General features: G+C 44.1%; 3 protein-coding genes across 4 annotated transcripts in view; all 3 read right to left on the bottom strand.

Moving 5' to 3' along the window:
* METTL24 (methyltransferase like 24) overlaps positions 1-381 on the bottom strand; it is an 89,991-nt gene extending 89,610 nt beyond the window's left edge. Inside the window, exon 1 of the mRNA XM_046675149.1 lies at positions 5-381. Within this exon, the coding sequence (XP_046531105.1) occupies positions 5-114 (110 nt within the window). The 5' untranslated portion in view covers positions 115-381. The remainder of the gene's footprint in view (positions 1-4) is intronic.
* Positions 382-25,848: 25,467 nt separating this feature from the next.
* On the bottom strand, positions 25,849-48,968 carry DDO (D-aspartate oxidase). 2 transcript variants are annotated; one of them, XM_046674332.1, is made up of 5 exons: positions 48,815-48,968; positions 46,806-46,981; positions 42,705-42,813; positions 39,046-39,222; positions 25,849-27,308 (listed from the first exon to the last, which is right to left on the bottom strand). In XM_046674332.1, the coding sequence occupies exons 1-5, from the start codon at positions 48,952-48,954 to the stop codon at positions 26,741-26,743; spliced, it is 1,170 nt and encodes a 389-aa protein (XP_046530288.1). In that variant the 5' UTR covers positions 48,955-48,968; the 3' UTR covers positions 25,849-26,740. The 2 variants fall into 2 exon arrangements, with proteins under 2 accessions (XP_046530288.1, XP_046530289.1); XM_046674333.1 differs by lacking the exon at positions 48,815-48,968 and adding an exon at positions 47,758-48,103.
* A 6,050-nt stretch (positions 48,969-55,018) lies between these two features.
* Positions 55,019-102,777, bottom strand: SLC22A16 (solute carrier family 22 member 16). Its single transcript, XM_046674431.1, has 8 exons — positions 102,667-102,777; positions 82,640-83,119; positions 74,921-75,038; positions 69,981-70,512; positions 66,309-66,436; positions 63,968-64,077; positions 62,652-62,751; positions 55,019-55,401 (listed from the first exon to the last, which is right to left on the bottom strand). The coding sequence occupies exons 1-8, from the start codon at positions 102,717-102,719 to the stop codon at positions 55,189-55,191; spliced, it is 1,734 nt and encodes a 577-aa protein (XP_046530387.1). The 5' UTR covers positions 102,720-102,777; the 3' UTR covers positions 55,019-55,188.
* Positions 102,778-104,056: the final 1,279 nt, after the last annotated feature.

Here is a 104,056-nt window from a genome sequence, read left to right as displayed (position 1 = left end):
GGGCCCGGCGCGCCGCAGCTCCGCGCAGAGCCGCAGGCCGAGCAGCAGCGCGGCGCCGAGCAGACAGCGGCGCAGGGCCCCGCAGCCCCTTGCGGGCAGCCTCTCCCGCGCCATGGCGGGGCCGGCCCGGGGCTGCGCTCGGCGGCCGGCAGCAGAGAGGCGGCCCCGCCGGGCCGAGCTGCCAGCTGTGCGAAGTCCCCGTGGGCCGGGGCGCGCGTCGGGCCCGCCTCCCTCCTCCGGTCCAAGCAGGCCTCGGCGTAACCTTATCCTGCCCGGCCGCGGGATGGGGCGAGGGGCGGCGGGCCCGGCCGGGGCCCGGTTGTGCAGGCGGCTCGCTTGGGCCAGAACCCGAGCTCAGCCCCAGCCCGGGGGTCCCGGAGCAGCGCCCTCCACCCCGGCCCCCCCGAGCCCGGCGGAGATGAAATCTACAAGGCCAGAAAAAGCGCATTGCTAACGAGATGCTGGGCCGTAACTTCATTTTCTCGTATTAGTATTGTTGAAGAAACACAGGAGGAGAAGAGGTGAGCTGCCAGATTTTGCTACAAGGAACAAGTTCTGATTGTTGAGCAGTTTGTGCCATTAAACGCGATATAAAAATGCATCGCCCTGGTGCTCGGGTTTACAACTTCTCTCCCTCAAGAAAGAAGGGGGAGGGTAGGAGAGACTAGCACTCAGTGCAGAATAATCAAATGAGAGTTATTCCATTTCTAAATTCTGCCCGAAGCCAATCCGTGCTTTCTCTCCGTGTTGGGAAATGTGTGGGGGTGAAGGAGGAGGGGGAAAAAGCCGGCGAAGACATCTGACAGCGGGGAGAGGGAACAGAAGTTACCATGGCGTGATGTAAATCAAATTAATTTAGCTCCAAACACACACCTCCCTGCTGTCTTGCAGAGATACAGAGGGACAAATTTATCTCTCGGCAAAATGCTCCCCAGCTGGTATTTCCATCACCACCTTGACCTTAATTAATCAGGCTGAACGCTCACAGCCTGAAGTCCAGTTAGCTGTTCCCTTTTCAATTGTTAGTAGAATTCTTTCCCACAACCCGTTTGAGGTTTGGGCGGGGGTTTGAGGTTGGGCTTGAGTTTGGGTTTGTTTTCTTTAGCTGTGGCCACATTTTTTTCATGCTCTACGCTTGGCATTTTCCACGCTTCAGTGTGAGACTGCTGGTGCTGACCTATCCTCTCCCCTTAAAGGTCTGCAGCATGGACAACAGAGACCAAATGTGGAGCCCCCCCCGTCAGCCCCCTTGAATTTCGAGAATTTTCCATAACAAGTCCTCCTCTCTAAGATCCCCCTGGCTTAAGAAAGGTCCAATTTATTCTTTGTCACTATACAAAGCACTTGGGCTATTTGTCTACACGTAAGAAAACTCAACCCAGTCCAGTCCCTTCCCTGGGCACACTGGGTCCTCGTTCCTCGGTGTTTTCTTCTGACTGACTTCTGCTTTTCTTCTTAGATACAGCCCTCAGGCTGTTGCAGACGGGCTGTTTTGAAGAGTCCAAGCAAGTACATTTTTCCTAACACAAGCACTTAAGAGAAAAATCTCACATCCTGTAACTATTTAGACAACATGAGCTGTAGTGTCAGACTTGAACTGTGTGTTGAATCGGGATCCTGCCTTGCAGAAGCTGTAAGACTTTGGATAACGTGCGTAACCTATGTGAGGCTTGGTTTTCTCATGTGCCATAGACCCATAATAGCTGAAATAACAGAAGGTACTCCGTTAATAATACAGTCGAGTGTCCCTTTGCAACGAAGATTCATTCTGAGAAATGTGTCCTTAGGCGATTTCATCACTGTGTGAACATCACAGAGCGCACTCACACAAACCTGGATGGTACAGCCCACCACACACCTCGGCTGTATGGTACCGCTCTTATGGGCCCATTGTCGTATACGTGGTCTGCTGTTGCCCCATACGTTATGTGGCACGTGACTATAATTATTTTTCTTATTTACCGTTAAAGAAAATCCTGGATGTTATCATGAAAAACAAACTTTAAGCATTGATTCCAAGGTTGGTAAACATGAGAAAGTGGAAGAAGATTTATAAATATCTTCTACAGTGTGCTCTAGAATTAGGATACCCAGCAGTTGCAGGAAACAATCATTAGTACTCAAGATCCCACAGATGCACTCTATGAAGTTGTATAATTGTGTGAAGATATTTAAGACATGATTTGTGTTGTGCTTGAGCAAGCTGGACCACAGATGTCTGATGTAGACTTTGCTAGAAGTTTTATTTTCTATGCAACCAACACAGTGCCACTAACTAAAGAAGTAAACTTTGGAAGATTATGATACCACTGACTTATGTCCTCTGCTCATCTATTGAGTTACTCTCCAGGGGGTAAACATGAGGAATATCATATATTATTAAAATAGGAATATTTAGTAAGACTCTGGACTGGATGTTGGGGGTGGGGGGGCACACAGAACAGTGTAGCCCTTGAAGAGAATGGCTAAGATGACCTCATATTTTCCCTTATCTCATTTCTATGGTTCTCTAATAATGTTTCCATTATGAGGGGAAAAATCCAAATAAAATGCAATATGTAAATACCCTTTTATGTTCTGTAACTGACTCTATGTGTTTATTACTAATAAAAAGGAACTTTATATATATGTAGCATTGTTAATTTTCTAGGAAGAAATCTCCCATTTTTAACTTCCACACAATATTTCCCTGAGTGGTGCATGATAATAAATAGTGAACTGGGTCAGTTGGTAGGCTGGCAAGGCAAATCTAACTGATCACTATGGTAGCTGACAAGCAATCTTTCATTCGCGACCTTTGCTTTTCTCGTAGAGTTGAACTTGTCTGGGTTGTTTCTGGATATGTTTCAAAAATGCAGATAATCATTAACCGCTGAGTCATAGGTTGGTTAATTAAACGTGCAGGTCAGTAAACCACAAAAGCAGCTTTCATCAGATCACAAATTACATTCTCCTTGAGGTTTCAGCCAGCAAGATGAGTGAAAGAGAACATTTTTACTGCTAATCTCCTAGGCACCGTAATTTGCACACATGTTGTAGTGCAGTGGTTCTCAAACAGGGTAATTTTGCGATTTTGCAAACAGGGGGACATTTGGTAATTTCTGGATGTTTTTCGTTGTTGCAACAGGTGAGGGTGGGCGGAGTATGCTACCTGGCATCTAATGGGTAAAGAACAGGGATGCTGCAAAACCTCCTCCAATAGGAACAATGGCTTTCCACGACAAAGAATTATCCAGCCCAAAATGTCAATAGAGCTGAAGTTGAGAAACCCTGCTATAACCATAGACGTTAATTGGCAACTTTTAATTACGGACTGTCCAAAGAGAAAACAGGCTGACAGTCAATGATCCTCACCTCCACGAAGTGGTTATTTCTGTTTCACAATGTGAAGTACCCAGCCTGAATTAAAGGAATCAAATTTAGAAAAAGAATAGACCTAGAATGTCTGGCATCAACATCTTCTCCCACCCCCCAACATCTTTTCTCCACTTAATACATGTTCATCGTGGAAAACATACACAAGCAAAAGAAGATATCAGTAATCATTCATATATTATGATTCAGAGATAGCTGTCCTGTCAGACTTTTTCCTATGCATACATATATTTTACGAAATGAAATCATAAAGCATATTTCTTTATAATCTGCTTTTGTAACATAATATGTTATGTAATTTGCATATTAAATAATATGATATCTGGGATTTGCTTAAAAACAATCCCATGGGGGAGGAGGCAGAGAACTAGCAGTATCAATTAAGCAAGAATGGTCATGAGTTTAGAATTGTTGTAGCTGAGTGATGGGGTTCAGAGCTCTCTACTATTGAGTATGTTTGACATTTTTCATTATACAGTAACCTATTAACCTGCAACATTGCTTTTATTGGCTACATGTCCTGTGATTTAACCAGTCTTCCCCTGCTGAACAATTAGATCATCTCCAAGTTTTCATTTTATAAACAACGCTGTGATGGACATCTTTGTAGCTAAATCTGATAGATCAGATGTGGACTGCAAGAGAAAGAAAGAAGTCAAAGATGATTCCAAGGTTTTTCCTGAGTAGTTGGAAGAATGAAATTGCCGTTAACTGAGAAGGGAAAGACTCAAGTAAGAGTAGTTTGGAGTGGAAAATCAAGAGTTTGATTTTGGTGGTCATGTTAAGTTTGAGAAGCCAGCCAAGTGGAGATGTCAAGTAGGCAATTGGATTTAAAAGACTGGAATTCAGGGGAGCAGCAAAGGCTGTAAATATAAATTTGGATCATCAGCATATTGCTGTTGAGTGAAGGAGGGAACTTTTTGAAGGCTCAGCTCTGGGGTCCACCAATTTAAAGTCAGGAAGATGAGGATCCAACGAAGGATACCAAGATAGACAGGCAGGAAAGTAAGAAAATGTGGAGTCCCAGAAAAAAATAAGTGAAGAAACTATTTCCAGAAGGAAGAGACTGAGAGGTCTAATAAAATGTGGGCTGAAAACTGCCCATGAGATTGGTAGTACTATGACTTGCTTATGGTCTGTCTCTCCCAACTAGAATGTAAGCTCCATGAGGTCAGGGACTCTGTCCGCTTTGATTATTGCTGTAATTCCAGTTCCTAGAACAGTCTCTGGCATGTAGTACATACTCAAGAAATGACTGTTGAATTGGAGAGTGAAGAATGAATCAAATCTGTGTGCATTTGTAATTATTTCATCATGTTAAATTCTTAAGAGTAGAATTGCTGAGTTAAGGCAAAATTGTAGGTCTTTCGATGTAAAGTGCTAGTATTAATTTCTCAGTCCACCAAAAAAGGCTCTATTAATCCCATTTAAAGCTCATCAAATCCTCCTTTGTTATCAGTGGGAACCCTCAAAGGATGGCTTGAGCCAGCCTCTGACAGGCAGATGAACCAAGCAGTTTATTTTTAGTTCCCTTCTACCCCTTCTGTCACTACACTTGAACCCACACTTGATTTCCCCTCCACTGCTCATCTGAAGCCGCATCCTAGACGGGATTGTGTTCACTGGACTGTCAATTCGTTCCCTCCGCCCCACTTAAGGATGTAGCTAAATATTAAGATACTAGCTCAACGTGATTTAAGGCCCCATCAGAAGTATCCGCGTTAAAAGAAGACCTTACCAAGAGGAGAGCTTTCAAGACCTAGGAGAACAAAGTTACGATAGAACCACAGACACTGGAACTGCTATTTGGGGCTGGGAGCCCTGCCTAAAATCACACCACTGCCTCGTCCACAACCTAGTAAAGCTGGCTCTGGGCTAGTCTTATGGAAAATGCCTGGGCAATGTCTTCATACCCTGGCCTGCTTGGGAGAGCGCAGGAGCTTTTCCTGCCTCTTTTGAATCCCCTAACACTATGTTCTCCATTCTTGGTGTTTCTCTTACTCTAACATTTGTGGACTTGCTTTGTCCCTCCTCTAATGGGTTGTTTCTCAAGCTTAGGGATGAGGTCTTACTCATCTCTGTATCCCCTGCAATGCCTTGCATGGGCAGGGTGTCAATCATGTCTCTGGAACTGCTGAAACAACAGACATCACACCCAACCCTCTGAAGTCAGACCCAAGTTAGCACGTTTCTTCCAGCAGATCAGGTTGCTTATCCATCTTAACCAAAAAAAAAGTCATACTCCAACCTGTATTGGATGGCTCATGGGTAATTTCTCCAACCTGGCACCTTTTTTCCCCTCAAGGAACTTGGGAAGAATCAGAGAATGCTTCACACAAGCCACTGGGAAAAAAGAATTAAGGTAAAAGATGCAGGTGTGGGAAGAGCTGTACATAGGGTGAAAATTATGGTGGCTGGTAGCTTTTAGGTAAACCTTAGGTCTGGACAGGAAGTTCATAAAAGGTGCCACACACACACACACACACACACTTTCCTGGATTCTGAAAACATATCTGAGGCATTGTTAGACAGGTTTATTTACAGACATTAACTCCCACGATGAGACATTCCTGGATTCTATGACAATAAAGCAGCTTAGATTACGAATGATCAAAACGTTGTCTGTTTCACAGGACCACCTATGGAGCATCCCCCCTCCCTCAGCTTCGACTCATCATTATGACACATGCCAGAAATAATCTCCCAGCTATAGATCACTTTGAAGTCAAAAATATTCCCGGTTGAAACTTTGCCAAAGTCAAGGGCTTAAAAAAACCTTTTAAGGTCAGAAAAGATCACCAGGGAACTGACAGGATGAAGGGAAGCACAGCATGCCCAAAGGCACAAATCTCAGGGCTCTGTCATTTCGATTTAGCTCGTGAATATATTAAAAATCCTGAGGTCAAAAGCCACTTTGCTTTCTCATCACATTACTGCTCTAGCGCCAGGGGAAGCATAAGAACTGTATTATTTTCAGATCACAATTCGGGGGCTCTCAAACTTAAGTGTGCATAAGAATCAGCTGGGGAGTTGTTTAAATGCAGATTCAGAAGCCCCACCTCCAGAGATTGTCAGAGGTGAGGCCCCAAAATCTTTGACAAGTTTCAGGTGGTCCTGGATCAAACTTTTAGAAGCCTTGGCGTAGAGGTTCCCCAGCCATGATTGTTAGGGGGAAGGGGGATGTAAGAAGCAGTTATTACAAGGTGTCCAAGTACCCATGGGTGCAAATGTTCTCTCTCAATCCTCTAAATGCACTTACTAACAAAGTTTTAGGCGTTAACAAGGGGTCTTCATATTCAAAAGTTCATGAGCCCCCTTAGAGGCCATTCTCTTCTTCCCCTGACATTTGACAGGAAGGTGAAGGGAATACAAAGAGGAGAGCATCCTTTCACCCTCCCTCCCTCCCTCCCTCTCTCCCTGTCCTCCTTCCCTCCCTCCTTCCACCCTTCTATTTGCTCTGGGAATTTCCCAGAGCTCTGCAATGGAAGCGGAAGGGTGTGGGGTTACCCACAGGTATATCGCATGGCCAGAGCTGCTCCTTGCTTCCTCTAAGTAAGGCAGTACCATCTGGAAATCTGCAGCGCTCCCCGGGAGGCAGTGCCCTTCGGCTCACTAAAGGACCCCAGGATGTTAAGGAGACTGGACTTGGAAAGGCAGATTGAGGAAACAGAGCCAAAAGGTCAGGTGAAGCAGAAGAGCCTCATCTAAGCCTGGCTTCTCTTAAACTGCTCACTGGCAGGGTAGCCTTGCACAAGTGACCTTACGTCTCTGTGCCTCAGTTTCCTCATCTGTAAAATAGAGATAATAGTAGTCACTTCCTCAAGAGTTGTTGTGATGATTAAACATGTTAATGTATTTAAAGAACTCAGAGTAGCGTGCCGGGCCCATAGGACGTGCTATCAGGTGTAATGTGTCCTTGTTGTTCACTGTAAGTCAGAAAGGACATTTGTTTCAGTTTTGCTCTAGTTCGGTTCCTCTTGCCTTCAGGCTGAGCTGTTTGTTTGGGAGTTGGGCTTACTAGGTCTTGACTCACTGACCTTAGAGAGGAAATGGAAACCATGTCTCGGCTCCTGGTGTGACTCCAGAGCCCACACTCTTTTTCCTTTCGTGTCATCACACATCAGGACACAGCCTCCTGAGGTTTCCATTATTTCTAGGACCGCACACGGATCAGCTCTTTCCATCCCCCTTTGACCTGCAGTGTTCTGAACCATATCCTGTCTCCCTTGTATTTCTGATTTCTCTGGGGTTTGTGTGTCATGTAGCCACACGGCTTTTCTCTCCTTTCCCATTCTCTTTTTGTTTGCTGTGCTTCCTCTTACACTTTCTCTTTGAAGCATGTTCTTCCTGCCATGCCAGCTCCATCACCTCCGATTCCTTTCCACCCAGCCCTTAGGATAGCCACAGCCCTGACCACTTGACTGTGAGTTTGCACGATCAGAATTAGGTACAAACCCAGTCGCAGGGCACACACCCCTAACATCTCCTTCGGGAATATTCATGGTGCAGAAGACTGCTGAGAATCTCCAGAGAGCGGCTCCCTGCCAGGGGGGCGCCGGGGGTCCGGAGCTGCTCGCCTTCCGCCGCCCCCCCTCCACCTTCCCCAGTGACTTAGACGGGGTTGCTCAGAGAGCTCTGGAGACAGACGCTGTCTGAAAGAACGCTGCTGTTGCTAGGAGAGAAAGCAGGAGAAGTAGCTCGCTGTCACAAAGGGCGGCCTGGAGAAGAGCGGCTCTAGGCTGGACCACAAAGAAGAGCGCGGAACGAGCTTCTGTGTCTTGCTAACGCGGCGGGTGTGTAGCTGCCATTAGCGGCTTCAACCGCGAAGTATGAGATCACCGGAATAGGTTTTTAATAGCTGAAGTTCTTACTTTAATGTCTTGGTGGGTTATTAATTCCGCCTTTAATGTGGGGAAACCGTATGTAAAACTCAGGAAACAAATTCCCATTATTGCCATAGCTTCAGCCCCTCAGGTATCACAGCACTTAACTGCCTCTGTGTGACTGTTTACCAGCCTACGTCCTGCAGCAGATGCGGGGATGCGGGGATGGGGACCTGGATGTGAATTATTCATGTTTGCCTGCTGTGGTAACCAGCCTTTTGTGCAGAGAGAAGCTCAGTAAAATGTGTCCAGCTGAGGAGTTCAAGACCTCTGTGATGCTGGACTTGCTATATATGGACCTAACCTTCAGGCACCCCACGTTACAGTCAGGCGCCCCCAGTGGCTGTACCCCAAACACCCACTGTGCTTTCCTGCCTCTGGACCTTTGCTCATGCCATTCCCTGCCTGAAAGGAACACTATCGCCCTGTCCTGGGCATGGAATGGTCCTGGGCAGGTTTGAAAAAGAGCAAGCTGAGCAGTTTAGATTTTAATTAATGGGCAATGAGGAGTCACTGATGGTTTTTTGAGCAGAAGACACTGATATAATTCAAGGGAGAGCCTGATGAAGACCTCTACAGACCCTAAGAATGCAGATGTGGCACACCCAAGGCCCCACCCTCTATATTTCAAAATAAAAACACTACCAAACGGTAAAACACAAAACATCAGATACATCAACATTGAAAAGGCTTGATTCTACATCTTCTCAATGTAAAATTCTGAGTGCAAAAAGGCCCTTTTCAGAGCCTTTCTCCACTTCTCCTGATCCCCCCCCAAGACTGAAATAGATCTCTTTCTTTACTGCAGAACATGCTCCCAGAAATCTATAGAATTTTAAAAGGTTTGAACACAGAGATTGAACAAAATAAAGTGGTCGTTGTCCGACTATGCATCTTCTTTGCACAAAATTACCTAATGGTAAGCATGATTATTTCAGAATAAACTCTCACTTTTTCTGCAACCTCACAGAAGGCACTCGCAGCTCTGCTAAAATACATCTAACAGGTCTTTGTTGAAGCTCTTAAAAGCTGCACTGCTGAAATTTTAGGGGAATCTTAATTTTGTCTGTTTATTGCATTAGAGAAGAGCCTTCCTAAGTTTGGTGGACAATAATGAAAATAGTTTGCCAGTCACACAATCATCTCCCAGCATTTAATTCCAGAATAAGGGGGAAACTAGAGAGCAGTGGGCATTTATATGACCAATAAAATCCTTCATTTTTCCCAATTCTGGTTTAAAAGCAGAAGAGCATGGATTTCATAAGGGTCCTCCAACCTTAAGCTTTTTTAACAGCAAAATTAAAGATGAAAAGGAGATACCTTAAGGTTTCATTGATAAGAAATAAAAATCAAAACTAAAGTCACAATCTGTCACAATCAGATCTCTTTAAAACAGAGAAACTCTCTTTAACTCAAAGGTCTTTATCTTCTTTACCATCATGCTTTAATGAAATACAACTGTTTCTATGTAGCCTGTTTCAAACCCCATGTTAAACAAAGGGGAGAAGTTCATTATCTTTCAGGCTTTAACATCCCAGGATAAATTGGCTGCTCGTCTGTTATTCACCCACCGTTGTTAGAAACTGTCTTTGTTACTGGCAGGGGTAAAACTTAGCTGGGCAGATCAACCGAGTTATTTCTCTCCTCAGACAATAGATGGTAGGAAGGTAATGATTAGCAATGCCCTTTTTTAAGAAAATTCTGCCTTTCATTAGTGGTTCGTGTTCCAGGAAAGGCTTTTTGGGCTCCTGAACAGAAGCAGCTCCTAAGTTCAATAGCTTCATGTATCAGGGAAATTTCCTGCAACTCTGAAACCTCTCTAAGTGCTTAGCAAAAAAAAAAAAAAAAAAAAAAAAAAAAGCATATTCTAAGCACAGTCCACTCTCAGAACCATAGAAAAGCCTTCATAATTAACACTCTCATGAGTCCGTTACAGGTCAGTGCTAAGCCCTGTATCACTACACTGAAGGCCATCAATAGCCATCAGATCAGAATATAAAGAAGAGACACACTAAAAATGCTTCAGCAATAAGAATAACAGCTCTGCTCTCGGAAGACAGACTGCTCTGACTGGCTTCACACTTTGGTTCCACGTGGTTTCTTTAGAAATTACTTGTCATGAAATTTTATGACCTGTTAAAAAAAAGTGTAAGAATATTTCTTACCTACCTCATCAGGATGTTGGAAAGATTAAAATTAGATAGTTGTGAAAGTGTTTCTAATTCTCCTAGGAAAGACTGGAGAAATGCTTTGTGGATAAACTTGTTCATTGGAACTTGAAAATAGTTGTAATGACCCCATCTCCCAGCCTTTTCCCCTTAAAAGCCCAGGATTCTGCTGAGCCAACAGTCAGCTCCCTTGTCTCTGAATTGCTCTTTAAAATCATTCTACTTGAAGTCCAAAAGCATTTAATACATGACCAACCAAAAAGAAAAGATTTGCACCACCCCTCCAAACGCTTCCTGGATTAGTCAGAAGAGAAATTCCAGCAGCCCTGCCTTATCTAGGAGTGAAAATATTCCTGTTACCCTCTCCCTTCTTATCCTCTAAATGCATTTTCCTTTGTCTCCTTCCAAATATAAAAACTAGCAATGCATTGCCCACTGTTGACACACCCTCTTCACATCTGTACATATTAGCATGCAGTCACGCACCACGTAACATTTCAGTCAACGACAGACTGCATATACGACGGTGGTCCCATAAGATTAGTACAATACAAACTAGGTGTGTAGTAGGCTACACCATCTACGTTTCTGTAAGTGCACTCTATGATGTTCGCACAGTGATGAAATCACCTAAAGATGCATATCTCAGAAGGTATCGCCATTGTTAAGTGACATGTGACTGTGTTCCATTCTTTCACTTAAGCTCTAACAGGTAAAGGCATGACCAACCCTCAGCAAAACGTATCTTCAATACCTCCCTGCTCTGCACTCCACCACCCTTGGCAACAAACACTTCCAACTCCAGCAGACACGCAAAATATGTGGATTTCCCAAACATTTCCACCTGTTACTCCACAACCCTCCAAACCCCCAATTCTAAATTATCAAAAGCAACTCTCAACTGAGACCTGCAACACATTCACATTAAGGTGTAAATCACTAGTGTCTCCTTAAGCAGCTACACCTTGATAAATATTTTTACTTTATACACCTCTCCCTCAGACTGTGATATACCTTCCCTCCACACCCTTCATGTGTATTCTCTCCCACAACCTAGCCCCAGTGAGCAGAGCAGAGGAGAAATTCCATTACTGTTAAAAATCACTGTGTATAACAAGAGATGGTCCAACAGGGGTGTGATGCACCTAGGAACAGTTTGGAGGAGGGAGCAAAAGGCCTTGAAGAGCTGAAATATCAAGAGTGGAATTTCAAGTGAAATTTGAGGGTGGTAAGCTCAGCGAACATAGAGCATCTTCTGAAGTCACTCTACTTGAGTGCTACCTATTCTACTTAACCCAACCTGATTATGGGGCTGCATAGTACCAGGCACTGATAACTGAGTGGTGGAGATGATGGTGAGGGCATCTCAGGCACCTAACATCGTTGGTATATAGCATTCAGTTGCAGACAACAGATACTACGCTTGAGTTAATGTAGGGAGAAAGGTATTTATTTCCGAGTATTATGTGGTTTCCTAAATCATGGAAAACTAGAGGAACAGGAGCTGACTGAGCTACTGAGAACAACTCCCAACTGCCTCTGCCATTGTTGGGTTTGCAGCTGTCATTGATATTGGATGCAGCAGAATCAGGAACTGGCTGATGTTGAACCATGATGCCTCTGCCACCATCTGCTCCAGCAGGAGTGGATGTTTCTGGCCCTGCCTCTTTTCACACTCTACTCAGTTCCCAATCTAAGTTTCATGCAAATGCATCAGTCCAAAGGAACCTAAATTACATACGGAACCCTAGCTGTAAGAGAGTCTAGGAAATGTAGTTTTTAGCTTTCAAGACTCTACAGTACAAAAAGGCACATCATAAGGAGGTTGGAATAAGTGTTGACCAATTCTCAGAATCTATGACATGGTCTTCCTATCGAGGAAGTTCCAGTAAAACTGAAGACCAAATTTGAAGTATTAAAACACTTTTCTTTTAACTATTTTCTGTGAAACATTTTTTCAAGTGCTTTCCACTGTTCCAAGCCTCAGTTAAAAAAAAAAAAAGACTAAATGCAATTTATTTTTTCTCAATGACCCAAAATCATAAACATTAATTACTGTGCTGCAAATAGCACATAACGTATTCAAAACGAAATAAGGAGAAATACTCATGACAATTGTAGTACTAATTTCTGTAACTGGTCACATGGTGAAAGCTGAAATGTATTACTCCCTTCTTCCACTACCCATTCTGAACTCCCTTTGCCTTCAGCAAGAAACTCAGCTGGTCATGGTTCTTTACGTGGTGGGGTGAAATCTTCATTCCTGAAGGATCTAGGCCATCAGTAGTCCTGCTTGGATTGGGTTGTTGTTGTTTTCCATTGACCTTGATCACAGGACATGGTAATACTAGGAGATACCCTAAGGGACCTCCCGTATTCCAGACATACTCTTCCTTACCTCCTTTGTGAAGCAGTAGTTCAAGTTCCCCTTGATAGTCAGGATCAATCACCCCAGCCAACACTGTAACTCCCTTCTTTGCCTATTTTCAGAAGCCTGAGGAACCCAAAGTGGTCGAGGGGTAGTCATTACTTTTAGTTCAAAGAGATCATTGTTGTGTCTCTTAGGGGAAGCATTTTCCTTCTGGAACCAAGACCTCTAGGTCAGCAGAGCACAAGGTCATGGAAACAGGAAGCAAGAATTTTGCTAGTGGGTCACTAGGGGTAATAGTGAGCGGCGCCACTCCCATTTCCACCCCTTGATTCTCGGACCCATGAATTCTGGCTATTGGAGAAACAGTGCCACATATCGGATGCTGCTTTAGAACATACACAGCCTTCTGGAGAACCTTGCCCCAGCTCTGCGAGGTAGGGCCACCTTGATGGCACTGTAACTGAGTCTTCAAAAGGCCATTCTACTGTTTTATCAAACCAGCCGCTTCAGGATGGTGGGCAACATCATAAGAGTAGTGAGCTCCGTGAGCACGGGCACATTGCTGTACTTCTTCTGCTGAGAAATGAGTTCCTTGATCAGAAGAATGCTATGTGGAATACCGTGACAGTGGATAAAGCATTCTGTGAGTCCACAGATGGTAGTTTTGGCAGAAGCATTGTGTGCAGGGAAGGCAAATCCTTATCCAGAGTAAGTGTCTATTACGGTAAGAACAAAACATGCGCTTTCCATGATGGAAGTGGTCCAATGTAATCAACCTGCCACCAGGTGGCTGGCTGATCACCCCAGGCAGTATGCCGTGTCAGGGACTCAAGGTTGGTCTCTGCTACTGGCAGATTGGGCACTCAGCAGTGGCCATATTCAGGTTGGCCTTGGTGAGTGGAATTACATGATGCTGAGCCCATGTATAACCTCCATCCCTGCCACCATGGCCACTTTGTTCATGAGCCCATTGGGCGATGACAGTGCTGGGGAAAGAGGCTGACTGGTATCCACAGAAGGGGTCATCCTATCAACTCAATTATTAAAAACCTCCTCTGCTGAGGTCTCATGGGACACAAATATCTTTCTGTTTTTTTTCCCATTCAGAGAGATCTATCCACATACCTCTTCCCCATATTTCTTTACTGCCAATTTTCCATCATGTTCTTTCCAAGTCCCTGGCCATCCAGCCAAACCATTAGCCATAGCCCATGAATCAGTATATAATTGCACATCTGGCCATTTCTCCTTCCAAGCAAAGTCAACAACCAGGTGCACTGCTCGAAGTTCTGCCCACTAGGAGGATTTCTCTTCACCACTGTCCTTCAGGGATGTTCCAGGAAGGGGCTGTAGTGCTGCAGCTGTCCACTCTAGGGTGGTTCCAGCATATTGGGCAGAACCATCTATGAGCCAGGCCTGAGTCTTCTCTTCCACTGATTGCAGGGAACTCTCTATGAGTCCATAGGTGCAGGCTGGGAGAGAGAAGGCAGTGTAGCAGGAGTGGAATCGTACGCATTTGGGCCATTTCTTCAGGTAACTTGTGTCTTCAGGGCCTGCTTGGACCCAATCGCATATACACCTCTTCCACTTGATGATGGAGTGCTGCTATGCATGCTCAACTTTATGGCTCAGTGGGTCAGAGAATACCCAGTTCATGTTGGGCAGCTTAGGTCATGTGGTAACTTAGTGGCCCACAGTTGAGCCTTCATTCTCTACTAAGGCTGAGTAGCCAGCCAAGAGCTGTTTCTCCAAAAAAGAGTAGCTGTCTACAAAGGATGGCAGGGCTTTGGGCCCAAATCCTAAGGGCCAATGCTGTGATTCACTAACAGGGGCCTGGCGAAGCTTCCAAACGGCATCCCTATGAGCCTCTGCTCCTTCAAGTACCATTGGATCTGCTGGATGCCATGGCCCAAGTGGCAGAGCAACTTGCACAACAGGCTGGACCTGTTGCAGAGCCTTCTCTTGTTCTGGGACCCACTCAAAAATAGTAGCTTTTTGGGTCACCCAGTAAATGGGCCAGAGTAACACACCAAGATGAGGAATATGTTGCTTCCAAAATCCAAAGAGGCCCACTAGGCATGGTGCCTCTTTTTTGGCTGTGAGAGGGGCCAAATGCAACACGTATCCTTCACCTAGAAGAGATATCTCGACATGACTCACACTGCTGGACTACTACAAATTTCACTAAAGGAGAAGACCCCTGAATTTTCATCAGATTTATCCCACCCTCTGACATGCAAATGTCTTTCCAATAAATCTGTAGTAGTTGCTACTTCTTGATCACCAGGCCCAATCAGTGTAATGTCATCAATGCAGTGGACCAGCATGATATCTTGTGGAAGAAAAAGGCAATCAAGATTCCTGCAAACTAAATTATAACATAGGGCTGGAGAGTTGATATGCCCCTGAGCTAGGACAGTGAAGGTGTACTGCTGGCCTTGTCACCTGAAAGTAGCCTGCTTGTATTAGACCTTATGGATGGAGATGGAGAAAAAGGCATTTGCCTGTTCAATAGTTGTGTACCAAGTAACAGGGGATGTGCCAATTTTCTCAAGCATTGAAACCACCTCTGGTACAGCAGCTGCAATTGGAGTCACCATCTGGTTATGCTTACAAAAACCCACTGTCATTCTCTAAGATCCATCTGTCTTCTGCACGGGCCAGTCAGGCAAGTTGAGTCAGGATGTGGTGGGAATCACCACCTCTGCATCTTTCAAGTCCTTGACGGTGGCGCTAATCTTTGCAATCCCTCCAAGAATGTGGTATTGCTTTTGGTTTACTATTTTCCTAGAAGGAGGCAGTTCTATTGGCTTCCACTTGACCTGTCCTGCAGTAATAGCCGTCACTCCACAGATCAGCAAACCAGTGTGGGGATTCTGCCAGCTGCTGAGTATATCTATTCCAATTTTGCGTTCCAGAACTGGGGAGAAAATCACAGGTTGGGTTCGGGACCCACTGGGCCCACCATGAGACAGACCTGAGCAAATATTCCATTGATCACCTGACCTCCTTAAGACCCTACTCTGACTGGTGGTCCACATGATTATGGAAAAGTCCCATGATCTGCATTCTGCAAGCTGGAGACATAGGAAGGCAGGTGGTGTAGTTTGAAGGCCTGAAAGTCCATGGTATAGATTCCAGTGTTAGGCGGAAGGCCTGAGAACCAGGAGCACCAAAGATAGGAGAAGATTGGTGTCCCAGCTCAAGCCGTCAGGCAGAAAGAGCAATTTCTCCCCCATCTCTATCTTTTTGTTCTACTCAGGCCCTCAGGGGATTGGATGAGGTCCACCCGCACTGGGGAGGGCAGTTTACTTTACTGAGTCTACTGATTAAAATTCTAATCTCTTCCGGAAACACCTTCACAGACACACCCGGAAATAATGCTTAACCAGATATCTGGGCATCCCATGCGTGATTCAGTCAAGTTGACATACAAAATTAACTATCACAAGCGCTTACCTTTGGAGAGATGTCAAATGAGAGGAACATGAGAGAGCCTTCCGGAGTATTGTAAATATTCTGTATCCTGATCTGGGTGATAATTACATGTCTGTGTAGTTTGTAAGTTATACAAGTATGATTTGTGCTCCTTACTGTATATAAATTACACGCAGAAAGGGAGGAAGGAAGGAAGTAGGGGAAGAGAAGGAAGGGGAGGGAGGATGATGATGTGCACGCACTTCAGAGCCAGTTCAAATTCGGACTGTTTGCTAACTGTGTGACCTTGGACATGTAATTTAACCTCTGAATGGCAATTTCCCCAGGTGTAAATGGGAATTTTACTATCCCCAACTTGTGAATTTTTAAAGAGATAATTCATGTAAAAGACACCTAGCCCATAGGAGGTCCTCGGTACATGTTAGTTTCTTTCTCTCTCCACTATTTCTTTTTCTTCAAAACTTCTTGTTTCCTGGTTGTTCTTCCTCATTTATCTTGGGATCACATTCCGATTAAGAAAGCCATTCTCGAATACTACTCAGCTGCAAAACAGAACAAAATCATTCCATTTGCAATAACATGGATGGACCTTGAGAGAATTATGTTAAGTGAAATAAGCCAGTGAGAGAAAGATAATCTGTGTACGACTCCACTCATATGAGGAATTTAAAACTATGGACCAAGAACAGTTTAGTGGATGCCAGGGGAAAGGTGGGGTGGGGGGTGAGCACAAAGGGTGAAGTGGTGCACCTACAACATGACTGACAAACATTAATGTACAATTGAAATTTCACAAGATTGTAACCTATCAATAACTCAATAAAAAAATAATAATAATAAAAAAATTTGAAAAAAAAAAAGAAAAGAAAGCCATTCTCTATGCTGCAGAGTGGACTTTGACATCAACCGCTTTACTTCCTTGATCCTAAATTTCCATATGCTCCTCTCTGATCACAGAGTCCTATCTCTCTGATTCCCTTACTCCTTTCCTCCTAAGGATCATGGTTTCACCTCCTTGGCCATCCCACCCAGTCCTGGGGGTCTCACTTCGGCCACTCTGAGCAGCACCTCAGATGGTTATGCCTCCACTCCCCGTGCTGTAGCCATCCTGTAGTCCCCAGCCCTGAATCGGTCTAGTCACCATCTTCCACTCGACTTGCTGGAGAACATTTCACCAAAACTCTCTGAGCTACTCCTTCCAGCCCCTTTTCTCTCCACCCTTTCATTGAAAAACTCCTTAAAGGAGTTGCCTCATACTCAATATTTCCATATCCTTTCTTCCCACTCTCTCTTTATCCTACTCCAATCACTCTTTCCCTCACCACTTTAGAGAAACTACTTTTCCCAAGGCCACCAGTGATTTCCACTTTGCCAAATCCAGTGGTCAATTCCTAAGCCTTGCTTTATTCTACTTCTCAGCAACATTCGACACAAGCGATCACTCCCTCCTTCCTGATACACTGTCTTCATTTAGCTTCTGACATACCACATTCTCCAGGTGTTTCTTTTACCTTACGGGACGTGCCTTTGCTGTCCCGTCTTCATCTTCCCACCGTCTCAATGCTGACTGGCCTCAGAACTCAGTCCTCAGTTATCTTCTTTTCTTTTTTATAGTCACTTCCCAAAAGATCTCACCAACTCTCACAACTTTAACTATGCCGATAACTCCCAAATTTTTGCCTCATCCTGGTCCTGACCTTGAACTCCAAACCCATTTATCCAACTGCACACTTGACATCTCCACTTGGGTGTCTAATAGGTGTCTCACATTTAACATGCCCAAAACTTCTGCTTATTTGTACCTCTCACCCTCCGACTAAAGCTTCTCGTCCCTCAGTGTTCTCTGTTACAGAACACAGCAGCTTCATTCATCCACACGCTCAGACCAAAAACCTTGGAGTCAGCTTTATTACCTCTTTTATTTTCATATCCCACATCAGATCCACTAATGAATCCTGTAGTTCTACTGTCAAAACATATACAGAACCCAGCCACTTCTTACCACCCCAACCGTCTTAGTCCAACCTACTCTCCTCTTGCCCTGGATCATTGCAATGGCCTCCTCAGTACCGCCTCCCTTTGTGCTTTCTTGCCCATCTTTTCAGTTTATTCTCCACACAGCAACCAGAGTAATATCAGATCATGCCATTCCTTTGTCCTCAACTCTCTGACAGCTTCCCATTGCACTTAGTACGAAATCCAAAATCCTTACCACGGCCCCGAATCTGACCTGGGTCTACGCCTCTGACCCCATCTTCTTCCTCTCTCCTTCTTGCTCACCGCACCCAGCCACACTGGCCTCCTTGCTGTTTCTTATACATACCAACCACACTCCACTCCTTCTTTGGGACCTTTGCACCTGCTGTTCCTTCTGTCTGGAATGTTCTTTCCCGAGATATTTACATGGATCGTAATTCCTTCACTTTCCTCAGACATCTGTTCAAGAGCCACCTGCTCAGAGAGGCCTAACCAAGCCACTTTATATAAAACAGCAGCCTTAGAGCCTCCCTATTTTTTAGAAAAATTTTCTTCATAGCACTTAGACATTTGCTAACATTAGGGTCTGTACCTGTGTACTCTCTTTCCCTCAAGTGAATATAAGCTCCATGAAGATAAGACTTTTGTCTCATTCATCACTCTTGTCCCCCAGTTTGGGAACAGTGCCTAGTACATCGAAGGCATGTAATAAATATGCCTTGAATTAATTGATTAATTTTGCGGATTGGGGCACCACCAATTTAGGATCCCCGCCCTTCAAGTATTACTTTGTGATCTATTTCATGCGTCCCTGGCCCAATCTCTTCCATGTGCCTATTCTAAAACTTTGCCCCTCTCTTTAAGCTCCTTGCCTGACTTGCAGTTCCTCACTTATTATCAGCAAAAGACTTTGCTGCCCACTTTACAGGGAGCGATCAAGATCATTAGATGAGAACTCCAGCAGTCTTCACCCAAACCTACAAATGTCCCCACACCCACGTCCCCCTTTGCTGGCCTTCCTTCTATCTCGGAGGAGGAGTTCTCTTCACCATCCCCTCCCCTGCCTTCTCAGGGATCTTGGACATCAGTTAACTCTGTGGCTGGATCTTCAATTTCTCCCTCTCTGGGGCCTGTTTCCTTCACCTTTGAGCATTTTCAAGTCTCCCCTTTTAAACATCCCTTGGCTTAGAGGAGGGTGGACCTTCCCCACACTATCAGGCTTGGGCAGGACCGGCTAAGGGACTGAGACTGAGTGTCCAGGTCAGAGGTCTTTGAGACCTAAGCAGCGTGGGCTGAATTACCGCTGGCAGGCCAGAGCTCACCATCAGTCTGCCACCTAGTCCAGGTTTTCTCCCCTTCCACAAGCTCCGGTGGCTGAGCTTCCAGCAGGCCTGTGCCCAAGCCCAGCATGTTACAACAGGAGGTGTTTGGCATGGCCTAAAGCCTGGTTCTCAGGCCTGGCTGTTCATCAGAAAGCTCCCAGCGTAGCTTTCAAAAATGTACATTCCTGGGTCCTACCCTCTGAGATTCTGATTTTTTACATCTGGAATCCATATTTTTTAAAAGTTCCCCAGGTGATTCTGATGTACATCAGTGTTTCTCAATCCTGGATGCACATTAAAATCACCAAGATGAGGGTGGGAGGACCTTTTAAAAAATATCGATGTCTGCTGTCCCCACCCAAGAGATTCTAATTCTGTGCATCTGGAGGCAGGCCCAGGTATCAGGGATTTTTTTTTTTTTTTTTTGTATAGCTTTCCAAGTGATTCCCATGCACAGTCAGGGTTGAAGACCTCTGATCCAGACTGTCAAATAGGATCTTGTTCAGGGAAGTTAACTCACATTTGAGTGGGCGCAAAGGTAACACAAGCCACAGGAGAAGACAGACATATTAAAAGTGCTGTTGGTGGGCTGGGCAGATAGCAGGATGCACAGGTCAATGTGGGAAGGGCTGAACTGAAACAAGGCATCGAGCTTGCCAGAAGGCTTTCTGGTCTACACAGTGTCCTGACACAATTCCAATGTTTTTATCTTTTATCTTGTTCCTCTCCTGGTAAGAGCCAAATCCTAGGCACGACAGGCCTGGAGGTTTCAGAGACCACAAAGCAAGGAAGAAACATAACTTTAAGCTCCTCCCCTTACCAGAGGGCACCCTTACACTCCTTCATGGTCCCAGCCTGGTAGAATAATGACAGTGAGATGTGCAGCCTGGATGCGGGCACAGATGTGATGGCTTTGCTCCTAAGAAAATTTTCTTCATCCTATTCCTTCTGCCTGGCTAGACAATTCAACTCCCTGAGAATCCAGGCCCTGAATGTATTCTCTGTGGTGTACTCAAACTATAAGATTGTAGCAGTAGATAGATTTTCACGATTTTTAAGGGAAATCAATCAGAAAGCTGACAGGAGAGCTTGTTGAATGAGGCTTACTAGTTTTTTCAAGTTTAAGCTGGGATAATCTGTCCATTGACATCACGTTGATAGTTTACTCACCCAGTCATTCAACAAACGTTTATGGAGTACCAGGCTTGGTGTTTGGAACAGGGTATAAAGTGTTAAACAAACCAGACGTGTCCCTGCCCAATGGAGCTTATAGTCTAGTACAGGGCAAACAACAGCCAACAGGTCAAGTCGGCCTTCTGCCTATTTTTGTAAATAAAGTTTTATTGGAACACAGCTGTAATCATTTACACGTTATCTGACTGCTCTCAGGTTACAGTGGCAGAGTGGAGGAGGTGAGTGGTTGCAAAAGAGACTGTATGGCCTGGCAAGCCTAAAATATTTCCTACTAGGCCCTTTACAGAAGCAATTTGCCGACCCCTGGTCTAGTGCCTAGTTGAAATCTGTTTTCTCATCACAGGGATCCACCTGTTGCTTATAAGGTGACAGACATGGGTTTTTGCTTGAAAGGCGAGCGTCTACTTAGATGGGTTCAAGGAGGAAAGGGGATTATGATAAAATAGTTCCCTGTGGAATCCATGGACATGAAATTAAATCCATGCATTACACCTACAGCGTGAGTTTTTGCCATACAAATTGGCCATAACTCAATTCTATTAATTAAAGAACATAATCTGCATTGTTAAGGACACCACTGGTTACACCAGGGTCTTGATGGGGTACTAATATTATATTCAGGAGCTAGCACCAATATAAGAAAAACTGTTACCTGAGCAACACCAGAGCTTTGTTTATCCTAACGAGGAGTGATAACAAGGATAAAGGAGATAAGGAGATAAGGATATGTAAAATGTCCACCATTGGTGACAGGAAAAGAAAGGACAAGATTTTTAAGCAAAAGTTAGAAGTCACCAAATGCTGGATTGGCTCCACGATGTTTAGATTTTACTCTTACGGTTATAAAAAGTATCCTTATTATTGAAATTACTGCAGGAAAAAATAACTTCTTTTTTGGGAATCTGAAACTCTCCAGCTTCCATCCTCTTTCTCTCCTTAGTACAATAATTTTTAAAAGCAGTTTTTAACAATGTGAATTTCTGAGGAATGCAGAATTGACTGTTCAGTCACTCTTCACGAGAAGTGGAACTGGGTCAGGACCTGAGGTCATTCTTGATGCTTCCCCAAAAGTAAATGGCCCCTTGGGTTTCCTTCTCTGCTTTTATCTGCCTCTTCTCTCCTGCCTGGCTTCCTCTGTATAAATCTGAACAACTTGGACTGTCGGATCAAGTCTGTATGTCTCCAGAGCCTGCCATTACCAGGAAAGACTTTTATAATCCCTAAATATAAATTTTTAAGAATCTGATCTGCTTAACCCAATTTATGGTTTGATACTGTTAGCAGATCCTGCTAAGATCTTGACCTTTACACTCTCACCAAGCCAAAAGACTACATTCCCAGCTTCCCCTGAATCTCAGTGTAGGCCTGAGGCTAAAGCCTATGCAATGAGATGTAAGCAAAAATGTTGTGTGAGTCTTCTGGAAAGTTTTCTGGTGTGGGGTGGGGGTGGGGTGAGAAGGGTGGATGTGATGATGTGATGGCTGGAGGTCTGACTGCCATTTTGGAGCCACACCCCCAAGATAGCTGAGTGTGAGCAAGAAGAGCCTGGGTCACTGATGAAGTCCCTACCCCAGCCCTGGACTGCCTACATCCAGGCTTCTTTTACGTAAGAGAGAAATATATGCCCATCTAGTTTACACAACTATTTGGGGGAGTTTCTGTTACTTACAACGGAACCTAAACCCAAGTGATAGTTTCCTCTGATCCAATAAGATGGGACAAGAGAGGCAGGGCACAAGGAATATTGCTCAGATAGTGATCCCCCAGGCCTGAGCAGACATCCCAGGAAAGTGGGCTTGGGCAGAGCAGGCAAATCATTTGGAGTATTCACTACAAAGGCCAAGTTCCATTGCCAGACCATTTGGGTCTATATGGAAGGGAAATCCTAGGATGCATGAAAAGTCTTGGGGTGGGCTGACATCTTAGAACATGCACCAGGGTAAAAATTATAATGCAAGGGAAACAGGCTCTGAGTGGTGGAATTGTGGGTAACGTGGCTGCAGGCCAGGTTGACAGGTGCCCTGACCAGATGGGAGTCAATCGTTCTGCTAATAATTGAAGAAACATTGGTTACATTCTTTTCAGGTATCTGGTTAACTCATTCCCTTTGGCTACTTATGGCTTTGATTTATAGGCGGCAAAGTCACTTAGGATAATAAAGCCCCCAGGCCTGGTGGCAAACTGCTGGGATTTTTCAAGAAGAAAAGGACCACTTAAACATCTCAATCAGCTTTTCCTGAGTGAATGCTATCCGGAGGAAACAGGTTTCAAATTTGTCTCCATCATTTGCATCCTGGAACAGGCTTCCAAGAACTACAGCTCCCAGAAGACACAGGTCCCACCGTCATTTTCTTCCTTTTTTCTAAAAGTTCTTAATGAATTAAGAAAAATTCATTCAAGTATCAATTGGTTTGAATGCATCTCTGCAGTAAAAGGAATGGCATAATATATGTCACTTTTTGAAATAGCCTTTCTTTTATCCAGCCGTGTCCTACTGAGCTATGGCCTTTCTGTTTCACTTCTTTTCTTCCTGAGTGAATACAATCCTAAAAGTATACACATAACCTCTGTGTGCTGAAGAAACACCACACCTGCGATGCCAGCACCCTCAAAGCCAACATGTTCATCTGGGTCATGGGTGCAGCCGGTCCAAGCTCAGCCACAAATGTCAGATCCTTGAAAGCCGGGTTTAAGAAAGAAATCAGTTGTTCCCCATGTTCAGAAAAAAATTTTTAAATGGTCTGTAATAGAAAACAGGAGAAAAATAAAGTAGTCCATTCTCAGGCCTTAGCACAGATCACCAAAAACTGCAACTTATATGAGAAGGAAATCTTTGTGGAAATAAAAAAACACCAGCCAAATGAGAAAAGCAAGGGCTATTTACTTATTCAGAGCTTGCTAATGCAAAGGAGTCAACTGCTGTCACTCCAAGGCAGGCAGAAGAGCAGGAAAGTTTCATAGTCAAAAATGAGAAGACTTCAGGTGTGTCCTGAATGGAGGCTGCAGGCATGGGGATGCTGGAGACAGGCTAACTAGAAGTGGGGTGTCCTGGGCGATTGGTTGGAGGTGTATATTCAGCTTTCTCTAATTGGTCCTTGGTTAAAAACAGAACACAAATTAGGGAAGCTGTCAGTTATTAATCAAGTCCTGGCCATTTTGGACCAATCGTTACAGAAATGTTTGTTTACCCTTCTGGATTGTTTCTAGAGATAGCAGTCTGGCTCTTTGCAAGTCTGACTATAGTGGACTGGTTCCCTGGGCTGATTTTTGTAGATAAGAGGTTGGTTTCCTGCGCAGGTCAGTGCAGCTTGTGGGTCAGAGTTCTAGTGCTATATACAGCCTGGCCATTGTCCATTTGTATATTCAGTCTCATCTCTCAGACAAAGACAGACTGCTGTCTGTGGGCAGCTGAGCTGCAGCCAGCAAGGTGATCCCTAGCATTTCTAAGAGCCACTTTGGGAGACAGTAATCCCTACCACTTTGCACAGAAGTGCATAAGGACACACCCATTTGTGTGAGCATATCACTGTTAGCTTGACGCCCCAAGATGGCAAGGAAGGAAGGGATGTGATGGAGCCCTACGAGAAGAGGAGTGAAACTGTGCTCCATGACTCCCAGCCCAGCTGTAGGATGGAACCCCACGGGCAGCTCTGAATAAATAGTGATGCTGGTCCCACCCCACCCCTGAAGATTCTAATTTAATAGAGCAGGGTCAGGCATCAGTAGTTTTTCCAAACTTCCCAGGTGATTCTAACAGTGCAACCCAGATTGGCAGCTACTAATGAAAACTCACAAACCTTTGAGAGACGCTAGGAGCAAATATTTAGCAATTAGTGAAAATGAAATCGGGGTATGAAACCATGACCACTTTCTCAAGAAGCCCCTAATCTTTCAGTCTTGGAATGTTGGGCTTTAGAAATATAAAATACAGAGTAAAATTAAACTACAGTAATAGTTCAGATCGTTGCACATAGGCAGCAGTCATGGAGTGTGAGCTTACCTACCAGAAATGAAAATGCTACAGGATCTAAACCCTGGGCATAAGGAACAGATAGGACTCTTAAAATTGCTGTAAAAACCACCAAACTACACTTGTTATGAGCAGCATTCTACATTTTTATTTATTTTTTTCTCTTCCTTTTTTTTCTTTCAAAGATTGGCACCTGAGCTAACAACTGTTGCCAATCTTTTTTTTTTTCTTCTTCTCCCAAAGCCCCCCAGTACATAGTTGTCTATTCCAGTTGTGAGTGCCTCTGGTTGTGCTATATGGGAGCCTCCTCAGCATGGCCTGAGTGGTGCCACGTCCGTGCCCGGGATCCAAACTGGTGAAACCTAGGGTCCCGCAGCAGAGCTCGCAGACTTAACACTCGGCCATGGGGCGGCCCCTCTTCATTTTACTTTTAACCATTAAAACTTTATTTTTTCTATTTAAAATGCTATTTATTATAATATATTTCTCACGGATTGTGTGTGATGTGTTGGTGTGTGTGTATGTGTGTGTATATTCAGTCTGAGTTTGTACATTTCTCCAACACTTTAAACAGAATTCAGAACTGCATTTGGGGTGTGTAGACTCCAAACCTCAAAAGAATCATAACATACCCCACACACCTGGTATCTACTTTTTGTTTCTTGTCAATTCTAAATTTTCAAATGTATCTGTTTATCTGCATTTGGTACAACACCACCCCCTGGTGGAAATCTATAGAAAAGAACCCACACGATTTCACTCGGGAACTTGAATTCTGTGAGGGATGTTCTCATACACTGGTGTGTGCTCTCTCTCCCTCATTCTCTCTCCCAGTACAATGCTCTCGTCAAACAAAATCATATGCAAAAGCTCAATGAACAAAACAATAAAAACGGAGCTGTGCTGGGGGCTTTCTGTTTCCCACATTCTCATTGCCAACCCCACATCTCTCTCTAGGATGTCCAAAATAGAACTTACTATCATTAAACATAAGTCTCCCCCCAAAAAAGTTAAAATTAAAATCACATCTATTTCTTCCAAGCTTCCCTGCCTCAATGAATAGCGCCCCCTTTACCATCCTCTCAGGCCCAAAGCCCTCCCGAGCCTTCACAATACACGTGAGCAGATCAGAGGCTCCGAGTCAGCCCAAGGCAAGACACCAGGTTAGATTTACTTAATCCAGCAAGTCCCGAACACATTTTATCATGAGACCCGTTCCCCCTCCTCCCCAATACTTTTTAACAACTTGCAGAAAACTCTTTGCTGATATTTCATTGAGAATGATTGTTCCATTTTAATTAGCAAATTAGCTCTTTGGCTGCACGTGCTATTCACTCTTCAAAAATGCTTAGGCAAAGTCACCCATCCAACAAGCCAGCTCTCAATCATTTGCGGTAATGGAAAGTTCGCCCCTTAGGTGATTGACCCCAGACAGCTATTGAGTTGATGCCATGCCTGTAGGCAACTTCATCCCTTTCTCCTACCATCATTACCAGCCGAAGGGAGGAAGAGGTTGCCAGTAGAACTAGCAGGAATCATGCTTTGTCTTCCATTAAATATTTAATAAGCTTGAATTGCATGATCACTGTGTAATTTTATTTAGAGGAATTATAATGTTCACTTGACTACAACCTAAGAGCAACATGGGCAGCTCTGTAACTGACAAGGACTAAGTGTTTTCCATACGTTATCTCCTCCCGTGGATTTATGAGCCAAAAAGTGTCATAATCGCTACAACTTCCAGCATCCATACAAATTAACATAGATCCCGGGACACCAGATCTAAAAGAAATCTTACTTATTTTTAACAACAATAGAGCTTCATGCTCTATGTCATCAGTGCCAGCCTTAAGCCTAATACTCGATTAGATCAGTACTAGTCCTCAGTCTGCCGATACATATTGCATCATTTTTAATTTTGAAAGCAAAGTCATGTTTAATTAAATTTTCATGCAATGGAAAAGTTATTTGAAGCTGTTCTGGTGCTGAAAGTGTATTTTGATCAATAGTCTGCGGAGCCATTTGCTGTCATTTCATGTCATCTACAGGTTTGACTTGGGGGCGGGGCTCCTGAGGGCTTGGGCACACTCGTTCACCAGCCTGGCAGCCTCCAGAGCAGTACCCCAGTGCATGGAGAAGCCCCCACTCCCGTGGCCATAGTGGTGGACCACAGGCAGCCTCCGGCTGTCCTGGGCCAGGAGCTCTTTCTGCAGCCGGATGCCTGGCCTGGAGGGCCTCAAGCCCACCTTCTCCCTTATGTCGCAGGCTCTGTGGAGGGAGGGCTCCAGAGCACAGCATCGGGAAAAAATATCTCTGCTAATTTCTGCATCTGGGGACAGATTCCAGTCTCCTTTTTGCCTAGTTCCACCCAGGGTTACGTTGGATATACCAGGGTAAATATATGTCAGCCCACTCCCATCTCGGATAAAATGCTTCAACCAGGGAGCCTGAACTTTGAGCACTTGGCCCCTCACGGGGAAAATCGTCGAGTCTCCTGCCAGCTGTCTGCTTCCAAGGCCTGAACAGTTGACCACGATGTCGAAGGACGGGTGAAGCTCCCACAGGTCTTCTATTCGCTGGGGGACCATCAGGCCCCCGCTTCTTTTTACCCTGGAGAGAACGAGAGACCTGAGGTGAGCCTCAGCAGCTTCCTGCTCAACCCCTCACAGGAAGTGATGGACAGGATCACGGAAGCAAGGGGCCCCAGGAGCCAAATTCCAGCCAACGACTGCCCGCATCCTAGGAAACTGGGGATTCCTAAAGATGAACCTAAATAAAAACGTATTGCAAAAATGCAAAACAGAAGAAATTGTATGCCTTGTCCTTCTTATGTTTAGTAGAGTTTCTGTATCATTCTACATGCTAAATAAATACCAAGTTAATCTGGCATTTTAAATACCCAAGCATTTCTTGTTTACGCCATTTATTTAGCAGCTAAATTTACTGCCTGGGAAATTTTGTCTCATGTTGTTAACTCTGGCATGTTCCTTTGTATTAGTCTGGTCTCCCTAACTAGACGGTTGGGACAGAGTTCACACGCCCCCTCGTTACATTGACCACAGGGATGTCAGCACGAGAGGAACACAGAAATATTTGCAGTTGGTGGACTAAATGACTGTTTAGTTGTTAATGACTTTTTTGGACAAAGTATATCAATAACAAAAAGAAATGGCTTATCTAAGTCCTGTATTCTGTTTTTTCAAATTGTGGTAAAATACATATAACATAAAGTTCACCATTCTGACCTTTTTTAGGCGTACAGTTCAATGGCATTAAGTTTAATGCACTCCCATTGCTGTGCAACCACCACTGGCCATCTCCAGAACCTTTTCCATCTTGCAGAACTGAAACTCTGTACCCATTAAACAAGAACTCCCCGGTCGCATGATCTTACTCACAGGTCATTTGTAGAAGATATAATATGGATAAAAGACTATCAGCAACTCTATTCAACACATGCAGGTTGGATGCCCGGAAGTAAGGCAACACTAAGAGGGATCAGAAATGCGTGCGGCACAGTGCCCTTCCTCAAGGACTGACCAAGGAGCTAGGAGGGGGAAGTGTAAACACCCGGCAGAATGAAGCAAGTGCCGAATGAGAGGTGCTGTAGAATCAGAAAGCACGGGTTTACGTCCCAGTTCTGCCTCACATTAGCTTTAAGGTCTTGATCAATTCTCCTCACTTCTCTGACCCTCAGTTTCCTCATCTGTGTCATGGGGGGTGATACCTCCCTTGCCTGACTCAGAGGATGGCTGTGAAGTTCAAATGAAACAATTGGCATGACAGTACTTTGAAAGATATTAAGCATAATAAATTCTAGGGGACTGATATTAATAAATTATAAATTTCTCAAGGGAAGAGACTACATCTTATGCCGCTATGACCCAGCTCAGGCCCGAATATCTAGAGGACTTGACATAAGTGTTGGCCAATACTGACGACAACATGAAATCCTGGTTTGAGTGTATGATGGTTAATTTTATGTGTTGACTTGACTGGGCCATGGGGTGCCCAGATATTTGGTCAAACATTATTCTAGGTATTTCTGTGAAGGTATTTGTGGGTGAGATTAACATTTAAATTGGTAGACTGAGTAAAGCCATCTGCCTCCCTAATGTGGGTGGGCTTCATCCAATCAGCTGAAGACCTGAATAGAACAAAAAGGCTGACCCTCCTCCTGCCAGGCTGTCTTTGAACTGGGACGTCAGGTTTTTCCTGCCTTCAGACTTGAACTAAAACATCAGCTCTTCCTGGGTCTCAAGCCTGCCAGCCCTCGGACCAGAATTACACCATTGGCTCACCTGGGTCTCCAGCTTACTGACTCACCCTGCAAATCCTAGAACTTATCAGCCTCCATAATCATGTGAACTGATTTCTTATAATGAATATATGTGTGTGTATATATATATTTTTTTACATAATATATACACATATATTTTATATATACTATATAGATAGATATTAATATATACATCCTATTGGTTCTGTTTCTCTGGAGAACACTGACAAATACAGCACGACACCACACTGGCACCCTCTCTCTCCAACAGCTACAATTCAGGCCTGTTCCAGGGAGAATCTGGGAAGCGTTGACACCAGAAATGCAAGAAGAGTCCTGTTACCCTATCTGCCCTTGAGAGAGCGGAAGCGGTCATGCCAGCAGCTCTGAGTACCATTTGCCTTCAAGGCCAGATAAAGAGAGGCTTAATGCTGAAAGGCAGCATAAGAAAAGGCAGAAACTTCCAGAGCATAAATAATAGGTGTCTGAGAAAGTGGTAAATGACGGCATGGTTTGACAGTCGATTTTAACTTAGCAAGGAGGAACTCTTTGAAGTGATTCTCATTTTCCACTCCTATTTTTTGACCGGAAAGTTCAACTGAAACTTGCATTAAGATCAGCAGGAACCTGGCTGTCTTCTGACACTGGTTCTCATTTCTGGAAAATGCTGCAGGTGGATGAGAATGGAAGAGACCCACTGCTGCTCATTGCATCATAGGCCCTGAGTCTAACGGCTCAGTTTGCTATTCTGTAAAGTAACAGCATCGGCTCCTATCACTGGCTTTCCAGCTTCGCCCTCATCTGGCTGAAGGGGAAGCTGCTGGAGGAGACGGGCCCGAGAGGTCTCCACCTTCTCAGTCTCTGCATCCCACCCCCAGCCCTGCTGCCCTGCCTCTGAAGTCTCTCCACCGAGTAAGAACAGTTTGAGACCTCTGGCTTAGATTTCTTTATTATCCAACAAATACTCGCTGAGGGCCTGTACTGTGCCAGCGGTGCTAGGCTAGAAGAACTCAAAGGCTACCCCTTGCTCTAAGATCATAGAACAAGGTGGTGCACGTACTCTTAAACACAAGCTGTTATTTCAAGCAGCAATGCTCCGCATAACAGAACTTAAGTTCTAGGCACAGGTACTTTGTGCAACCTTGCTTGTTATTAAAAAATCCATGGGAGACAGTGTCTCGTTTACCTGAGGTGAGGAAACCAAAGAAAAGAATCTGGCAACATCCATACTTTGGGGCCACCCAGAACCCATAAGCCAATGGACTACTTTCTGGTGTAACTAGAAGTGGTTAAAAGAGAGACAATGAGGCTGGAGCTACTGTCTCGTCTGTTTTCTAAGTAAAATAGTTCATAGACGTTAACAGTATTTCATGCAGAAAATTTTATGGTCAGAAGTTTTCAACTCTCTCAGCAGAATAAACAAGTTGGGAGCTAAAATTATATTTTTAAAATATATAATAATAGATGAGTGTTTTTAAAGATAAGATAACTGTGTAAAGTTATTTTTATTCTAACACTGGTATAGACAGAAGAGTAAATGGGAATTTTGTGGCACTACCGACTAACATATTGCAGTGTGTTTGTAATCTTTAAGATAGTGGACACACAGAAAAGACTTTGAAAAGGAGTTTAGGATGGCTCTCCTCTTGACCAATCATGTGACCTTAGTCAAGTTACTCAGCTCTAAACTTGAATCCTCCATCCACAATTTGGAGATAATAATACTGACTTTATAGGCTCATTGTGAAAATAAAATGAGACAACATCTGGAAGAAGTCTAACACAGTGCATAACGCATTGAAGTCGCTCAATGAAGTATTTTTAATAAGAAAAAAATCGAGTTTAGGGATGCGTTACACTACTGTAAAATGCAAGACCCGATGTCTCATATACGAGTATGTGTGCCCTCCACACTCATGTATTACTCACATCGAATTATGTTTTAGAGCCTCTGTGAATGACAGTTGGATTTTAAAAAAATGTTTTCCATTGATCGTTATTTGGGCATTATTTTTGTTTTGCTTTTAATGGATTGTGGATCCCATGTGTTGATATTTAAACATTATATTCTGTATTCCAACCATCCTAATTGGAACTCACAATTATTCTCCTAATTCAGAGAAACAAGGGAATTTACCAGCCCTGGGATTTGAACAAATTTCTTAAACTCACTGAACTTGTTTCCTCAACTATAACTTAAGGATAAGACTGCTGTGTTCACAGGGTTTTTATGACAATTATGCAAGAATTCAATAAATGCAAATGTCCTTCTTTTCCGCTTCAAGGGCACTCTGCTGGTTTAGCTCCTGATGACAGCCCACCCCTTACCTGGAGACTTCTTAAACTATCATAAAGGATGAGCTCTTGGAAGGCCTGTCAGGCTTGCTGTACTGGGTCCCTCCAAGGCCTTGTATCCCAGGGAGAAACTTACTGAATGTGCCCAGGGACCAGTCATCCTTGCACTGTTGCAATGTGACCACGTGGTAATGCCCAGTTGTTATTGTATATCCCCTGGGCAATGTATCAAGATGGCACCAGGTGTAGGAGGAGACTGTACCTGGAAGCTGGATATTAAATTGGGTGACCAGCACCTACGAGGTGCTTTTACAACCATATGAGGTAGTTATTCTGGAGGTTTTGGGTGACATGGTTGGGGGTATAAGAACCTTGGTGACTTTCCTCTTGGAGCTTCCTGCAACTGAGTAAGACTTCATCCTGAACAGAGAGAATACCATCACCCTAAACTCCCATGAGGAAATGGGGGACGGGGAGATTCAAGAAGCTGTGCCCATTCAATAGCCCCAGCCCAATGTCATCACCCTAAAACCTAAGAGGGTGCATTTTCATCAAACCTAAAGTCAGCCCTCTACCGGACCGCATCAGCCTGACCCTTAAACACGAGGATAGCTGTCTTCAGGACCCTTCCTTCAATTCACTGGGAGTTTCAGCAAGGGGGGAAATTGAGCCAACTGTGCCACTGAGAAGAACAAGGGCTCCAATAAGCATTTCTTTAAACACACACACACTCCACCTCCCAGGAGCACAGGGCAGTCCCCTCATCCCCACCCTTCTCCTGGGACTAGAGGCAATTCCTGCACCCCATCTCCTGACCCCTGCCACAGCCCAAGCCATGTGAGAGAGAGCACTAAACAGGGAGGTGGGAGTTCTGGCGTGGAGACCTCACGCGGGGATGGGGGGCACAGGGGAAGGACAGGACCCTGGTGAGAGGGAGGGGCTGTGTGGACAGCAGCACCTGGCAGCAGGGGCTGCAAGAGGGAGGCACGACCTCAGAATGGGAGGGCAGAGCAGGAAGGGGGTGCAGCCCAGCAGGAACAGAACGAGGGGCGCAGCAGAGCCAAGATATTGTCCTGGAATCATCGTGCACCTGGAAGGTGCTGGTTGAAGCTTAGACCCTCATTATTTTTGGAACCTACTGAGTAGAAACCAGGGGAAAAATTTTTTTTGTCACTTAAAATTTCTAAGTGCTTTCCGTCTTGCCAAAGGTAGACATTTAACAGTTCCCTTGTTAACATTTTAACAGCTTGTACCTTTATTCTGGGAATGTTACCCAAATGGACCTGTGAGTTATGCAACTATAAAGTAAAAGCTCTCACTTAGGCATCTAAGATGGCTTTGGGGTGAGAAGGAGCATGATTGTGTGTGGGAAGGTCAAGATGCTTCTCTGCAGATCAGATTGCTTTTGGAAAATCTGTGTCTTGGCCAAGGATGGAGGGAGGAGGGGATGGCACAGTGTCCACTCCCAAGCTGGCTCCTTGGACTGGCTGGGGCTTCCTCTGTTAGAGGGCGACGGCCAGAACCTGAGGGGACTGATTCTGAGAGACTCAGAGGCAAGCAGGGCTGGCCGAGGGGGGTGGGGGGGGAGGGTGTTCAGAGCTGGGAAGAGGACATTTCTCCCCATTTCTCCCAACCTCTGCATGGAGCCCAGCTCCTCTCTGACCCCGGGAAGGACCAATGACTGGACACAGGATCTATAGGTTAAAGTTTGGTGGAATGAGGCAAACAGCATTGAGTTTTTGAGTCCCTAAGCGAGGATAGCTTGGAAAGGAGAGAAACAGTGAAGAGTTAGGAAGCCATTGCCAAAGTTGTGGAGAAATGCAAGGACAGCCAGAAGAGGATGGTGGGCGAGGACCTAGAGGGGAGGGCTGGATCTGTGAGATATTTTACATAAAGAATTCCTTAAACCTAGTCCTATTGTTATGTATTATTTGCATATTAGACATAGTCAATTAAAAAAAAATTAATCCTTGCTTCAAAACCCAAAGCGTGACTCTTTATTAACAGTAATCAGAAAATTAACTATTTCCAGTCTATTTGTCTGAAGATGAGGGGAAGAAAAGAAGAAAACAAATTTAAAATCTCAGTTGGCAAACAGTACTATACATATAGATCCAGGGGAAAACCCACTATTTCTTCACAGTGACACAATGTAGCTGTACCTAAAATAGCTTATCATAGTTAGAATTTTAAAAATGCATTTTAGGTTTATAAAGCAACTAAATATCTATACATATGGTCTGATTTTGACCTGACAGCCTCATCTCATCCGATGATCCTATTCTTCATTCATTCCTTTGCAATGCATTTTCTAGTAAAAGAAACTGCATTCTAATTCCCATTTCTCAGAATATCTATCTCTGCCTTGTCCACTCCAGGAACTTGTATTAATCGGTCTAAGCCGTTCGGGCAGGGAGCCGCCTCTGGTCCCTTTGGGGAAGAAGGTATGGATGAGGCCCAGGGTTCCTATGGGCTGGGTGGTCGAGGAGGGGAGCAGCCGTACATCCTTAGTCCAGCAGGTGTGGTTTCAGGAAACAAGTTCACCTCTGCAGCTGCCTTAGGGCAGCTACTGAAGCCCCAGTGGAAGCCCCAAGACTATGGCACCCTGCAGATTCCATCCACTCCTTGCTAACCTTGTTGCCATCATCAGAAAACACAAACACCAGCATCTTCCACCTTCCTGGCTGGTGCCCTCCCACTTCATCCTTGCGTAGCCAGGAGGAAAGAGGAGTGGTCTCGTTAGACTGCGTCTGGGACCATCTTTTGCCCATTGCTCCTCTGGTTAGGGTCTGGGCAGCAGATGCTGGGGGGGGGAGGAAATCCCTAGAGGCCTCGGAAAGGAAGGTGTGTGCCAGACACAGGGGAGCAGGGGTCTGCTGTACACAAGAAGGGACCGTGGCAAGTTGGACAGCGGTAAGGCAGGGACGGCCTGTACTCTTCCTGATGTACAATCTTTATTTCTGACCAACTGCTGAGGGAGCCACAAGAGTTTCTTTCTTAGGCACTACTGTGAGTCAGGCCAAATAGGAGAACAGGAGCTACGGGAGACGGGAGATGGAGGGCTGTCCCAGAGAAAGTAAGAGAGAGGACTTATTAGATGAGCAGGAAGGAAAGTACAGGCAGAGAAGCCCAGTGCGGTCAGTGCTGTGGTCAGGGCTGTGGTCAGCGCGGGGCCTCATCAGGGCCACAGAATAAGGCCTGGCCTCCTGGAAAGAAAGCAATGCTCCTCAGGTATAGGGTCTCCAGCACAGAAACGGGGCCCCCAGCTTCCTGGATGTCATCAAAGGAAGGACATTCCTGGTTCCACTGGGGATGATTTATTTAGGTAGGATGCCTGGCCAAGAGACAGGCTCAGCTGACTTATGGCCTCAATGATTCATTTCCTGGAAGCGGCAAGTAAAAAGCAGCAGAATATGACTCCACTGGCCGAAGAGATAAAACATGATCCTCACGGCTGATGAAACCTCAGGGCGTTTCGTTTGTTTGTTCGTTCTGGGTATTATTGGATATATGGTTTCTGTTTTTGTGTTTGTTTTGAGAGGGAGATGATCCTTTCTGTTCCCTGAAAAATGCTAAAGATCTAGTTCGCGGTTAAAAACATTTTTCTCCTGCTTGGAAGTTGATATTATACTCCAAAGGGTGCAGCTTAGGTTGAAGCCAGGGGGGTGTGGCCTGCTGAGTGAAATGCCCATTTTTGAGCTGTAACACGGCAGGCTGAACACCCACATCATGTGGAAGGGGCACAGAAGGCCGCAAAACAGACCCTGGTGTGAGGAACAAGCAGAGACCGTGTGGCTTCCCAGCTGGGTTGCCTCGGTGGAGGAGAGTGGGGGGTAGCCCACAGAGTGAGCCCCGGGGGTGCCGCCCCCCACCATGACGCTGCCCTGCCTCCCACCTGGCCTGAAGTCCTCCCCTGAAAGGCTTGCCTTGGGCATAGAGGAGTCCCTACCCTATGAAGCTTCCTGCCAGAGGAAAGGGGACGTGTGGCCCACTTCCTTCTCCACGTTGGCCTTCTGGCCAGATGCCAGGCCCTGAGGGAACGGGGACACTGAACTCCACAGAAAGGAGGCCCGGCCTGCTGTCCGTGCAGGCCCCACGTTGGGGGTCAGGAGGAAGCATGACATATCAGGGGCACGAGGGGGTGCTGAAAGGTGCGACGGGCAGTTGCTAGGACAAAGGTCTCCTCCTCATGACTTCCCTGGAGTATACCGTGTGCGCAGTCTGCCTGAGGCCCTCACGTCCCAGCCACCCCCATCCTCCACTGTCATGGCAGACGTGTATATCAAACAAATGGACTGGAAAAGGCCACCCCAGGACTCCGTGGGGGACAAGAGCAGTTCCTAGGACCTCTTCTCCCTGACTCTGTCACCTAAAACCAGACAGGAAAGAGCATGCTCCAAGGCACGAACACCAGCTGGCTGGTCATCAGGCCGATGGCATTGCGGTTAGGAAGTGGCTCCCACTGGCACAAAGTACCACTCACTATGGGGTTATTTTAAGTGGAGTAAAATGCTGACAGCAGGCTTCCAAGTAATGAGAAGGTAGTGGGATTTTTTTCCCAGGCCTTCATCCCACAGTTAGAGATTAGGCCTGAAAATGAGGTTATTATGGAAATAAGGAGGACTATTTTCTAGGTGATACTTTAGAAGCAGGCAGAACAAATCATTCAGATAATTTTTGCTTCCATGTGAAAATGGTTGAGGGTGGCCCCAGAGTGAAAACATTCATTCCTAGCCAGAGTGGGAGAGCAGCTGGAACGGCAGGCGGGCCGGGGACTGGGCCTCACTCACTGTCCAGGGTGGGGACTCCCCCCCCCCCCCCCCCCCCCCCGACCCAGGGAGGGGCTTTCCACTGCTCAGGGAGCCACAGGCAAACTGGAAGTCTCATGAAGACTCCTCAGAGGAGGGGACACGCAAATAGGAGTGAAGCTGGCTTCCTTGCTCCTGCCCCCTGCCACAGTGGCACCCCATCTGTCACCTCTTCAGGTGCCCTGAGCCTCGTGCTCCCTCTCTGCCCCATCAAAACTCCCCGCCTCCCAAGGACTTTATCTGCTATCTGCTGCTTAAAGCAAAATGAAAGCACGTCTCTGTCAATTTAAGTCTTCTGTCTAGACTTTATATCCAGTGCTTCAGTGATTACCCACAGGCTCAAGACTCTTACTAGCATTTAGAACTTAGCCTGGCTAATCTGAGTTGTACCTTTCTTCCACTGGGCCACCTGGAGGACCCAGCTCTGGCCCTTCTCCAGGCATGCATGAGAAATGGACGTGTGGGGCTGACGGATGTGCTCAGCCACAGCCCTGTCCCTTCACTTCCAGTCTGTGGGAGAGGGATATAAAGGACCTTACTGGGGCAACTGGCAAAATGTAGATAAGGACCACAGATTATAGTATCAATATAAATATCTGGATTCTTACCATAGCACTGTGTTTATGTAAAAGAATACCCTTGTTTCTAGGAAATGCATATGGCAATATTTAGGAATAAATAGGGGTATAAATGGGGCATGATGTCTCCAACTTACTCTTAAAAGGTTCTGGAAACAAATGTATAAAGAAGAGAGAGAGAGTAAATGACAAAGAAAATCTTAGGAATCTGGATGAAGGGTTTCCAAGAGCTCATCCATTTCCTTTACTTGTTGTCCATTACCAACCCTGACCATGCCCTGGCCATCCGCACACAGAGAAGGCCTTGGCCAGCCCTTGACAGTCTCTGTGATGGGAACAAACATTCTGCAGTGTTCTCCCTCACCCACTTCTTCCTGAACTGCCAGAGACCACAGGACTCCAGCCGGTTTTCTACAGACTTTCCTGAATGTTGAGACAAAAGTCCAAGATACAATAGAAGCATACAATAGAACTGAGGGTAATAATGAACCTTCAGCCAAAGAAACTTAAAATGCCAAACATAATAAAACTCTCTAATGACACCTTATTTTTTATACTCAACATTTTGTACATGTTCTTCCATTTTGGTTTTTTATCATAGTCAAAAAAATTATGCACCATGTTGACAGTAAAGCTCTGCCACTTTTGGCATACCTAATAATTTCCCCTTATCTGAATTTAATAAAAAAATATGATACCTCAACTTCAAATCACTAGCATTAGCACTTGCAATTTTCTATTTCCAGTCATTTTTATAACATAAGGACAAAAATGAATACTCCATGTCATTGGCACCCAGAAAAGATGATGCTGCTGCTGAAGCTTGAATGTTGGCTGTTGAGCAACTCCATCATGTGATGGCTCAGAACGTTCACCTATCAGCTGATGCATGCAGGTTCAAATCTGGCATACAAACAGTGGATTATGGACCAGTGAACAAGGCACAAAAGTGTAGGTTTTATGAAACTGGAACTTACAAAAGTAAAATGTCCCATATAAACTGCCAAGACGTAAAAGTGAGAAGAGCACTGACAAAGCTACAAAAACATATTATGATGCCCCTGACATGAGCCTAACAGACTTAGGCTCCCTCCTCTGTGCCCCCATTCCACCCTCAAAACCTGTACTAAACCCTCACTATATGTATTACTGTAATTGTTCATTAACTTATATAAACACACACACATATATACACACATACACACCATCACCCCCAGGAGACTACGACTTCCTTAAGAACAGTGATGATATTTTATCCTTTTTTGACCAGCTTCTAGCACAGTGCCAGGTATATTTAGGTTTTCAACTAAGAATTGTGGAATTAATGAATTATGTGAATGAATTTTCCTATAGCCCACATCTGGGACCAGATCATTGTTGCCACTGCTTACCTCATGTCACTTTTCCGACATTTACACAATAGTTCTCATTGTTCCTATTCATCTACCAAATATACAGATTTTGGGATTGGAAGTGCCAATGTTTTACAACTTTCAACACGTATGCAATTTTCAGACTAAACTGAAGAGAGATTTATTGATGTATCTCAAATAAAAATGCTCTTGAGGGGGCCGGCCAGCCCTGTGACATAGTGGTTAAGTTCAGTGCCTTCAGCTTTGGCAGCTTTGGTTTGTGAGCTCAGATCCTGAGTGAAGACCTAGACCACACATCAAGCCATGCTGTGGCAGCAACCCATGTACAAAATGGAGGAAGATTGGCACAGATGTTAGCTCAGGGCTAATCTTCCTCAGCAAAAAATAAAATAAAATAAATGCTCTTGATATGTTTCCTAACTAACTGGAAACAGGAAACAGGAAGTCCTGAAAACCAAGCCAAAATGCAAGGTCAAGGCATTTTGGGCTGAACTTGGTCAGGAAGTAAATATCTAACTTAAATAAGCTCTCAGTTTTAGAGGTCTTCTTTGTAATAAAGAAAATAATGAAGCTATATTCTTTGTCACTAATGAGAAAAAAATTCAAAAATAATTTATAATAAGCCTAAGATTCTCTCATCTAAAGAACTAAAGTAAATCATACAATTTTACAGCCAGAAGTGTATTAAACTTCTCCATTTTACGGTGGAAGAAACTAAGATAGTGTTTCAATAAGTGAGCTTTACTGGGGGGAAGGAGACCAAATGGTGCATCAAGGTGCCCACTAGAAGTAGCAGATGGAAGTGTTACTAGTGTGGTGTGACTCACTCCTTGTGACACAAACACTGTCTTAAGATTGTGTGACAAAGTCCTAGACATTTGTGAGCAACAAGATGCAATGCAAAAGAGCTCCAAGGGACCACAGAGAATTTTCAGCATGTATTTTCTGAACAGCTATGAAGTTATTTACGGCTATGACAGACAAAGGAAATAGCAAAGAGGCATTTCAACTGACCTTTTCTCCAACCATGGGAGGTAGACAGGGCCTTCACATTTCAGGGTTGTGAAAGCCTGACCAAACACATGTTGGGGGAATTTCTTCAGCTCAGCCTCGGTCATCTTTCGAAATCCCAGAACCACATCAGCCCAGAATGGCACTTCTTCAGTAGGCATGCTCCTAAATATCTGCCAACTCAAACAGATTAAGTGGAAAATTTTCCTGAAATTTTGTGAAATAGCACATCTCTAGTGAGCCCCGTGTGACATTCTCTAGGAATTTAAAAATCATATTCCTATAAACATAAAGAGAAAGATCTATTCTTCCATTCTCTTAGGTTCATATAACTCAGTAGCTAAATTTAAAATATTCATGATTGGGGCAAATAAGACATTTCAAAAGTAGTGCGTCTCTTAAAGATTGAATTTAATTCTCTTTTTCTGAAAAGCTCTTGCTCAGATTTTCTGTATTTACCTATGACTGAATGTTTGAGGAAAAGTTTTTCTGTTTTGCATAGTGCTTTACATAAATTGTAAGCAAATTGTCAAAAGTTTAAAGGTTGGATTCAGTTCTGAACAAAATATCTAAATGGAACGAGCAATGGTGGGTGTACAGGAAGCAAGGGGGCAAATTAGGAGTTAAGTTGTAGGTCATCACTTCTAGCTCTCAATAAGAGAAGCCAAGAGCTTTCAGGGGGAGCCCTGTTATCATTACGTCACCAGCGTGGTAGGGGGTTGATGAGCCTGGAATAATATTGGTTGTTAACAAGAAGCCTGTAGTAGTGCTACCAATAGCTGCTAGGCATATCTGGATTTATAAATATTGGGTTGTTTTCATCAATAGGAATAAATGTTGTAAATCATGGCTGCTCTAAAAAAGGAAAATCGTTCAACTGCTGTACATGGTTGCTAATGATGTGGTCAATAATGTACCAGAATTTATATCTCTAAATAATTCATTCAAAGCAGTCCCTGTGGAAGGTATAAATCTTGTTTGCTGCAAGGCTGTACACTGGGCCCTCTTGCTGTCTCATTCTGCACGCTCCCCTGGGCTAGATGGCCCTCTCCCTGCACCACCATCACAGGTCTAACACTCAGAAGGCTACGTCTCCAGCCCTCTCCTCTCTCCTGAGCTCCACCGCCAGATCCAGACCCATGTCGCCTACTCCCCACTGGATAAGTCTGCCACCACGTCTCGTACGTTAGCCTCTCACACACTCTTCCCCTACCCCTTTCCCCAGTCTTATCCAACTTGGAAAACAGCACCCAATCCACCATGTGCTAACACCAGAAACTCGAGAATCATGCTCAACACCCTCCTCTCTCATCCCCTACATGCCATCAACTATTGAGTCCCGTCAAATCTCCTCTTAAGCATTTCTCAAATCCATCTACTCTCTGTCCCCAGCTATCAACAACTAATCCATCCCATCATCATCTCTCTTTCCACAAATCTGTTCTCCACACCACAAACAGAATACTTTTGAAATGCAAATATGATCAGTTACTTCACTGTGTAAAATCTCTCAATGGCTCCCCATTACCCTGGAGTTCTTTAGTCCTTCTACACACCTCAGTCACTCTAGACTCAGATCCATGCGTGTGCTATTCTCCCAAGCTGGAATGCTGCCTCCTCCGTCCCTGACCCTGTCTCTGCCACCTTCATCTCTACAACATCACCAGACTAACCTACACTCATTTGGATGGTCTCCATTGAAACATCACTTTTTTCCTGGGGGCTTCTCACAACTTCCCAGAGCAAATTTATTCTCCACTACATGCTTCCAGAGCACCCTGTACTCTTCCCTTGGTAATCTGTGTCTCATTTGTAACTCATTGGATATAGGACATTCCCTACAGACTATAAGCTGCATGAGGGCAGGACTATGTCTGCCTTTATTAAAAGTTCACTCAACACATATTTATTGAGCATCTACCATATGCCAAGCAGCATGAACTACATCGGTCATTTCTATATCCCTAATACCTAGGAGAGTACTGATACTGGTGAATGCTGATTAAATTGTTTGAAGGAATGAATAGATAAATAATGCTATATACTTACACCAAAGAGGCACAGAACATTTGTGCCCTTGTCTTCACTTGACTGATTCAAATCCTTTTTGGAAGCAAGTGCGATAAAAATCATTCACGTGAGGGAGATAAATAACTCTCTTTTAGAAAAGCTTAAAGTATACTCTTTTTAATACCCTCAAGGGTGGCAAGGTCTTACTATTGGAAGTACATTTGCATTTTGGATACAGAAGTTTCTGAAAATTACTTAGAGTCAACATTTGTGAATTACACCAGGTCACATTGGTTTTGGACAAAAAAGTGTGACCATAAATCAATGAGAACAATTTTTCTATGTGGCTCATCAACTAACTCTGGAGACAGTTATAATATCAATCCATCTTCAGAAGGCACAGAAGCAAAAGTTGCTACTTTGGGTAGAGACTGTAGGAAATTAGTGATGTCAACATCATTTGGTGTTTGTGATGGTGAGGGAGGGCAAGAAGAGGAAAAGGGTAGAAATCTGCCTGATGCAGGTGTGTTCACAGCAGGAAATGACAGTAGATCAGGCTTGATCTCAGAAGAGAAGAGGGGAGGGTCTGGCCCCGTGGCTGAGTGGTTAATGTTCCCCATGCTTCGCTTCAGCAGCGTGGGTTTGGATCCCGGGCACTGATCTGCTTCACTCATCAGCCATGCTGTGGCGGCATCCCACACACAACATAGAGGAAGAGTGGCACAGATGTTAGCTCAGGGCTGATCTTCCTCAAGCGGAAAAAAGAGAAGGATTGGCAACAGATGTTAGCTCAGGGCGAATATTCCTCACAAAAAAAAAAAAAAAAAGAGGAGAGAGGAGAGTTTTTTAAAACAGGAGAAAAGATGCAGTGGTTTTGCAAACTTAATAAAAGGCAGACATCCCGCCACTCTTCGGACAAGACCGTGTTATCACACAGTTTAACACAGATGCCATATGTGTTACGCCATAAATTAAAGACAGAAATTAGAAGTGACAGAATGGTTACTGATCTCTGTTTAAGAAGATATAGAAAGGTATGGTCCTATTTTAAGTGCTAGTTATGTTAAACAGCACATAAATAGGATTTATTTTTTAAAGTCTTTCACTTAATTATGCATGTCTCCTGAAATCAGATCTTAAAAATCAAATATAAGTGTGCTAACCATTTCAGAAATACTTTTTCCTAAAAGGCACTTCAAAGGGCAACTTTAGTGACCTGCAAATTTACTTTTTGGAACATCTCATGCTCCAGGGACACCAAATAAATAAGATGTCCCTATCCTGGATATCTGTACCCATTCCAATATCACACTTGTTTGCTTTTTCCATCAGCCACATCATCTCACAGAATCCAAGCTTAGTATTTTCCTGCTATATGTTCTTCTAGCCATATTTGCAAATCACTGCGTAATCCCTGAGGAAACTCAAAATAGTACTTGTGATGAGAAACTGTAAAGGTTGTTTATTGTTAAAAAGTCTAATACTAAAACTTGTTTTTCTTGAGTTCTTTGGTCTAACACCAAAATGTTCTAAATCCTCCCACATCTAATTCAACACTCGGCTCACAGCACATACGCAATATTTTATGCTGAACTCTAAAGTCTGTTAAGATCATTCTAAATTCTAAAATAACGTCAGATTTCCTCTCTTACCCAGACACCAGATAAACACCAGCATCTCCAGCTTCTGCAGAATTGGCAATTGCAAATAGGTGGTCAAAGGTCTCTCTAAACCACTGCTTCTGCTTGTGAACGGGTGTGTCTGTAATCACGGAGAAAAGCAAAGCAGAACAGAAAGGAAAACGATGATAATGACTATGCTTCACACAAGCTCCTTCCTAGAAAACGGGAAAAAATTAAGAGGCAGGGAGGACCATTCAGATAAAGTACCACATTGTGGTAGAGGATCTGTCAGCGACCAGAGTTTTGGATGTTGACACAGGCTTTGGGCGTCCGTTCATATAACGATTAATTGACAGAGGGGAAATTGATGACTCGGGGCAAAATCTGACACGGGAGCCAGCTGGAAAGTGGTCTTTGGTACAAGGTGCATTCCAGAGATCCTCAAAGTGTCCATAACCAATCTGAGCAGAAGTTAGTTCACGGCTGAGGCATCCAGCCAGCCATACAGTTGAGACAATAGGAGAAAGATCCCCAGGCCTCTTTCCTGAGGGCTAAAGATGTGGTGGGTGACAAGGGGAGATTGGTGGGGCCCAGTCAACCAGGACAGAGAACAGACTGCACATCGATGGGAAGCCCAGGTTGCTAGCCCTTCTGAGACAAGGAAACAAGGCCGGCACTGCGGAGCTGAGATTCTCGGGAAGGGCTCCCCACAGCCCCATCCAAGGCTGCCATTACTGCCATCCCTCTCCACTCCATGAAGCATTGACCAGCTTAGAGTAGCATTCCCAGGGTCACCAGAGGCGTGCAGGGACCATACCAGGCACCACCTCTCTGTCAGAGTCCTGTGGACCAAGGCTCCCTATCCCCCAGGCATCCCTGCCAGAGCATAAGAGACTGGACCCAGACACAGCTTCTGGAAGAGCGCCAGGCCTGCAAGGGAAGCCATGAGGGTCAGGGTTCAAGACGAAAAATAATAGTGTCCAGTGTAGATACAGAGAGCAAGCATAACACACAGGCACAGACAAATCCACCTGTGGGGGAAGTATCTGGACACCTGATCCCTGAGGAAGGGTCATGAGGGAGAGACCGGAATCAGGCCAGGGACTGGGGAACAGTAATCCTGAGGGGCTGCTACGGGAGGAGCCACAGAGGAGATGAAGGAACTGAGGCCGAGAGGATGCTGGTTCAGCTCTGCTTGGAGAGATGTCCCTGGAGTCCACAGCAGAGATGAAAAGGTCCCTGGAGATGTCCTGCTCCCCAGACAAAGCCCCCAGGTCAATGAGGGCGTTCCAGTGGCAGGGTTTTAAAACAATTCACTTGCTAAAGAGCCAATAAATATGTTTTTTGATAGTGGATCTGTGCTGTCATCGCTAAACGTGTGCCCATGTGAACTCAACACTATATTCCAAAATTGCAGACTGGGGGCCACTGGTTTAGAAATAAGGAAGAAATAAATAATAAGCTGCAAAGAGAACTAAATTAGATCTCATAAGGATTAAACCTCAATAATCTAGGCCAGTGTATGGGGCTGTATTGAAAGGCATCCCCTGGTTCCCATTACAAACCTTAAAAATAAAATAGTGGCTGTGACTTGTATGCTGCAGAAGTCATCCCCCCAAAACAGACAATTCCAATTCAACAGTGGGTAGAGGAAGCCTCATGACCTAATTCATGTTGAAGTGCTGGTAAAAGAAAACCGTAGCTGGAGTAGCAGTAATAACAATAGCAAATGCTGATATAGCATTTCCTGTGTCCCAGGCATGGTTCTAAACGCCTTAAACGTAGTAGCTTATTTAATCCTCACAACAACCCTATAGGATGGGTATGGTCCCCATGTGGTATTGACATTTATGATCACAGAACGTATTTACCACTGGGGCTGGTCTGAAAGAAGCCCAAAGAGAGGACCAGAGTCCTTATCTAGAAGCATCAGAGAAAAAGACCCGGATCCAAGGGCCCCAACCACCTGGGCAAAGGGTGAGCTCGGGCCTCAATGGCCTGGATGAGCCTGCGTCTTTGAAGATGATTCCATGACTATCAGCCAGCCCTCTGATAGCCTCACATGGGCCTGGTGCAAACGAAGGGGATCCTGGAAAGTAGACACAAGAACTCGGGTCACAAGAAAGGCTCCCGGTGTGAACTAGCATTCTGAAAAACACACTAGGCTCCTGCGCTTGTTCCTTGCGAAGCAGCTCCCAGGAGGTACTCCACATCACGGGTGCTGCTAAAGCCAGGTTCCTGGACCTGCAACAAGGCCACTGCCCTTCCCACCCTGGCAAAAGATGGGTTTATTCTCGGTTAGGTGAAACAAGGGGTCTCTGGACTAGGAAACACCAAGCACAGGTGAAGGCAGGGATACCATACTGAAAACAGGAGAGCTAGGAAACCCATGTTAAGATGCAGCCCTCTTCTCCCCTCACCTTCTAGACTGCTGCCAGCCAGGCCTTCACCCTCCCCAGCCAGGAGATTACAAGCCTCTCCTCTGGGGAACAGGACCTGCCCAAGAAGAAGGACTTAAACATAATGACATCAGAGGTTCTCCAACTAAGCAGCCCCGCCATCTACTCCAATGAGGCTCACGACAACAAACCCCAGGCAAGCACTCAGAAATTCCGACCCACTGTTTAGGGTTCTATGCTTAAAAGTCAGCAGACAGGTAAAGATGACCGCATGGCCAAGGAAAACCAGCAAGATGAAAAATGAGAACATCAAGCAAAAAAATTAAAACACTTGGACACAAGAGAAACTATGCAGGGAGAAGAGACTTTTAAAACTATTACTAGTATCTTCAGAAAGGTAAGAAAAGATATTGCAACAACAGAACACAAATAGGATATTATAGGCAAAGGAAAATTCAGAGAACAAAAAAGGGCTTTACAATACTAAAAATGCTGTGGTAGAAGGGAGCTGAAATAGTTCAGTTGGGAGAGCATTAGACTGAAAAATGCTATAGTAGAAATAAAAAATTCAGCAACAAGGTAAAAAATAAAATTGAGAAAATCTCCCAGAAAGTAAAATAAGAAGAGAAAGAGATAAAAATAGGAGGCCGGGGGAAGCTAAGAGAACTGAAGGACCTATCCAGGAGGCCCAGCATAAAAGGAATTCCAGAGAGAGAGACAGGTATCAGGAAGGAGAAGTCAACAGCTGAGTAACTCAAAAATGGCTTCTTGAACGGAAGAACGTGAGTTTCCAGATTAAACGGACAGGGCCATTTTCACAGACTAGATTCCTGTTCTTTGTAAGTAAATCTTGTAACCATTTGATGGTTTAAACTATGTGCATGTACAACTTTGATTTAAAAAATAAAAACTAAAATGAAAGGAGAAAAAAGAGAGTGGAAATGCGGAGTGGAGACAGTGAGTACAAACCTCATTAGCTGCAAAGTGATTTTGGTTCCTATTTAATGCTCTTTCCCTCCACCTCCCATTTCATGAGAAAAATAGAGACTGCAAAGGATGCGTGGACATGTTTCAAAACATCAATGCATCTTTAAGGCTGAATACATGTTGACCGATTGTTTTTATACTGGCTTGGAAGTTAGGATAATTTTGTTTCCATTACAAGTAGTTTCTGACTTGATGGTCATTGCTGGTATCAGTGGAAGACTCAGTTACCAGTTGTGGTAGTGCTTAGTGCAGTTCACTGAGTACTGGCTGTCCATCTGAGAACCTGATAGAATTGCGCTTCCTGGCCTCCTGCTGGGGGGGGGGGGGGCGGAGCACGTGACTAGCACTGGCCAATGAGCTGTCATCAGAAGTGATGAACGTCCTTCCTGCCCAGACGAGACCCCCCGGGAGCTCCCTTCCTCCAGGTACAGGTATTGACGTTCAAGATGGCGGCTGCTCCATCACCTTAGGTCCCTGGGTGACGAGCAGAACCCTTGGTGATGCGCAATCAACATATACTGAGAGCAAGTAATAAACCTTTCCTTTTTTAGCTGCTCAGATTTGAAGGTTGTTTTTGTCCTGCAGCATAACTCAGCCTTTGCTAAGAGATGAACCAATAAGATATTAAAAGGGCACACCACGCTTGCTTACGTGCACATCCAGCTGTCTTTGTCAACAGAATTCCACCAACATCCTTCTATCTAACATCTATGATGTCCAACAGAAGAGCTAAAATCCCTCTCACCTGGATAAGCGTGCGGAATAAGTATTCCGGCTGCCACATCACTCGTCGTATCGGGAGTAAACTTGTCTGCAATGACGGTAACGGAGCATCGTGGGACCAGCGTGGGAATGCACACGGCGGTCGAGAGCCCCATCAAGCCTGCGCCCACAACCGCAATGCGGGCCGTATCCATGCGCCTGTGAGGAGGGAAAGCGTGGGCTGTCAACCTCGCTTTAAGGATTATTCCATCCAGTACAAAGTTTGGTCCAGAGGGTTCTTTCCTTAGGTCCACATCCTCTCAAAAATAAGACCTTTCCTGTCAGCGTTTCTCGTGGGCTAATGAGAGCTTTAAGCTCTCTTTCCATTAAATGTTGGGTTACAGGCAACCAGGACTCGACAGAGTTTTAGACATTGGGGCAAAACTGGCTTGGAGTCACCTTTAGAGCACAGGACAGGTAAGTAGGTTTGCATTTGTTGGGGGGTGGGGAGGGCGGGCATGTCTGCTCATTCCACTCCTTTCCTGAACCACTTTCCCTGTGGGCACAACCTAGGGAAGGCTGATGAAGAAAGCGAGGCGACAAGAGCGCCAGAGCTGCTGTCTCTGCTCTCAGGAACTTCCTGAGGAGTCGCCACTGAGAGGACACCACCCACGGGCGATTTAGAACTCAGCTCTTACTGTCTACAAGGTTGTTTTTAATTATAACAAGGTGACAGAAAGTTTGAACAGCGGAACCAAGCATCTCCTCTTCTGCTCCTCACTCTCAGCAGAAACCGAGGCTCCCCCCGCCTTTTCCCTGACTGGGTCGCTGCCTTTCCCATCCCCATCCTCCCCCACCTTGGAGATAAGATTCCTTGGTGGATTAATCGGGTGCTGATTCTGTAAACTGGGGAGGGACCCATGGTCTCCTAGCCTCACCTCCCTCATCTAAACCAGGCCAGGTGAAATCTTAATTAGCTCCTCTAGGTTACCCACTGAGGTTGTCTCGTAAAGGGGGCTTCTTTCGAGAGTCCATGTGGAAACGCAGGCAGCAGACATCCAGGAGCCTGGGCCGGGCATCCGGAGACCGGCACCCAGCGTGGGCACTAGGGGATTGATGGAGACTCAACACCCTCTGCCCCGTGGCTGCTGAGCAGCAGGAGTCCCCCGAGCCCTGGTCCGCTGTCAGCTCCCCTGTCCACGCTTGATTCCCTGCTTGTCTTTCCGGTTCTGTTCTTGCTCTCTGCCTAACTCTCTCCAGGTCTCAGAGTTAAACTCCAGAGACAGAAAATGCAATTAGTCTACTTGGTCATTGCCATCCCTATTGGACAAAGTTCTAGCACCAGTCCAGTTTATTGGACTAAGCCAGCCTATAAATCTGCCCTTGGCACAGTTGCCCTTCCCTGTCTAATCAGCAATAGCCAGGGCATCAGGTCATGTGGCACAAATCATGGCCGTTTGCAGGTAAAGATTGACCTTTCCTCAGGAGGGGGTGGGGCACTTCCCTCTGCCGTGAGCAGGACAAAGCAGTGGCGTGGGCTGGGCTGTCAGTGCTCTCTTCCTGCTCTGAAGGTCTCTTGCACTACGATACTTAAATTAAAATCCTCCAAGGAGGCTTAATATGTGTAATTTCTATTTCTCAAGCTGTATATGCATTTCCTGGGCCATTAGTTAATCCGATTGCTCCCTAATGGGCGGTCTAGCTGAGAAGGAGCAGGATGCCAGGGCAGAGGGAAGAGAAGAGAAGGGTCCAGGGAAGGGGCAGGGGAGAAGGCAGCCGCCTGTCCCCTAACTGGCTTTACTGTTTCACACTGGCCTCCCCTGCCCAGCGGCTTTCTCAAAATAGCTCTAATAAATTAAGTTGAGAGGGAAAGTAATCCGTGGCTGAGAATGACCAGCTGCCCGGGAGGAGAGAAGTGAGCCAGCAAGGTGGGTACATCTTGGCCCTGTCACCTGTGAACTGCTGTCACCTGATCCCATTAAGGCATACCCCCCAAACTCCCAGAGTATGCACAGAATGACCCCTAAGCCATAAGCAGGAGGATTCAAGTACCTGTCTCTGAAAAAGCAGCCTTGGAACCCACAGAAGGCTCTGGCACCAACACTTGTTTTCCCAGTGAGCAGTTGGTCTCGTGCCCTGAGAGACTGAGGGAAAGCAAAACTGCCTCCCATTGGGGAATTCACTACGGGCATTCCCTCTAATCTGTCTCTCCATTGGCCTGTACGCCTGTGTCTTTGTCACTGATTCTCCTGAGAAAGGAGCGATTGACCTCGTCTTGTGAGCTCCTGGAGCTGTGGCTCTGCCGAGCCTTTGGCGGCTGGTCCACCCTTAGCAGCCCTTCTCTTCCTAGTTTACAAACCCTCCATCTCACCACCAGCCTGGGATTTGTAGGTGGAGTAAACGATGGGTGAACCTGTCCAACTTCCAGAAGCTCCAGCTAGAAGCAAACACTGGTTTCCTCATTTGGTGCCCAGAATTAGCTGCCCCCTCCCACCAGTGCCTGGCTCTGCTGGGTTGGCTGGTGAGGGTGGCAGTGGGGGTTGGGCGAGGGCAGAATAATGACCTGATTGAAGTTAAAAAATTATTCAGGAGATAATCTAGGATAAAAACCAAGCGATTCCTTAGCCTACATGTTCAAAGAAGGGAACCAACATTTTCTGGCTGTCCACCATGTGCTAGACACTTTACAGACAACAAGTTTGTTTACAAGGAGGCAGTTTGATGTATCAAAGAAATGACAACAATGTTGTAATTAACATGTACTTAGCGTTAACCATGTGCTAGAGATATGCATGACACCTTACAACACACCACGTGAGAGGTAGGTACTGTTATTTTTCCCATTCCATAGATGAGCAAATTGAGGCTCCAAGAGAATAAGGAAGGGCCCAAGGCCTCTTAAGTGGCAAAGCCCAATCTGAATGTCAGACTCCGAGGTTCAAGGTCTTAACAACCAAAGTACACACTGTGGTATCAGGAAATCTGTCTGTTTTACCTTGAGCAAGTCACCTAACTTCTGAGTTTCAGTTTCCCCATTTGACAATTGAGAATGAACTAAGATTTCTCTTGCAAGTTGTTGTGAGCATCTGCTGAATTAAGATATGCAAAATTCTTTGTAAGGTGGTATATATTATATATTTTATTGAGCACCTACAATAAAATCAATCAACAAACATTTACAGAGCAGGCACTCTGTCCAAAGCATACTGCAAGGACTGTGAAATACAGAAGGATTTCTAAAATCATGTTTTCTCTCTCAAGAAAGGAAACAAGGCAGGATAAGACAGTCCTCTAGTACAGAGCACTAACTGTAGGTGGCGTGAGAGCTCAGGAGAGGGGAGAGCATGGTGGACCCACGAGGCCAGTCCTGGGGAGAGGATGGGAAATGAGGAAGGCACTGAAAAGTCAGTGAGTCTTGGATGGACAAAGAAGAGGAGGGAGGGAAAAACCAGGAGGGAGGATGCTGTGAGCAAAGCTGCAGAGTCAGGATGTTCAAAGAGAGCTGAGGAAACAGCGGGTGGCTCCAGGGGGAGGTCTGTGCAAGAGCAGAGTGTGAAAGTGCTGGAAATCTGGTCAGATGGAGGACTGTATTTGAAAAGCAATGGGAGCCATGGAAGGTACCTGAGAGGGCGTCTTCTTCTCCCTGCCCAGGTCAGGGCTCTGCTTTCCTCTGCAAAGCAAGAGGAGGAGGAAACATTTAGAAATGAAACCAAGAAAGCTGTGTGTGTACAGCCAACAGGGCTTTTACTTTTTGCTACACAGAACTGTAGCGACAAGACTTGAATGAGGGCTCATTCAAGAACTGGTAGGAAAACCACTTTAGGTGTCATTGAGGGTGAGAGTTAAAAGGGGCCTCTGGGACCGTCTAGCAAGATCTTATGTTGTCATTTCACAGTCGAGTGGATGAGGTCCAAAGGGTTGAAGTGATCTCCCTGAGACTGCGGCCGAGCTCAGCTTCACACTCCTCCCCAAGAATTTTCCAGAAACTTTTCACCTGGGCTCCAGAGGTCCCCAGAGCCTTGCGTGCGCAGTGTACTGGGGGCCTCCCTGCTCACCCAGCCGCTCCTGCTCTGCTGTCTGTGGTTGTCAATGGCTCGTGAGGTGATAGCCTTGCTGGGGTGTTAGTCTGCCTGTAAATGAAGGGCCTCAGCCGACAGAGCTTGACTTCTTCAGAAGGCTATTAAGGAGGCAAGGCTCACGGGGCCAGGGATTCAGCCACGTACGGCTACAGGTTGGGGCAGGGAAGCAAAGAAGGAATGAACTCAGAAAGATGCAAGTCCCCGATACATTGGCTACCCCGACTCCGGGTGCAGAAGTGGGGCAGAGGCTATAATTGAACCCTTCCTTGCTTGTAAAATAATACTTTCAAGACTTACTGGAACATCTGTAAAAATCTCCAAAGTTTGATCCCCGATGGGGTAGGTGAGCCGAGGGAGAAGCAGAGAATGAATGTGAAAAATGAATTTACTGAGGGAACTAGCAGTTGTCAGTAAATATTGATGCAGTGTGGACTTTAGAGATAAAATGAGCAGCCATTACTGACTTCTGGCAAATGCGGATAAGACATGAACACCCACAACCCCCAAGACACCCTGTTGGGGGAAGTGATCACGGACTCTGGCTTCCATAGTTCAGCTTTCACAATCATAGATAAGAAAATACTCCTCTTCACCACTGCAAGAATTTACTAAGTACCCCTTTGCATATGTCATTTTACAGAATGAACTGCTTGTACTTAGGATGTTTTCAGTAAATATTTGATAGGAGTGAGAGAAAGGGGAGTCCCTCAGAACTGATCATTCAATTGAATACATTCAGAGAACATTTGCAATCTGAACGTCCCTCACAACAGACATTTTAACAGCAATTCAGGGGAGGGGGAAAGATTCAGCTTTTGTGGGGTCTGAAGTTTATACAGTTTTAAGAGTCCCCTTTAGGGAAAAAAACTACAAAATCATGAAAATAAGAATGCCTGTAATCACTTTGATGCATCTGACAGAAGAGAAATGTGACAGAAAGGAGACAGAGTGGAAAGAGACAGTGGTCTTGACTGATTGCAGTGAATATATTTTACTTTTGCAAAATTTACGAAATTTTGCAAAAACTTATGAACCCATTACTAAGGTCTCTCACAAGAGCCTGTGCAAGTGAGAGAAGTGAGCTTGAAGATTATGCTTCGTTGGCTTCACAGGAAGTCTTCCCTACAACTACCATAGGCCAAACCAATCAGCAGAACCATCTAAATTGCAGAGTCCACAAGGGGGAAACAGTGCATGTTGTACGGCACAATCAACGCAGGACAGTGACAGCATGATGGAGGATTGACAGATTGGCCCCAAATGTCCGCTGGCCAAGACCAAGACTAAACAGGACACTGACTACGCTTGCCTTGACCTAGTGGTGAAATAGTATACAGAGCATGGAGAAATAGCATTGCACAGTATCAGGGCTGTGCAGGGTGGCGTTAAATAGTGTAGATATAGTATTACATTTCATCTGCAGAGTCCCATGAGGGGCATTTTATTATGATCTTGAATTTTCAAATGAGGGGGCTGAGATAAAGAAAGGTTGATTTGCTTAACTGGGAGGGCCCACAGCTAGGCTTTTTTTTTTTCACCCACAAGCCTTACTGCCTCTCACACTTCACTGCCTAGTCAAGTCAAGTTGATGTATGGACTACAGTTAAACAGAGTTGGTAACAAGGTCACCTGCCTGAAGTTTATCTACTTGTATGAGGCTTATTCTCTGAGCTTTCCAATGCTATAGTAAAGTATTCCTTGAAATAGTTACCAGAGTCAGATCTGATGTGCTATGGCTATTCCAACTATCATAGATATATAACATTACTATTTTTCAAGTGTAAAATCAGAAGGCTGTGTATATTAACAAATGCCAGAGGAACAAAGTGTGTTTGGTGTCCTGTATGACAAATATCTGGAACTGTTATGAGGAAAAGCAGAATTTTTCTCCCAATAAAGAAAGTTTTTTTATTTCCTTTTGACTTAAAAACATTTTTTTTATCAAGGTTGCTGGATATAATAGCAATATACAAAAATCAACCACCTTCCTTTATGCGAGCAGTAGCAGTAGAAAATATATTAGAAATTTAGTGTTTCTATTTGTAATAAAAATATATACCTAGGAATAAAGGTAACAAGAAAAGTTCACGATTTATGGAGAAAATTATACTTCATTGAAAGATGTTAAAGCTGACCCAAGTAAAAGGAGAGATAACCACAATAATGGATAGAAGGGTCAATACCAGAAATAGGGTAAATTTTCCCTACAATTAATCTAAAAATTCAACTCAATTCAACTTGAAATCATGACAGGCATGCTCAGTAGTGTCAGTGGGAGTGTGGGCCCCTGGGTTGCTGGTCTGCAGTGAAAATAAGATTTCTCACGAGCAGTGGAAGCAGAAAGCGTAGGCTTGTGGGCTCCCAGGCCAAGTGAGGCAGCAGCCTCTTGATCTCTTGGTAACTTCTCCATTTTTTTCCATCAGTTCTTCCGACACTTTTGTAACCAATTCCCTGTATTAAATTCCTCTTTGCTTGAAATAGCTCAGATGGTTTCTGTTTTGCTGGCTGAACATTTACTGACACAAATACATACAAGGATGTTATGGATGGAATGCTGAGGTCATGAGGATGGGGCCTTCATGATGGAATTAGTGCCCTTATGAGACAACAGAGAGCTCATTCTCTCCCTGTATGGGCACAAAGAAGAGGTCATGTGAGCACACAGTGAGATGGCGGCTGCCTACCAGCCAAGAGAAGAAGCCTCAGAATGAAGCCCACCTTGCCAGCACCTTGATTTTGGACTTTCAGCCTCCAGAACTGTGAGGAAGAAATTTCTGTTGTTTCAGCCCCCAGTCTGTGGTGTTTTGTTACAACAACTCAGTAAACTAATACAGAACATAAAAAGAAAGTCAAGAAAATATCAAATATTAACTAAGAGAAAAAATCTAAATGACAGTAGAAAAACAGGCTGATGATGAGGAATAAAAGAAAAAGAGACAAAATAAGAGATGAGAGAAAAATAAAGAAATGTCTTCCTCCTTTTTTCTCATATCCTCCTACTTGTTTTTTTTTTTTTCTTTTACAAAAGGAGAAAGGTTTTTGGTTTTATTATTGTACAAGTGGAAAGGCCAAGTGAAGAAGTGAGCAGTTATCCAGGGAACTGAATTAATATAAAAAGTGTAAATAATTCAGGTCAAATCTCTTTTTTCCCCTTAGCAGTGCTTTTTAAATGACAGCATCTATACACTTGTCATAATCTTTCTTTTACTTGCCTCTGCAGATAATATTACTACCTCATCAATTCTAATATACTGGACTTAAGACATATCTAACAGCTAAATTTCAGGAGCAAAGAAAAAAATAATGACCTTCTGATGAAACCATAGTAAAGAAAAATCCAAAACCTATGGGAAATTTATGTGAAATGCACCTCTCTAACAGATAAGATTATGCCATAATTTTACAGTTGAAATGTTCAGGATGTTAAACCATTTTTGCAAAATATGGTTTTAAGCGAAGTTGGGGAAACAAAATTTAGTACTTAAAAAAAAAGAGTAAAATCTTCCTGAAACTTATTTTTGTAAGAAGGCAAGAATCCTAACATTTTTTTTATATTGGCAACACATCCAGATGGTACTTAAGTCAATTTCCTGGATGATGTGCAAATTTAAAAAGTTTGCAATGCACTAAAATGCCACGGCTTCTCCATATTATGAAAGAGACTTAAGCAGAGAATTTGGTAAATTTAGGAATATGAATGTCAGACTAGAAAACTCACTCCTGACTCCTAGCAGATGTGTGCCACTGGACTGAACCAAACTCAAGCACATTTCTCAGCACAGTCAAGCCGTCTTTGCTCAGGGTGTAGAAAGTAAGATATCTTCTCTGCACCTATAGTTTTTATGGTTAAATTATGAAAACAAACATTTTTTGACAGGACATTTCCGAATAAGACTTGAAATTAGGGCTACGATTCTCAGAAGAGGGAAAGGAATATCAGAAATAGAATCTTCAAGGAGCTTTTTTAAAAGAAATCCACTTTCACATGTCCCCTTTTCCCAGTCGACAGTCCCCGGGGGGAAGGAGGAGGCCCCTGGTACTGATGGGAGTAGGTGGCATTCCCTCAGGCCTGCATGGTGGGGGTGGGGAGAGGTTGAGAATCAATGACCTAGAGGAACAAGTAAGGAAAAATATTTTGTGGCAATAAGAAAGCATGTAAAAAATGAGAATTCTCATCTTGGTTTTTGTTTCTTTTACTTTTACAAAACGATAGTTTTAAAACTTTCTTACAAAATTTTTTTGTAAAAAGACGTATAAATGACATGGGGGAGATGAGAATATATTTCTCTAATACAAAGGCATGAAAGTAAACAATACTTCGGGTGCGAGACAGCACACATGGCACATTTATTCACTAAGACCAGCATCCTCTGAGTGAATCACTTCTCTTTCTTCCAACGCAGTACTATTGGCTGTGGGAAGCAATTCGCCTGAACTGCTATCTTTCGCTGCATCCAGCTTGGCAGCCTCCTCCCACGTGGTTGCCAGAGGCTTCCCGAGCGTTTCTGGAAGCATCAGTGTCAGCACGCCACTCACAAAGGCCACAATCCCAAGAAGCAACTAGAAGGAATTAAAATAATAATAATAATAATAATAAGTGACACATCAAGAAAGAAATGTACCCTTCAGAAAATAGTAGCTTCTAGAACTTTCTCAGAGGGCAACAGAATTGAATTTGACATAAAAGTTGTCATTTTTATTCCTCGGTGACAGTTATGGTTACTTATGCTGGATGGGGAGTTCTGGAACTCATCGAATGGGCTTAATCTGATCACTCATTAATTCATCATTAGCCACTGTGGAGCACCTACTCAATAAATCCCAGTTCCTGCCGGCATTATCATTCTTGCAGGCACTGTTCTGGGAGCTACACAAAGAATAAATCTCTGTCCCATCTTCCCAGACTCCAGAGTCTTTTTTTTTTTTTTGAGGAAAATTAGTCCTGAGCTAACTACTGCCAATCTTTCTCTTTTTTGCTGAGGAAGACTGGCCCTGAGCTAACATCCAGGCCCATCTTCCTCTATTTTATATGTGGGATGCCTACCATAGCTTGGTTTTTTGCCAAGCAGTGCCATGTCCACACCTGGGATCTGAACCGGTGAACCCCTGGCCACCAAGAAGCGGAACATGCACACTTAACCGCTGCGCCACCGGGCTGGCCCCCAAGACTCCAGAGACTTATGGAGAAACCCACCAGTTGAGTCTTGTATGGGGACTTGATGGTCAAGGACTGTCTTAGTCAACTCTGTTCCTGCCCCAATAATTGGTAGGCTGTCAGCATTTAATAAATGATGGGGAATGAATGCGTGCATGCACCAATCAATGCTTCAATGAACCAAAACCTACAGAATTTAGCGGGAAACACAACAAAGGCAATGGAAGCTAATTGCTTTTTTGTGGGGGAACGGCCATCTGATTTCCTATAAAAATTCAGTATTTCTTTACTTTCCAGATTTTGACACATAGAAGGCAACCTTCTAGACTAGCACCAACGTGTTTCCCTTTAAATATGCAAACTATATTAAAAATTAAAGTCTACAGATCTATTCTCTGTTGATCATTATGAAGATATTGGGTGCATTTTAGCACTAAATCTCTACACAGTCTGTAAAAATGCATTCTGTCCTTACATAATTTAAACTCCTTTAGCAAAAAAATGCTGCCTGGGAAGAACCCATAAAAATAAATTAAGGCATGGTTTTTCTGATAAATCTACATACTTGGTGTTTTTATAGCTTCTGAGAATGAGAAGCATGAAGCGCACAGAGCAGCAGTGATGTGACGTGAGGCCACATCAGTAACAGATGTGACCTGGGAGGACAGCTTTATATTTGCTTTGCAGAACGCTGATAACCTAATTCTCAGAAATATGTGACTAAGCCTAGAAGCAGTAGTGGAATTTAAAGTGATATTCCAAAGGGGTTTGAAAGGCATTTTCTAGTGTCTTGAGACAGAGCAGGTATAATCCACTAATGTAGACACCCCAGAGGAGCCCCACATCGGGGTCTGAAAAACACAGAAGTCTAAACGTCTAGAGAAGTCTAAAAACACGGAAGAATTAAATGGAAGATCCAAGAGGGGACTAGATTTTTCTTTTTAGCTCAGTAGTACAAAGGATAGTGAGGCAGTAAACAAACCCATAACCCTCCAGCTCCCCTCTCACTCTAAGCCGGAGGCCTGGTCTCCTGCTGCCCTGGCCAGCTCCCTCCACCGCCACAAAGGTCCCAACAAGCCCCCCTCCCCACCTCTCTGTCCCTGGCCAGAAGAAGCCCTTCATCCCTTCCAGCTTCCATCGCCCCTCCCCTCTCCTCAGGGGTCTCCCTCCATGCTGCCCCTCCTTCTCACATACTTTTGAGCTTCTCCTTTCCAGGGTTATTTTCCCTTGGGAAGAATAAAAGTTCTCAAGCCTCTTATAATCTCTGTACCCACCCTGCAGGGGAACTTATACTTGCTACGTGTGTGGCCTTGGGCAAGTTACTGAACTTTTCTGCTCCTCAGTTTTCTTATCTGTAAAATGGAAATAATAATACTGCCTGCCCCAAAGGACTGAAAGGATTAAGTAATCCACTTAAACGAGTGCCTGGCCCAGGGTAAGCAGTCAATAAATGCTAGTTATCATTACTGCTACTTTATCTTATAAAACGAGCAAAAGAGGGCCTCCGCCTTGGCCCACACCCACTCCAGCCTCTGGCCCATCCTCTCCACAGCAGTCACTGCTTCCTCTCTCAGTCTCTTCCGGTCCTGCCCTGGCGGCAGCGTGGCACACTCCTGCCACCCACAGAAGCTGCTCTTCCCAGGCCACAAATTCCTAGCTGCCAAATCCGAGAGATGTTTTCCTGTCCTGCTCTTTCTAAGCCGCTGTCCTCTCCTGCCTTCTCACCTCCTCCTCTCCTTTGAGATTCTGGTCACCTCCCTGCCTCCCTCAGTCTCTGCGCTGGACCCCTCCCTCCACCACACCTTAAATGCGTTGCTCCCAGGGTTCTGCTCTTCAGTCTCGCTCAGTCCTCCCTCCCCTCTTCATAAGCCGACTCCCAAATCTGTGTCACCAATGGACCGTCCCCTGAGCTCCAGACCTGTAGAGGTATCTGCCTCCTGGTCACCTCCCCCAGCCATGCTGCAGGCATCTCCCACTCAACACACACAATTCCAGGGCACTGTCCTTCCCCACCTCAACACTGTTCATCCTCTTGGGTTCCCTCCAGCCCTGAGACCGACTCCTGCACCCCTCCACCCGCTCCACCAAACCCAGCTGGTCATCAGGTCCTGTGAATACGACTTTTCCATCCTGTCCTCTCCAACCCAGCCAGAGTCCAAATTCACTTCTGTTCTGACCTCCTTTGAGATCCTTGCTCATCTTTCCAGACTTCTCTCCTGACTCCCACAACCCACCCTGGGTGCTAGCAATAATGCTTGCACCCAAACCCAAAAGGCCATGTTCCTTTCCCCTCTAAGCCTTTGCCTTTCTTTTCTCTCTGCCTGGAATTCTCTTCTCTCCTCCACCAGGCTGACTTTTACTGGCCCCTCAGATACAGATCAAAGGCCTCCTCATCCAGGAAGCCTCCCCTCCGGCCCTCGCCTGGGTTGGTAGCCCTCTCCTATAACCCCATTACCCCTCATCTCTGGGGCTTGTGATGGTTCTACTCTTCTGCCCTCCCCACCACGCTGGCTGTCTCTCAGGAGAGAGGCTCTCCCTTTCATCTCTGCTCCTTAGCATAGTTCAAAATCAACACTCAATAAACCTTTGCCAAATGAGCTGATGAGTACAAAAATGATATGAATTAGGTATTCACTTTTTTTTAGATTACTAGAAAATAAAGGTTGATAGTAAAAGCATCAGAATGAGAGATTTTCATGTGCTTCTTTTCGAAAGAGAAAATACAAACTCGTCTTCTCAGTCAGCGTTTCCATTCCTCAAAATGAAAACCCTGCCTCCCGGGCAGTCTGATGTCCATAAATAAGCTTAGTGAGAAATTTAATAATTTATTTCTTAACCATTAAAAACAACAAGCAACATCTGTTGCATCCAAAGGACGCACATTCACAGAATATTTCTGCAAAATACACAAGACCCTGCTCACAGAGGTTGTCTTGGGGAAGGGGGACTGGGGTGGTCAAGGTCAGGGGGAGGCGGGGCTCATCCCTCTGCATTATTCCCTTTTGTCCTCTTTGTTTGCTTAACCTGGGAAAAGGTGTGGTATCTGGGTTTGAATCAAAGCTCTGTCGCTTTTAAGGGGTATGACCTTGGGCTGACAACTACTTTCTGTACGTCAGTCTCCACATCTGCAGAATGGGGACAGCAATAAACAGACTCTGCACTCTGTGAAGACTAATGTTTGTAAAGCACTTAAAATAGAGCCGTCACATAACAAGCACTATTTAAGTCCCTGTTAAATAAAAGTAAAAATCCCTTTTAACTCCATAGTCCCTAATTGACTCTTATGGATGTCCCTTAAAAAAAAACCCTTTATTTGGTTTTTTAGTAATTTTATAGCAGTTTGCTTTTATAGATCTATCTTCTTCAAAGTGTTTCAGCTTATTGTTTTAAAAAACACCTTTCCCATTTTTATCTCTTATTGACAATGAGGAATGCAAAGTGCTAGCACAAAGGAGATGCTTCTAGAAAAATCCATGCCCTAAAAAGGATGGTAGACTCTCCAAAAACATCTCCCTCTGCAGGCCGGGCAGCCCGAATCAGTTCTCAACCTCAGAGTGAGCCCAGGAGGAGGCTGGCATCACAGCACCCCAGTCAAGCAAACTTGACCGCTCACCTGTCACTGGGACAGGAGAGGACCACGCTCGGCCCGTGAGGCCAAGAGCAGACACACACCGCCTGTGTGTGTAGGCGATTCCAGGTAGCATCAAACTCTTCCTTTCATTACTTGTGAAGTTTTGTTACAGTGTATTTTAGAAAAACACAGAACTAGTATAACACCCGTGATCTCACTGAGATTACTGGCCAGGCTATTTGATTTGAAATATTACGTAAATTATAACACAAGTGGCACACAAGGTGAGGGAACCCTTTGCTGGACCCACCCATGGGGATACAAAATGCCCAATCCTGCAAGAGTTCAACAATTTAACTGGGGGACAAAGACACACATGCAAATAACAAAGCCAGCCCGTGACTGTGGCCTGGGAAAGGAGCGCACGTGAAATGCTACACAGACGTGGGAAAGGTGGGGGGGTGGGTGATTGGATCAGGGTGGCCCTCTTGGAGAAGTGGGGCTTGCTCTGCGTCTTGAACCACACCTGGGGGCTGCGTCATCTAAACTCCTGCAGTGTTTGGCCTCGAACCAGCCGTTGGGCAGAGGCGGTGCAGGAGGATGAACCGGGTGTGAGGCAAGTGGGTCCAGTTCTGGCCTCGTTTCTCCAGCTGTGTAAGTCACAGCCACTAAAGCTCTGGGGCAGCCTCATCCAGAAGATCCTGGCCAGGCAGCTGCTCTCCACAGAGCCTGGGGAGACCCCGTGATAGGGACCGTGTTGTGTCAAGGCCATGGACTTGATGGAAATACTGGGAAGAAATCACTGCTTTAACTCATCTTAGGGTTCCGGGAGCCCTTCAAGGCTCTGTCTCAGATGAATTCACGCTTCTGAGGCAGCGTGAGTCCTAACGGTTCTTGGATTTACCTCTTAAAAACTAAAAAAAGGTCTATATCTGTCTACCTATGGCAAAATGTGATATAAGTATAAAAATGCATAAAATGAATGCACAGTTTAAGAATTACTCATAAAGCAAGCACATGTTCTTTGTTTTTTTAAAAAATTGGCACTTGAGCTAACAACTGTTGACAATCTTTTTTTTTCTTCTTCTTCTTCCCAAAGCCCCCTGGTACATAGTTGTATATTCTAGTTGTGGGTCCTTCTAGTTGTGGCATGTGGGATGCCACGTCAGCATGGCTTATTGAGCGGCGCCATGTCCGCACCCAGGATCCAAACTGGCGAAACCCTTGGCTGCGGAAGCAGAGCACTCGAACTTAACCACTCGGGCACGGGCCGGCCCCTGCATCACGTTCTTGATCACCCACAACAAAACACTGTTTGCATTCCAGAAGCTTCCTCTTCCTCCTCCACAGTGGTCCCGGTTTAGTCACTTAGCCGTATCTGTTTTCCTGGTTTTAACACCACTTTCATGGCTATAGAATGTCCATGTAAACCTGTTCCCATTCTCTTAAAGGAAAAAAAGGGGGAAAAGATACATGGACGTTTGGCAGGGGGATGGGAGAGAAGCATTCTCTGCTGAGGGCACGTTTAGGCAGAGGCGTAAGAGGAGAGCAGGTGGGAGGTGAGTGAGAACAGGGTGAGTGTGGAGAGGAGGGGAAGTGTGTGAGGAAACAAAACAAATAGGGACAATCGGCAGGGGGTTGCTCTGGAAAGAACTGGAATATCAGGCAGAGTTTGCATTTTATTCCGAAGGTGAGGGCGCAGCTGGATCAGAGCTGCGGTTCAGCACACTGTTCTGATGAGGTGGGGGTGGTGCAGCGCAGGGAGGAGACCCTGGAGCGAGGCAGAATGAAGAGGAACTGAACCGGAAGCAGGCAAGCGAGGGTGGTTTTGAGAGAGGAGGTCAGGATTTGATGTCATGGATTGGGAGGAAAGGGGGAAAGAAGAACAGAGTGAATAAAAAGCTGATGCTAAAGTGTCATGCTGGAGGCCACTGACTCTTAACCCAAAGTGGGAGATAGGAGGAGGAGGAGGGAATTGAAGTCACCAACCAATTCCATTTAGGAAACGGTGAATTTGTTGCAAGACACCAGGAAGACTATCCATGAGGCTAGTGGAGGGATGGTTTGCAGCTGGGAAGAGAAGTCAGAACTTAGGAGAGGTTATCCATGCAGGGATTGGCAAAGACGTCTAGGACAGCTCTTGGAGAATGAGTCTATTTCAGGGGCAATCAGAGGAAGAGGAGCACTGAGAGAGGGAACGGCCTGGAGAGCTACAGCAAAGAAGTGTAGGGAAGGAGGGGGAGGGCCAGTAGACCCAGAGCTCGCCCCAAAGGCACTGCAGCACCTGGGGCCACCCCAACCCCATGCCTCCACCCTCCTCATCTCCAAACCCCCCCACCCCGCCCCGTATCCCATCTTCCTCCTCACCAGAGCATCATGCTAATTCCAGGTGTACAACAGCGCTCCACATGAGTCCCTACCTGTGGAAATCTGCAAACTGAACACAACTGCTCTCACTCTTCGTAACCCGGCAAACAGCTCATGCTCCCGGAGCCAGAGGAGGAGCCAGAGGAAGCCTACAGGAATCCAGCCCATGAAGAGCCCCACACGTTTCAGGTAACCGGAAAACCACAGATCCCTAAACCTCTGCAGCAGGCACCACAGAATCCTTCAAGGCGCAGGCAGCCTTCAGAATTTGCCTTCACCAGCAGGCACACAGTGGGAACACAGAGGCGAGGGCTGGGGGTGGGAGGCAGCCTGCGATCCAGGGGGAGGAGCCATCCAGGCAGAAGAGCCATCTGGGAGGAGGAGCTCGGGCTAGGCTAGGCCAGGTGATGGAGACCGAGGCACTTAGGAACGACAGAGACCAGAGGTCTCCCTGTGCAGTCCTGCTTCATGATATGGATGAAGAGGCCCTTCTCTGGCAGGCAAGTTTAATTAACAGCTCACCAGTGGTGGAAGGCAGTTGACGAACAAGAAAACAGCAACCACCGTCCTGCTTACCAACTGGTGAGCTGCTGATAAGGTTTCTACAAACCCCCATAATGGAATTATAAATTGGCTTCCAATAAATAAACATGTAGAAGGCAGGTAGCTGCTGTGCCTTTCTGCTGTCTCAGTAAGGTTCTATAAGCCGATGCACACCTGTGGCATGAAGATCCAAACGCTGGAGAGAGAAACACAGAGCGGGGCCACGATGCTCCCCACACGGCACACCATGCTGCCACTTCCCACAGCCAGCGACCTGAAAACATGAGGAGGATTAAAACAGCAGCAAGAAGGCAAGACAAGCAGAGCATGAATATTGTAGAGAGTGATGGCAAGACTTCCTGTAGCCTCCGTCCACCCTCCCAGCAGAGAATACATAATAAAACTGAAGCTCAGCCTAATATATTTGGAAATAATTTACTTTAACTTTTTAAGGGGCTAGCCCCGTGGTGTGGTGGTGAAGTTTGGTGCACTCTACTTGGGCAGCCCAGGTTCATGGATTTGGATCCCAGGCGTGGACCTACACCACTCGTCAGCCATGCTGTGGTGGTGACCCACATATAAAGTAGAGGAAGACTGGCACAGATGTTAGCTCAGGTTGAATCTTCCTCAGAAAGAAAAATAAAAGAATTACTCGTGACTTATATCCATGTTCTGTGAAACGGTGATGTCTCCAAGCATGCAGATAAGACAATTCAAGACCAAAAAAAAGGGCAAACCATTCTTCACCTGCTATGCAGATGAGGCTCTTATGAATATTCATGCAGTCTAATATTAAGGATAACATCAATCTTCTAGAGCAGGAATTTGTCTGGAGTAGGGAGTGGAAATTTGGGAAAGTAAAATATTTATATCTATGGGACATTCTATTTCAATTTTTTAAAGACAAGCAGTATCTTAATGTGCTTTTCTTCAAAAGTTACTTAAAGAAACCTTATAGAATGTCCAGTAGGAAGGAAAGACTATGCTTTTCATGCAAATAAGTATCTCTTATTAAGAGCAAGGAAAGAGGCCCCAGGAGAAACCAAACCTGCCAGACACCTTGATCTCCCCAGACTTCCAGCCTCCAGAACAGGGAGAAAATACATTTCTGTTGTTTGAGCCACCCAGCCTTTGGTGTTTTGTCATGCATGCCCTATCAAACTAATAAAACTGACATCAGAACACCAAGACACACACTCTGAGAAAATTAGCCTTGAGTCATACAGGGAGTCAGTGGGAGCCAAGTGCATTTGAGATTTAAAACGGCTTTAGGATAACAGGGTGTTATTTCAAAACAATTTCTTTAATAGCCTTGCTGATGAGGTATCGACAAAAGCCACGGATTCAGAATTAGCATCATCTTATAACTTTCCAGCATCTCAGAGCTCTGGTAACTTCTATGGAAAGAAAGCGTTTATACCTAACGGCCAAATATTATGAAATGATGAGTAAGTGAAAGATAAGAAAACAGAAAAACAAGTGACTCTCACCTTACGAGGGTCGGATATAGCTCTGCTGTATAAAGGTAAATGAGGCCAAATGCTGCCCCGATAGCAAATTTCCCAGCCATAGTTGCCCCCACGCTCCAAATATGGTAATCCTGAAAAAACAAATAGCAAAATGGACCATCATAAGTAATATTTTTAAAAGAAACATATAAAATCTTTAAAACTTTCTAATTCTCCAGTATTTTTCAGAACAATGAAGAGTTTTATTTTTCTGTTTGAGTTTATTTTGTCAACTCTACTCATGGTCTGCAAAAGCTTTCCATCTTTATGAAATTTAGAGGAAGGTTTTATTGTACGTCCCCCCAGGCTTGGAGATTTCAAATGATCCAATAGGGACAGCCATTTGGGAAGCTGACTTTGGAATGAGACGCACCCAGACAGTGCTGGTTCCACCAGTAATTGATCCAGCAGAATGAATCAAAGAGCCATAAAAACAAATTGTGCCCTTTGTGGCGGTAATCCCCTATCTTATAAATGATCTTCAGAAAATAATCTCAAAGTGGTAACTAAACTATTACAAGAGACTTTTTTTTTTTTTTGGCTGATGCATTCCTCAACAGCAAAACCTCTCAGTGCCTCCAACTCAGTCTCGGTGTCCCTAATGTGCGCCACTTCCAGCACTGGCTCACAGACAGCTCCCATATTCCATCCTTTTCTCTCCTCCCCTATATGCCAGCTGGATGTCGAGACCCAGGTGACCTTGGAGCCCATGTGTTGAGGATGCCAGCGCCTTTGTCAACCTGAGTCCCTGAATGACGCCATGGAGCCAAACACCCCCTTCACCACTCCCACTGTCACCAACCAGGTACACCCACATCGAACTTTCTGTGAGTAAAAAGTAAATGTCTATTGTGTGAAGTCACTGAGATTTGCGGATGCCTCTATTAAAGGAGCTAGTGTCACCTTAATTAATATTGTAGACAATGTGTTGAATGAATTCACGTGACTTGAAAAAAATTGTATTGTGTTGACACTACCATTTGAGGAGAAATTTTACTAGAGGGGAGAAATTTATGGTTAAGGGTTAGTGCTCTTTTTCTATAAATCCCCATCAGCCACTTTCCTGTCTGCTCCATTATCACTGGTGCTTAACCACTGTAGAACTCCAAGATTCTGGGTTTCCCCTAAATCTTCACCAGCTCCAGGGCAGCTGCTATCAACTCAACTAATATAATTGCAAACTACTTAAAAACACAAATCCAAGAAAGGGATAGATGACATCCCCTCAAATTGGCAGAGGCCTCCTTGTCCTGATGAGCTTTACTGCATTCATGTCAGTTGTATACCAATCACCTGGAAATTTCAGTTACAGAAAACATTCGATTACCAACCCTGATAATTAAGTGCACGGTTACTATCAAAGGGAGTCACTGGTTGGCTTAAATTAAATATCAAACAATACGCAAATTTTAAAATGCCTTGCCCTAAATGTGGAGACACCATTGCTTAATAATTATATAATGACTGGAGAAAATGATGTAAAATAAGAAAAGGGAATCACAGGTTCTGATAACGTTTATTCGGGGAAGAGGCAGAGCGCTTCTGGATGAAGAGGTAGTCTAGGGATGGAGTTGGCCAAAATACAGAAATTCGAGTCATTTCAGTAGTTTACGGCAGTGTTTCTCACTAAAAATATGCATTTATGCACACTAGGAACTGGAAACTACTAATCTACCACAATGAAAAACAAGACTGTTTCAACTGGAGCAATCTTGACTCCAAGACTCATCGTATCCTTCAGCCGTCTACAGGGCTCCCTCCTTCCTTCAGGTTCCTCATCACACGTCACCTTCTCTGAAAGGCACGCCATCCTCGATCACCCCAGATGAAATAAATAGTGCACAGCTGTGCCCCCACCCCTGCACCACCACAGTCATTCTCTATCCCTTATACCGTTTTGTTTTTCTTTATTTTACTTATAGAAACTTGATTCTTCAGCACCTGGCACATAATAGATGCTGGATAGATCTCTGCTGAAAGAATAAATGAATGAAGGTTTAAAATGATGATAATCCCTGGAAGGCATGATCTCCTTTCTTCTCTCAAGATTACTGTGTCTACAAAATACAACACTGGCCATCTCTGGCAAGTGATGGATTATGGGCTTTTTTTTTTCACATTTCTTTTTTTCCTTAAATTTTCTACAGTAAACATGTACTACTTAAATAACAGAGAAAGTATGATTTTTCAAAGAAAACATATTTTTAAATATTAGGTATATACTCTGTCCATATGTCTGAATTGATCTTCATACTTACCGTAATAGACTAAAAATTCTCCCATCAAATTATCATAGTCCCTAAATAAACATAAAATAACTCACGTTGGGGATCACCATAATCACGCCACAGATCAGTGCAGTTGAGATAAGGGAGAAGGCCAGAATGTTTCTTCTCCCCAAACTGTTCATCCCCACGCACACAAACACGTAGGCAGGAATTTCCACTGCGCCTGTCATTGAGCCAAAGAGCCGTGTATTAGCCATGGCATCCAGCTGTACGAAGGAAGCCTGCCTTCTAACCCCCTATCCAAAAGGAATGATCCGCCCTCTCCCAGCTCCCAGGGGCCTCTAAGCACCATCCAATGACTGACTGCCTGAGAGGCAGGAAGCCCTACCACTTTTAAACTGTGAAATGCAGTAACGTTCACATAATTCACCTAGTGCTTATCCCCTGTCTTAGGGATCTCATCCCCTACTAGGCTGGAAGCTCCCCAGGACACGCACGGCATGGTGTCTGGAGGACCAGCCTGTTGAATGGATAAATAAGTAAATTAATAGACAACATTGGTAATTTCTGATCTTTGGTTTCTTGTGCTTGGCAGAACTAGAGGGAAATTTTTCTATCAGCAACTTCAAACTTAGAAGCTAAAGTAGAAAACTCAGTGTCGGCTAGGTCCATAAGCTAATGATAATTGCTTGATGGATTTTAAACCTGAAAGTAAACATTTCAAAATGTGATATGAGGGGCTGGCCCAGTGGCATAGTGGTTAAGTTCAGCGCACTCTGCTTCGGTGGCCTGGGTTCGTAGGTTTGGATCCCGGGTGTGGGCCTACACCACTCGTCAGCAGCCATCCACATACAAAACAGAGGAAGACTGGCACAGATGTTAGCTCAGAGCCAATCTTCCTCAAACAGAAAAAAAAAAGAGGAAGATTGGCAACAGATTTTAGCTCAGGGCAAACCTTCCTCAGCAAAAAATAAATAAACAAGTAAAATCTAACATGAATCCCCTGAGGAACAGGGACTTTGTCTTGGACCTCTTTTTCCTCCCCTGCACCAAAAAAATAAAGAGTTGAATCCATTAAGTGCGTAATTGACCTAAAAGCCCTTCCCTTGAAGAAGCAAAGTTTGAATCTTAGGTCCAGAGCAAAAAAGCTTTCTATCTATCAGCCAGAATGAAACAGGGAGCACGCAAGAAGATCTCTCAGCAAAACCGAGCAAACTCAACAATCTCCTTTGGGAAAATGTCACTGTTTACCAGCCCAGATCTCCCACAGCATGCAAAGTTCTGTTGTTTCCTTCCTCTGCAGCTCGCCTAACCTCAGGACGTGATGCCCCACTGCCTTTTAGGAGGGATGTGCTTTCCTCCACTCAACCACGGAAAGTTACAAGCACCTGGAGAGGCAGGTCTGGGTGGACACGTCTCCCACAGCTTCTGCAGCACGTCATAGGGGTGCACGCATATTTTCTGAGTGAACCTTCTTAGCAGGACATCAGAAATTAAACTCCGTTGCAGCCACTTAGATAAAAACTGGCTCAGGCAAAGGCAAAAAAGGACATTCGGAGCCCAGTTGGAGAGATAGTCTCTCTCCCTCTCATTAACATGAAAAATAAACAACTCCGGACCCTGCTGTAAGGTCCACGCTTGTGGGCCAGGACAGTACGTGCATCTATTACTCTACTCTTTTTTTTTAAGAGTTTATCAAGCACTTTTCAAGATCAACTAAGACAATGATCATCAAAAGAGCCTCATGCGAGTGGACCTGGATTATTATCCCCACTTTACAACTAAAATGAAATGATTTGAGCCAAATGAGTAAGGGACAGCTCAGGGACTGGACAAGAGGTCTTCGGGAGCCAAGGCCTCTTTCCTGCAGCCTCTGTCCATGTCTGACCCAGGGCTCTCCTCTGTACAGGACTGTGTGCAGGGCCACCAACCAACTTGCCGGAGTCTAGCAAGGCTGGGCAGGAACTGTGAAACAGCGGAAGAGACATTTAAAGTATACGACACTGGTGTTTCTTGAGTTGTTGCTTCAGGATACCAAAACTACATCTAATTTTTGGCTTGACTATGTCTGGGATAGAAAAGATGCAAGCTATGAGGCCCAACCCTTCTGGGATTAGGACAATGTGCCATTTCTTTCTTCACTTTATAATATATGATCTCTCTAATTGCTCAGACCCCATTCTGCTCCCATCGCCACGTAACCCCAATGGTGTGTCTTGAAGCTCCTGAAGCATTTGTCACTTGCAAGCAGCACAAAACCAGAGCCGAAATTCCCACTAGCCCCAAGCCATCTCAGGAGATGAAAACTTGTTCAAAAATTTCACAGCATAGCAGTATTGACTAGAAGTACCTGTCAGCAAGAGGATTACTGGGAAGGGTAATGACATGGAAAATCCAAGACAGTAGAGAATATAAAAGCATGGATCTTTGTCTTGGAAACATTTTTATATTTATGAGATTGCCCAGCTTCTTGAGAATTTATATCAAAATTAAGAAACTATATCATAAAGATCTAAAACTCCAGCTTTCCTAAGCTTTCCCATACCCCACCCCACTTGACTCTCCCACCATACGCTGCGCTAGGAATACTGCATCATTTCTCAAAGTGACATACAGAATGGGTTTGAAGTCAAGATGGGCTCCTTCTACAAACTTGTTGGTTTGCCCAAAAAGAAGTTCTTTTCTTAAAATGATTTCTCTGCTAATTCCTGCTGTGCTATAATAAACAAAAACAGATGTGTCATCAAAGCACTTTAATGAGAAGATATAATATCCATGTATAAATATTTTATTTATTTTATTTTATTTTTGAGCAAGATTAGCCCTGAGCTAACATCTGCTGCCAATCCTTCTCTTTTTGCTGAGGAAGACGGGCCCTGAGCTAACATCTGTGCCCATCTTTCTCTATTTTATATGTGAGATGCCTGCCACAGCATGGCTTGATAAGCAGTGTGTAGGTCCACGCCTGGGATCTGAACCGGCGAACCCTGAGCCACCTAAGCAGAGTGTGTGTACTTAACTGCTACACCACCAGGCCGGCCTCTGTAAAAAGTTTAAAGCAAGATTTTCTGAGAATAATATCAAATACAGACAGCCTACATGGAAATAACCAGGAGTTAAGACTAGATGGGCAAACGCAGATTTCTAACATTTCTCTCAGGTTTGGCGTGAATTTGGTTTTCTCTGGGAGTCATGTCTCAGGCTCTCCAAGCAATATCTAAAGCCATTTTAACCTGCTACTAAAATGAGAGAATCATGACAATGCAAATTACAGTTGCAGGATTTAAGTTATTTTGCTGGCTAAAATTGCTGCATTAAGGACATTTGAAGGTAGGAAGATATCAGAACATCTCCAAGACATATTAAATTTTAAAAGGAAAGCAACTTACGAAGAACAATATGCTGTGAATGATCTCATTTATGTTAAAATAGAAAGCCTTTATCTGCACAAATGTATGGAAATGCACAGAAAGAGAGCTGAAAGGCTACAGCCAAACATGGGAGTTACCCCTAAAAGAGAGTTCTGAGGTGGGGGTGGGCTTAAAGGAAGGAAGCAAGTAAGGAGAAGAGGCAGAAAAAGGAGAGACCAAACTCTTCTGACGGTTAGCACCTTTTGAAAATTAAATATATGTATGTTACAATATAACAACACTTAAAAGAGATCATAATAATAGAGTTGATAGTATTGTTCCTGGTAGAAAAAAGACAATAAAAACACAGTAGGAACTTACTTCAATGCCACACTTAAATACAACGTAACTACTTACCCATGAGGAAGAGGTTTAAATATTCATTGCCTCCTAAATTAACAGAATTCAAGGAGAAGGAGTAGAATCCCAAAGACCCCGTGAACCAAATCAGCCAGAGAGTAAGAGTCCTTGTTCCAATATTCCAGTCATAAAACAGATCTAGTAGGTTGTGCTTCTTAACTTCAGTGGGCTTGTTACCAACAGGACCATTTAGATCCAGTGATAAAAGTTCCGCCAGTTTACAGGAGCTGGTCCCATTCCACTTGGCGATCGTATCAACTACCTGTTGTGCTTCTTCATATCTTCCCTCTGAGACAAGCCAGAAAAGTGTCTCCGGGAGCATCCAACAGCACAGGACAAAGGGGACAGTCATTGTGGAGAGGACTATCTGATAGATCCACCAGGTCCTGACCAAGTAGCCCGTCAAAGCCACTACCATCGCTCCAATTGCAAAAAAGGAATGCATATGGATGGATGCCCACGTCCGAGATTTCAGGCCAATAAATTCTGTCACGTAGACAAACACCACCACGAGATAGCCACCTGCAGCCTGAAAAACAGAGGGGGGAGGGTGCTCCAGACTTAGGGTCACATTTGCAACGACCGGGGAGTCTGATCTCTCTGCAAATTACACACAGGCAGGAAAGAAAATGACACAATTGTTCTCTGAAACCTATATCACATTTATAAAATGGCATTTAATCCAATTCATCTTTTTTTTTTAAATGGGTCCTTTCATTCTTCCTCTACCTTCTTCAACCCAAATGAGCGGTTATATATGATATAATGCTAGACATTGCCTTTTGTTTCATTTAAATGTTCCCTTATAGTGTGAATTTATTTCTCAGTTCCTTGTAAATGTGCATATCAATTAATCTACATGCAAGCAGTCCTTATTATTAAATCCTAAATTGTTAAATGGGGACAAAAAACTTATGGTAAAAACATGAGCATAAAAAATTATGAACAAAAATAAATGGGGACAAAAAAAGCAGGAAGAAAAAAGATTTGATCAAAACTTTATTTTGACAGACAAAGAAAAAATAGACATATTGTATTTCATGAAAATTAAAAACTTCTGTGCATCAAAGGACTCTATCATCAGAGGGAAGTCACATATCTGATAAGAGATTAATATCCAGAATATATGGTGAACTCCTAAAACTCAACAACAAACAAACAATCCAATTCAAAAATGAGCAAAGGATGTGGATTTCTTCAAAGAAGATATACTAATGGCTAATAAGCACATGAAACGATGTGCAATGTCACTAATTATTAGGGAAATGCAGTCAAAACCACAATGAGATAGCACCTCATAGCCATTAGAATGGCTACTAGCAAAAAAATCTCCAGAAAAATAACAAGTGTGGCCAAGGATGTGGAGAAATTAGAAAGCTTGTGCACTGTTGACGGGAATGTAAAATGGTGCAGCTGCTATGGAAAACGGTATGAGGATTTCTCAAAAAATTAAAAAATAGAACTACCATATGATGCAGCCATCCCACTTTGGGTATATACCCAAAAGAATTGAAAGCGAGGTCTCAAAGAGATATTTGTACACCCATGTTTATAACAGTATTATTAACAATGGCTAAAATGTGGAAGGAATCCAAGCATGTGTCAACAGACAAACAGATAAGCAAATGTGGTATATATACACAGCAGACTGTTACTCAGCCTGAAAAAGGAAGGCTATTCTGACACATGCCACAACACGAATGAACTTTGGGGACTTTATGCTAACTGAAATAAGTCAATCACAAAAAGACAAATATTGTCTGATTCCACTTACATGTGGTATCCAGAGGTGGCCAAAATCATAGAGACAGAAAGTAGACGGTAGCTGCTAGGGGCTGAGGGCAAGAGGGAATGTGGAGTTACTGTTTAATAGATATAGGGTCTCAGTTTTGCAAGATGAAGAGTTCTGGAGATGAATGGTGGTGATGGCTGCACCACAATGTGAGTGTACTTAATACCACTGAAGTGTACACTTAAAAATGGTTAAGAGGGTAAATTTTATGTTATGTGTATTTTACCACAATGCAAAAACTGGGGGAAAAACCCTTTATTTTGAAAATAAGCCTAGCTTTAACTTAACAAAATTTGGATCATAATAACAATATGTGGTCATTCTTGGAATAAACAAAGAATGAATCAAATGATGGATTTTCTTTGGGGGTGAAGGGATTAGAATTTTTCCTCCAAAATTATTTCACATTTGACTTTTATAACACAAATCATAAACTTAATTTTTGCAAAATTATTCTAGGGCACCACTGATTTCCCCAAAGGCCTCTCTCAGTCCTTCGATATTGAAATCATGCTCTTCCGAAGGTTCATCACGTCATCATCCCGGTGGATGTTAATTTCTTCAAAAGTTAGCTAGTCTAGTTCTGCCAGATCCCAATCGGTCAAGGGATGTGGGTAGCATTCGCAGTTTTCTCCATTGCTTTCAAAGACTTTTTGTAATCAAGCACCTTTTGTAAGACCTGCAATTTCACCTTGGATCAGAGAGTCACAAATAGGCTAGCCTACAAGGGACTTCGTGTGATGAGAGAGGATTGACACTGGGAGTAAGAAAGCAAGGAGGTGCCTGATGGAGACTATTGTGTTAATGGTCAGTTTAATATTTTCGTGACAACAGCTTTTATTTCCTCACGCAAACCTGTAATTGCAAGACTCAGATCCCGAACACTGATAATGAGGACTCCTGTGTGCAAGAATCTAATTGTTTGGTAAATGTTTGCTTCTGTTACAGCAAAGAAAGAAAGATTGTGATAACCTTCAAATACTACAAATTTCCCCCTTAAGTAAAGAGTAACATCAGTTCTCAACATGTTTTCTCAAAGCTAATTCCTTCTGAGTCCACTCCCACCTCCTATTGGTTACTTCTGTCACTGGGTTCAGACAATCCATACGCAACTGCCTAAATAATTCCAAAAGACTCCTTGAATCCATTGACATCTGTCACCTCTACTCATAACACTCTCTTCCTCACATCTATCCTGACCCCACCCCAACAGAAAAGCCAGAATGACCACTTAACCCCCCGAACCCCTTCAGTGATTCCCATTGCCTCCAGGAAATCAACCAAACTCTTTATTATCCTACAAGGCCCTGCTTAATACCCCCTCCCCTTCAGCCTCATCAATGTATTTCACCTCCTCTCTATTCTCCAGACATCTGGACCTTCAATTCCTTCCCGTCTTAGGGCCTTCTTACTTACTGCTCCCTCTGCCCGGAATGTGCTTCTCTTACCCATCCCTCAGGACTAAGCAGCCCCTGACTCCCAGACACTCCACCTCTCCTCCCACCATGGGACCCCCTCTGCACTGTTACTCTTCCACTGTCAACATTGTATGTATTTTTGAAGATGGCCCATCATGTCTTGCCTTCCCACTACACTGTAGGGTTACTGAAACAGCCTGGTCTGGTTTACTTAGCATGACACTCTGTAGGCAGATCAGTAAACGTGTTGAGTGAATGAATCTGCCTGCATCTCCCCTACTCAGAATCCTACCATAAATACATTGCCCATGAAAATCAAAGGAAAGAGCCACATTTTACAGATGTAGTCTACGGGGGGCTATCTCATTTTCTCAGCTCTGGAAATTGATACATTGGTATTTTGCAAGACTGAAACAGATATTTTCAGAATTATCCTCTGAAGTCTTCCCAAAGAGGACCTGCATACTCTCTCAATACCTGTACCTCTGCTGAACCGTCTTTCCCATCAGAAGGTCTCATATCAAATCTCACTCTGCAGTTACACAGCTATTTTCTCTCACTCTGTCTTCAGAGGATACAGAACTGCTGGTTGTTATCTTTTGTGGTAAAAACTCTACTACATATATATATTTACTAAATATATATATTTATTTAGTTTTATTTTAAAGGGCAACACATTCAATTCTGCTAATTTTTTTTTTTTTATGCATCCTCCCTATCCTTGGCCGTCTGTCTGTGTGGCCTCCCAGGAACCCTTTCCAGCCATCAATGAAGACTCCAAAACTGAACACACCACCTTGCTCTGTGTGGATGCGGGGACCTCTTCTAAGACTGAAGTCCTTGGCTTCTCTCCAGACCGTTGGATCATCCATCCTGGTGAGAAGGGAGGCATGCCCTGCTCTGCATTCAGCAAGATCCCAAGTTCTTCCCAAAGATAAAAACTTCACTCCATTATCCTTGATCAGTGACCTCCAAACAGAATCACTGCTGCTGGTGTTTGGTAGTTTGGAAGCTGTCTGGAAGCCTCACAGGTGTGGAAACAGCTTCCTCACTCACTGGTCCACTTCCAATAATCGTCACCATTATAAGGAGTGCCAGGTGCTGTACCACGGATGTTTACTTTAGTCTCACTGAATCCTGATAATGACCCAGTGAAGTAGGTATTATTTTCTACAGTTCACAGCTTAGAAACTAAGGCTCAAAAAAGATAATGTGTTTGCCCAAGGTCACACGGCTAAGAAGCCCACATAAGACAAAGCTGGTATTCACATTAATGCACTTTCCACCAGACTCCCCTTTCCTCATAACACAAAGGCCTGATCCTTTCTTGTTGTCCTTCTTACTGCACAGTATACAAATGACTCTCTCAACCATACACCTTCACCATCTTCTTGGCTCATGCATACAGGGCCTGACTAGACCAATATAGTTGCTCAGATATGAAATAATGCCTTAGTAATTGTGGAATGTGGATCATGTGCCAGGCACAGAGTCAAACAAAAAGTTTCTGCCTAGGAAGCAACAATTGTTCATTTTAATGAATTCCATTCTAAACCCAGAGCATTAATATTCCACAGAAAGATTTCTGCAGTGGCATGAACAAGGATTAGTCCTTGCGCTCTCTCACTGGATTCCAAATGAGCAAAACTAACCAGTTAATGTTTAACATGAAAATACTGCAGTAGAATTAAAGAGGAAAAAAAAAAAAAAAACCTCACAAGACTCACCATAGCAAGAAGAAAGCGTGCGGCCATGAAGCTGTAATAATCGAATGTGAATCCCGCTGCGGCACCAAAGAAAATCATGCCAAGGCTTGTGGACCACAGCACAAGGCGTCTGCCGATCCTGAGAAATAAGAATCACGCAGTGGAAGAAGCAAGGTACGCTTGAAATAGTTCAAACATCCACTCCAATTCAGGAAAGATGAGTGTTACCTATATTTTTCATAGCTGTGTATTGCATTTACTTTCAGCAAATCATGAGTTAACACATGAGTTCTTCAAGAGGCCAGTTTTTCCAGAGGGGCCTCTACCTAATGGCTAATATACATACCTGATGACTCTGGGTGACCCCTGGAGGACCTCCTAACCTGGGATTAGAGGGAGGAGGAGGGGGATTTGTCCTTTTCCTCCCAAGACTTCCATTCTCTGACCTGTTGGGTCATCTTCCCTGTTGGGCTGGCTCTGCCTACTAAGCTCGTCTGCAAACAGAGGTCTGGCTACATTCTGCGTCTAGAACAAGGTGCTCACGTGCCCTGTATAATTGAGGGGGGCATTTCTTTGTCTAAAAAGCAAACAAATTATATTCTTGACAGATTTTTAAAAATTGAGATATGATTCATATGCAGTAAAATTCACCCTTTTAAAGTATACAATTTTAGTATGTTCAGAGTTGTGCAATCCTCATCACTATCCAATTCCGGGACGTTTTCATCCATCCGAAAAGAAACTCTGGCCCAGGAGCCATCATTCCTTATTCTCTGCTCCCTCCAGCCCCTGACAACCACTGATCTCTGTTTTTGTCTCTACAGAGTTGCCTATTACGGGCATTTCATATAAACGGAGTTGCCCAATATATGACCTGTGTGTCTGGCTTCTTCTACTAAGCACTATGCTTTCAAGGTTCATCCACATTGCAGCCTGTATCAGTACTTCAGTACTTTTTATGACTAAATAACATTCCATTGTATGGATATACCACATTTTGTTTATCTACTCATCAGTTCATGGATATTTGGATTGTTTCCACTTTTTGGCTATTAGGAATACTACCACCAAGAACATTCATGAGCAAGATTTTGGGCGAACTTATGTTTTCAAGTCTCTTGGGTATATACAGAGAAGTGGAGTTGTTGGCTCATATGATAACTCTATGTTGAACTTTTTGAGGAAGTGCCAAACTGTTTTCCAAGGTGGCTGCCCCATTTTTACAATCCCACCAGCAACGTAGGAGGGTACCAATTTCTCCACATCCTCCACAACACTTGTTATCGTTTGTCTTTTTTATTATAGCCCTCCTAGTGAGTGTGCAGGAGTGTCTCATTGTGGTTTTGATTTACATTTCCCTAATGATTAATGATGTTGAACATTTTTATGTGTGCTTATTGGCCATTTGCATATACCCTTTAGAGAAATATCTATCCAAATCCTTTGCCCATTTTTAAACAGGATTTTTCATTGTTGAGTTATAAGAGTTCTTTATATATTCTGGATACTAGACTCTTATTAGATATATGATTTGTAAATATTTTCTCCCCACGAGTTGTCCCTGACAGATAGTTTTAAGGCAAAAGAACATAGTCCTGAGATGCCAAGCAACAGGTTTGCCTGGTATAGCGGAGGACATGCAAGCAAAAAAGAAACTGTCATAGTCACACCTTCAGCCTTCTCTGCTCCCACACAGGATTGTTGGCCCTACACATGAATGTTTCCCATCTCATTTGAGCCCTGAATGCCATTTAAAACTATTTTTTATGCATCCTGATCAACCCTTTCTAGCACCCCCAATGTCTTCACTCAGCAGATAAGCAGTCACCTCCTGCAGGGAACAGAGACCATGAAAGAAACAGCCCCACAACTTCCTGCCCTGCCCACTTGTCAACACAACCTGCGTCTGCATCAGCCTGCTCTTCTTCCCTCCTCTCTAGAAATACCTACCTTTTTCTAAATGGTCTTTGGAGAAAAAAGCTTTGCAAGCTTTGGATTGGATCACACCTCTTCCTACCTCCTCTGAGACCTTATTCTACTAATTACTTTTTTTCATCTGTCTTTCCCACTCCTCTGGCTCTTCCCTTTCAGTTTAAGTCTCTTCCAACCAAAGACAAGAACCTTCTCTGGATCCCATCGCTCCTTTAGCCGCCTTGCATCTTGCATTTCCTCCACTGACAGACTCATCAGAAGGGAAGAACTACTTCCCCAGCTCCTACATTTCCTCAGCCAATGACCGAGACCAGGCTGCACTTGACTTTTCTGAGATCGCTGTAGGGGCCCCGGGGACTTCCAGGTTGCCTCTCTGGGTCCTTTTCTGCCTGTCTTCTCTAGTGTCACTGACCTTGCCTGCTCCTCGGCGCCCTGCTCTCCCTCGGCCTGCAACACAGCACCCTCCAGGTCTGGCTCGCTTCTCCCCGATGGGCCACCTGCCTCAATGCTGGCATCTCCTAAAGTCTTCTTCCACACACTTTCTGCCCTGTGATGTCATCTACTCCCCTGGCTCTGATTCCTCAATATGTGCTATTAACTGCCTGCTTGCCTTAGGGCCTGGCTGCTCTTCTCCACTTGGATGCCCTGCAGAGCTGCCATCTTTTGTTGTTGTTATAGTTGGTATTGATTTTGATTTTCCCTTTTTTCTTAATTTAGGGAGAGTACATGCTCGTTGGAAAACATGCAAACACGTTTCCCGCTCTTCTAAAGCAGCTTTCTCCCTAGGATTTCCTGAGTTGGTCAATAACATCAGCTGCCCTCCAGGCTCCCAAACCTTAATGCGTTCCTCCCCGACTCCTCTCCTTCCTACATATTGGTCACCAAATTATGTTGGTTTAAAAATGCCTCCCAAATATGTATCCATCTTTCCCTCTCTGCTTCTCCTGTTTTCATTCAAGCCTTCATCATTTCTTACATCATTCCTCCCAATAGGCCCCCAACCAATCTTCCCAACGTCACCCCATCACACCCCCTGCCCCTTCCTAGAAATAAAACAATCCTGGTCGTGGTTCTGTCTCTTGTCGTTTCCTTTATCCATCCCATGCTTCTTCCAAACTGACCTCCCAACCATTCCTGGAACGTACCAGGCTCTCTCCTGACACAAAGTTGCTCCTTCCCCTTGGAAAGCCAACCTGATCTAACATCCATTGCCAACCCTCCTCTTTTTTTGCTTGAGGAAGATTAGCCCTGAGCTAATGTGAGTAACATAAATGTGAGTAGTTACTACTTTAAGAGCATTTACCACACTTCATTGAAATTATCTGTTTAGAAGTTTGTCTCCTCTACTGTTAGCTCCATGAGGATGGAATCAGATCTTATTTCTTTTGCTTTTTTATTACAATATATCATACATAAGTAAGAATATATAAAAAATATATATGTAATTTAGAGAATAATAAAGAATCAAACACCTATGCAATCACAACCCAAAGTAAGAAAGAGAGCATTGCCAGCCTCCCAATAGCATCTCTCACTTCCCTTTGTGATTTCAACCCCCTGCCCACTTCTAGGAGGAATCATTATCCTAATTTTGGCAATAATCAATTCCTTGGTTTTCATTCCATTTTACCACTTTTATAAGCAACCCTAAACAACATAGGTTACTTTTGCAAGTTTTTAAACCTTCTAGAGTGGAACAGTACCATATGTACTATTTTATGACTTGCTTCTCGCACTCAACATTATTTTTGGAGATTCATCTCTTTTTTTTTTTAATCTTTTTTTTTTCCTTTTTAAAGATTGGCACCTGAGCTAACAACTATTGCCAATCTTCTTCTTTTTTTTTTTCTGCATTTTTTTCTATCCAACCTCCCCGCCCCCAGCACATAGTTGTGTATTTTTAGTTGTAGATCCTTCTAGTTGTGGCACGTGGGACGCCACCTCAACGTGGCCTGATGAGCAGTGCCATGTCCACACCCGGGATCCAAACCAGAGAAACCCTGGGCCACAAGAAGCGGAGCGCACAAACTTAACCACTCAGCCACGGGGCTGACCCCTCATCTCTGTTGTTTTGTGTAGCTACGGTTCGTTTATCTCACAGCCACATATCCCACTGCAAGAAGATACTGCAATATACGTGTCTATGGCATGGCTGAAGGATGTTTGAATTGTTCACAATCCCAGGCTGTTAGGAACAGTGCTGTAGGAATATTCTTATGCATGTACCCATGTGGACATGTGCCAGAACATCTCCAGGGCACATGCCCTAGAACACGTGGGCTGTATACATCACCAACTTCTCTGTATAATGCTAAACTGCTCTTCAAAGTTTTCCTGATTTGCATTCTCAATGTGCATTCACACCAGCAGGCTGAGAGATCCTAGTACTCCATATTCTCACCAACTCTTAGTATTACAAGACTTCTTACTTTCGACAACTGGTCACAAATAAATGGTATGATTATACATCATCAACACCCTTTTCATCTTTTCATTAGCCATTTAGATTTTTTTTTTTTATGAAGTGACTTCAAAACTTTTCTCATTTTTCTATTAGGTTCTCTATCTTTCTCCTATTGATATAAAAATCCTTTGACTATTCTAGATCCTAATCCTTTAGTTATATGTAAAGCAAATATTTTCTCCCTCTTTGTCTCTGGCTTGTGTCTTTCTTCTCTTAATGGTGTCTTTGATGGACATAAATTATTTGAATGAAGTCAAATTTATCCATCTTTTCCTTCATAGTGCTTTTTATGTCTTAAAAAAAATGTCCTTCCATTAGGTTCTGAAAATATTCTCCTTATCTCCATAAAGTTATATAGTTTTGCTTTTCATATACACACCTGTAACCCTTCTGGAACTGATTTTTGCACTGTAAGGTGTGAAGAAGGGACTCCAATTGTGTTTTCTTCTATATGGCTAGACAGTTGTCCCAACATCACTTATTGATCTTTTTCCTGCTGATGTGCCATGCCTTCTTGGTCCCCTAGTTACGTCTATGAATGCACTAGTCTGTTTCAGGATCTTCTAAGGGACCATCAATCTGTTCTCTAACAATATATCTGTTATACCTTAATGATTTGATTCCTGAAGTTTGTCATTTTCTCCATAGGGGGTTTACACACTTTTTGTTAGATTTATCCATATATATTTTATATTTTTATGCTTTTGTAATAGCATTTAAAAACTTTTACATTTGTTACTGGTATGTAGAAACATAACTCATTTACATATATTGATAATATATCCAGCAAACTCCCTAAATGCTCGTTAATTGTAATAATTCATCTGCAGGATTTTCTTCATACAGAAATGTACTGGCTGCAAATAATCACTTTTTTTTTCTTCCTTCTTTCCCCTTATGCCTTTCTTCCTCCCTCTCCTCCTCTTTCTCTTCTTCTCTCTCTCTTTTGCTTTATAGCACTGCCTAAACTCTCTAGTAGATTGCCAACAGAAGGGGTGTTTCACACATCCTTGTCGTTCTGGATCTCAAAGGAAAAGCTTCTAACATTTTGTAATTAACATATTTATAGTATATCTTTTTGCAGATACTCATTATCTAATTAAGGACTTTTTAGTTTTTATCATGAATGGACTTTGAAATGTATCAAATGCTTTTCTTTTATTTATTGAGTCGATAATACAAATTTTGTCCTCTAACTTGTTAACGTAGTAAATTCCACTGGTTGGCTTCTAGTATTAAATATGTTTCAGACCTTATCTCTCTGCTTCCATGAATTTCAATCTCTCTTATTTTCCATCTCTTTGTCTCTCTGAGTTTTATTATTGATAATTTTTTTCTTAGCTATCATCCATTTTACTAATTTTTTCTTTAGCTGTGTATAATAGGTTGTTAAAACTATCCAGGAAGTTTGTTATTCACTTATTTTGGTTTTTGTTTCTAGATGTTCTCGGTAGTTACTCCTCAATTTTATGTCATTTTTAAATACAATTTCCAGATTTTTATCAATATTTTCAAGTTTGTCTTCTATTTATTTAAAAATAGTAAACACTTATTCTATTACTTATGCCTGATAATTCCAGTATTTGAAGTCTTTGTGCAGAAGTCTCCTTCTGCTTCCTATTGCTTCTGCTGATTCACTCTCATGTTGCCTTTTAATCATGTGTTTTGGCCTTGACCAACCGACCTATTTTCCTCCAAAAATAATTTATGAGAATCCCCTCAGGCCTAGGATGATGGCAAATGTCGGGTCTTGAATTTGGTTTTACTCTACTTTTAAGTTAATCTGTTAATCTGTTACTGTTTAATGGATGCTGGCAGAAGACACAAGACTCCTGGGACAGAGATAAAGGAGTTCATTACTTACAACACAGCAAGAACAACAGTACTAGCACAGCACTAGCAGAGCATCAGCATATTTGTGTCAGCTCCCCTTGCCCCCAAGTCCCACAGGAACAACACAATGGGCTCAGATGACAGCAGCACATGTAGTAGGCTGCATTAGGGAAGAAAAACACTGAACTTGAGAAATCTACTGCTCTTATGGCAAGCAGTGAACAAGCCCACTCTTTGTCTGTGGTAGAGAGAAGACATTACCACATCTTTGAAGGTTATCAGCTGCCTAAACAACTCTGAGAAATGGCCCATGTAAAAGCGTGGTCAGGAACTTGCAGTCTTGCACACCCAGGAAGATACACAGAAGAGTCCAAGAGACCCAAGGAGGGAGCCTCTCCACCACCTTCTTAGGTATTTTCTGCCCATCTTACAGTCAGTGAGCTCCAATTGAAAGCAATGATTCATAAGAACCTCTAAGATTTTCTACTTTGTTCCAAAAAAGCCTATTTTGTTCCCCTCCCCACTGACAACCTAATTTCTACACCTCCCAGGAAGACAGCTGTGGAGAAGAAAATTTGTAAACACTAAAACATAACTTCAGCCACCCAGTAATAACTAGACTCCACTTCTGCTCCAATTTCATTATTCAAATGCCACCTCCCGGAGGGGATGTGGGTAGTTGGGAGAAAGACCTGGCGCTCCTCCCTTTAAACTTCCACAATCTTTGCCTCCATTGCTTTCACTTCTAGTATGGCCCTGGCCACAACAAAGCCCTATAATTTTCCTTTGGACATGTTTGTCAGCCGCAGTGGACTGGCACACCCCAAGGGCAGGGATTTCTGACCTAAGCTGCTGTCTTTAGGTTCCCAGTACTCAGCACATGCCTGTAAAATTCACAACTACGGGGACGAAATAAGCTCATCGCTGTGCTTTAGCACAGGTACTTAGAGTGTGGTCCATATCTGTACAGAGATGAAGTTTGCTTTAAGAGCTACACATTCATTTTAATGTCCATTTTTAAAAAATATGACTGATATAACAAACCCACAATTTCATAAATATCACTGCTTAGGACTAGGCTATACCTCTTAAAAAGCAAGTGTATTTAAAGAAAAAAATATTCAAAATAATAACCAGTATCTATTGAATGATTGTATGTCCAAGGTACTTTTTCTGTATTAATTGTGCAATAACCCTTTGAGGTGAGTGCTATTATTTTCATTACCAGCTTACAAACGAGATTCTGAAACACAGGTGAGGCAATTTGCCCAGGGTCCACAGGTAATAAATGGTAGAACCAGGACTTGAACCCAGGCAGATTGTCTTCAGAACCCATTCTTTTACCATTATGTTATTTTGTGCCCCTAAATAACAGATAGCAAAGAGGTAAGGATTTAGATAATAGGTATGAAAATGACTAAAGTTTTGAACATAATTCCCTGTCTCCTAAGAAAACCAGACAGAGCAATGAACCCTACACTGATGCAACCATCCTAAATATTTCATTTTACCTGTCAGAAAGGTAGCCAAAAATCACCGCTCCCAGCAGGACTCCAAGCATAAATATGGGCTGGATCAGCCTTGCGAACCATTCTCGGTTACAGACCAGATCCCACTCGGTCACCACGGTGCTGTTCCACTTGCTTTTGTCATACATGTAGCCATCCGAGCAAGGAAAGCTAGTCTTATGGCCAGTATAATCATAGTTCAAACTCGACTTGTTATCCCTCCAGAACCTGTGACACTTTGTGAGCTCCCAGATGTCACCATCCTGTAGCTGCACTACAAGGCGGTCTTCATGTCCTGTGGAAAACAGGGTCCAGATGTCCTCCGACCTCCAACTAGAGATATTGTGGAAAAGAACCTGACTCATGTTGCCTGGGGGCCTGCAGATATGCCGCGGGGACACTGTCAAGAACACAGAAGCCAAGTAGTGGATACCACAAGAGATGTTCTGGAAGGCACATATAAAATAGAGGAATATCTGGTATCTGCAAAGAGAAGAAAAGCAGGTTATTTTATCTAGCCTATGGGCTAAAAAAGAACATGAGCAAATATGAAGGGTCTCTATTACGTTTCACTTAATATATATACAGATGGATCAATACAGAAATAATTATGGATGTCTGTATACATAGGCTAGTATATACACATATATTACATAGCTCTCTCTCTCTGTTGAGAGGGCCTAGAAGCAATGACATCCCAATAGCAACACACACACCCAGTGCCCGGATCTCGGCTTCTAAATACTATTCTCCAAAAAGGAAAACTGGCTGATTCTAAGATCAGGACAGGGAGAATACAAAATAACCCTGGAGCATCTTGTAGTGTCAGAAAGTAAGGAAGAGCTCAAAATACAAAAAGATGGGGGCATGTCAAAGACACACAGGAGTCAATCTGAAAGAGCTCCCAATGGCCAAAGCTGAAACAATTTTAGCAGTAAAATAAATAGCATAGTACATCCCAAAGTATAAAATAAATATACAAGTCCATACTGTGATTGTTAATTTTATGTGTCAACATGACTGGGCCAAGGGATGTCCAGATAGCTGGTAAAACATTATTTCTGGGTGTGTCTGTGAGGTGTCTCAGAGGAGATTAACATTTCAATCTGTAGACTGAGCAAAGAAGATCCCTTCACCAATGGGAGTGGGCATCATCCAATCCCCTGAGGGCCTGAATAGAACAAAAAGGCATCTGCTTGGGCTGAGACATCCATCTTCTCCTGCCCTCGGACACTGGTGCCCCTGGTTCTTGGGCTTTCAGACTCAGACTGGGACTTACGAGACCAGCTCAACACAAAGTTGACATAAGGGAAGCCATATTGTAGAAAAGAAACCATATTGTAACTTTGAATGACCTCTGATTAACAAACCCAGACATGCTCTGTAGATTTTATGGCCCCTCCCAGCTGCTATAAGTTGATAATTTGTTCTTTTGAGCTCCTTAGGAATGTGATGACCCCCAGGCACAGAGTCCATGTTGACAGCCATCATCAACGACAAGTGAAAGATCAGGGTATAGGGCATTGCTCTGATCTCTGATGCATAGCCAGTAAAACAAAAGACTATCAGGAACTGAGACCAGACGTCTGCCCCACCCTGGAGATCAGATGGAGGCCCCACTGGGATGAGGTCTATTTTTCAGGGACTGTTAAAATTTGGGTTGTCTATACTCCTTATGCTTCTGCTCGGATACTTGATTATAAAATGTGCCTTTAGATGTTGTTCCAAAACTGTTGAGTAAGGTACAAAATTCTAATAATGTAAAATGTCAACCTGAAGCTGGGAACAAGAGAATATTTCCAAATGAGTGCTAAACAGTTTCATTCCTCCAACCCGGATCTATGCCCCAATTCAGCAGGAAGTAGCTAGATCAGTCGTCGCCCTGAATCCCTCAAGAATAAGGAACGACCAAGGAATGGGGGGATTGAAACTGGCAAACAGTTAGCGATTGATGATTAAGTAGCTAGGAACTAAAGTGCTTTTTCCTTTTTGCAATTACTGATTATAGCTTTTAGCTGTTCCCCTGCCCACTGTTAACCGAAACACTTAGGCAATATGCTCTCCGACTCCCACTAGGTTCCTGTATGGATAACGTCTCCCTGGAGCCTGGATCACCATGGTAATGGGTGTGTGAGCTGTCTTCAGGAATTAGAACCCCTTGTCCATTTCAGGCTAGTTGAGACCACCAACCCATCAACTGGGCCCACACAGATGTCTGATAAGCAACCTTTTGATGTCAAGAGGCTGAAAACTCCACCCTTGGATCATGCTAAAGCTGCCATTTTGTGAACATGCATCCTATGAAGAGGCATGGAGTCTGACCACGCTTGCATAGATCATCAATTACCTCACCTCTCCTCACTTCCTATCACCTATCTCCACATTTCAGACCACCTTGTCCCCCTATCCCATAAATATCCCTCAGTCCTCATTTTCAAGGATGTGGATTTGAGACTCATGTTCTCGCTTCCTCACATGGCTGCCTTGTGATTAAAACCCTCTCTCTGCTGCAATCTCATCATCTCCATGTTTGGCCTTCCAGGTTGGGGGCAGAAATGAACCTGGTGCGGTAACACCATCTCAGATTGGGACTTATACCATCAGCCCTCTGATTCTCAGGCCTTTGGACTCAGAATTACAGCACTGGCTTTCCTGGGTTTCCAGGCACATTGTGAGACTTCTTGCCTCCATAACCCTGTGAAGCAATTCCTATATTAAATCTCTTCTTATCTATATCTGTACCTATCTATCTATATCCTATAGATTCTGTTTCTCTGAAGAATCCTAAGAAATATGTCACATTGATATAAATAAATGATTGAACAAATAAATAAAAAGGAGAAAAGAGACTAATCTGTCTCATAGTAGAATTCCAACTAATGTCTGTAGAGATTCTCCCTCTCCAGGAGACAGAGCTTAATCTCCGCTCTTTACTCATGTGGGTGGGCTAGAATAGAGGAGGAAGAGGGGAAAAAAATACTACGTTTACAGTGGGGAAATCTGTCAAACTCTTATCGTAACCAAATGTTGACGGTTAACATCCCCAGTGATGTTGTGTGGCTCTCACGAAGCCCCTCATATGATGTGATGAAAAGGTACTTCCCCTCTGTGGCCTTTTTTCCAAAAACCATAACCCCAGTCTAATCTTGAGAAAAACAACAGATAATTCCAGTTTAGAGGGCATTCTACAGATTGCTGGCCAACACACCTAAAGACTATCAAGGTCATAAAAAAACAAGGAAAGACTGAGAAACCACCACAGACCAGAGGAGAGTGGGTTAACATGACAGCTAAATGCAATGAGGTGCCCTGGGTTGGATCCTAGAACAAGAAGAGGACATTCATGGAAAAACTGGTGAAATGGACACAAAGTCTAGAGTTTAGTTAATAGTAATGTACTAATGTCAGCTTCTCAGTTTTGACAAACGTGCCACGGGGGAAGTAAGACGTTAACGGTAGGGGAGACTGGGTGAGGAGCATAAAGGAACTCTTTGCTATCTTTCCAACTTTCCTGTAAATCTAAAATTATCCAAAAATTAAATTTATTCAAAATTTAAAAAATAAACGCCGGGTCTCCAAATTTACAGACTCAAACCAACAGCGACATATTTTCTGAAATAAAAATTGTCTCACAGGGACGACTGGGCCCATAGGACAGCAGGGTAGAATACATGAAATTTGGACTGCTCCACAGATTTCAAACCCTGGAATTAAGAGTCACAACAGAGTCTTTGGGTAGGTGATTTCACTATTTAGATTTCAAACAGAATCAGTTCAGACAATGAAGAACATTACTATAAAACAATTATAACAGGAGGTAGAAAATAAGTCCTGTCAGATCATGCTGAGGCGAAATTGCACTGTCAACACATGGGCTCTTCATCTCCCTGCCTCCTTTCACACCTGCCCACCCACTTGGTCCTGATGCTCCCTCTCAGTGCAACGTGCTTCTGACCATCCTTTAGCTCAGTGGTTCTCAAACTTGTTGGTTTCAGGAGTCTTGACATTCCTAAAAACTGTGAAGATCCTAAGGCCTTTTCTCCATGTGGGTTCTATCTATCAATATTTATGTATTAGAAATTAAAATGGAGAAAATTAAAAATATTTATTACTCCATTTAAACACAAAAACAATAAGCCTATTGTATGTTAACATTAAATAACATACAGCTATAGTTTTTAAAACAAAATTAGTGAGAAAAGTAGCACTGTTTTACATTTAAAACTTGGATTAATAAAAGACAGCTCGTTTCTCATATCTGCGTCTGCTTCAACCTGATGTCTTATCACACGTCATTGAGCTTCTGGAAAACTCATTGTACTTTCACGAGAGAGTGAGGGCAAAGAAGGCAATGTCCTAGTATTACTATGAGCATAGTTTGGGCCTTGCAGACCCTAGACATCTGCAGATCAGTTTGAGACCTGCTGGTTGAGCTGCCTCCTTCTCTAGTCCCCTCTCTCCACTCCCGCCTTGTTCCCTCCACACCAACCACCCACTTTCAGCCACTCTTTCCCCTTCCTGCCTGCTTCTCTCAGTTCCACCCTTTCTATTTGCGTCCCCCTGCTCCATTCTCACTCATTTACTCATTTTCTCTCCCTATTTCTTTCTTTCTCTTCTCTGACCACAATATGCAACTGAAGTACTGTTCTGTTATTTATGTTGAGTATTTTTCCCCTCCCCAAAGCCCCAGTGCATGGTTGTATATACTAGTTGTAAACCCCTCTAGGTCTTCTATGTGAGCCGCCCCACAGCATGGCAACTGACAGACAGGTGGTGTGATTCCATGACCAGGAACCAAACCTGGGCCACCGAAGCAGTGAGAGCGCCGAGCTTTAACCACTAGGCCATCAACACTGGCTTTATGTTGGTTTTTTAAAGAACACCAGGTGAATGTCTTCTATTTCTCTATCAAATAAACAAACAAAAAAAGCCCCACAAAAGGTTAAATCAAAGTCCTATAAGGGTAGAAATTGTGGTTCAGTCACTTAGTAACTCTGATAGCACCTAGCTTGGGGTGTATCGCAGGGCATAGAGGATGTCACAGAATATCTCAGACTGGAAATGAGCAGCAGTGAAGTTTATGCATACTCAGTGCTCTGGTAAGGAGAAGTGTCCAAGAGGCCAGTGTATCCAAAAACATTTGACTGGGTTCCCCATTAGTAAAAAGATGAATGTGTGTGTGTGTGTGTGCCTGTGTGTGTTTGCACAGACATATAAAATGAGCATATACACATACACATAGTCATATAATACTGAATTAACATATTACGTATGTTGAAATATAAATTCATATATGTATATTTATTTCTTTACATACATTCATATGCAAAATGGGTGTTTCTGTGGCACTCCCAAGGATCATCTTTGCCCGCCATAAGGGTGAACACACCCAACTTTGGACACTATCGCAAGTGACAATGCTAGGCAAAGTCACAGAAGTGGTGCTGTGAAGTTATCAAGCTGGTGACCTCCCCAAGTCCTCCAGATGACTGCCAAGTTGGTACGTGGCCACCATTCCTCACTTCTCATAGAACCTCATAGAGATAAATAATAAGCAAAGTTGAACTGGTTTAAAGGATTGTGGCTATCAAGATGCCACGGGCTGGTGGTGTTGGCCACAGTTTCAAAGTGGAGCTCTGTCTCTGGCACTGACCCAGGTAGCTAGTTCAGGGAAGAAAAACACAAAGCAAAAGGCAGACAGGAATTAAGTGGCTTTTTTCTTTAGCAATGGAAGGAAAGGGAGACACAAATTACTATTCTCAGGGTCTCTTTGGAATGAGTAGCCAAGAGAAAAACCTAGAGCCCCGAAGTTTGAGTCCTCAAGCTAACAGGAGTCAGCTCTGTTTTCTCAGAAAAGGTGCCCCTGCAAGAAGAAAAATGACAAGAAATCAGCCTCAATCTATTCCATACAGAGACTGGGCAGGGACAGCAGGCTGAGAAGATAAGTCTGAGTTGCTGTGGCTCCTTAAGACTCCAAGAGGCTAAGATCCAGTCTCGAACAAGCGGTGCTTGAACCCTCACCCCTGCAGGTCACAAGCCCCCATGCACTGGCCGCTGGATGTCACTGCAGAGCCCAAGGTCAGGCTCTGCCTTTGGCCTGCACACGCTATGCCACCTGTGAGCACGTGGCATGGCTGGAGGGTCACCTGCTGCCCGGCAACAGGCTCGTGCAGTCAGGGGACATTTCTTCCTTCCCTGGTGTTTTCTCAGGCAGCATTTCCTAGGCTGCAGGAATAATCACTAGCCAGGACAGCTCTGCTAGAGAATTCCACCTGAGTGGTTCTGCTTCCATCAGGCAGACTCCAGACGGGCCTGTTCTTACACAGCGGAGGTCCTCATGGCCCCACTTCTCTCACCCAGGCTACACTTGTTGCTGATGCTGTTCTGTACACGACACCTTATTCGGCGTTGTCTTGGTCACTGTACATGTTCTACTAACACCTCACGTCAAACCACACTTTACAGCGTAAGCCCTTTCCCATTCACTATCTCATTTAAGCATTGCAACATACTTCAGAGTGTGTGGGCCAGCTGAAATTTACTCATCAAAAACTCTTTGCTTCAGATCGCTGGGAAGATGGCAGCATAGGAGAACTCTGAACTCACCTCCTCCCATGGACACAAGAAACTTACAACTGCCCTTGGAACAATTCCCCCTGAGAGAGAACTGAAAACTGTATAAAAAGAACCACCACAACAAGGGACAGTGCTGACTGAGGTGGAAGAGGCAGAAATTATTTTCTGGAGAGGAAAAAGCCACATTCCAGCCACAGCACTTCACAGCTGGGAGCAATCTTAAGGTGGTACAAAGCCTTTCCCAAAGGAGTGAGGGATATGAGAAGCAGAGTTTACCACAATGAGCAGCTTTTGGACTCAGCACAACTGAGACGAGTGTCATAATATCCGGCTTTGCTGGCTATTAACTACAATGGGGAAGATCCCCCCAGAAAAGCTATCAGACATAAAGGATAGAAAAGTCTGCTCTCAAAGGGCCCACACACAAATTCACCCATTTTGGAAAGCAACACAAAATCACCAGAAAGAAAGATGAGCAGCCCTTTGGTAAAAAGGGACTCACTTGAGAGGCTCTGGGCACATCTTGGTGAGAGGTGAGACCTCCCCAGGCTGAGACCACCTCCCCAGGGACTGAGACATTGGCAGGAGCCATTAATGTGACCTAGTACTGGCAGATGCCATTGGAGTTCTTCCTCTAGCCTGTTAGCACTGAGGCCTGCCCCACCCACTAGAACACCCATTTAATCCAGCTCAGTCAAAGCAGGCAGCCTGCCTTAGGAACTGGCCCCACACAACAGCAGGCCCTAGGGCAACCTGTGGGCCCACATAGGCTGGGTAGAGCCACCTCTACAGTGGGGTGAGTGGGTCCCCCTCTGCGGGGCAGGGCATGCGTGAGGGACAGGGCATGTGCAAGGGGCAGCCTTGCATTGGTAGAGTGTCTGGGGCCTCTGCAGTGGGGCAAGTAGATCCACTTCAGTGGGTCGGGGTGTGAGCATGGGGCAGGACTGTGTTGATGGGGTGTGTGAGCCTGCTGGCGGTGGGGTTTGTAAACTGTATCAGACTTGTGCTTCTCAAATAGCCAAACAGGGGATCGTCACATTCCAATGCCTGATACAATTGTGTGCTGTCACACCTGGGGCCAGCCCCACCCAGCTGCACTCCTGAGAGAGCTGACAACAGCCTTTCAGACTGGAGGCCTACAGTAACTGTAAGCCCATGAGCCTAGCAACCAGCAACACCGGAGGCCTACTCACTTAACAGAAAAACTGTAGCAGGAATGTGCTATTAGACCTTGTAGTCAACTGTGCTGGGGCTCCTCACACCTGATAAAGTGGCTGAAGGGACCAGAGCAGCCACACACAGCTGAGCATTACAACCAGACAGCAAGGGGGATAGCGTAGCCTCCCTGGGCACCTGCAGCAAAAGCAACTGTGCCACAACAGAAGGACACATGTAGCCCACACAGGGGACACTCCTGAAACATTTGGAACTAGTGATGAGAGGGAAGCCCACTGCTGGGCCTCATAAAGCCTCTCTTACATAAGGCCACCTCTCCAAGATCAGGAGACATAACTGATCTACCTAACAGATAGATATAAGCACAGAGAAAGAGGCAAGATGGGGAGACAAAGGAATATGTTCCAAATAAGGGAACAGGACAAACCCCTGAAAAAGAACCAAATGAAACAGAGATAAACAATCTACCTGATAAAGAGTACAAACAAAAAGTCATAAAGATGCTCACTGATCTTGGGAGAACTTCAATAAAGAAGTGGAAAATATAAAAAAGAACCAATCATAAATGAAGAATACAATACCGGAAATAAAAAATTCACTAGAGGAACTTGATAGCACAGTAGGTGATACAGAAGAATGGATCAGTGAGCTGGATGAAGGACCAGAGGAATCACCTAAGCTGAACACATAAGAGAAAAAAGAATTAAAAAGAACAAGGACAGCCTAAGGGAATTCTGGGACAACATCAAGTGCACTAACATCCATGTTGTAGATGTGCCAGGAGGAGAAGAGAGAGAGAAAGGGGCAGAGAATCTACTTGAAGAAATAATAGCTGAAAAATTTCCTAACCTAAGGAAGGAAGCAGACATCCAGGTACAGGAAGCACAGAGAGCACCAAACAAGATAAACCCAAAGAGGCCCACATCAAGACACATTACAATTAAAGTGCCAAGAATTAAAGATAAAGAGAGAATCCTAAAAGCTGCAAGAGAAAGGCAACAAGTTACACACAAAGGTAAACCCCATAAGGCTATCAGCTGACTTCTCAGCAGAAACCTTACAGGGTAGAGTGGAGTGACACAATATATTTAAAGTGCTGAAAAGAAAAAAACCTATGGCCAAGAATACTCTACCTGGCAAGATTATCATTCAGAATGGAAGGAGAGATAAAGAGTTTTCCAGACAAGTGAAAACTAAAGGAGTTTATCACCAAGAAACAAGCCTTACAAGAAATGCTAAAGGGACTTACTTAAGTGGAAAAGAAAAGACCACAAACAGGAATAAGAAAGTTGTTTTTTTAAAAAAAAACAATAAATTAACTGGTAAAGGCAAATACACAGTGAAGGTGGCAGATCAACCACCTGTGAAGCTAATGTGAAGGTCAAAAGACAAAAGTACTAAAATTATTTCCATGATAAGAGGGTAATGGATACATACCCACAAAAAAAGAGGTTAAATATATCAAAAATATAAAATGTGGGAGGAGGGGAGTAAAAGAGCAGAGCTTTTAGCAAGAGATCAAACTTAAGAGACCATCAACTTAATATGGATTGCTATATATGTAGGTTAGTATATATGAACCCCATAGTAATCACAAAGCAGAAATGTACAATAAACACAGAAAAAATTAAGAGAAAGAATGGCCAGCCCAGTGGCATAGTGGTTAAGTTCACGTGCTCTACTTTGGGAGCCCACGGTTCACAGGTGTGCATCCCAGGCATGGACTTACACACTGCTCATCAAGCTATGCAGTGGCAGTGTCCCATATACAAAATAGGGGAAGACTGACATGGATGTTAGCTCAGGGACAATCTTCCTCACCAAAAAAAAAAAAGAGAGAGAAAGGAACCCAAACATAATAATAAAGAAAGCCATCAAACCACAAGGGAAGAGAGCATGAGAAGAAGAAAGGATCAGAGAAGAACTACTAAAATACCCAGAAAAAAATAACAAAATGGTAATAAGTACATTCTTATCAATAGCTACTTTAAATGCAATGCCCTAAATGCTCCAACCAAAAGGCAAAGGGTGGCTGATTGGATAAAAAACAAAACCCATATATATGCTGTATATAAGAGACATACTTCAGACCCAAAGAAACTCACAAACTGAAAGTGAAGAGTGAAGGGATGGAAAAAAATACTCCAAGAAAATGGTAATGAAAAGAAAGCTGGCAATACTTATATCAGACAAAACAGACTTTAAAGCAAAAACTGTAAAAAGAGACAAAGAAGACCACTACATAATGATAAAGGGAACAATCCAACAAGAGGATATAACACTTGTAAATATCTATGCACCTAACATAGGACCTAAATATATAAAGCAATTATTAACAGACATAAAAGGAGAAATAGACAGTAACACAATAATAGTAGGAGACTTTAACACTCCACTTATACAAATGGATAGATCATCCAAACAGAAGATGAATAAGGAAACACTGGCCTTAAATGACACATTAGACCAGATGGACTTAGTAGATGTATACAGAACATTCCACCCCAAAATTGCAGAATACACATTTTTTTCAAATGTACATGCAACATTTTCCAGGATAAATCACATATTAGGACACAAAACAAGTCTCAATAAATTTAAGAAGACTGAAATAATACCAAGCATCTTTTCTGACCACAACAGTATGATACTAGAAATCAGCTACAGGAAGAAAATCAGAAAACCCACAAAAATGTGGAGATTAAGCAAAATGCTACTGAACAACAATTAGATCAACAAAGAAATCAAAGGATAAATCAAAAAGTACCTGGAGACAAATGAAAATGAAGATACAACATGCCAAAATTTATGGGATACAGCAAAAGGGGTTCTAAGAGGGAAGTTTATAGCAGCAGAGGCCTCCCGCAACAAAGAAGAAAAATCCCAAATAAATAATCTAGCAGTGGACCTAAAGGAACTGGAAAAAAGAAGAAGGAACAAGGTCCAAAATCAGTATAAGGAAGGAAATAATAAAAATCAGAGCAGAAATAAGTGAAACAGAGACTTAAAAACAATAGAAAAAAAATCAATGAAACCAAGAACTGGTTCTTTGAAAGATAAACAAAATCGACAAACCTTTAGCTACACTCACCAAGAAAAAAAGAGAGAAGGCTTTAATAAATAAAATCAGAAATGAAAGAGGAGAAATTACAACAGACACCTCAGAAATACAAAAGATTATAAGAGAATACTATGAAAAGCCAAATGCCGACAAACTGGATAATCTAGAAGAAATGGATAAATTCTTAGAATCATACAAACTTCCAAAACCGAATCAGGAAGAAATAGAGAATTTGAATAGATCAATTACTAGTAAGGAAATTGAAACAGTAATCAAAAATCTCCCACAAAATAAAAGTCCAGGACCAGAAGGATTTCCTGGTGAATTCTACCAAACATTCAAAGAAGACTTAATACCTATCATTCTCAAACTATTCCAAAAAATTGCAAAGGAGGGGAAGCTTCCTAACTCATTCTACAAAGCAAACAGTACCCTGATACCAAAACCAGACAAGGACAATACACAAAAAGAAAATTACAGGCCAATTTCACTAATGAACTTTGATGCAAAAATCCTCCACAAAATACCAGCAAATTGAATACAATAATACATTAAAAAGATCATACACCATGACCAAGTGCGATTTATTCCAGGGATGCAGGGATGGTTCAACATCCACAAATCAATCAATGGGATACACAACATTAACAAAATGAGGAATAAAAATCACATGATCATCTCAACAGATGCAGAGAAAGCATTTGACAAGATACAGCATCCATTTATGATAAAAACTCTGAATAAAATGGATATAGAAGGAAAATACCTCAACATAATAAAGACCATATAAGACAAACCCACAGCTAATATCATTCTCAATGGAGAAAAACTGAAAGCTAGCCCTCTAAGAACAGGAACCAGACAAGGGTGCCCACTTTCATCACTCTTATTTAACATAGTATTGGAATTCTTAGCCAGAGTAATCAGGCAAGAAAAAGGAATAGAAGGGATCCAAATTGGAAAGGAAGAAGTGAAATTGTCACTATTTGCAGATGGCATGATTTTATGTATGGAAAACCCTAAAGAATCCACTAAAAACTTTTTAGAAGTAAATGAATATGGTAAAGTTTCAGGATACAAAATCAACATACAAAAATCAGTTGTGTTTCTATACACTAACAACAAAGTAGTAGAAAGAGAAATTAAGAATACAACCCCATTTACAATGGAAACAAAAAGAAGAAAATACCTAGGAATAAATTTAACCAAAGAGGTAAAAGATCTGTACCCTGAAAACTATAAAACATTGTTGAAAGAAACTGAAGACACAAAGAAATGGAAAGATATTCCGTGCTCTTGGATTGGAAGAATTAACACAGTAAATGTCCATGCTTCCTAAAGCAATCTACAGATTCAATGCAATCCCAATCAAAGTCCCAATGACATTTTTCACAGAAATAGAACAAACAATCCTAAAATTTATATGGAACAACAAAAGACCCCAAATAGCCAAAGGAATCTTGAGAGAAAAGAACAAAGCTGGAGGTATCACACCCACTGATTTCAAAATATACTACAAAACTATAGTAACCAAAACAGAATGGCATTGTCACAAAAACAGACACACAGATCAATGGAACAGAATCGAGAGCCCAGAAATAAACCTGCACATCTCTGGACAGCTAATTTTCAACAAGGGGCAAGAACATACAATAGAGAAAGGAAAGTCTATTCAATAAATGGTGTCGGGAAAACTGGACAGCTACATGCAGAAGAATGAAAGTAGAGGGGCTAGCCTGGTGGCGTAGAGTTAAGTTCGCACTCTCCACTTCGGTGGCCCAGGGTTTGAGAGTTCAGATCCTGGGCATGGACCTACACATTGCTCATCAAGCCACACTGTGGTGGTGTCCCACATACAAAACAGGGGAATATTAGCATAGATGTTAGCTCAGTGACAATCTTCCTTAAGCAAAAAGGAAGATTGTTGACAGATGTTAGCTTGGGGCCAATCTTCCTCATAAAAAAAAAAAAAAAAGAATGAAAGTAGACCATTATCTTACATACACAAAAGTTAACTCAAAATGGATTAAAGACTTTAATGTAAGACCTGAAACCATAAAACTTCTAGAAGAAAACACAGGCAGTATGTTCTTTGACATTGGTCTTAGCAGCATATTTTCAAGTACCATGTCTGACCAGGCAAGGGAAGCAATAGAAAAAATAAATAAATGGGACTATGACAAACTAAAAAGCTTCTGCACAGCAAAGGAAATTATCAACAAAACAAAAAGACAACCTAACAACTGGGAGAAAGTATTTGCAAACCATATATCTGATAAGGGGTTAATATCCAAAATAAAGAAAGAACTCATACATCTCAACGACAGAAAAACTAACAACCCAATTAAAAAATGGGCAAAAGATCTGAACAGACATTTCTCCAAAGAAGATGTTCAGATTAACAACAGGCACATGAAAAGATGCTCAACATCATTAGCTGTCAGGGAAATGCAAATCAAAACTACAATGAGATATCACCTCACTCCCATCAGAATGGCTATAATTAACAAGACAGGAAACAACAAATGTTGGAGAGGGTGTGGAGAGAAGGGAACCCTTGTTCACTGCTGGTGGGAGCACAACCTAGTGCAGCCACTATGGAAAACAGTATGGAGACCCCTCAAATAATTAAGAATAGATCCAACTATTCCACTGCTGGGTATTTATCCAAAGAACTTAAAAACGCAAAGGCATAAAGATACACACACCCCTATGTTCACTGCAGCATTATACACAACAGCCAAGACTTGGAAGCAACCTAGGTGCCCATCAAGGGATGAATGGATAAAGAAGATGTGGTATTTATACACAATGGAATACTACTCAGCCATAAAAAAGATGAAATCTTGCCATTTGTGACAACAGGGATGGACCTTGAGGGTATTATGCTAAGCGAAATAAGTCAGAGGGAGAAAGTCAAATACCATATGATCTCACTTATAAGTAGAAGATACAAACAACAACAAACACATAGAGACAGAGATTGGATTGGTGGTTCCCAGAGGAGAAGGGGGGAGTGGGGAGGATAAAGGGGTGATGAGGCACATGTGTGTGGTGATGGATGTTATTTAGTCTTTGGGTGGTGAACATGATGTAATCTACACAGAAATAGAAATATATTACACTGTACACCTGAAATTTATATAATGTTATAAACCAATGTTACCACAATTTAAAAAAAAAACCTCTTTGCTTAGCAAATTTCTCAAATAAAACGGAAAGCTAATCTTACTTGAGAAAACAGTCCATATTTACTAATTCTTTTTTTAAAATCAAGAACCTAGAGTCTCTATTTTGCTATAAGGTATTAGACAAATGGATATTACCATCTGCCCTTGAAAGCAATAAAACTTTACTGCCCTAAAATTAACGGGCACTCAACATCATAAAGACATCAACTTTCTCAAAATTAATTTATAAGTTTAGTTTCCAACGCTGTCTGTAACTGCAAAACCTTGGAAACTTAAATGTCCTCCAGCAGGATATTAGTTACATAAACTACAGCAAAAGTATAAATACTGCCTGGGGGGGGTGCCAGAGGGAAAGAGCAGTGTGGGGTTTTTCGCTCAGGGCCAGCTCCTGGGGTCCAAACCAGATGGAGAATCAGAGTATCCAGATCATTACAGTGTGGAGTTTATGGTGGGCTGGCGTCTAAGTTCCAGATGCCGTGGCAACAAAGACTTAGGCTTCAGATCCTCCTGACACCAAACCCTGTTTGGGACCTAAGAGACATCTCATAAAAACCATACTATATAGATATGACTGAGAATGGAACATAAATTATATGACGCACATATTTGCAATTCTTTGACTCCCCCACCCCACAAAGTGCAACTCAGCAAACTACAACACAGCCCCTGCAAACAGCAGACGGGTTTTGGTGTGTGAAGTTTACCTGCCTGCCCCTGAAGGCTTCTGGGTCTGGTAGCCAAGTTGTCTCATCACCTGGATGGAGCGGCTCCACTGCTGAAAAGCTCACATTCTGCTCTCTGACCATGACCTCCCACCCTCCCAGCTCCCCCCGCCCAACCCGGTCCCTCCCACTGACCCCATCTCCAGCACCATCCGGGGGGCCAGTCTCTGGATTCTACCAACTTTTCTAGTTTATGGCCGCTTTCCTGGCCTGAGTTCCTTCTCCAGCCAGCCTTGAACCCCGCAACTGTCACTAGAACACCCCAGCCCCCAACAGAGCACCCTCCCTGGCAGGCCTCTGACGCTAGGATTTGTCTTCTCTGCCCCACCGCTAGCGACTGTGGATCAGGAGGTCGGGGTGGGGGAATCCAGGACTTCATACAAACTTTAACACTTCCTAGGAGACTCATACAGACGAGAAACACTACCTCGGGAAATCAAATTCTCTGGTTTAACTATATGCTGATACAGGGTTTGACATTCAAAATATTTAATAATTGTTGTGGAGCAACTGGAACTCTCATAAGCAGCTTGTGAGGGTGTAATTTGTTGCAATCACTTTGCAAAACTGTGTGGCAGCTGACCACATGCACACTCGGTGAGAGAGCAATTCCTCTCCTAAGAATACATCCAAAGAAATGGGTACACAAGTACACCAAAACATATATATGAGAAAGACTATTTTTAATAAGCCCAACCTGGAGGCAATCTAAATGTCTGTTGACAGTAAATGAATAAACTGTGGAATATTCATGCTATGACACACTATACAGTAATCATCAAACTACCGTGACACACAATATTGGGTGAATCTCACAAATACAATGTTAAACAAAAGAAGTCAGACAGAGAGTATGTAACTTTTTACTCCATTTATGTAAAATTTAGAATCTGGCAAAACAAACCTATGGTGTGAGATGTGAGGACAGTATGGAGTTTGGGGGAGAAGAAGGGGGTGGAGCTGGGGAGAGGGCATGAGAAGGGGTGATCTGGGGGGTGGTAAAATGGATGTGTTCACTTTATGACGATTCGTCAGGTCGTAGATTATGGTGCATGCTTTTCTATATATACGTAATGCATCAATTTAAAAGTTTTATATCTGCAAGACCCAGGGAGAGGGAAAAGTACTCAGCCATGCCCCTGCTGAGGCACGATTGGAATGGGAGCCAAGGCACACCCAGTCCATCCACGTGGTGCCTGCCAGCTGAATCTCCACCCTGGATGGCCACCCAATCCATACTGACAAGGAGACATCTTGCTTGCAGAATACATTATTTACCCAAATGCCCGGTGGATGTCTCGACCTGAATTCCCACGAGACTCAAAGTTAGAGTCTCAGAATCCAAGCCCGAAGGCTGCCCCAGCTGGAGTGTAACTGTTCCCGAGTTTAGGGCTCCACCATCCACACAAACCAGAAATATGGGGCATAGGGCATGGGTGAGGGGCCCACATGGTCCTTCCCACTTCTCCTTCATGCCCTAGGGCCAGGAGGTCCCTCACCTGTTGAAACCGTCCCGTCCTCCCTGCTCACCCTCCCCCTGCCTCGGTCCAGACTCTCATCATCTCCACCCGCGCTCTTTCCTGGGTCTTCTCCAGTCTCCTTGCCCCAACTCGTGCACCTCCCATCCTGCACAGCGACCTCCCTAACACCCAAACTCGTTAGCATGACATGCCAAAATATTCTTGAGGATGATTGTAATAAGCTTACCTCTCACCTGCCTTCTCCCATCCCCACACTTTATACCCCAGAAATAATAAACCCCTTAGCAGTCCCGAACAAGCCCTGCTAGTTCACACAGGTACCCTTCCTCAGTGCTGGAAAGGTCCTGAGCATTCTTTCAACTCACGTTTCCCTTTCCCGGCTGCTAGGATAACTTCTCAAAAAAACAAAAGCCTACTTCCCTAGGCGTCTACCTTTCTAACATGCCACTCTCTCCCTTATAAAGCCTGTGGTCCATCAGGTGTCACCCATGTGCCCAACCTAAGGCCTCAGGACAACAGACACAGATACAATACATCCCTGTGCCCCCAGCTTGAGAGGCACTGATGGAAACAGAATCGTACAGATATAATTGGCAGAAAACCCAGAAGCAAGGAAAAGCAAAGATGACCAGAACTCTCGGGAAATGGACCCCTGTAATCGGGTGAAGAAAATTAATTTCAGCCCTAGATTTAGATCATTCTGTGCACAGAACATAACTTGTGGCACCCACTGTGGGTAAGAGCATGGGCTCCAGAGCCAGATCGAAGAGTTTGAATGCTGGCTCTGTTACTTACCACCTGGGACCTTGGGCAAGATCCTTAACCTTTCTGTGCTTTATTTGCCTCATCTGAAAAATGGGTTGTTGTGAGAATGGAAAAAGTTAACACGTGTAAAGCACTACGACACCTTGTAAGTGCATACAAGTGTTAGCTCTTATCATGTTCATAAGGTGAAGTCAAAAAAGAAGAGTGAATGGGGCTGGCCCAGTGGTGTAGTGGTTAAGTTCACGTGCTCCACTTTGGTGGCCCGAGTTTGCAGGTTCAGATCCTGGATGCAGACCTACATGCCACTCCTCAAGCCACGCTTCGGCGGCATCCCATGTACAAAATGGAGGAAGGTGGACACACATGTTAGCTCAGGGACAACCTTCCTCAAGCAAAAAGAGGCAACAGATGTTAGCGTAGGGCCAATATTCCTTAACAACAACAAAAAGAGTTAAAAAAGGTTCATATATCAAAAAAAAAAAAACCCCACTACCTATATCCATAGATGTAGGTCAGCCACAAGGCTCCACATTCCAACCCTGAAATTTTACACCATCTCTCCCCTTTATCCCAAGACAACTCAGAGATCCAGGTTCTCAGATCCCCCCAAGCCAGATGCCTAAATCTCAGTCTCCTCAGTTCCCTCTGACACGGGGCTCAAGCTGTGAAGTTTATGGAACCACACGTGGCTTCAGGACCCGTCCTGGAAAGGCTTTTTAATTCCTCTTAGGTGTCCTGCTCTCCTCTCTTAAAGGTGATTAGGACAGTGCTTCCTCACCCTGGACATGACTAATGAGAAGTGAGAGATAATTAGGTTCTCTAGGTTTCCTTAAGACTAAACAATAATATGTAATAACCTCCCTTTCTATTTATAAACAATAAAGAGACCCATTAGAGCAAATACCAGAAAAACTGTGGGCTACTGTGTTATAGTCACACTGTTTCCACCTCCCGCTGTAAGCACTGGCTGGTTACCCTTTTCCTCCCTGCAAGCCGCTTTCACAATCAACCCTTCCCACCAGGATGGGGACTCAGGTAACAACAGAAGCGGCGGTTTATTGAGAATGTAATGAATGATAAGACTCTTGCATACATTATTGTGGCTGGCAAAGAGTTGTCTCCCAAAATCCATTCCCCTCCTTTTTCCACCATGGCAAGCTACATTCGACCATGTGGGTGAGGACAAGGGGAGCCGCTGCCCTAGGTGCAGAGAGGGAGCTCCATGCTGTGGAGGGTGGAGCCAGTTGGGTCCCTGGATCACCCCATGGAAAAGAACCTAACCCTGGAAGATTACTAGAAAGGGACAAATTTCCAACTGAGGGATCTCTTTGTTATAGCACCTTAGCCAAACACCATCTAATATAACTACCTTACTTAATCCTAAAACACATGGGGAAAGAACAATGTTAGTACTTCGTAACCTCATTGGGTTACTGTGAGGATGAAATGAGAGGCTTGTGTAGTCCTTATAATAAGCATTTGCATACTATTATTACCCCCATTTTACAGATGAGGAAGTGGTAAGTAAAATGCTCCAGACCATATAGTTCATACGTGGTGGATCCAGGACTGGCACTCAGAGCTGATCTTGTAATCCCCATACTATTCCACTTCAAGAAGGACAAATGAGATAACATACAAAAGGCCTGGCTGAGTGCCGGGATTGGTACCTAATTGTGCTCTGCAGAGAGTCACAGTTGAGATAATGGCTGGGGAGACTGATGGACATCCAATGACATCCAACTCTGCTCAGCTATGACTAGATTTGTGACTGAGCCAAGAGCCCGGGTCTTCTCCTGTGTAAAATGACAGTGATAACACCAGTCTCATAGGGCTGTGGTGACGATTAAAGGCAGTAACGTGCAGAATTTAGGACGGAGCCAAGCAGACTCAGCATTCAGTGAGCAGGCATCAGGGGAGGCCGGGGACAGCTACGGCCGCCTGCCCTCCTCCGCCCGCTCCTCTGCTTCCTTTTTGCAGACGCTGGGAATTATAACCAACATTTGTGCAACTTTCCACCTTGGAGAGCAGTACCGCATCATCCCTTGGCTCCAGCCTGGGAGGGAATGCAGGCAGGAATTACGATGATTCCCATTTTGTGGATAGGACACCAACACACAAGCTTCCCAGAATCAGTTAGATGTAAGTGGCAGGCCAGGATTCAGACTTAGCTCCAAATGTCTGATCTCATGCTGCATGGCCGCAGCTGCCCCTCCTCCCAAAACGTTCCGGGTCTGACAGAGGAGCGTTTCTCCATGAATGAATGAGTGAATGAATATACTTAAAATGTTTACAATTAATTTGACAAATGAAAAGAGGGAGCCAAATGTACAAAGGTTAAACCTCGGTCCCACCATGCTATTGCTGTGGGTCCTTGGCCTTAGCAGCCTCAGTTTCCCAATTATTAAAATAAGGATTGGGACACCTCCTTTGGAAGATCCCCTGGGCATCAAATGAAGCAGCGTGTGTAACCACCCGGAGCAGTGCGTCTGGCACATACTAGCTTTCTATAAACGGCAACAAACTCTGACTAACGGTTGTCCTGGAACAATACCTGCCAGGCAGGCACTGAGAGAGACCCTGCGGCGGGCGGGGGCGGGACAGCACAGCAGGCGTCTGGGGAAGTGAAAGAGGAGACGGTTTGGCGGACCAGAGAACCGAGCAGCAGCAACAGGCGCTCCTCCACTCCTGTGACCCGGCCTCTCCAGCCAGGCCTCGCGACTCCGGCTCCCGCAGAGAGCGCGCCCCAGGTCCCACCTGCCGGGCAGCGGGCGCGCCGGCCTCGCACCCACCACTCCCGAAGCGAGCCCCATCGCCCCTCTGCTGGCTGTGCGGAGGTCCCACTTGGGTCCGAGAGGACAAGCCCAGCTGCGGGCCCGGAGTCTGGTCGCAGGTCTCCCGACTTCCCTGGGTCAGGAGGGGTGGAGAGGTTTTCGGATCTCGAGCGCAGTGCAGAACGCCACTGCCAGGCACAGAAGCAGACCCCCGGCGCCTCCACCCACGTGGCTCCCGTTCCCCCTACGCCGTCCTCCCTCCCTACGTTACCCCCACCCCCTACCTGCCGAAGTGCCCCACGTGGTCAAAAACCGGCTCCACGTTGCAAGCCCCCATGGCGCTGCCGAGCACTGCACTCCGAGGCGGGACGCGCCGAGCTCGCCGCGCGCCCGGGGCTGCGGGCACCGCGCCCCGCCCCGCCCCCGCCGCTCCGAGCCACCCGGCCCCGGCCGCCGCCCCCCCACCCCCCCCGCCCCCAGCCTCTGCGTCCCCGCGCGTCCAACCGCTCGGGCCGCGCGCAGGGCAGGCCTCCGTTCCTCCCTCGATCGCTCAGCTCCTCGTCCCCCCGAGCAGCCTCCCGCGCCCTTCCCGCCGCCCCGTGCCACCCTTGACTCTCCCCGTGTCCGCGGGGGGCCGCTCTCGCGGGAAGCCCCGGCGCTTCGGGAAAGGTGGTCGCCCGACTCCGAAAGGCGGGGAGGCAGAGGTCGGGGTTCGGCCTGGGGCCCCGAGAACTTCAGAAGAACGCGCTTTACAGCTGCCGCGGCGCCCCCAACTTCCGTGCCTAAGCATCTCCGGCAGTACTTGGTTCTGTCCGTTTCTGGACGCCACTCTTGACGAGCGCAAACACCACCGTCTGAGAGACGTCCAACCATTTGAGGGCCAGGACAAGGGTCTACAGGCGCAGAGCATAAGGAATGGCTTCTGAGGACCCTGAGAAGCGGCAGGATCTGGCAGGGACGCGTTAAAGATGTTACGTTCACCAAAGGGCGAAGGAACTCCCTGGGTAGAGCCTGAAGCAGAATGGTAACAACAAACCTGTGCCTGAATAGGATTTGAAAAAGAGAGGAAACGTCATCTCCCAGAGTGCTTCTCTCACCTACTTGTCACAGAGCCTGAAATGACACCGTTGAAGATTGACTTATTTTTGCTGTGTATAGTCCGCTCTAGACATTTTCTTTTGAAATGCAAATACTCCTGGAATGATTAATCCATTACATAATAAATAATTTGGAGTGGATTTTTTTAATTAGCTAGATTCCTGCTGACTAGAGAGATTTAAGGTGGGAAAAGCTGGGGAAGTACCAGGTTGGAAGGTGGGAGTGGGGAGGAACAGGGAGTGAGAAGCAGTTTTGCCAAGAGCTGACCCTAGGAGGAAAGGTGGGGGCCACCGCGTCCAGGCAAGACCCTATATTACTTCAAAGCACCAAACAGTTATTACCTGGAAAAGATATGGCGAAAATTGAACTTTTATCTTCTATTCTAATTACACCAGATAGAAATGCCACAACATGGATAAAACGGACCATTTCCTTGAAAAACACAAACTACCAACGCCTACTCAAGAAAAACTAGATAACCAGAATAGCCCTATATCTATTAAAGAAATTGAATGCGTAGTTAAAAACTTTTCCACAAAGAAAACCCCAGGCCCAAACATTTAAGGAAGAAATAAT

Source organism: Equus quagga, chromosome 11, assembly GCF_021613505.1.
Source record: "Equus quagga isolate Etosha38 chromosome 11, UCLA_HA_Equagga_1.0, whole genome shotgun sequence".
NCBI lineage: Eukaryota > Metazoa > Chordata > Mammalia > Perissodactyla > Equidae > Equus > Equus quagga.
The sequence above is the reverse complement of the archived record's forward strand: the minus strand, read 5'-3'. Positions and strand labels throughout refer to the sequence as shown.

Coding starts and splice junctions, on each gene's coding strand:
- DDO (XM_046674332.1), bottom strand. CDS start 48,954: ATGCCCGTAGTGAATTCCCCAATGGGAGGCAGTTTTGCTTTCCCTCAG. Junction 46,982..48,814: donor GGCTGCTTTTTCAGAGACAG/GTACTTGAATCC, acceptor CCCTCCTCACAG/GCGCATGGATACGGCCCGCA. Junction 27,309..39,045: donor CTCCCATGGTTGGAGAAAAG/GTCAGTTGAAAT, acceptor CGTTCTCTCCAG/GGTAAAAAGAAGCGGGGGCC.
- SLC22A16 (XM_046674431.1), bottom strand. CDS start 102,719: ATGGGGGCTTGCAACGTGGAGCCGGTTTTTGACCACGTGGGGCACTTC. Junction 75,039..82,639: donor TTTGGCTACCTTTCTGACAG/GTAAAATGAAAT, acceptor CTTATTTCTCAG/GATCGGCAGACGCCTTGTGC. Junction 70,513..74,920: donor CACGCTTTCTTCTTGCTATG/GTGAGTCTTGTG, acceptor TCTGTTTTTCAG/GCTGCAGGTGGCTATCTCGT.